The 142,968-nt window shown below is 48.8% G+C and overlaps 2 protein-coding genes across 3 annotated transcripts; one reads left to right on the top strand and one right to left on the bottom strand.

The window, feature by feature from the left end:
* The first annotated feature begins 3,110 nt into the window (after positions 1-3,110).
* On the top strand, positions 3,111-4,827 carry NEUROG3 (neurogenin 3). The gene is made up of 2 exons (XM_012451441.2): positions 3,111-3,318; positions 3,482-4,827. The coding sequence occupies exon 2, from the start codon at positions 3,483-3,485 to the stop codon at positions 4,128-4,130; it is 648 nt and encodes a 215-aa protein (XP_012306864.1). The 5' UTR covers positions 3,111-3,318; position 3,482; the 3' UTR covers positions 4,131-4,827.
* Positions 4,828-70,462: 65,635 nt separating this feature from the next.
* On the bottom strand, positions 70,463-134,645 carry TSPAN15 (tetraspanin 15). Of its 2 annotated transcripts, XR_001107340.3 has the most exons (9): positions 134,420-134,574; positions 100,465-100,650; positions 99,070-99,144; positions 91,610-91,705; positions 88,936-89,052; positions 81,038-81,085; positions 71,855-71,971; positions 70,797-71,291; positions 70,463-70,546 (listed from the first exon to the last, which is right to left on the bottom strand). XR_001107340.3 is itself a non-coding variant. In XM_012451440.3 (8 exons), exons 1-8 carry the CDS (start codon positions 134,513-134,515, stop codon positions 70,941-70,943), a joined length of 1,086 nt encoding a protein of 361 aa, XP_012306863.2. In that variant the 5' UTR covers positions 134,516-134,645; the 3' UTR covers positions 70,463-70,940. The 2 variants fall into 2 exon arrangements, 1 of the variants encoding a protein (XP_012306863.2); XM_012451440.3 differs by having other exon boundaries at positions 70,463-71,291; positions 134,420-134,645.
* Positions 134,646-142,968: the final 8,323 nt, after the last annotated feature.

The following is a 142,968-nucleotide window of genomic DNA, read 5'->3' as shown; positions in this document are numbered from 1 at the left end:
CGCACGGAGTCATCACCGCCTGCGCCTCTGCAGCCAAAGGCACAGGAATTAACTTTGGAGAGGGGTCTGTGCGCCATTTCAGCTGAGAGAGAGGGCATGGATCCTCAATCTCTAATCCCCTAGGACTCCTCGACTTCCGGCCCTGGCCTCCTGGCCTGAGGAGGGCTGCGGAACGTCCTTGCGTCTCTCAAGAAGGCGGCTGCCCCCAGACACCGCGCGCTCCCCGCCCTGCTTTTTGCGCAAAGCAGGCATCATGGAGACCTGCAAGCCTTGGAGGGCCCTGAGCTGGAGAGGTTTAGGGGAGGCTGGATAAGAATTCCAAGCAGGTCCTAGAATTATCTACCTATCAAGAAAGCTTGAAAGAATCCCCAGAGACTTTCCTGGCATGGAAAGCTGGCCCTGCAAACCTTGTTCTTATCCATTAGCCGCTCCAGGCAGACCCCAGCTAGAGCGAGACCCACCCCTATCTGAGGTCCACCCAAACCCATCTGAGGTCCACCTTCAGATAAGAGTTACGCTGTGGGAGGCTCTTCAGGCCTCTGGGAAACCAAAGCGGTGCCCTCATGGTCAGGGTTCCCTCCATGGAGCTTAGCCAGGTCAGGAGGCCCTAGAGAAGCATGGTTTGGATTTTATCTCCCAAATCAAAAAAGCTTTAAGTTAGTTCTCTCCCAGTTTCTAATTCGCAGGTGAATAAATCAAGCAAGGCTGGGGTATGAGGCAGACAAATTTGAAGAGGAGAAGAAGGAGGAGGAGGAGGAGGAGGAAAAGGAGGAGAAGGAGGAAGGGCAGGAGAAGGAGGAAGGGCAGGAGAAGGAAGAGGAGGAGGAGAAATGGACACTGGCTCCCCTTGCCTGGAAAATGGACCATTACTCCTTTTCTAATCTGACCCCCAGACTCAGGACTTCTATTTTCTGCATTTTGGGTCTTTTGTTTTGCCTTGAAAAAAAAAATGGTTTTCCCCCAAATCAAAGAGCGGTAGCTGGTGCAAGGGAAAATCTGGGACTAGGAGTCTTAAGCTATGACTTCTGTGTGGCCCAGATGGAACTTGCTGTGCGACCTTGAGAGAGTCACTCCCCCTCTCTGGCCTTGACTTTTTCATCTTTAAAGAGGGCCTGGAATTCCTATTCCCATACAAGAAGACAAGTTCCTAGCAAGTGGTGACCTAAGAGAGGAGCTGCAGCAAATGCTAACCCAACAGTCCCAGGTGGTCCCTTTGTTGGTTCTGACCCTGGCCTCAGGCTTTATTTCCCCACAGAAAGGGAAGGAGCCTCTACTCACAGAGCACCAGGTAAGACCGGCAGGACCTCGCCACACCCCCGCCCAGTCCTTGAGCCCCCCTCTTGCTGATTCCTGGGCATATCACCCTCTTCCTTGGAGGAAAATTTGCCTCCCAAGCAGCCTGGGTGGTAAGAGGCTATCACTAGGGTAGGCTCACAGACCTACCTCTTACCCTTACCCCACCCTTCAGCCCCACAGTTGGGTCCTGTACCCTCCTGCAGTTTCTGGGAGACTCAGGGTATCTGGACCTGCTAGAAAATGAAGGCTTCATTGCCTAAGGACACTTAAACCGGGAGACTTCACCCCAGCCTCAGCTTCTTCCTCCAGGCATGACCGGGTCAAGAGAGAGAAGCGGAAGCCGCAACCCCTCACCCTGAGTGACCGGAAGCAGAAGACCACGGGGTGTCCCAGGCAGGGACAAGAAGGAGGGGCTGGGGAAGAAAGGAGGGATGATGCGTTCAGACTCACTTTGGAAAGATTTCCAGAGAGCGCTACCAGGGACAACCCTAGGGCCTTGGAGAGTTCCTGCCCTGTGCTCACTGTGCGATGCAAGTTTTGCCGAGGCAGGGGGCTGGAGCAGGTGACTGCTGGCAGACGCTGTCTGTCTGTGATTGGACCAGAGGACGAAGGGGAGAAAAAGTTTATCTGTTTCCAGTGCCTGCACACCATGGTGGTTCAAAATACACAAGGGAGAGGGACGCAGTGGCTCTGTTTCCCAGCACTTTGGGAGGTTGAAGTGTAAAGAACGCTTGAGCCCAGGAGTTCAAGACCAGCCTGGGCAACAAAGCAAGACATCTGTCTCTATAAAAAATAAAGATAAAAAAATTAGCCTGGCACAGTGATGCACACCTGTAGTCTCAGCTACTCGGAAGGCTGAGGTGGGAGGATAGCTTGAGCCCGAGAGATCAAGGCTGCAGTGAGCCGTGATTGCACTACTGCAGTCACACCTGGGCAACAGGAGACCCTGAAACACACACACACACACACACACACACACACACCTCACTTCCCAGAACTCTTCCTGTCACAATTCCTAGCCAGAACTCTGGGATACTATCCACAAGTTGTAGTAATGGAATGTCCCCTTGAGGGGTGCCTCACAGCCAGCCTCTGCCTCTGGAGTGGGATCTATGGAAGTGGGGTTCTAAGCACCTCTGAAGAGTGTGAGGTAGCATCTCAGGCTGTGGCAGAGGTTCGGACACCCCCAAAAGAAGGTCTGTGAATGGAAGGGACATAGGCTGGATCGCTCTCCGTGATGGCCCCTGTCTTCCCTTCTAAGTTGAAGAGAGGCAATTCTAAAGAGCACCAGGAGAACAGGGTGCCCTTTAGAATTCCTGGACCCTTCTCCAGGCTGCTAGTCAGGACAACGAGCTGCTGGTTGTCTCTGCCACTACCTTACTGTGAGATTTCGGACAACTCATCTCCCTCACTAAGCCTAAATTTCCCTGTGTCTAACGTGCGGGCATTGTACCCTAGAGGCGTTAAAGTCCCCTCCAGGACAGATGCCAAGGTAAGATAGCTAGGAGCAAAGCGGCCTGGAATGGCCTGACGAGAGCCACACAAGGCTCTTCTCTCTGGGTGAGGCTCTTTGAGGAACCGAGAGTTGCTGGGACCCAGCCCGCGGCGAGAGAGCAAACAGAGCGGCGCTCCCCTCCCCCGACCGCGGCCCTTTGTCCGGAATCCAGCTGTGCCCTGCAGGGGAGGAGCGGGCTCGCGTGGCGCGGCCCCCGGGCCCTGGCGCTGATTGGCCGGTGGCGCGGGCAGCAGCCGGACAGGCACGCTCCAGGCCCGGGCCGAGCAGATAAAGCGTGCCAGGGGGCACACGACTTGCTGCTCAGGAAATCCCCGCGGTCTCACGGCCGCGCCAAGAGAGAGGGCGACAGAGGCCCGGGACCCCATTCGCTCTTTTCTTCTTTGGGGCTGGGGCAACTACCAGTCGGGGGCGCCTGCAGCTCAGCTGAACTTGGTGACCAGAAGCCTGCTCAGCTCCCCACGGCCCTCGCTGCTCACCGCTCTCTGTTCTTTTGCGCCGGTAGAAAGGTAACATTTGGAGGCCGCTAAGGGACGAGCAGGGGAAAGAGGGATCCTCTGACCCGGCGGGACTGGGAGGATGGCTCTTTTTGTTTTTCCCGCCTAGCCTCGGAATCGGGGGCTGCGCCTGGTGACCAACGCAAGCTTACCCTTCCCTCTGACCCTGCCGCAGGATGGCGCCTCATCCCTCGGGTTCGCCCACTGTCCAAGTGACCGGTGAGATGGAGCGGCCCTTCCCCAAAGCCTTGGACGACGAAGTGACCTGCGCCACGTCCGCCCCGCCCAGCCCCACTCTCACGCGGGGGAACTGCGCGGAGGCGGAAGGGGGAGGCTGCCGAGGGGCCCCGAGGAAGCTCCGAGCGCGGCGCGGGGGACGCAGCCGTCCTAAGAGCGAGTTGGCACTGAGCAAGCAGCGACGGAGTCGGCGCAAGAAGGCCAACGACCGCGAGCGCAATCGGATGCACAACCTCAACTCTGCGCTGGACGCGCTGCGCGGCGTCCTGCCCACCTTCCCAGACGATGCGAAGCTCACCAAGATCGAGACGCTGCGCTTCGCCCACAACTACATCTGGGCGCTGACTCAAACGCTGCGCATAGCGGACCACAGCTTCTACGCGCTGGAGTCGCCTGCGTCTCACTGCGGGGACCTGGGCAGCCCAGAAGGCGGCTCCCCCGGGGACTGGGGCTCCCTCTACTCTCCAGTCTCCCAGGCTGGTAGCCTGAGCCCCGCCGCGTCACTGGAGGAGCGCCCCGGGGTGCGGGGGGCCACATCTTCCGGCTGCTTGCGCCCAGGCACTATGGCTTTCTCAGATTTTCTGTGAAGGGACCTGCTGGTCGCTGGGCTGTGTGTGTTAAGGGTAAAAGAGAGGGAGGGAGCCGGAGCCGTCTAGGGTGGGCGACGGCGGCGGCCCTCAAGAGCACTTGTTCCTTCTGCTTTTCGCTGGCTGACCCCTGGAGGACCCACGAGGGCGGCAGGCTGGGTTCATTCCCGGGCCCTGGGAGCCGCGCCAACTCACGCAAACCTTGCTGCTGCCCGCGCGAAGTGGGCACTGCAAGCTGAGCTCATTTTAGGCCTCCTCCCTGCCACCACCCCAAAATCTCATTCAAAGTATACGAGAATGATAGCACTACCCGACCGGAGCCGCCCACCGTCTCGGGTCGCCCTACCCGCGCTCGAGTCTGTCTGCCTCTCTGTGTCTCACCACACCCCTCCTCCAAAGTGATTCAATCCGATGTTTGGTCTCTTAGCGCTTGCTCCCCTTGCCCGGCTCCAAAGACGCTGCAGATCTTCTCCTCTCCTCCCAACCAGGTCCGGGGTTTCAGAGCGCTTCACTCTGCCTTAAAGCCGAGAAGGCGATCCTCTGCCTTCTCCTCGTGCACTTTTTGGAGCCATTGCCCTCCCGGGGCGGAAGACCAGGCTGTGAACTGGGAAAGCGCTAGCCGGGCCAGGGAGCACCTCCCCAGCCTCCCTGAGAACTGCACCTGAAACGTGAGCAGCGCTGCAGGTGCCTGGAGCACCGCGCATCTTTTTTTGTTTTTTAATCGGTTTGTAAATTATATGATGTCTTTAGAAATGAATTTTGGTACAGTAAATTATATGGCCCCTCCCCCATTTTACACAATTGTATTTATTAATGAGATTTCACCACAGGGAAAACTCTATATTTTGTATATTAGATTATTTAGGGATTGCTGGATGAGATTTTAAGCCAATAAAAAAAGGTGAGGACCTTCAAGAAGGCTCAGCAAGGTAACTCCATTGTGCCCCAGGAAGAGGAGGGTCACAGTCACTGCAGCTGAGGAAGAGCACCTCTGTCCAAGCAAGGAGAGGGATGACACTCTTTCTGGAGGTCTGGGCCAGAGGCAGGGCAGATTGCATTTGGAGTGCTGGAAGTTTTCTGAGTAATTATTGATCCAGCCCCCCTTTTTTTTTTCTATATGGGGCAATGACTCCTTTTATTTCAAAGAGCAGTTTAGAAGAAAGACAAGCCTCCAACTAGGACTACTGACTCTCTTTGCTGGCTCCTTCCCCAGTTCCTCCAGCCTAGCTCTAGAGCAACTGTTGGTTGCACTTGGGGGAGGGAGACAGTAATAATTCAATCGCAGAGTTGGAGTCCTCAGAAACACAGCTGCCAGGCTGAGCGTCCTAGGAATTTTCCCAAGGTGCTTTGAGGCCTAGTACATCCCCGGAGCGTATTTTACTCCCCAGGCACTGGGGTGACTTGAACTCATGGAGCTGAGCAGCCAGGAGCAAAGAAAGTGGAGTGTCTGCTTGGAATCTCTGGCAATGCCCCCACCCTCATCACCTGGAAGCCTTGATTGAAAACTTACCAAGAAACTGTTGAAGGTTTCCAGCCACACCATCTCTCTTACCGGCAAGGTGAAATAGGACTGGTCAGCATGGGGACTGAAATCAGTTCCAGGGGTGCCAGTAGAGCACCCCTATATGACTTCAGGGATCCCTAGGACCTCAGAGAATATGGTCTAAGCTGTAAGGATCCACAGAATTCGCCTGCAGCTTGGGAATAGGAAAGTGGAAGGCAGGCACCCTACCTGCTAGTTGAACTCCAGAGGCCTTCTTGAGTCAGCCAGGGATGTCCTGGGAAGAAGTGGGCCAACCCAGCTCCCAGGAGCTGGTGGAGAGGTTGCTTTTCCAGCACATTAGAGTGCAAAGGTGATGTCTTCTCAGGGGTTAATGCCTCTTGCATCTCTCTTTTTCTCCTCTGTCCTACCCAATTCAAATTGAAATTTTCCTCTTCTTTATCACAAATCTCTAAAGTCAGCTTGGAGGAGACTTGTCTCAGTTATCAGGGGCAGGATTTGGGGGCGGAAAGAGGGACACAGCAAACAAACGAATGAATGAAGGTGTTGTTTCATTTTGTGGCTTTAATCTGAGAGGAGGAGATTAATGGGTTATTGGTAACCTCTGCAGTAGCCAACTTTCCACCTGGGGCACCGCCCGGGGACAGGTGTCAGCAGCTTGGGAGTTGCACAAACCAAGCAAACACCTGTGATTTGCTGGGCATTGGGGGGAGGAGGTGGACAGACATAAAAATCAAAAAGGTCTCTCTGTCCTTGCAGGACAGCAGCAAGGATATAGACAAAATCAAAGCCCAATAAATATTGGTGGTTGGGTGAGGTATGAGCCACAGAATGGACCATAATACTGTCACCTTGGGGCTGGTGTGCTGGGGGCTTGCAGGAGGAGGTGGCATTTGAGCCAGGACTAAAGGTTTGGAGAGGAATTCTTCAAGTGGAAAGATTCTTCTTCTTGTGTAAGGCTGTGTGAGGTAGTGTTCATCATCTAGGCAGGGGACTTCCTGGGTACAAACGAACCCTAGAAGCTGGAGGAGCATTTGCTGAACTAACCTTCTCCAGGCCGCAACCGGGTGAGGTGTGTCCCACAGCCCAGTTCCTCTCCTGCTTTCGAGGGTGCTCATTAAGGAACCATTAGTCACCCAACACACACAGACTGGTCCTCCGCCCCACAAATTAAAACACACTCGTACGGGTTAACCAATTCTGCTGCTGGGTCGCCACCTTGGGCCGGGGCGAATTAGGCCCCCGGAGCTGTCAGCCCCACTCTCCAAGTCTGGAGAAGGCGGAGGAGGTTTAGGGTTTGTCTGAATCACGGAGGCAAAGTTCAGGGTTCGGTGCTGGATGAGCTTCATCTAGGTGTGTAGAATCAGGCTGGGATGGGAAACCTCCTCCATGCCTCTTTCCAAAGAACCCCTCAGCAAGAAGGGCTCGGAAACATTTCTAGGAGTAGCCTATCCAACTGGTTCTGCACCACTGCCCCCGCGCCTTCCACCTCCTGAGGGCCTTTTGGGTCCAGGGGCTTTTAAAACCGCGCTACTGGCGGTCTCTGCCCGGAGCCCGCCTCTGCTCCGTCAGCCAGCGCTTCTCCACTGCGGAGCCTCTCCTGCAGTCTGAGATCGCCGCCTGCGCCCAAACTCCCAGAAACTTCCAACAGTGTCCGAAACCCGGACTGGAAAGACCCTCGGGTCGAATGGCTCCTCCCTTGTCTTCTGCTTTTGTCTGAGCCCGAGACTGGCTTGCAGAAAACAGCACATGAATCTTGCGCCTCCCCCGAGCCCAGCCGCGCCGGCACACAAGCAGGTAGATTTATAGTGCCCTGCCCCCATCCCACCCCACCCCCAGCCGGCCTCAGTCGGAGGACAAAGCGTCCCGGGGCCATTGGAATGCTAATGTCTGGGAGCCAGGCCGCTGGGCTGGCACAAAGGTAGGCGGGGCCCGGGGCGCACGCGACCCCGAAAGCCCACACTATCCCTTCTTTCCCTCGCGGGCTACTGGGCAGTGTGACCTTGGACAAGTCTCCTAGCCACAAGAGAAGTTGGAAGGAGTTCTTAATATCCTTTCCCTGGGTTTCTGTGTGCCTAACACAAGGCTGTGCTTGCGGTGAACCGCATCACAGCCCATACCCCCAAGACCGGAAGCCGCGGAAAGGACCCTTCAGGACCTGGGACTAGAGACAGTGTGGGGAGGGTATGGGGTATTCACCTGAGAATGTGGCACAGAACAAGCGCTGGGTACATTGCAATTACATTTATGCAACGAATATTCTCTGTCGTGTACCTTTTCATCTTCCGCCTTTAAGAATCCCTGCAGACAGATTTCAACAAAAGAGTGTGAGGGAGTGGAGAGGTGGGGTGGGGGGTGGTGACACTGCTAACCTTACCTGGCTGTTCTGCCTTCAAAGGACCAAGTGAGCAGTGAGTGACTTGAGGCTAGACACTTTTTATCTCCCGTACCCTCCTACAGCCAGTGAGGTGGGCAAGGCAGTGTGGTCGCACCCATGGAACAGAGAAAATGACTTGCCCAAGGCCCTCGATCACTAGGCGAGTTATTGCAACAAACTAGGACTGACACCATGGCTCTAAGCTAGCAGTTTGGAACTCTTTCCTCTGTGCCCGTAGATACGAGTGTTGGAGACTGCGAATCGGTCTATAGTAATACGTCCTTTGGCTAGAACTGGGTTTGGGTCTTGTAAGGTCCAGAGGTCCCTGAGCTTTGACCTCCCTGGACCCCTGACGAAGTTCCAGGCTCCTGTCTGCTGCCTCAGGATCCGTTGGCCAAGGCCGAGGGAGCGGACGCCTGTCTAGCTAAGCCTGTCTAGCAATTCCTCCCAGATCCTGAAGAGCAGCTGCGCGCCCCTGACCATGGTGCTGAAACGACCGTGTAGCTCCAGCTCGAGAGATGCGTCTGGGATTGAGGCGTTCTCATACTGAAAACCACCTATCAACCCTTTCTGCCCACGTTTTCATTCCATACTCCTAGGGAGGCCCCTGTGGACATGCAGACCCAGAGGACTGTCAGGTTTCCCTAATGTGATGAGGAAAGCAAGGACTCTGTTGCTACTAACTTGCCCTTCTCTGTGCATCTTAGGACTCCCCCACTTGTAAGTTATGGAGCTAGAATTAAGTAACTAGCTTAGGAATTTATGACAGCAGCTGAGAGGTCTGAGGTGAACAATTTGTGAAGTTTAAACTGAGGCAGCCCTAGCTAGGAGAACTTGTTTGGAACTTTGCCCTCTATCAGGCTCTCATTCTTTGGGTTACAAGATTTAGTTATTCCAAGAACAAAGCCCAAAGGAAGTCCTCCAGATGCATACTCAGGAGATCAGAGTGATTAAGAGATATGACTTTAGAACACCAAAGATACAGGGTCAAGTCCCAGTGCTGCCACAAACTAGTGGTTTTCAATTAAACTCCCTTGTCTCTCCTAAGAAACATTTTCCTCATTTATGAAGATGGGACAATAAATAGTAGCCACTTAATTAAGCTGTTGTACTAATTAAACATGCTTATCTAGCCTTTTAAGCCTCCATAAATGGAAGTTACAATTAGCATCTTTATTTGCTCAAATTCGTCTCATTCTTGGCTGGGCATGGTGTCTCATGCCTGTAATCCCAGCACTTTGGAAGGCTGAGGCGGGCAGATCACTTGATGCCTGGAGCTCCAGACTAGCCTGGCCAACATAGCGAAATCCCGTCTCTACTAAAAATACAAAAAGTAGCCAGGCATGGTGGAGCACACCTGCAATCCCAGCTACTCAGGTGGCTGAGACATGAGATTTGCTTGAATCCAGGAGGTGGAGGTTGCAGACAGCCGAAATCACACCACTGCCCTCTAGCCTGGGCAACAGTGTGAGACCCTGTCTCAAAAAAAAAATCTTCTCATTCTCCCCCATTTTGGGAAGGAAAGAGCTTTTGTATGAATTTGAATTGTCTCTGTACCCCTGTGTATTGTAAACTAGGACAAAGGTCAAGAGTCACCCATCCCTTCCTGGTAATCCTACCCTTCCTGAGCTCCAAGATCAAATGTCCACATGTCCCTAGGGCAACCCAAAATGAGAAGTCCAAAATGGAGTTCCTCTCCTGATTCCCCAAGCTAAAGCTGTCCCCTTTTCCTGATCTCACTAAGTATCATCCCTCAAACTAGAAATCTGGGGTTCATCTTGATATCTCACTGCCCATATCTAGTTAACCCTCGAGTCCTGCTGATTTTTCTTTTCACTTTTTCTTGAACATGGTTATAACCACTGCCCTAGTTCAGGTTCTTATCACTTATCTGCAGAGACCAACTAACTGATCTCTCTACCTCTAGTCGGTTTGTTTGTTTGTTTGAGATAGGATCTCACTCTCTCCCTGGCTACAGTGGTATGATCACAGCTCACTGCATCCTTGATCTTCTCAGCTCTAGTGATCCTCCCACCCTAGCCTCCCGAGTAGCTGGGATCACAGGCATATGCCACCACGCACAGATAATTAAAAAAAATTGTAGAGACAGGGTCCCACTATGTTGGCCAGACTGTTCTTGAAGTCCTGGGCTCAAGTGATCCTCCCACCTTGGCCTCCCAAAGTGCTGAGATTACAGGCATGAGCCATCATATCTGGCCCCACCTCTAATCTTGACACTCATCACTACCCTCCATGCAGCAGTCGGAGTTCTCGTCTAATATGTGGATATAACATTATAACTCTCCTGTTTAATCCTCAAATGGTTTCCAATCATTCCACAAGATAAAGCGCATGTTCTAAATGGGAAGAACTGTATAGTGTGAGCTGCAGATTTATATGAATCTGGGCTCAATTTCCAGCTGGTCCACTAACAATCAGCATAAACATGCACAAATTCCTTTATCTTTCTTTCCATTTCTTTATAAAATGGGGATGGCAGTATTACCTTTTAGGGTTCTGGTAAGCTTAGAGCTAGGTTGCTGTAGCAGAGACTCTCTAATAACTCAATCTGAGGTAAGCATTCCAGGTGGGTGGGAAGCTCTGTTCCATTACACCATTCTGGGATTGGGATCCTTTCATCTTACTCTGCCAGCTCTCAGATCAAATGGTTGAAGCTGCATTGCCATAAGTCCCAGCCAGTGGAAAGGGGAAATAAGGCATGAAAGAGGCTTACCTACAGTATTGAAACTTATGCTCAGAAGTAGCGTATATCACTTTTGCTCACATTTTACAAAGAGAACATGATCAGGTGGCCTCTTCTAGCTGGAATAGGGACTATGTGCCTAGGAAGAAGTGAAGAATGGATTCTGGCAGGCAATGGGCAGACTCTACCGCAGCATCATGGTTTGGATTACATTGGATTACATATGCTATTATTTGTTTTTATCATTATGCTTATGGCCAGCATCCTGCTCCACACCAGTCTCTTTCTCCCAGTGCCTCATTTGCCTTGATATTTACCCTCCAGAAGTACTGACCTGCTTGAAGGTTTCCCCTTACACACACTCAGGTACCCCTTCAATGCTTTCACTGCACCCCACCTCCCACCCACACACACTGTTCTGTCTGTCTCCAACATGGATATCACCTCTGCCTGGGAGCTTTCTCTGTACTGTGCCTCCCTCCTTGCTCTCTGCTCCCATAATATCCTGTGCATGTGAATACTGTAGCATTTTCCAGGTAATGTTGTTTACCTGCAAGCGCCATTGATCTGTGAGATCTCCTCAAGGGCAGGATCTCTGTTCATCTTCATGTCTCCAATTAGCAGAACACTGATTATCCATTCTGGACTAAATGCCACATTATTTATTTATTTATTTTTAGTTTTTTGAGATAGGGTCTCACTCCAGTTGCCCAGGCTGGATTGCAGTGGCATGATCACAGCTCACTGCAATCTCAAACTCCTGAGATCAGGTGATTCTCCCACCTCAGCCTCCTGAGCAGCTGAGAATACAGGTGCGCACCACCACACCCAGCTAATTTTTTGTATTTTTAGTAGAGATAGGGTTTGGCCATGTTGCTAGTCTCAAACTCCTGGACTCAAGGATTCTGCCCACCTCAGCCTCCCAAAGTGTTGGGATTACAGGTGTGAGCCCCTGTACTGGTCCAAATGCCACATGATTTTAGAATGAATTAATGAGTGAGTGAATTGAGTACTAATAAATGAATAAAAGGCATTGCAACTATTTGTTTAGAAATTGTTATTCCTCTCTGGACTGGCTAGTACATAAAGGTCAAGGAATATTTGTTGAATAAATGAATGACTCATAGAGACCCACTACCCTGCTTCATATCCTCCTCTGCACAAAAACAACCTATCCTTGTCTGCCTATAAATCTATTTTAGAAGATGCCGCATCTGACTAAGTGAGAACAGGTTATCACAACAGTACTGTATCACTGTTTCTGAGATCACTGGCAACAATGTAAGTAATCCCTATGTGGGTGATCCCTCCTGAGAAACTCAGGAGATCCATGAGTCAGTAGAAAGAGCATGAAGCTTTGGCATCTATCTCAACTCCAGTACTTCCTAATTCTATTACCTTGGGCAAATTACTTAACCTCTTCAAGTAACTTGCTGTAACTGTGGTTTCTCCAGCTACAAAAATGGAGAAAACCACTTACCTCACAGGATTTCATGAGATGAAGATGAGGCCAACTCATTATAGCACCTGTCTCATCTCTGTCTTATTCCTACAGATGACTAGCTAAGAAAGCATGGGCCAAGACTGACCTTCCCAAATTAACCAGGCAAGGGTGATGGGACTTGCCCAGGTAGCCAAACCTGATCACTATGGAGACAAACTGAGGCTCCTGCTACTCTAACATCGTCACCAGCTATACTGCCTCTGTTGTACTAGTTATCTATTGCTGCATAAAAAATTACCCAAAACTTAGCTACTTAAACCAAGAAACATTTATCATGTGTGGCTTCTGTGGGTCAGGAATCTAGGCTTGGCTTAGCTGGTTCAGGTGTCTCATGAGGTTGCAGTCAGGGGATCAACTAGGAATGTGGTCTCACCTGAAGGCTTGACTAGGGTAGGAGCCACTTCCAAGCCCGCTCGTGTGGGTGTTGGCAGAATTCAATTCCTCAAGGGCTGTTGCAATGAGGGTCCAAGTTCCTCACTGGCTTTTGGCCAAAGGCATCCTTTAGTTCCTTGCCATGCTGGCCTCTCCATAGGGTGGCTCACAACATGGCAACTGGCTTTCCTCCATGCAAGCAACCAAGGTGTGAAGGGGGGACATCCAAGACAGAAGCACAAATACCAGGAGGCAGAGATTACAGTGGGTATTTTACAGGGTGCCCATCACATTGGCAGTAACAGAAACCTTTGCTTCCAATTGCTTCTTGGCCTTCTGGCTGAGATCTAACATAGAAATCTTTGCTACCTGCTTTCCACACCCCAGAGACAGGCAGACAGATAGACACAGGTGCACGCGCGCGCACACACACACACACGCACACGCATGCACACACACACCACTGCCTCCTCAGGGTCAAATATACCAGAGTTCAAAAAAAGAAAACCCAGGTAATTTGACTCCCGGGGCTAAAGCAGATGTCTCCCTGTCACCAGTACTGGGTTGGCTTCCCAGAAGGGCCCGAGAGGGGACTGCTACGTGTGCATTTAAGCCACCCCAGCTGATCCCTGACATCCATTCACAGAGGCTTTCACAGGCCTCCCTGCCCCCACTCCCAGAGGCATAGATTTAGGATGTCTGGGGCCTGAACACCGCACCCACTGAAAGGAAATTTACTGCCTCTGGAGAACCAGGGCCTGACTTGGGGTCTTGAATGCATCTTTTTCCCCTTTGCCTCTGCTTTATTAGGTTAATCATTGCTTGAATCGGTTGCCATGGTTTGGGCAAACCCATGGAGACTCTATAATGAAGCCTGAAAGACTCGGACCCCATTTATCATCCCCAGTGTTTGGGAGGCCCAGAGCCTCATTTGCCTCCCCCAGGGTCTGGGCACCACCCTTCTGCCTGGGGCCCCCAGGCCCCTTTTAAACGAGGAATGAACAGGTGGCGACTTGGAAGGGGAGAAGGGGAGACCCACACAGGTGGAGTGAGCAGCACACTGCACAATCCCCCACCATACCACACCACAACACATCATACACACACACACACACACACACACACACACATACACACACACACTTATTTATATTTTCATATTTTCCACTCCTGGAGTTCAGACGCAGACCAAATGTACCGGCAGCTCTCTGACCTTTTCTTTCTGGGAAGTGGGAGGCAAAAGAATGATCTTCAGTTAAAAGGGGTCCCCCCTTAGAAATAGGGGGACCCGTGTCTCAGCAGATCCAGGGGTTGTTAAACCCTTCATTCTTCATTCCCTGAGCATAGATTGAGCGGCATTTCAGTCCTGCTATTAGCTGGGGATAGATGGGGTGAAGTCTAGTGAGGAAATGGAGACCTATAGAGGTTCAGCAACATGTTCAAGGTCACCAGTGATGACACACCCACAGTAGAACCCAGAGCAAGTCAAATGTACTATGGAAAATTTCAAAAGTAGAGAGAAGAGCATAATGAATTCTCAGGTACTCATCACCCAGATTCAAGAATTATCTACTCAGAGCCAATCATATTTCACCTACATCCCCACCCATTTTCCCCAGCATGTTCTTCATGGATTATTTTGAAACAAATTCCAGATAGCATGTAATTTCCACAGTAAATCCTTCCCCCAGTATCCTTTTTTGCTCAGCAGAAATCGAATATATGATGCTGTAGCTGAGAGTATTGAATCCAAAGACAGACAGACAGCCTGGGGTTCAAATCCAAGCCTTGCCCCTTCTCAGATGTGTGACATTCAGCCAATGGCCTAATGTCTCTGAGACTCAGTTTCCTCAACTATAAAAGGATACAATGTTACCTTTGGTATAGGGTAATTGTCAAGATTAAATAAAATAACACAAGGCAAGTGCCAGCACCTGTGCAGAATATATGGTGGCTTTTAAGATTTCCATTCTTGTAACCATTGCACCACCAACAATGACTGCCATCCTGGCAGGAGGTCAGCTCTTGACCTCCAGTGTCCAGGTCTCTTGGTGCAGTCCCCTGAAATGAAGGCAAGTGTCTCATCATGACCCTCTACCTGGCACAGAATTCTGACAACACAGATCTCAACAGTGAACCTGGCTCCAGTTGTGGATAGCCCCTGGCAGCTACTGCTCACAGTGTACTCAATTCTGCAGCATGAACCCCACAGTGAACAAAGCCAGGTCCCCCCTTCTTCTGGTCTTGTATCTCAGGCTTTGTAGCCTCTTTGCTACTGATCCCATTTGTTAGCAGGTGCTGACATACCTGCCTGAGGGTTGTACGTGTGTGTGCCCACGTGTGTGTACTCGTTTCTGTGTATGTGCTGTCACTTCGTGTGAACCAGCACATCCCAGAGTTTCCGTGTGCTCAGCCTGTGACCTACCTTCTTATAGTTTCTGGTTGGCTGACAGATACCAGAGGAAAACTGGTCAAGCAAAGGCATGAAGGTCTAAACATAGCACTGAGACTTCCTGCAGGAGATAGGGAGAAAACTCTGCCAAACACATAAGACTGAGAACAGAAAAGAAGGGCAGGCAGAAGACTCTGCATGGGCTGTGGGCATGGAAAGGGAGGGAGTCTGCCTGGGTGCATTGTTTGGATGAGGCCTGAGCCCCGAGAGCTGACCTCTCCAGGAGAGATTTATTCCAGGAAATCACCCACACTCCCAGGATCCAAGCTCTGAAGGGATCTCCTGGCTGAAAGGCCATGTCCTCCGCACAAATCACCATCTTTTCTTAATGACAACTAATTTGTATTGAGTGTTTACTATATCTAAGCACACTGCTAGTGCTTTCCATTTGTGAGTCTCTGAGATCATAGACTAATAATTAGAATTTTTTTTTTTTTTTAGATGGAGTCTCGTTCTATCTCCAGGTTGGAGTGCAGTGGTGTTATCTCTGCTCACTGCAACCTCTGCCTCCTGGGGTCAAGGGATTCTCATGCCTCAGCCTCCCAAGTAGCTGGGACTATAGGCACCTGCCACCATGCCTGGCTAATTTTTTGTGCGTGTGTGTGTTTTTTTTTTGTAGAGACAAGGTTTCACCATGTTAGCCAGGATGGTCTCGATCTCCTGACCTCATGATACGCCCGACTCAGCCTCCCAAAGTGCTGGGATTACAGGCATGAGACACTGCGTCTGGCCTAGAATTATTATTCCCATTCTACAAATAATGACACTGACATTGGTTAAATAACATGCTATCAGTTACCAGTAAGAGGTGGAGTTAGACTTGAACCCATGCTGTCCTGCCCCAGAGCCAGTGCTTTTAACCACTGCTACTTTGCGTCACTGACATACTCTCCTTTTCTTTTTTTTTTTTTCTCTCTTTTTTTTTGAGACGGAGTTTCGCTCTTGTTACCCAGGCTGGAGTGCAATGGGCTCTCCTTTTCTTTTCTTTGTTTTTTGAGCTTGGATTTTGGATATTTCCAAACATAGACAAAAATAGAGAGAATAGAATCGTGTGTCTTCAAGCACCATCCCTTAGCTTCTGCAACCATCAATTAATTCATGACCAACCTCATTTCATCGGTTTTGCCTCCACCCCAAACCTGCACAGATTTTTTTTTGGTGGAATATTTTAAAGTCCATTCCAGCTATCTATCATCCCACTGGTAAATTCTTCAGTGTCCATTTTTAAATGATAAGAATATTTTTTAAAACATAACCACCAAACCATTTTTACAACACACGAGAAATTCTGAAACATGATCTAATATCCAGTCATATGCAAAAGTCTCAAACTGTCTTTGTTTTAAACGTACAAACAAACAAACAGCCTCCCACCCTGGATTCCAGATGCCTGCTGGAAGCCAGGACCAAGGCTCCAGTACCAGCCTAACCCCAGGGCTTGGTGGGACCAGCCTGGAGCAATTCAATTCCCTCCCCTCTTGTCCCTACTAGCCCCCACCCAAAAGTATGGGGACCAGTCATCTTGGTTTGCCCGGGACTTTTCCAGTGTTAGCACTGCAAGTCCCCTGCCCCTGGCAAATCCAAATGTTTGGTCACCCTCGGAGGAGCCAGAAGCCTGGAGCTCCCCCCAGCCCCCACTTTCTTGTAGCTCCAGTGTGGGGTCACCCACCGAGAGCAGGGGGAGACCACCACTGAATTTCAAGGGCCCTCGGAATGACAGATAATCCACCAAAGCCTTTCATGGGCCCAGGCATGCCCAGCTCTGGCAAGGAGAGAGCATGAAGCACCCCAGCCTCCAGGGAAGAATCTGGGAGCTTTTCACACCCAGGGGCCAAATTCAGCAATCTCCTCCCTCCGTCTTTTCCCCTCTCCCGATCTAATGACAATCCAAAGAGTTCCTGATAGGGTTTTAAAAGATGCTCCTTCATTCACGTCCACTGAGCATGAAAATCCAGCTCGTTTGTCTCCATTCTTCCCCGTAAAGGCCTAGCCGGCCTAGGGCCTGCAGCCTCAAACTTGTCATTCACTTTTCACTTCCTTTTGTTGGTTGCCTTTATTTCATTCTTCTGTTCCCTCCAGGCACCCTCCTCTCCCCCTCCTCACTCCATCCCTGGCCTTCTTCCCCGGCCCTCCCCCCAGCACTTCCCAGTCCCTGGTCCACACACAAAAAGCAACAGACCAGTCTGAGAATTTCTTTACAGTTCCCTTGCTCTCCACCCCCACCCCGCCTCTTCTCACTGCTTTAAAGTGATTGCAAAAAGCCAGCAACAGCTCAAAAGGACTCCAGGAACAAAACTCCCTCAAGCCCAGGCCGGAAACGGCCTCAGGGACCACTGAGTCCCATCCTTTGGTTTTACAGCTGTGGATACTGAAGGCCAGAGAGGGGAAGAGGCTGGCCCAGGGTCATTGCAGAGATCGTGGCAGAGCAGGGTCCAGCCCCCAGTGTGCCAGGGGCTCAGCCTGGACTCCCCCACTTAGAATAGATGGCTACACCTCTGTCCCCTTGACACATACTCTATGCCCCTGATAGGACTCTAGTTGCCTGGGTCTAGAGTCATGGCTTCAAAGCAGGGGCCATGTCTAGGACATCTCTGTGTCTCTTGAATACTTAGCAAGTGGTAGGTATTCAGTGGTGGTGGTGGTGTTTTTAATAAAAACGAACTGAAGGAATGTGGGGGCCAGGCTTCCCCCTGCTCTTTGGGCCTCTTACTGGACACTTTATGGACCATGGCTTTGCTATAGGCCTAGTGAATCATAGAGGAGGGGAGGGGAGGCAAGAAAGTGGTGTATGTTTAGCAGGCAGAAGGCTTCCCAGTCACTGCCTCTTGTGAGAACAATCAATACTTGGGGAAAAGGAAAGAGGTGAGCCCCCCTTCTTTAGGGACAAGAAAAGTAGATGAGGAAACCTCAGCTCCCCGCAACCCGCCCCTGCAAGCAGAGGGTGGTGGCAATGGATGTCTAATCTGTGACAACACGAAACAGGAGGGAGGGAGACAGGATCTGGCTCCCACAGACCTCAGTGGGCGCCTCCGAGCATGGAGCCACCTCAGCCTCAGAAGGAGACATAGGCCAGGTTCAAGAGCACTTCCCTGTGGAGCTGGGCCTCTCCTCCGCAACCTGTGTGAAAGGGGCCACCAGCCACCCACCTGCCCAAACTAGAACCCTGGTGCCACCCTCACCTCGTCACCTGGGTACTCTCCTCTGTCCTGCCTCGAAGTGCACTGTCCCCCAGCCACACAGGGGGCCCTGCCTAGAACCTCCCCCCACCTCTTCCTCCCATAGCCTCATCTTCCTGCCTGTAGTCCTGTCTCTCCTCTGCCCAGAACTTTCCAGGAGGCCTGAGCTGCTTCCCTCCTTAGCAGGCTGTAGTGCTCAACAGCGTGGGCTCCAGAGTCAGGCTCCTTGAGTTTGGGTGACAAATCTGCCACCTACCACCTTGGTGATTGTAGGAGACCTCTTTAAACCTCAGAGTCATTTGTGAAATAGGAATAATTCTAGTACCTCTCTCAAAGGATAGGTATAAAGATTAAGTATAGAATCTGTAATATAATATATGGTAAGTGTATGTTATATAAAATACAAAAGTAGGAGCCTGCATGAGGCCACCAGTGAATGTTAGCTGTTGTTGTTGATGATATTGTTGCCATGGTCATGATTATGGATCTTCTGTACTTTTAAAATTTTTACCATAGCCATCTATTACTTTAAGTATTTTAGAAATTGATCCAGCCTTTGTTTTCAGTATTATCTAATGCCTTAAAATGGCCAAATTTGTTGGCCCAGACAATCCACCTGAGGAGATTATCAGAAATTGCATTAAAATGTGTCAACAAATTATAATGTACTCATAACATTATCTTTCATAATGGGAAAAAAATTAGATATAAACAGAACTGTCCAACCAAGGAGAACAGATGATATTATTCTATGCATCACACAATAGGCTACGATACCCATAGAACATGGTGTTGTAAAGTCATGCTTATTGACATGGGAAATGTTCACAACATTTGCTTAGTACACTATATAATGCTTAGTAGAAAAAACAAGCAAGATTTTAAACAAGACGACAGGCAAGGTAACACGCAAATCATTCACATTCTGGATAAAAGATGATAAACATTCTTTAGAGGTATGGAATGAAACCATTTGTACAAAAGATACAGGCATTTTTATGCTTAGGAAAAACTTCATTAACTAAGCCGTACAATTGCAGAATTTCCTCTCACTTCTAAATTTTGTTAGTTTTTTGCACCGAGCTTGTATTATCTTCAAGTTAGAGGGAAATGTCATCACTTAAAAGCTTTAATTAATGAATACAGTGGTACTTCAATTTTTTTTTTTTTTTTTTTTTTTTTTTTTGAGACAGACTGTTGCTCTGTCACCCAGGCTGGAGGGCACTGGTGCGATCTCAGCTCACTGCAACTTCTGACTTCTGGGTTCAAGCGACTCTTCTGCCTCAGCCTCCCGAGTAGCTGGGATTACAGTCACCCACCACCACACCCAGCTAATTTCTGTATTTTTAGTAGAGATGGGATTTCGCCACATTGGCCAGGCTTCTCTCAAACTCCTGACCTCAGGTGATCCGCCCGCCTCAGCTTCCCGAAGTGCTGGGATTACAGGCGTGAGCCACTGTTCCTGGCTACGGTGGTACTTCAATTTTTTAAATGCCTCTGGTGGAATGGCAAGAATAGCTTCTTTGGTGTGGAACACTTTGCACTGGTGAAAGCCAGGCGGGGGATGTGTGGATGTGAAGGGCCTGGGAGTGGCGCTCAGAGGCTGAGAAGTGAGTGAGCAAGGAGCAGAAAGGGGATTTGAACTCCTGCCTCCCAAAGGCTTTTCTCTCTCATTTCCCACTGTACCATGTGGAGTTTGAGAAAGGGTTGTGAAAGAAATTGCATGAGTCAATCATCCTGGAATTTGCTGAGTTCCTCTCTGTACCCTGATCTGTGGTGGAGACTCTGGAAGTTAAGTAGATCCAGGTCCCACACACTTGGCCTGCTTGGAAAATGCGCTCTTCTTTATAAAAACCTTTAGCCCAAACTGCAGTTTAATTGGTTCAACATTAAGGTGGTACTTTTCAAAAACATGTAACCATTTTAGATACGAATCTTTCTTCAGGAAGTTGAATAGTGGCCCTCCAATAGAAATATCCACCGGGACATTGTAAATGTGACCGTGTTTAGAAAAAGGATCTTTGAAGATATGATTAAGGATCTCAAGATGAGATCATCCTGGATTATGGGAGGCCCTAAATCCAAAAACAAGTCCATATGAGAAAAGAGAAGAAGAAACAGGCACGAGACACATTGAAGGCCATGTGAAGACAGGCAGAGACAGGAGTTAGATAGCCACAAGCCAGGGAATGCCAGGGGCCTCCAGAAGCTGGAAGGAACAAAAAAGAAGTCTCTTTTGTAGGCTTTGGAGGAAGTGCTGTCCTGCCAACTCCAGGATTTCTGACCTCTGGCCTCTAGAATCATGAGAGAATACATTTCTGTTGTTTTAAGCAACCAAGTATGTAGTGACTTGTTACAGTGGCCCAGTAAATGAACACACTCTCTTAAAAGTATTGCATGAGGCTGGGCAACGTGGCTCATGCCTCTAATCCCGGCACTTTGGGAGGGGGAGGGAGGTGGATCACGAGGTCAGGAGATCAAAACCATCCTGGCTAACATGGTGAACCCTCATCTCTACTAAAAATACAAAAAAATTAGCCAGGTGTGGTGGTGCGCACCTGTAGTCCAAACTACTCTGGAGGCTGAGACAGGAGAATCGCTTGAACCCAGGAGGTGAAGGTTGCAGTGAGCCGAGATCACGCCACTGCACTCCAGCCTGAGCAACAGGATGAGACTGGAGTCTTATTACTAAAACTTCTTACTTTAAGTATTTTAGAATTGATCCAGCCTTTGTTTTCAGGATTATCTAATGCCTTAAAATAGCCACATTTGTTGGCCCAGACAATCCTCCTGAGGAAATTATCAGAAATTGCATTTAAATATGTCAACAAAGGTACTCATAGCATTATCTTTTATAATGGGAAAAAAAATTAGATACAAAGAGAAACGTCCAACCATGGAGAACAGATGATATTATTTTATGTAGCACACAATAGGCTATGATACCAATAGAAAACCTTTTCCAAAAAAAAAATGGATTGCATGATTTTGTACCTGCTTAACTAGAGCACATGCCATCCTCAAGTGTGTAGCAAATAATGAAAGCTCAGCAAGTGTTAGCTCCCTGTGTCTGCCTGTCTTGGTGATCAGGGAGCTATCACAAACATTGTATTTGGCCCAACTCCATGCACCCCTGGATCTCCTGTGATGTGCTCATCCCTTCGTCACATGCCCCAAACTGCTGTGGGGCCTGAGCCTCTCTCTCTGCTGCCCTTGGCTACTCTAGCTTGCCAGGCTCCGGCAGCAGATCACTCACTTTCTAGTGTGCTGCCCCTCATTAGGTATGGCCTGGGGAGCCAGTTAGCCAAGCTCAGTGCGACTGTGTGCAAAAGAAGAATAAATGGAATTTAGGTGAGGACCCGTGAGCCTTCCCTGGGAATGACATGTGTAAGCCTCCTGTCTTGGACTCTGCGCCATCAGGACCTTGCCAGAAGATGGGAAGGAAAGGGGACTCGTGTAATGGGGTGGGGGCAGGGTCTACTGTATCAGCTGAGGGACTCTCTTAAGTACACATTTCAGAGTAGAGGAAACCTTGCTACCTCAGGCAGAGCTCCTAGCCTCAGTGCTTGTGAGGGAAGAGGGTTTCTAGAACTACTGAGGTGGTCCAAGCCACAGCAGAATAAGGAGTCCCAGGAATGGAGGTGGTGGAACTTTTAAGGAGGGAAGAATTTCAGGATGAAGAGACAATGACAGATGGTGAAATGAGCATGGAATTTGAACCCAAAGATCTGGTCAAATCCCAGTTCACTTGCTGTTAACATTTGGTGGATATCTTTCCAGACTTATATATATATATATGAAAAAAAAAACAAACTATACTTTTGCCATACTATTCTTATTTCACTTAAGATGTTCTGAACATCTTTTAATATCAATAAAATATAGACCTATCTTCCCATTTTAATTCTATGTTAATTGCTTTCCCTTTCTCATCTATGACAAAGTTAGTATCTGATTTGCCTATGTTCCTGGGCTCAGGGGAGGTTAAAATGGGAACGCTTTTGCTACTGCAGATGTGTGCTGGGGTCTACAGGTGGTTCACGGACATTTGCAGGAAGAACTTGGCTTCCTTTGTTAGCTGTCCTGCCTAGGGGACTAACGCTGCCAGGAACAGCCTGGACCAGGGAGGTGGGAAGAAGTGGCAGGAGAGAGCAGCCTTCCCACTTCCTGCAGCAGCTCATCCATCAGCCTTGACAAACGACCCCCCAGCCTTGAGGGCTGCTGCTCGAGGCCCCAGCTGCTGAGCAACGGCAGGTACAGGCATGGGGCAGGAGCCCCTCCTGGGCCTTCACACCCTCCTCTTAGATCAATAGACACAGCGGGCTCTGTCGACCTGGCTGGGACAGGGAAGATTAACGAAGCAGGTGCAGGCTGGGGTGGGACAGTCACCTGGCCTGACAAGGTCCCTTATGGAGAGTGAGTGCCCAATCCAGGCCAGGAACCAAGCCTGATGCCCCTGATGCCCACTCCACACCCCACCCCCCGGCCTCCCCTAGCCTCAATGGGTCTCCCACAGAGGTGGTGGTGGGGGTGTGCTACCTAGAAGCCCCTGGAGCCCCGCTTGTGGCATCCAGCTTTAAAATAAATATTTTCCTTGTTTCTTCAATTTCTCAAGTAACTCACTGCAGAAAGTATAGTTTAGTAAAACATTTTAAATCACCTGTTAATCCTACCACCCAGAGAACCACTGTTTATATTTGGTACATATTATATCTCTATCTATCTATCTACACACCCACATACACATATGAAGAGACAGAGAGAGAGAGAGAGAAAGAGAGAGAGATCACTCCATACTTTTTGTCTTATAATCTTTTTACCCTTAATATCTTATGAACCTCTTTTGGTGCTAATGAAATACAGACCTACTTCCTCATTTTAATTATTACATATATTCTGTGTACTGAGGCAAAGTATCATATTTAACCAAAAATCCCCTATTGGATACTTAGGTTGTGTCCAATTTTTGCCCTTTATAAATAAGGCTAAGATGAACATTTTTATACAAATACTTTTTTTTCTTCTTGAGACAAAGTCTTGCTCCATCGCCCAGGCTGGAGTGCAGTAGCATGATCTCGGCTCACTGAACATGAAGGCTCACTCTGCCTTCCGGGTTCAAGTGATCCTCCTGCCTCAGCCTCCCAAGTAGCTGGGATTACAGGCACACACCAACACTCCTGACTAATTTTTGTATTTTTTTAGTAGAGACAGGGTTTCACCATATTGTGCAGGCTGGTCTCGAACTCCTGACCTCAGGTGATCCACCTGCCTCAACCTCCCAAAGTGCTGGGATTACAGGTGTGAGCCACTGTGCCCGGACTATCTTTTTGTTATTTCATTAGGAAAATGTCCTCAAAGGAGAACTGTTAGGTCAGAGGCTATATATAGCTATGTGCTATTTAAGGTTTTTTCTACATACTGCTAGAGGATTCCACTTGTGTTATGGAAGCCTGTAGACTGTGCATTCTGGATGGGGGTGAGGAGGAAGGGGAGGAGGAGGGCAGTCAGTGGCTGGAGGTTGGAAGGGAGGCCAATATTGCAATGGATCCCATCCTCCAGGGGTTTATCATCCAGCCCTCCACCCAGGGAGAGGAGCTGTTAAGCTGGCAGGTAAGGAACCCCGTGCTCCTGGGAGGTGGGTATCCTGGGAGAAGCATAGAAGTCAGGGTGAAGATGGAAAAAATCTTTTCAGGAGATTAAATCAGGGAAGACTTCCCAGAGGCAGCAAAATTTCTACTAGCTTTGAAAAAGGAGAAGAATATGACGATTTGTCATGAGTATTCCAGATGAGAAAGGGCCAGAAAAAAGTGTTCCACTTCCCATAGTGGGAGTGGGTTGGGGGGACAACCCCCTGCCATGTGAGTTGAGTCTTCAAAAGGCCAAAGCCTTGCCCCATGGCCAGATCTCAACCAACAACAGAAACAGCCTCCCATACTTACTAGCTTTGTGACCATGAGCAACTCACTGAGCCATTCTGCCCCTCAGTTTTCCCATCTGCAAGTGGGGACCACAGTTATATCATTCTCACACAATGGCTGTGGGGACTGAGGGGGCTGCACCCTTTGTAAATTACGATTAGTCTAAGGGATTTAATCATTAAAAAGTAGAAGCTACTTTCTCATTGCCATCCTAAAAGCGAAAGAATAGCTTTATATTTTCATGCTTGATTTCTAGACGATCTTCCCTGCCTATGGGACACTGACACCCAGGACTCCCAGGATCAGATCCCTTGGAGCCAAGGGGAGGAAAGAAAATGGACAATTACTGAGAGCCTACAAGTGCTGCCACTCTACCCTCCTTCCGTCATCGCATCCTTACAACATCTCAATGAGGTAGGAGTTTTATTATTTGACAGATGAAAAAACTGAGGCGCCAAGCATTCAGCTGACCTTGGTTAACACTGCTGATGGGCAGCCAGGACTCCACTCCAGGTCTGTCTGACCCCAGAGACCTTGAGCCCTCCCTGGGCCTGGTGTCAGCAGAACTGAGATTACCTCTCAGCATCACTTGGGCTAGGAATCCTGTGGCCTACAACTGGGATCCCCAGGGCTGTGTAACGTGGGATCTGAGGCTGTGGAGATGCAAAGCAGGTAGTCCCGCAGGCTCCCCCACACACTAACACCACCACTAGCATCCTCTGCATGGGGCAGCCAGCTGGTAGCCTGACCTTGTGTCTCTGACAATGATTTAACCACTGGAGTGAAAGTTTACGGGAGGGATCAGTAAAGTTGCCAATGGGGGAGGGGCTTTAGCTCCAATCTCTTGGCTCAGCCACTAGTTGGGGGTGGGAAAAAGAAGACCCAGGGAGAGGCCAGGGGAATTTCTGATTATGCTTGTGTTCCCATACAACACCAGAAACCTGCTGCACCCATGAATTTCTTTGTCTTATCCTCCATCCTAGGTCCAGCTTGCCTTACAATAAACTCAGGCAGCTCTGAAATATTGTCACTCCTCTCTTCGCCCATCTGGAGAGAGCTTGACTGGCTGCAGAATATAGCAGAAATCACACTGGCCTAGGATCCCAGAGACCTGGGCTCGTATCACAGCTGCCCCATTGTCTGTGCAGAGACCCCAGTGCAAGTGCTTCAGGGCAAGCAAGCAACATGCATGAGTGGCAGTGGCTCAGAGGGAGCTGTGGTCACCTGGAGAGGTCCCGTGCCCCTAAAGGCCCAACAGCCACTTAAATCCAGCTTAGTATTCTATGCAGCAATTAAGACTTAGAATTTTTCAAGAGAAACTGGAAATTCAGATTTGTGTGTGAAACCTTCCCAATGTCAGCATATAACTGGGTAAAATAAAAAAAGAAAGACAAAAGAAAGAAAGAAGGAAAGAGAGAGGGGGGAGGGAGGGAGGGAGGAATGAAGGAAGGAAGGGAGGAAGGAAGGACACAGGACACAGCTTGGACCAAACGAAGTAAGTCCATACGTAGCCCTAGGCTGGAATCTCTAATCTAGATAAGGAAACCATAAAGGCAAGAAGGAACCACTACAAGATATTTAGCAAAATTTCTTTGTTCTAGATGAGGAAACTGAGGCCAGAATATGGAGGTGGGGGTGGGGAGGAGCATAACTCAGTTAGGGTCACATAGCAAATGAGTGGCCCAATCAGGCAAGGAATCCAGGTCTTCTTCCCCCAGCCTGTGCCATCACCATAACTTGCCTGGCTGAGGCGGGGCAGAGATATTGCAGATTCTAAGCAGGGGAGTGAGAAGAGGAAAGCTGAGGGTGTCCCTCCCCACTGGGCTCAACTGAGGCTCCCTTGGTCCTTGCTGAGCCCAGAGGTCCAGCACACTTCACAGGGCACCTGCACATTAATATTTCTCTTTACCTTGTCTTGCCATTGATTCCTCCCCATTCCAGGACCCCATGCTCAAGCTCCCACGGTCAATCACATATGATAGGTAGGAGAAGAGTCCAGTATCCTTTTTCTATCCAGGAGCTGGCAGTCAAGCCAACCATTGTGGTGGGGAGTAGTATCTCCATAAATACTGATTTCTAAACCAGTTAAGAAATTAGACAAAGAAGCAAGGCAGAGACCAAATCACATTTGCTACCAATGATGCTGACTTTAAAGAACATGGCTCATGGTTGCAGGAATGCAGACCGCTAAACATGGAAACCTAGAATTAGTCAGACATGCCTGCAAGTCATAGGCAACACTGGACCATCACTAGCCTCTCCTACGCACAAGGACAGAGCAGAAATATGTTTACATTGCAGGTAGCTTATACCCAAAGATGTGGCTGAGCTACCCAGTAGCCCTGACTGCTCCTGCCAAACTCACTGATCAGATAAGTCACTCATTATTCTCTGGAGCAGAATCAAAGAGAGAGCAGGGAGAGGGCAGGTGTGTTATACCAATGGGGTCCCCTACACACAGAAGGAAACATCAAGGTTTCATTTTATCCCTACTATTGGCTTAGTAGCTATGCCTCTTCATTACTCTCTTAGCATTGCTCTAGGGCTTACAATATACTTGCTTAACTTATCACAGTCTACCATCAAATAAGATTATAATAATATATCATATACTTCATGTATACTTTAAGAACCTTATGACATACTTCCATTTTTCTCTCTTATCCTTTGTCTGTTGTCATATACTTTCTACATGTATTATAAACTGCCAAATATATCATTATTACTTTTGCTTTATACAGTCAACACATATTTTATATGTACCTACATCTCTGTCATTTCTTGCTTTCTTCACTCCTTTGTGTAGATCCAAGTTTCTACCTTATTTCATTTTCCTTCTCCTAAAAAATTTCCTATAATGTTTCTTATAAAGCAAGTCTGCTGGAAACAAATTCTACTACTTTCAGCTTGCATTAAAAAAAAAATCTTTATTTCAGCTTCATTTTTGAAAGGTATTTTCGCTGGGAGTATGATTCTAGGTTAACAGGTTTTTGGGTTTTTCTTCTCTCAGCATTTAAAGATGTTTCATTGTCTTTGAGCTTGCATAGTTTCTGATGAGAAGTCTGCTGTCATTGTTATCTTTGTTCCTGGGTGTTTAATGTCTTTTCTTAATTTTCCTCTGACTGCCTTTAAGATTTTATCTTTATCACTGGCTTTCAGCAATTTGAATGTAATAATCCTTGGTGTGATTTTATTTTTGTTTATCATGCTTGAGTTCCTTGAGATTCTTTGATCTGGATTTATAACTTTCATCAAATTTGGAAAATGTTTGCCCCTCATTTTTTCAAAATGTTTTTTCTGCCCCCACATCTCCTTTTGTGACTCCAATGTTATGTCTTTCAGACTGCTTGTCATCGTCCCTTGGGTCATTGATATTGGTTTTTATCTCAATCTTTTTTTCTCTATGCTTCATTTGAGATAGTTTCTAAGGTGATGTCTTCAAGTTCACTTCAAGATCTTTTCTTTTGCAGTATCTAATTACCTTTTCATCCTATCTGGTAACATTTTCATTTCAAACACTATATTTTTCTTTCCTTAGGAGTTCTATTTGAGTCTTCTTATCTTCCATTTCTTTCCTCATTATGTTCATGCTTTTTTTCTAAATTGTTGAGCATAAGTATATTTGTAAGAACCATTTAAATATCTTTCCAGATATATTTTCATTGATTGCTTTTTCTCCTGGTGTTCTGTAATGAGCAGGTTTGTGCAAACCTATCCCCAAAGACCAAGGAAGCTGAGAACCCAAAGAAAGAGGCCGACAAATCCAGTTTATCAGAAAGAAAAATTTAATAGGGACTTATGAAGAGAAGCTATGTCTCAGATAGTGGTGAGACAAGATGGTGGATCCCCACACTGTTACTCCCCACCCCCAGATTCAGGGCTTATATACCACAGGAAAGGAATATATAAGACAGTCGAAGTTGACTCCTCAGGGAAAGGCAAGAATGCTGTATTAGTCTGCCTGAGAGAAGAAGGATTTATGATCAAGATTGTTTTGACCTCTGGACAATATTTATGATAACAGTAGATAAAGTAGAAATCTTAGAGACATTTCCAGAACTGGGTTCATCAGAAGTCAACATGGCAGATTAGCATCCAAGATAAAGTTGCTTTAGCCTCCACATCTAATTATTGGTAACATAATTCTGATTCTGTGTATTTGTAGTCATTCTTGATTAGATGCTGGGCAATGCAAATTTACATCATTGAGTACTTGATTTTATTATATTCCATTAGAGTTGTATTTTGTTCTGGAGGTCATTAAAAGACAAGTATAATCTTTTTAAAGTTTGTTTTTAAGCTCTTAAAAATGGGACTATAGTAACCTTCACTCTAGAGATAGTTTAGCCCCACTATTGAAATATGACCCTTCTAGAATCTTTCATCAAATATATAAAGCCTCATACACTCAGCAATGTCTCTCCATCCTGGTTAGTAGAACCTCAAATGATTCCCCAACCTGTGTGAACTCCAAGAATCTTTTTGTCTTACTGATCCCAAGTAATTGCCCTTTCCCTGGATTTTTTTTTTTTAAGTTGTCCTCATGGAGACTCAAGAGAGCTCTATACATGTTTCTGAAACTTTCTCTGTAAAAATCTTTCCACTACCTGCAAACCCTAGCTGCCTCAATCTCCTGAATTTTCTTCTCTGTCTCCTCAACTCAGCAAGACCACCAGGCTCTGTTTGGGTTCCCCATCCCTGTATCACAGACCAGAAATTTCTCCAGGCAGAAAGCCAGGTGCTCACAGGGCTCACCTCATTTGTTTCCATTCTCTCGAGGATCACAGTCCTGGGCTGCCTATTGTCCATTGAAAATTGTTATTTCATGTGTTTTGTCAAGTCTTCTGTTTACAGGAGAATAGTAAGTCTGTCTCAACTATGGAGCTTCCCTTACAACTGGAAGCAGAAGTCTAGAAAGAAACATCAGGAGTAAGGAAATGTTCTACCTGTGCAGCTCCTGTACAATAATGAGAACTGGACCATCTTAGGATCATACCTGTCTTCTGAGGGTTATGTGGTTTGATCCTCTAGCTACAATACTGTGATGTAATGGAAAGAATCAAGGATCAGGGGTCTAGTTTTGCCTCCACACTGTCTGTAGTGGCAGTTTTTTTGTTTGTCTGCTCCCCATCCTTTCCCCACTTCTGATTACAGCACTCAGCTTCCTTTGGAGAACTGCTCCTCCACAATTCCATATGGTTCTTCTTCGGCTGCCAGTCACAGTGCCCTCCAGACCACAGGGATGAGTATGTGACCCAAGCCTATCCATTCAGAGCTGTTCATCCCTTTGCCTCAGTTACTGGTTCAGGAATGAATACATGATTCAAATTGGGCCAATGACAACCCTTTCTTAAGATTTTTAGATGCATGCTAGGAAAGAACATATTTTTCCAAGGGCATCACTAGTCTGGATTGAAATAAGCTCACAGCTTTCTGCCACCAGATCTACTGTCACCCTTCACCCATCTCTACTGTAGAAGACATTGGGGTAGAAAGCCTGAGGAGGGGAGCAAAGGGAGTGACAGGTGATATGTTCTTGGAGTCTCTAAGGTCAGCTCTACCTCTGCACTTCCTGCTTATGCAAACCAATAAATTCCCTTTCCTATTGGTTTGAGTTGGTTTTCTGTCACTTTCAACCAAAAATCTCTGACTATTTATTTCCTATTTCTGGATCTTAGTCCAGGTGTCTTCAAAGTGCACTGTATATATTCCAAAGAGTGCATACACAAAATGATGCACCGGCATGTGGGAAAAATATAAGACCTCCTATTTATGAGAGTAGACATTTTCTGATGGAAAAGGGTATATCAAAATGGCAGAAGAGCAACAACATGAAGACTAGACTCCATCCTCCAGAGAGCAGGGCCAGAGTCCAATTCATGTTTATCTCTCCCAGCAGTGAGCACAGGGCCTGACTTGTAAACGATATCAAATAAAAAATTATGAGACATATGAATGAGTAAATGCGAAAAGACAAGTAATGTTTAGATAAGTACCTATTGTGGGGTATAGGGTACACAGCACATGAATGATGAAGAGCAAGTGATAAGAGTTTTGGTAAGGGAAGGCACAGAACTCTTTTTTTTTTTTTAGATGGAGTCTTACTCTGTTGCCCAGGCTGGAGTGCAGTGGCACCATCTTGACTCACTGCAACTTCTGCCTCCCAGGTTCAAGTGAGTCTCCTGCCTCAGCCTCCCAAGTAGCTGGGACAGGCATCTGCCACCATGCCCAGTTAATTTTTGTATTTTTAATAGAGATGGGGTTTCACCATGTTGGCCAGGCTGGTCTTGAACTCCTGACCTCATGTGATCTGCCCGCCTCAGCCTCCCAAAGTGCTGGGATTATAAGTGTGAGCCACCATGCCTGGCTCACAGAACTCTTTAAGCAGGGAGATTTTTGTGCTGAGACTGGGTTTGAAGGGCTCTCTTTGTCTGCAGCAGAAAGACTGAGCAGTGACATTTGTTAGGGGTCTATGTCAAATAGTCAAAGTATGAGATAATGGAGACTTAGTGGATGAGGAAGAAGGCTGATGCAGGAAAGATATCAAAGGCAGAATTACCTTGGTGACTGGATGTTGTGTTGGCAAAACAATGGGGCAGGGGAGATTTTTGGTCAGAAAGGGAGATGAGGGTGTCAGGGCAGAGTTGAATCAATGAGAACCCAAGAGTTTCCACCGTGGATGTCCAGGCAAAAGTCTGCTGCAGGGACAGAGCCCTCATGGAGAACCTCTGCTAGGGCACTGAGGAAGGGAAATGTGGGGATGTGCCTAGGACAGAGATTCCAGGTCAAGAAGGTTTAGAGGAAGCATGAGTTCAGTTGATGGCCTCTTGTGTTTTTGAGTTGAGACATCTAGGTGAATGTGTCCCATAGGCCATGGTATTTGTCAAGGATGGAGACAAAAATTTGGGAGTCATGAGGGAAGAGATAATGTTAAAACAATGAGTCTAGTTATAGATGAGAAGGCCAAGGAATAAATCCCATGCACATTCAAAGGGTAGGGCCAACACTGCCAAACTGCACTACTCCAGAGAGTGTCTGGAATCTAGAGACTATGCGGGCTCTCTGTTTGTACATATACACACTGCCCTGGCAGCAGAGGCCCTGGGTGGGCCCCTGGGAAGACGCACATAGCATGCTCAGAGAGTTAGGAAGAGTCCAGTAGGAGAGTGGAGTCCTGGGAGCCAAAAGATTGACTCTCAACAAAGTCAAATGCTACAAGGAGGTGAAGAATACAGACTAGAAATGCGTAGATAGCAAGGAAATACAAGGTAAGCTCAGCCACCCAGTAGCTGGGATTTTTAAGCAAGTTCCCCAGCCTCAGCTACCTCCTAGAGTAGTGGAGGGTAAAGCAGTTAATCCCTCGGGTGTTTAGGAAATCCTGGTGCCTGCTTTTGTTGGCTATGATTATTCTCTCTTCGCCTCCTCTAAGCTTCCTTGACTGCCTCCCACCATGCAGATCATCCTCACCTTAGCCCTTCCCCTTGGCCTCCCTCCACAGGCATCTGACTTGACTGGCAAGCCCCCTGAGGACTTGGGAGTGCCTGCCTCTGAGTCTCTGGATCAGACTCGCATTTCTGTAGTCTCCTCTCCTCCAGCATTCTGAGAGCAGAGATGGCCTGGGGAGATCAGAGGGGAGCAGGACGTCCCCAAAGCCCAGGGTGGTCCTTGTCCACTTTTGGACACAAATCTGAGTGGGTGGGGCTTAATCTGAGCCACACCCTGTAGCAAGCACTGTCCCTCCCTCAGCCTCCCCACTTTGCCTGAATCTCTGAGGGAGGAGGGGAGGTGGGCGGTTGTGGGGGGGTGAAGGGGGAGTGAGGACTAGCACTGTGCCGTCCTTGGGGCCTAAACTCCTTTGAGACCAAAGCTCACCAAAAAGCTTCCACAGGACAGGAGAAGCCGGCGGCACTCCCAATTTGGAGAGGGCATTGAGGAAGAGTCTCAAAAATCCTGACGACCCCCTATCTCCTCAGCACAGCCCCAGGTCCTTGTGCCTAGAAGACTCCCATTTGCTCTCTTCTAGGTTGGGGAGTTCAGTCAGCTGGGGGGAGTGGGGGCAGGGTGGGAGCCACAAAGGGGCGCACTGTGTGGCCTCCAAGCCACTGGCTTTTGAAGGCCGATTTGCTCTGGCTGGGCCAGAGGAAATAAATGCTAATTTTCTCCTGGAGGGGGTCTGCAGCCCTTCCTCCCTTGTCGAAGGGGAGGGAGAGAGGGAAACTGGACACACTTGTGGCCCTGGAACTGCCATTATCCTCCACCTCCCTCAGGCCCCTTTCACTTTCTGGGACTCAGTGACCACCCTACAGCTCACAGAAAGTAGGTTTATCCAGTATGCAATAGAGCCTCACTTTGCCTCTTTTCTGTAAGAAGAAAAGAGAGGACTAAGCTGTAAAGAGAGGACTACGCTGTAAAGAGAGGACTACGCTGTAAAGAGAGGACTAAGCTGTAAAGAGAGGACTAAGCTGTAAAGAGAGGACTAAGCTGTAAAGAGAGGACTAAACTGTAAAGAGAGGACTAAGCTGTGAAGAGAGGACTAAGCTGTGAAGAGAGGACTAAGCTGTGAAGAGAGGACTAAGCTGTAAAGAGAGGACTAAACTGTAAAGAGAGGACTAAGCTGTGAAGAGAGGACTAAACTGTAAAGAGAGGACTAAGCTGTGAAGAGAGGACTAAGCTGTGAAGAGAGGACTAAGCTGTGAAGAGAGGACTAAACTGTGAAGAGAGGACTAAGCTGTAAAGAGAGGACTAAACTGTAAAGAGAGGACTAAGCTGTAAAGAGAGGACTAAGCTGTAAAGAGAGGACTAAGCTGTTGGGCAACCAAGGTGAAGGGCAGCCAGGCCAGGAAGCCGCCACACCCACTGCCCTGGGAGCAGGCGTGGAAGGCCTGGAGGCACAGCCTTGCCTGGAGCAGCTTTTGAACGCTTCTGGAGAGAAATGTTCCCTCTCCAATCCTCTGCTTCCTCCTGGATTAGACCTGGGAGAAATCTGGATTGCAAACATTGGCTAATCCCATTACCCCACCACTCCCACCCTCCTTCAGGCTTTCAGCTCCCTGAATTTCAACAACTTCAGGTTATTTGAATTGTATTTCTTTTTAGAATTAGCCTCTCCTTTTTCTATTTGCAGTTAGAATATAAACTTTCAAAATACTAAGCTTGAATAATACACTTTAAATAAATGTTTTAAAAGGGGATTAATAGTTTAGGTGGATGCAGCAAAGGTAAAAAAACTATATAATGGGTCCTTGATAACTCAGGTCAGGGAAACCATAGTCTGATGAGGCAGAGAGACCAACCCCAAGGGGGGCTGGGGCCTCTTCTGCACCACTCAGGTTGTTCCACAAGGAGGAAGCCTGACTGCCCGGAGCTCTCAGGGACCTGGAGCTTCCAGGCAGACTCTCTGACCCACTGGAAATCAATTAAAGGTCCTCAGTTTCATCTCCCTGCCTGCATGCAGGAGGCTGTGTCCTGGAGGCCTGAGGGCTTTGTTCCTTTCATAGTCTGGGTGGAAGCCTCCACACACACACACACACACACACACACACACCACACACACACACACACACACACACACACACACTCCCCTTCTTCCTTCCCTCTCCCCCTCTTCTCCTCCCCTTCTTTCTCCAGGCTGTGAGGCCTCTTTGGGAGCCTCTTTGTGAAGTAATTGGATTTCTCCCCTTGTTAGCTTGCAATGAAAATGTCATCTATTCCGGGCCACCGCCAGGGAGGAGCCAAGCCCCCATTCAGCAAGCAGGGCCCAGAGCTGTGAAGCTATTCAGGCCTCCCAGCCTCCCAGTTGGGCAGCTGCAGCTTGGCCTGTCTTTCCTGACAATGCCTCCCTTCCCTCCCCACCTACCAACGTGCCCGGCCCAGGAGTGGCCCTGACAAGGCTAGTGCTGGGTGGTTGGATTCTGAGGCTGCCAACAGTCCCCTTGGACTGCTGTTGTCACCACCACTTATCTCGGCAAATAGACAGTGGAGGAATTTGATTTTAAGAGCATCCCTCCAAATGTTCTTTGGGCACTGGGGACAGGGAGGGGGGCAGGAAGGGGGAGAAGGAGACTTTTCACCATGGGGGAAGTTCCAGGATTTTAGGAGTACTTGAAAAGCAGACCGAGATTGACTGCAAAGGGCTGATGCTGGAGCAGGAGGAAGGATGTCTTGGCCCACCTTTGGAATCACTGTACGTGGTGGAGACCAAATCAGAAACCATCTTGACACTACCCAGTCTTAGCCTGAACCACAGGTGAATGTATTCTCCTGGCCCTCAGGATTCCTAGTATTCAGACATCTTCCAGAGTCCTTCCCCCATGGCCTTGTGGGCAAAGCAAAGAAATGGGGGAAAATAGGATGGAAAGGCATGGATGTGTATCTCCAACCATGAAAGACTTCCCCTAAAGGAAGAAAGATAAATACCCCACCCCTACCCCTACTGTCCAAATGTGGAAACTGTTGTCCAGAGAGGTTGAGTACTTGCTCAAAATTGCACAGCTGATAGTAGCCAGGACTTTCAATCCCAGGTCTGTCTCATTCTGAAGCCTTTGTATCTTAATTGTTAGGTTTATTGCTTGATATGGTTTGACTGTGTCCCCACCTAAATCTCATCTTGAATTATAGTTCTCACAATCCCCACTTGACATGGGAGGGACCCAGTGGGAGATAATTAAAGCATGGGGGCGGTTACCTTCATGCTGTTCTCGTGATGGTAAGTGAGTTCTCAAGAGATCTGATGATTTTATAAGGGGCTTTCCCACCCCAACATCGGCCCCCTTTGCTCATTCTTCTCCTTCCTGCCGCCAGATGAGAAAGGATGTATTTGCTTCCCCTTCCATCACGATTGTGAGTTTCCTGAGGTCTCCCCAGCGCTGCAGAACTGTGAGTCAATTAAACCTCTTTCCTTTATAAATTACCCAGTGTCAGGTATATCTTTATTAGCAGCATGAGAACAAACTAATACAGTAAATTGGTACCAGGAGTGACATGCTAGTATAAATACACCCAAAAATGTGGAAGCAACTTTGAAACTGGGTAACAGGCAGAGGTGGGAACAGTTTGGAAGGCTCAGAAGAAGACAGGGAAATGTGGGAAAATTTGGAACTTTCTAGAGACCTGTTGAATGGCTTTGAACAAAATGCTGAGAGTGATCTGTACAATGAAATCCAGGCTAGGTGGTATCAGATCGAGATGAGGAACTTGTAGGAAACTGGAGTAAAGGTCACCCTTGCTATGCAAAGAGACTGGTGGCATTTTGCCCCTGGCCTAGAGATCTGTGAAACTTTGAACATGAGAGAGATAATTTAGGGTGTCTGACAGAAGAAATTTCTAAGCAGAAAAGTGTTCAAGAGAAAGCAGAGCCTAAAAGTTTAGAAAATTTGCAGCCTGACAATGTGATAGAAAAGAAAAACCCATTTTCTAGGGAGAAATTCAAGCCCATTGCAGAAATTTGCATAAGTAACAAGGAACTGAATGTTAATCACCAAGACAATAGGGAAAATGTCTCCAGGGAATGTCAGAGACCGTCACAGGAGCCCCTCCCATCACAGGCTGAGAGGCTCAGGAGGGAAAAATGGTTTTGTGGGCCAGGCCCAGGGCCCCTCTGCTTTATGCAGGGGCATGGTGCTCTGCATCCCAGCTGCTTCAACTCCAGCCATGGCTAAAAGGAGCCAATGTAAAGCTTAGGCCATTGCTTTAGAAGATGCAAGCCCCAAGCCTTAGCAGCTTACAGGTGTGGAGCCTGTGGGTACACAGAAGTCAAGAATTGAGGTTTGGGAAACTCCGCCTAAATTTCAGAGGATGTGTGGAAATGTCCAGGCAAAAGTCTGCTGCAGAGGCAGAGACCTCATGGAGAACCTCTGCTAGGGCACTGAGAAAGGGAAATATGGGGATGGAGCATCTTCACAGAGTCCCCAATGGGACACTGCCTGGTGGAGCTGTGAGAAGAGAGCCACCATCCTCCAGACCCCAGAATGGTAGATCCACTGACAGCTTGCACTGTGCAAATGGAAAAGCTGCAGACACTCAACACCAACCCATGAAAGCAGCCAGGAGGGGTCTTGTACCCTGCAAAGCCACAGGGGTGGAGCTGCCTAGGGCTATGGGAGTCCACATCTTGCATCAGCATGACCTGGATGTCAAAGGAGATCATTTTGGAACTTTAAGGTTCAATGACTGCTCTATTGGATTTCGGACTTGCATGGGGCCTGTGGCATCTTTGTTTTGGCCAATTTCTCCCATCTCGAATGGGTGTATTTACCAAATGCTTGTACTCCCATTGTATCTAGGAAGTAACTAACTTGCTTTTGATTTTATAGGCTTATAGGTGGAAGAGACTTGCCTTGTCTCAGATGAGACTTTGGACTTGGACTTTTGAGTTAATGCTGGAATGAGTTAAGATTTTGGGGGACTGTTGGAAAGGCATGATCATACTTTGAAATGTAAAGACATTAAGTTTGGGAGGGGGCAGGGGCAGAATCTTATGGTTTGGCTACATCCCCACCCAAATCTCATCTTGAATTGTAGTTCCCATAATCCCCATGTGTCATGGGAGGGACCTCTGCCTCCCCTTGGCCTTCTCTTGGCCTGCCCTCCTCTGCCCCTAATTTACCCTCCTCCCTCTGAACCCCCCCAAACCCCTCCTGCATATTCTCTCGAGTATGAACTGCCTCCAGTGATCAGTCATAGTAACTGTCTGATTGACATAGCCATGTCACCATATTTACAAGGGCATTGGCACCTGTATCACACTGCCTCCTTCCCCTCCATCTGCCATCATTCTGGGAAACTTCAGCATCCTGGGGAAATTTCACCTGGCACCTCTGTTCCTCAGCCTAGGCATGTTCTTCTTTGCTTCATTTTAGCAGCTCACATCCTGGAGGCTGGCACCACCCAGGGCCATCAACTGTGAGGTTGCAAATGCTGGAGTCTTCCTGCCAGCTGCAGCCTCCTGGCCTCACAGTTCTCCTTCCTAAACTCAGGACACATCTCCATTGACCTCCCTCACCTTCTCGAAGACCTCATCCCTCCCTCCTGGTCACACTGCTTTCCATACAGAGCCTAGACCCCAAGGTCCATTTCCTGAACATCTCTAACCATGTGCCCAGATCCCCAGACCCCCACCTCAGAGAGTCCACCTTGTGGCAGCTCTGCCCTCCAGCATGCAAGCATTTTGGGGTAAATCCTCCATGGAGCAGACACACAGACTTCACTCTCAGCCAGGCCTCCATTGCCACTTAGGGCAGCCTGCTTCCCTTTTCCTCAGCAAGAATTGAAAACTTCAGGTGCCACATTCAACCCTCTCACTGCATTATGTCACTGGGGACCTCACTTCATAACTAATGGAGAAAAAACTAGAAGCCTTCTGATTGAAATTCCCTTACTTTCATGCCCCCTTGCCTACAAGTGATGGCCAAATGACTATTTCCCAATACCCATCCTCTTCTTTTTCATCTTGAGAGAAGTTTAAGCTGTGGATGGGCACGAAAATAAAGACTACATTTGGCTGGGCACAGTGGCTCATGCCTGTAGTCTCAGTGCTTTGAGAGGCCAAGGCAGGCGGATCACTGAGGTCAGGAGTTATGAACCAGCCTGGCCAACATGGTGAAACCCCATCTCTACTAAAAATACAAAAATTAGCCAGGCATGATGGTATACACCTGTAATCTCAGCTACTCGGGAGGCTGTGGCAGCCTGGGTGACAGAGCAAGACTTTGTCTCAAAAAGAAAAAAACAGATTACATTTTCCAGCATCCCCCTGCAGCAAAGTGTGGCTGAGGGCTAAGCTCTAGCCTATGCAACATACGTAAAAGTGATCTCTGTGTTTCTGGGTCTTTTCCTTAGAATGAGGGTGTTGTATACTCTTTCTCATCTTCTTGCTAGCCAGAACATGAACACGATTGAGGGCTGGCGCAGAAGCAGCTGTATTGGTCTTGAGGTAAATATGGAGACAGAGGTTATTCCTTTGGGAGCAACACAGTAGAAGAAACTTGAGCTCCTCTCCCCATGGAATCAGCCTCATGCTGATTTCCGGGGACTTGGAGACTTCTTCAGCGTGAGAGAGACACTGTCTGGTTTGAACCCTGTTCCTTTTCCTTTGAATTTTCCATTCCTTGATCCTGTGGGGGCTGGGCCTGCTCCTTTTTTTTTTTTTTTTTTTTCTTTATTCGGTTACATGGATGAAGTTCTTTAGTGGTAGTTTCTGAGATTTTGGTGTAGCCATGACCTGAGCAGTGTACACTGTACCCGATGTGTAGTCTTTTATCCCTCCCCCCACCCTTTCCCCCAAGTCCCCAAAGTCCATTATATCATTCTTGTGCTTTTGTGTCCTCATAGCTTAGCTCCCACTTATAAGTAGAATATACAATATTTGGTTTTCCATTCCATCTCACAGGGGCCTTCAAGCCCCCAGGCCTGGTTCCCACTCTACCAACTGCCCTCTGTCTCCAAGTGACTGTCCTTGCCAATGTCACCACGGACCTCTATGAGTTAAATTTAGGACTTTTCAGCCTTCATTTAACTCCCAGTCTCTTCAATATTGGAGGCTGTTGACCACCTTCTTCATCTGGTATCTCTCTATCCCTTCTTCCATGTCCTCCCACTCTCTCTGACTAGTCCTCCCTCAAGATTCTCACCAGGAAGGGCTTCCCTTTTCCTCATACTGCACACTACTGCAGGGTGAGTTAATCTGGCTCTTTGCAGGGGGCTGTGGACAGAGCTTGGACACACAGGCTGGGGCATCCACATGTGCATGCAAGCTCTCAACACACAGGAAGGAACTGGAGGTGGGAAAAGAACTCAGGCTGATTATGATCTCTCAAACCAGAATTCCTTTCATGCCAGCTGCCTATGGAGCCTCTAATCAATCATTGTGATGGTCATGAGTGACCTCACTGAATGCTGACTGTAAGCCAGGCTGGTCGATGCACTTTATGTGGATGATCACCCTCCACGGAGGATCACCCTCCATGGAGTCCCACCCTCCACGGAGTCCCACACTCCTGTGACTCAGGTGCTGTTACTTCCCCTCAAGGCATCAAGAAGTTAAGGGGCTACCCAAGGCCACTGTAGCTAGTAAGTCGGGGAGGTGGAATTCACAGCCAGGAGTTTGGCTCCAGAGCCTGTGCCTGAAACCACTCAACAACTTGAAATAAACCTCCTGCTCCTCTGTCAGCCCTTTGCATATCAGAGGTACCACTATTCACACCCTCAGAAAAGCCAGGGTCCTGGGAGGCAGAGTCCTCACCTCTCAGACAGGGTCCTCACCTCTCACCTCTTTCTCCAACTTACATTCAGCCATCACTAAACCACGCAAACTCCCATATTGGTAACTTTCAACCCCATTCCTGTTAGGGACTGAATGTTTGTGTGCCTCTTGCATTTCTGTGTTGAAGCTCTAACATGAAATGTGATGGTATTTGGAGGTGGCCTTTGGAAGGTGATAGGTTTAGATGAGGTCATGAAGCTGGGGTCCTCACAATGGGATTGGTGCCCTTATAAGAAGAGATTGCAGGGCTTCCTCTCTACCACGTGAGGACAGAGTGTCTGCACCTGGCCTGAGGGCCCTCACAAGAACTCAGCCATGCAGGTCTTGATCTCAGTCATCCAGCCTCCAGAACTGTGAGAAATAAATGTCTGCTGCTTAAGGCCCCCAGTCAATGGTATTTTGTTATAACAGCCTGACCTAAGAAATGCCCAGTCCCCACCCTCAGGATCCACACCACCACTTCCTTAGTTTGGGCCTCCATCAGATCATGCCAGGACTCTTTCCAGAGCTTCCTGTTATGGGTTAAATTGTGTTCTTCCCGGAAATTCATATGCTGGTGTCCTAACTTCTCAGAACCTCAGAATGTGTTCTTATTTTGAAATGGAGCCATTGTAGACATACTGATTTAGGATGAGGTCACAGTGGAGCAGGGTAGACCTCTAATCCAATATGACTGGTGTCCTTATAAAAAGGGGACATGCCATGTGAAGATTATAGATTTCTGCTGCCACAGGCCAAGCAACTACCAGAAGCTAGGAGACAGGCCTGGAGCAAGGGAGCCTGGCTCTGCCAACACCTTGATCTCAGACTTCAAGCCTCCATAATTGTGAGATGATCAGTTTCTGTTGTTCTAGGCCACCCAATTTTTAGCACAGATGGCCCCTGACTTAACGATATTTCACTTAATGATTTTTTCAACTTTACGATGTTGCAAAAGCAATGCGCATTCAGAAGAAATCATACTTCAAATATTATACTTTGATCTTTTCCCAGGCCAGCCAGACACAGTGCCATACTCTTTCACGATGCCGCAGCCCAGCTCCCAGTCAGCCATACAGTCATGAGGGTGAACAACAGATTCTCTGCAGTGTGCTGTGTTGCCGGATGATCTTACCTGGCAGTAGGCTGATGTAGTGTTCTGAGCACGTTTAAGATAGGGTGGGCTAAGCTATGATGTGCAATAGGTTAGGCATATTCCATGCCTCTTTGGCTTCCAATATTTTTAACTTACTGTGGGTTTACAGGGGTGTGGGTTTATGGTAAATAGAGGAGCAGCTGTGCTTTGTTACACAGCCCTAGGATGCGAACACACTCCCACTGGTCCCCCTGCCTCCTGCCTTGCTCTTCTCTAGCTATCTCCTGCCAGCTAGCAGAGGGATGGACAACAGCCCAGTCCTGACCCAGCCTCTCTCCGGCTCCAACACTCATTGGCAGCTCCCATTCCTCTCATGTCCAAGCTCCACAGTGTGACTTAGGCCCACCCAGGGCTCCAGCTCATCCCATGCTCACCCCTCCCTACACCTCTGTAACGGTCACTGCGGAGTCCTGGATGTGCTTTGCTGCTTTTCACACCTTCAGTGTTTGCAACGATGCAGGGTTCCTCCCCCATGAAAACTGCCCACATATGGGTCTGGGGTCCCTCCTTGGTGAAGCTTCCTAAGACGCCCCCTCTGCCCACTACAGTACGTCTATGCCTTTACTTAAGACAGCCCTTGGATGGCAACAGAGCCCCTTCCCCATGCCCTCCGATGGCTGAACATCTCCCTTCAGGGCAAGGAGCCCTGGACCTAGGGGATGTGCCCACCGGGAGTCTGCCTGTCTTCTACCCATGACACACTTGGGTACCCATGGTCCCAGAATTCCCTGCCCATTTCCAGGGCGTCTGTGGGTCTCTTCCCTGGGTCCATTCTTCAGAAGACAGATTTCATGAGCAACGTGTACTCCCCAGGCTTGAGGGAGTTCTTTGGGGAGAGTGCAGACAGAGCTTAGACATGCAAGCTGGGACCTCCACACACATACATTCAGGGTTCCTCAACAAACAGAAACTAGAAGTGGAAAAAAAGTGAGGTGGTCTTGGGCTGGGAGCTGGGGCCTGGAGCCAGTTTCAGGTCTTTATGAAGGCATCTTTGAGTAGGTAGGAGAATATTGCAAGTTTGATCACTTGATTGATAACCCCTAACTATTTAGGCATGTGTTATCTGGGCCTCCGTTGGTGCTCTTGCCCTGCAGCCTGATCCTGCCTTTATTATGATTCTTCTTTTTTTTTTTTTTTTTGAGACGGAGTCTCACTCTGTCTCCAGGCTGGAGTACAGTGGCGGGATCTCAGCTCACTGCAACCTCTGCCTCCCAGTTCAAGTGGTTCTCCTGCCTCAGCCTCCCAAGTAGCTGGGACTACAGGTACATGCCACTATGCCCAGCTAATTTTTGTATTTTTAATAGAGATGGGGTTTCACCATATTGGCCAGGATGGTCTCGATCTCTTGACCTCGTGATCCACCCGCTTCAGCCTTTCAAAGTGCTGGGATTACAGGCGTGAGCCACCACGCCCAGCCTTATAATTCTTAAAATTCACTGTTATGGATTGAATTGTATCCTCCCAACCTCCCCCACAAAAAATATGTTGAAACCCTAATCCTTAATATGACTGTATTTGGAGATAGGGCCTTTAAGAGGTAATTAGAGTTAAATGAGGTCATACAGGTGGGACCCTAATCAAGTAGGACTGGTGGTGTTGTTAAGGTGGAGTATCACTCTCGTTACCCAGGCTGGAGTGAGTGCAGCAGCATGATCTTGGCTCACTGCAACCTCCACCTCCTGGATTCAAGCAATTCTCCTGCCCTAGCCTCTCAAGTAGCTGGAATTACAGGTATGTGCCACCACACCTGGCTAATTTTGTATTTTTAGTAGAGATGGGGTTTCACTGTGTTGGTCAGGCTTGTCTCAAACTCCTGACCTCAAGTGATCCACCCACCTTGGCCTCCCAATATGTTGGGATTACAGGTGTGAGCCACCATGCCCAGCCAGGACTGGTGTTCTTATAAGAAGAAAGAGACATGAGGAATGGGTGTGTACAAAGAAAAGGACACAGCAAGATAGTGATCATTTGTAAGCCAGGGAGAGAGACCGCAGGAGAAACAAACCCACCAGCACCTTCATCTCAGACTTCCAGTCTCCAAAACTGGGAGACAATAAATGTTTGTTGTTTAAGACCCCAATCTGGTATTTTGTAATGGCAGCCCTAGCAGACGAATACACCCAGTGTACCATCTCTTTACCCCAGAAGGCTATGAAATCCTTGAGGACAGGAACCATTTCTTCATCCCTCTATTTCAATGCCTAGTGTAGTGTCTGGTACCTGGTAGTTGACCAAAAAATACTATCTGAATGAATGGTCAGTGAGCATGCATGACTCTTATATGACAATATAATGCTGGTCAGATGCTGGATCAGAACCTGGAGATGTCTTCTATAGAGTCATTCACATGCTGCAATTCACTCTCCTGCAGTCAGGGGCAAGAATTTTTATGATTGAGGTAGCAATCGATCTGGGGCTGCAGTCAGGAAGGGACAGATTACAGTCAAGTGTCAGATAGAACCTGTTCACTGAGTCCACTTGGCCCAGTGCTTGATGACAGGATGTCAAACATTTTTATTCCCACAAAGGTGGCTTCCTCAATCTTGTACATGAACTGGTGGCAGTGGGATAGACTAAGTGACCTCTGACCTTCCCTCCTACTAAGTAGGTCCAGGTTCAGAGATGCTCCATCCCTGCCATTTCTGGACTCCTTTGGGTCGGGGTTTTAGGAATAGGCACAGGATTTGCCCCAACAACCCCTGGGACAGTAGGAGATAGTTGGGAGAAAAATCTCTGCAGCTCTTCCTTGAGATGGGGGATGGACAGCAAGCAGGCTCTCTGTCCCCCAAAGCCACACGTCTGCCAAGTCTCTCTCTGGACTGGGTTCACATCACTCTAGGGAGGATTTATTGAGCATCTCCTGAATGCAAGGGCATGTGTCAGATGGGAGTGAGGGCCAGGATGCATAGAAATAAATGGAACCATAGCTTCAAGGAGTTGGGTGTGAGTGCCAGGGGCAGAAGGCTGGCCCTAGACACCAGGGGTGAAAGCCTTCAAATCACACCAGATATTCCATTGTTTAGCTAGAATAATTTTATAAGACATTTATTATTTGGTTACTCCATGGTACTGTTCATTTAAGAGAAGTGGCATAAAGTCTTGATTCTTTCTCTTTAATTACCAGAATCTAAGACAATGAATTGCTTCTCTGTCACCCTCCAAAAAAGACAAATTAGTTTGTGTGCTTTATTTTTTTAGTATCATTATGAACTCATGGGTTAAGCATTTGATAGATTTTGGTCTATTATAATTATTATCCTCATTGAAGCTCAAATTGTCTGATTTTGGCTACTGGGAGCCTTTTCAAGTTGACTCCTGGGTCCTTTTGACACAACCTTTGTGGCTTAAGAAGTTCCTCTCTATCTGGTATGACAAAATATTCTGGATTCATCTCACAATATTTCTCTAAAAGCCTGGTTTCTTTTCATGGGAAAGGATATTTCAGTGCTATAATCTGGGTCCTAGGAATGCTCACTGCATTTGGGTGGTCAATATGCCCAGGTGTTTTTGGTCAACAGAACTAGAAAATAGAAATAAAATATGTAAATATTTTAAGATAAAATGCCTCAACAGTTCATACTGAGTTTTCCAATTCAAATTCAATATTAGAATTTGGGGGTTTGTTGTTTGTTTTTTGAGACAGATCTCACCCTGTCACCCAATCTGGAGTGCACTGGCATGAACACAGCTCACTGCAGCCTCGACCTCCTAGACCCAAGCAATCCTCCAACCTCAGCCTCCTGAGTAGCTAGAACCACAGGTGTGCACCACCACACCCTGCTTTTTTTTTTTTCTTTTAGATACAGGGTCTTACTATGTTGCCCAGGCTGGTCTCAAACTCCTGGCCTCAGACAATCCTCCCACCTCAGCCTCCAAAAGTGCAGGGATTACCGGCATGAGCCACTATACTTGGCCCAATATTATAGAGTTTTTATTTAACCTCTATATTACATATGTATCTTCTTTCTTCCATGCCAAGAGTCCTGGTTATCAATACACAGAGGATGAACTGATTAGAAATCCCATAAACACTCATTTGCTTTATTCCACATTGTACGCACAACAGTATCAGAATAGCCATACTAATACTATCACCACTAATATGGTTATTGGAAATGTTTTAAAATATTTTTGATAAGCTCTTCCATTCTCCTTGAGCCCCCATCATTTTGGGGGATTGTGCCACAATTGCACAATCAGATCATATAACAATTACACTCTACAAGTATCTATATGTTAACATTCACCATCAGTCTTTATGCTGGTGTTTCTTTATTCTTTCTGGTTGTCTGAAGCTCATTCTCTAGTAGATTCCACAGGAAGGGGCCATGGAAACAATATTCCCTGAGTTCCCACATGTTGGTAACAGTTTGTCTCTGCTTTTGTACTTAAAAGTCAGTGTTGCTGGATATAAAATCCTTGGTTTATGCTTTCTTTCACTGGAGATCTTAAATATGTTACTTCATTTTCTTCTGGCATGAAATATTACTGCCTAAAAGTTTGAAAATGATCCAATTTGGCCAGGCATGGTGGCTCACACCTGTAATCTAAGCACTTTGGAGGCCAAGGCGGGCGGATCACCTGAGGTCAGGAGTTCACGACCAGCCTGACCAACATGGTGAAACCCTGTCTTTAAAAAAAAAAAAAAAGGAAATGATCCAATTTTGTTTCCCTTCTAACTTGAAGTTTTTTGCCTAGATGACCAGAGAATTTTTCTTTTTCTTCAAAGCTTAGTAATTTTCCTAGTGTATTGTGTGAAAAGCACAAACCGTTTTTCCTCTGCTCTCATACCACATTTAATACAGAATATATCTATAACGAAATGTCTGTGGGTTTTCCCAGAACACCAAACAAGAAATCAGTTCTGCAGCAGGCATCATCTGGGTATCCACTAATTCGATTCTGACACTATCTACCTCAATACAGAGTCAGATAACACAAGTTGAGCACTCAGTATGCAAGACTGCTCCCCATTTTTGATGCCAATCACAAGCCCTAGGTTGTTTTACCTGTGCTTCTGACCAGCTGACTATCAATTGGGGTTCCCACAACCCCTCCTTGGGTTTGATTAATTTTCTTTTTTCTAAATTTTTTATTTTTCCATAGGCTATTGGGGTACAGGTGGTGTTTGGTCACATGAGTAAGTTCTTTAGTGGTGATTTGCGAGATTTTGGTGCACTCATCACCCGATTAGGCAAAACCTCATAGTATAAAAATGCTTTAGAATGCAACAGGAGGAGATGTAAAGACACAAAGAAGTGCGTAGTGACACATGGCTATCAGAACACACTAAAGAATCCACACCGCTTCCCCCCTTTACCTAGAAAAGGAAGCTTCTAGGCTACCTCCTCCTCAGCACACTATCTGTAGTCTTTTATCCCTTGCCCACTCCCACCCTTCCCCCCAAGCCGCCAAAGTCCATTGTATCATTCTTATGCCTTTGCGTCCTCATAGCTTAGCTCTCACACACCAGTGAGAACATACAGTGTTTGGGTTTCCATTTCTGAGTTACTTCACTTAGAATAGTAGTCTCCAATCTCATCCAGGTTGCTGTGAATGCTGTTAATTCATCCTTTTTATGGCTAAGTAGTATTCCATCATACACCTATATCACAGTTTCTTTATCCACTCATTGATTGACGGGCATTTGAGTTGGTTCCATGATTCTGCAATTGCGAGCTGTGCTGCTATAAACACGCATGTGCACGTATCTTTTTTGTATAATGACTTCTTTTCCCCTGGGTAGATACCCAGTAGTGGGATTGCTGGATCAAATGGTAGTTCTACTTTTAATTCTTTAAGGACTCTCCACACTGTTTTCTATAGTGGTTGTACTAGTTTACATTCTCATCAGCAGTAAAGTGTTCCCTGATCACCACATCCATGCCAGCATCTACTGTTTTTTGATTTTTTGATTATGGCCATTCTTGCAGGACTAAGGTAATATCACACTGTGATTTGATTTGCATTTCCCTGATTGTTAGTGATGTTGAGCGTTTTTTCATATGTTTGTCATTTGTATATTTTCTTTTGAGAATTGTCTATTCATGTCCTTAGCCCACTTTTTGATGGGACCATTTGTTTTTTTCTTGATGATTTATTTGAGTTCATTGTAGATTCTGGATATTATTCCTTTGTCAGATGTACAGATTGTGAAGATTTTCTCCAACTCTGTGGGTTGTCTGTTAACTCTGCTGACTGTTCCTTTTGCCGTGCAAAAGCTCTTTAATTAAGTCCTAGGCTGGCATGGTGGCTCAGGCCTATAATCCCAGCACTTTGGGAGGCTGAGGCGGGTGGATCACGACGTCAAGAGATCGAGACCATCCTGCTCAACAAGGTGAAACCCCATTGCTACTAAAAATACAAAAATTAGCTGGGCATGGTGGCGCGAGCCTGCAGTCCCAGCTACTCGGGAGGCTGAGGCAGGAGAATTGCTTGAACCCAGGAGGCGGAGGTTGCAGTGAGCCGAGATCGCGCCATTGCACTCCAGCCCGGGTAACAAGAGTGAAACTCCGTCTCAAAAAAAAAAAATTAATTAAGTCCTAGCTGTTTACCTTTGTTTTTATTGCATTTGCTTTTGGGTTCTTGGTCATTAAATTTTTGCCTAAGCCAACGTCTAGAAGGGTTTTTCCAATGTTATCTTCTAGAATTTTTATAGGTTCAGGTCTTAAATTTAAATCCTTAATCCATCTTGAGTTGATTTTTGTATAAAATGAGAGATGAGAATCCAGTTTCATTCTCCTGCATGTGGCTTGCCAATTATCCCAGCACCATTCATTGAAAAGGGTCCTTTCCCCTTTCCCCACTTGATGTTTTTGTTTGCTTTGTCAAATATCAGTTGGCTGTAAGTATTTGGGTTTATTTCTAGGTTCTCTATTCTGTCCCACTGGTCTATGTGTCTATTTTTATACCAGTATCATGCTGTTTTGGTGACTATGGCCTTATAGTATAGTTTAAAATCAGGCAGTGTGATGCCTTCAGATTTGTTCTTTTTGCTTAGTCTTGCTTTGGCTATGTTGGCTCTTTTTTGGTTCCATATTCTAAAAACAATTCTAAAACAATTTTAGAATTGCTTTTTCTAATTCTGTGAAGAATGATGGTGGTATTTTGATGGGAATTGCATTGAATTTGTAGATTGCTTTTGGCAGTATGGTCATTTTCATAGTATTAATTCTACTCATCCATGAGCATGGGATGTGTTTCCATTTGTTTGTGTCGTCTATGATTTCTTTCAGCAGTGTTTTGTAGTTTTCCTTGTACAGGTCTTTCACCGCCTTGGTTAGGTATATTCCTAAGTTGTTGTTTTGTTTTGTTTTGTTTGCAGCTATTGTAAAAGGGGTTGAGTTCTTGATTTGTCATAGGTGACTTTTGTTACACTGAGGTATGTCCCTTGTATGCTGATTTTGCTCAGAGTTTTAATTGTAAAGTGATGCTGAATTTTGTTGAATGCTTTTTCTGTATCTATTAAGAGAATCATGTGATCTTTGTTTTTAATTCTGTTTATGTGATGTATCATATTTATTGACTTTTGTGTAGGTATATCTTTCTGTCATGCTTTTATTGTCTGTAGTGATATTACTCTCCACCTTATTCTCTTTTTTCTTACAATACTTTGGGGTTTTTTGTATGTGTGTTTTTTGAGACAGAGTCTCACTGTGTCACCCAGGCTGGAGTGCAGTGTCACAATCACGTCTCACCACAGCCTTGACCTCCCATACTCAGGTGACCCTCCCACCTCAGCCTCCTGAGTAGCTGGGACTACAGGCACCCACCGCCACGCCCAGATAATTTTTGTATTTGTAATGGAAATGGTGTTTTGCCATGTTGCCCAGGCTGGTCTCAAATTGCTGGGCTCAAGCGATCCACTGGCCTCGGCCTCTCAAAGTGCTGGGATTACAGGCATGAGCCACCGCACCCAGCCTATAATACTTTTGAATAAGATTTGACCTCAATATTTCTTGACTGTTATTTTTATGTGAAATTAGTTTTCCTGAACTTTTAGAAAAAGGAATAGTCAAGATATTTTCTATGACTACTTAAGTTTCTTCTGTTGTATTTATATAGTGTTAAAAATATAGTGGCTTGCTTGCTCAGATTTCCTAGTTCTGTTTCCCTTGTCCCATTCTTACCGAGATCAGCTCTTTAATTCATCTTTATTGCTCCTGTTTTGAGCAGTTTTTATTCCAACTCCAGCCTTAATTATATCTAGTTATAATCTTCATATTCCTATGTTAGAGTTGTTATAAAAGATCACTATGAAATTTTGGAAGTAGTATTTTTAGCATTTATTGATAGAATTATGTGATCTTTGTCTTTAAAGTATCCTTCCCTTATGTTGACAGATTTCCTACTTTTAAACTGTGTGCACTGAGAATGTTTGCATGCGCATATATATCAGGCATATATATAATACCTCTCTCTCTGTCACCTAGGCTGAGCACTGAAAACTGCCTCCCGAGCTCAGGAGATTTTCATGCCTCAGCCTTCCAAGTTGCTGAGATTACAGGCACGTGCCACCACGCCTGGCTAATTTTTGTATTTTCAGTAAAGATGGGGTTCTCACTATGTTGACCAGGCTGGTCTTGAACCCCTGACCTCAAATGATCCACCCGCCTCCGCCTCCCAAAGTGCTGGGATTACAGGTGTAAGCCACCATGCCCAACCACATCTATATTCTTAAGTGAAATTGGTCTATAATTTCTTAGACCATTTTAAGGACTTCAAGTCTATAATGTTTTGATAACTTATTCATCAGATTTTGTTATTAAGGTCATGTTTGCGTTACAAAGTGACTAAATGTTTTTCAACCATCTGGAATAGTTAGAATAACATAAAGTTTCCATTTGTAAAATTTGATTAAGAACTCAGCATTTCTTGTATCTCCTGGGCCCATACTAGACTACAGTTCTCAGCCTTGCTTGTTGTTAGGGTACCATGTGACTGAATTCTGGCTAATGGAACAGGGCAGAAGCAGATCCTTTCCAGACCTGGGCCATAGGAACCATTCTCCATCCTCCTTGCACCTTATTTTGCAATGATCTTGGAACCACCTGTTAAAAACAGTAGATGCCCATCAACCAATGAGTGGATAAAGAAAATGTGAGATACACACACACACACACACACACACACACACACACCCCATGGCATACTACTCAGCCATAAAAAAAATGAAATAATCGTATTTGCAGCAACCTGGCTGGAGTTAGAAACCATTATCCTAAGTAAAATAACTCAGGAAAAGAAAACCAAATGTCATGTGTTCTCACTTAAAAGTGGGCACTAAGCTATGAAAATGCAAAGACGTAAGAATGATAATGGACTTTGGGAACTTTGCGGGGAAGGGTAGGAGGAGGGTAAGGAATAAAAGACTATGCATTGGGTATAGTGCACACCGCTTGCATGATGGGTGCAAAAATCTGTTAGAAAATCACCACTAAAGAATTCATCCAGGCCGGGCGCGGTGGCTCAAGCCTGTAATCCCAGCACTTTGGGAGGCCGAGGTGGGTGGATCACGAGGTCAAGAGATCGAGACCATCCTGGTCAAAATGGTGAAACCCCATCTCTACTAAAAAAATACAAGAAATTAGCTGGGCATGGTGGCGCGTGCCTGTAATCCCAGCTACTCAGGAGGCTGAGGCAGGAGAATTGCCTGAACCCAGGAGGCGGAGGTTGCGGTGAGCCGAGATCGCGCCATTGCACTCCAGCCTGGGTAACAAGAGCGAAACTCCGTTTCAAAAAAAAAAAAAAAGAATTCATCCATGTAACCAAAAACCACCTGTTCCCCAAAAATGATTGAAATAAAGTAAACTAATAAAAAAAACAAAGATAGTAGAGACACAAGATAAAAGGAACATGGAATCTTGAAATACCATTGGGAGATAGTCACCTAACAATGAGAAACATTGTTTTGGTCTTCATGTGAGTAGAAGGTAAACTTCAACTGTGCTAAGCCCCTGAGATATAAGGAGGGAAGTTACAGACATTAGTATTACCTTATTAATACTAAAGTTAACTGTTAAATCATCCAGACCTGATACATTTCTAAGTTATGAATTTCCTAACAGTTTAATTGATATATAATTCATGCGCCATACAATTCACCTATTTAAAATGTACAGTGTGGCCAAGCGTGGTGACTCACGCCTGTAATCCCAGCACTCTGGGAGGCCTAGGCGGGTGGATCACAAGGTCTAGAGCAAGATCATCCTGGCCAACAAGGTGAAACCCCATCTTTACTGAAAATACAAAAATTAGCCAGGCTGGCAACACGTGCCTGTAGTCCCACCTACTCGGGAGGTTGAGGCAAGAGAATTGCTTGAACCCAGGAGGCAGAGGCTGCAGTGAGCCGAGATTGCACCACTGCACTCCAGCCTGGGTGACAGAGCAAGACTCCATCTCAAAAAACAAAAAAAAATGTGCAGTGCAATTCATGGCAGTGGCCATCACACCAGCTGAAGTGGGGAGGCACCATGCAGCTGCACCTCCCTGGAGCCAGTGGGAACCAAAAACAAGTGGAAGCTTTGCCCCTTCTGAGTTGGGGTGGGAGCTCTCCAGGTGTCGCTGCAGCCACCCAAATCGTGGCTGCAGACTCAGGCATCTCGGCACTCGGGAACCTGGGAAGGCTCCCCCTTCCCTTGCAGGCTCAGAAGTGCCTGCTCCCTCTGCCTGGCTTCTCCTCCACCCCCTGCTATTGGCACCCACTCCAATCTTGGAGAAAGGGCTGGCAGAGCCAGTACATCATGAACGGCAGACAGATTCCTGGGTGGAAGGGGGCAGATTCCTAGTGAGGTCCCACCTTCAGGACAGGGAGGATCTGAAAGCTGGAGGCTGGGCTGCCAGTCCCACAGACTGGAGTGGGAACTTGTGGTGCCTTTTCCAGGCCTGCCCATGGCTGCCCGTGAACCAATCAGCATGTACTTCCCCGCCTCTGAGACCCGTAAAAGCCGCAGGCTCAGCCAGAGCTAAGCATATAACAAAAGGGATGACTAGCTGCAGGAAGGAGCAACCCACTCCAGAGTCTCCCCTCTGCTAGAGGATCAATGCTCTCATCAGGACACCTCAGCTGCAGAAAGGAGCTATCCTCTGCGGGTCTTCTCTGAGCTGTTCTATTACTTAATAAAGCTCCTCTTCACCTTGCTCATCCTCCACTTGTCTGCATACCCACAAGAACTTGAGACCCACCAAATGGTGGGGCTAAAAGAGCTATAACCCAACAGGGCTGAAACTGTAACACCAACAGGGCGGACCCCTTGCCTGCCATGTTGTGAGTGAAGAGGAGAGAATAGCCGCTGCCCTCTGGGGAGCCCAGACCTGGGAGCTTCCCCCAGCCAGAGCTGTGTAGCCCTCTTTGGGGTTCTGCAGTGCCTGGTGTCTCCAAGCTTCCAAGTGACACTGCATTCCCCCAATGCCCACCAGGGAAGCTTCTTGCAGAGCGCCTGGTCCAGCCACAGCCTCACAGAAAGCTGGCACCTGGGGCCGCCTGCTCCACAGCAGCAGCCAGTGTGTCCGACTGCACAGTGGCCAGACCCCATGCTCGCTCACGTACTCCTCGCCGCTCCACCTGATTGGCCCTTGGCAGGCATGGGATCCAGGTGGAGAGCATGAGTGCAGTGTGCCAGGCCAAGTGAGCCCAAGCAAAACTTGGGCTAAGGCACCACTGGCGACAGAAGATTCTAGCCAGAAAAGTGGCACCCCAAAGATCCCACAACAAAATGGTCTTTAGTATATTCACAGATATATGCAACCATTATCAAAGTTAATTTAAAATATTTTCATCACCTCAAAAAGAAGCTTCATAACTTTCCCACCACACCTGCAGTCCCAAGCACTCATGGGTCACTTTCCATCTCCATAAACTCTTATTCTACACATTTCATATGAATCTAATCACATAGTTCTGTGGTCTTTGTGATTTGCTTGTTTCATTTAGCATAATGTTCTAAAGCAAGCTTGTCCAACCCATGGCTAAAACATTGCATGTGGCCCAGGATGGCTTTGAATGTGCCCCAACACAAATTCCTAAACTTTCTTAAATTTTTCAGCTCATCAGGTATCATTAATGTTAGTGTATTTTATGTGTGGCCCAGGACAATTCTTCCAGTGTGGTCCAGGGAAGCCAAAAGGTTGTACACTCCTGTTTTAAAGGTTCATTCAATGCTGTGGCATGTATTCGAATTTCCGTACTTTTTATGGCCAAATAACATTCCATTGTATGGATATAACACAACTTTTTTTTTTTTTTAATTGCATTTTAGGTTTTGGGGTACATGTGAAAAACATGCAAGGTTGTTGCCTAGGTGCATACGTGGCAGTATGATTTGCTGCCTCCCTCCCCTTCACCTATATCTGGCATTTCTCCCCATGCTATCCCTCCCCAACTCCCCACCCCCCTGCTATCCCCCTCCCCGCCAACAGACCCCCGTGTATAGTGCTCCCCTCCCTGTGTCCATGTGTTCTCCTTGTTCAACACCCGCCTATGAGTGAGAACATGTGGTGTTTGATTTTGTGTTCTTGTGTCAGTTTGCTGAGAATGATGTTTTCCAGGTTCATCCATGTCCCTACGAAGGATGTGAACTCGTTTTTAATGGCTGCATAATATTCCATGGTGTATATATGCCACATTTTTCCTGTCCAGTTTATCATCGATGGGCATTTGGGCTGGTTCCAGGTCTTTGCTATTGTAAACTGTGCTGCAATGAACATTCGTGTGCATGTGTCCTTATAGTAGAACGATTTATAATCCTTTGGATATATGCCCAGTAATGGGATTGCTGGGTCAAATGGAATTTCTATTTCTAGGTCCTTGAGGAATCGCCACACTGTTTTCCACAGTGGTTGAACTAATTTACACTCCCACCAACAGTGTAAAAGTGTTCCTATTTCTCCACATCCTCTCCAGCATCTGTTTTCTCCAGATTTTTTAATGATCGCCATTCTAACTGGCGTGAGATGGTATCTCAATGTAGTTTTGATTTGCATTTCTCTAATGACCAGTGATGATGAGCATTTTTTCATATGTTTGTTGGCCTCATGTATGTCTTCTTTTGTAAAGTATCTGTTCATATCCTTCGCCCATTTTTGAATGGGCTTGTTTGTTTTTTTCTTGTAAATCTTTTTTAGTTCATTGTAAATTCTGGATATCAGCCCTTTGTCAGACGGGTAGGCTGCAAAAATTTTTTCCCATTCTGTTGGTTGCCGATTCACTCTATTGACTGTTTCTTTTGCTGTGCAAAAGCTGTGGAGTTTGATTAGGTCCCATTTGTCTATTTTGGCTTTTGTTGCCAATGCTTTTGGTGTTTTGGTCATAAAGTCCTTTCCTACACCTATGTCCTAAATGGTTTTGCCTAGGTTTCCTTCTAGTGTTTTTATGGTGTTACATCTTATGTTTAAGTCTTTAATCCATCTGGAGTCAATTTTAGTGTAAGGTGTCAGGAAGGGGTCGAGTTTCTGCTTTCTGCATATGGTTAGCCAGTTTTCCCAACACCACTTATTGAACAGGGAATCCTTTCCCCATTGCTTGTTTTTATCAGGTTTGTCAAAGATCGGGTGGTTGTAGATATGTTGTGTTGCCTCCGACGCCTCTGTTCTGTTCCATTGGTCTATATCTCTGTTTTGGTACCAGTACCATGCTGTTTTGATTACTGTAGCCTTGTAGTAGAGTTTGATGTCCGGTAGTGTGATGCCTCCCGCTTTGTTCTTTTTGCTTAGAATTGACTTGGCTATGCGGGCTCTCTTTTGGTTCCATATGAAGTTTAAGGTGGTTTTTTCCAGTTCTGTGAGGAAGGTCATTGGTAGCTTGATGGGGATAGCGTTGAATCTGTAAATTACTTTGGGCAGTATGGCCATTTTCACGATATTAATTCTTCCTAACCATGTACAGGGAGTGTTTCTCCATCTGTTTGTGTCCTCTCTTATTTTGTTGAGCAGTGATTTGTAGTTCTCCTTGAAGAGGTCCTTTACGTTCCTTGTTAGTTGTATTCCTAGGTATTTTATTCTCTTTAACACTACTTATTTATCCATTTGTTCACTGATGAATTATTTGGGTTGTTCTCACTTTTTGACCACCATGTATAATGTTGCCATAAACATTTGTGTACAAATTTTTCTGTGAACATATGTTTCCATTTCTCTTGGGCATATACCTAGGAGTAAATTTGCTGTATCATATGGAAACTCTATATTTAATCATTTGAGCAACTGCCAGACTGTTTTTCAGAGTGGCTGCACCATTTTACATTCCCAACTGTAATGTATGAAGGTTCCAATTTCTCCCTATCTTTACCAATGTTTGTTATAATCTGGCTTTTTTTTTTTTTTTAAACAGGGTCTCACTCTGTCTCCCAGGCTAGAGTGTGGTGGTGTAATCGTGGCTCACAGCAGCCTCAACCTCCCAGACTCCAGCAATCCTCCATCTCAGCCTCCTGAGTAGCTGGAACTACAGGCAGGCATCACCACCCAGGCTAATTTTTATTTTTGTAGAGACAGGGTCTCACTATATTGCCTTGCTGGTCACGAGCTCCTGGGCACAGGCCATTTGCCCACCTTGGCCTCCCAAAGTACTGGTGTAACAGGCAGGAGCCGTGGTGCCCAGCTGTCTGGCTTTTTGATTCTAGCCAGCCTAGTGGATGTGAAGTGGCATTATGGTTTTATTTCCATTTCTCTGATGATGTTGAACATCTTTTCATGTGCTTATTGGCAATTTGTTATCTCCCTTGGGGAAATATCTTTTCAGGTTCTTTGCCCAATTTTTAATTGAGTTAATTTGTCTTATTATTGAGTTGTACTGAGTCATAGATTTTTTTTTTCACATTTTTCTTCATATATATATATTTGTTATTGCACCTTAGGTTCTGGGGTACATGTGCAGAACATGCAGGGTTGTTGCGTAGGTACATACATAGCAATGTGGTTTGCTGCCTCCATCCCCGTCACCCATATGTGGCATTTCTCCCCATGTTATCCCTCCCCAACTCCCCACCCCCACTGTCCCTCCCCTAGTCCACCACAGCAGACCCCAGTATGTGATGCTCCCCTCCCTGTGTCCATGTGTTCTCATTGTTCAACACCGGCCTATGCCTATGAGTGAGAACATGCGGTGTTTGATTTTCTGTTCTTGTGTCAGTTTGCTGAGAATGATGGTTTCCAGATTCATCCATGTCCATACAAAGGACACAAACTCATCGTTTTTTATGGCTGCATAGTATTCCATAGTGTGTATGTGCCACATTTTCCTTGTCCAGTCTATCATTGATGGGCATTTGGGTTGGTTCCAGGTCTTTGCTATGTAAACAGTGCTGCAATGAACATAAGTGTACTGAGTCATAGATTTTTAATCACATTTTAATCTTGCATATGGTTATAGACTTACTTGAGGCATTTTTAAAATTACTTTTGGTAACTTATAGTCTTCTAGAAAATGATTCACTTCTCTAGTTTTTCAAATCTACTGCCATAGAGTTGCACATTATACTCATCTATAATTCTTTTCATCTCTTCAATATCTGTGGTTATATCATATCTCTTCTTCCTAATATTGTATATTTTAGCTTCTGTTCTACCCTCTCAATCATATCCAGGCTCTTTTGGGGGTGAACTCTTTATCTTTTATAGAAGATGAAGTTTGGTTTTATTAAATTTTTTCACCAGTTTTTCTTTTCTACTTATTTATTTCAACTTTTATCTTTTAGAAATTCCCTATAGTGTCTTGTCTATTTTATTACTTTTATTATTATTCTTTTTTCCAGATACATCAGATGGGAGCTTAATATTGTTCATCATTATTAATTATCACAGTATCTTTATCTTAGGTTAAATACTTAATTAACTTAGTTGAAAGTCCTTTTTTTTTTTGGAGAGATGAGGGTCTTGCTATGTTGCCAACGCTGGTCTTGAAATCCTGAACTCAAGCAATCCCTCACCTGAATTCCACCAAAGTACTGGGATTACAAGCATGAGCCTGATTTAAGTCTTTTATTCTAAATAATAAAAATCTTTATGTCTATATATTTTCTCTTGTGAAGTTTTAAATGCATCATGTAAGTTTTATATCATTTGTTCTCCTTTTGTTAATAATTTTAAATTTCACATTTTATGAACTCTAAAAATACAGAGGTTATTTAATAGCGTTTATTCACGCCTGTAATCCCAGCACTTTAGGAGGCTGAGATAGGAGGATTACTTGAGGCCAGGACTTCATGACCAGCCTGGACAACAGAGCTAGATCTGTCTCTTAAAAGAAAAAATGCATATATAGAATCTTGTTATTTTAATTTTTCAACCCCCCAATTTCCTTGCCTATTTTTTTGTCTACTGAATTGTCAAAATCTGAAATTTATGTTTAGATCACTATGATTGTAGTTTTCCTTTTTTTTTTTTTTCTAGTTTGTAAGTTCCGTTTGCAGCTTTAAAAGATGTTGTTGTGCCTACTTAACTGCTGCACAGTTGGGCACATACAGGCTTATGGAGGCAGTTGCAGTGATCAGAGATCATACCACTGCACTCCAGCCTGGGCGACAGAGCGAGACTCCATCTCAAAAAAAAAAATCAAGAGTTTATTCTTTAATAACTTTTAGTTTTTCCTCTGTTTCCTTTATTCTGGGGTGGTGGGGGTGCTGATAGGGGGAGGGCATGCCAGGCACTCGGGTGAGACTCCCATGACCCTTGTCCTTGTGTGTTCTCAGCGATGCTCTGTCCATAACCTTTTCCTTTGCATCCTGAGAACGTTTCTCCATCTGGTCCTTTGATATCTTGCATTTGATGTTTACATTTTCAGGCCTGCTATTGGTTGCATTCAATGCAAATTGAAGTCCGTTACTGTATTTTTTGTTTATCACTGTCTCTTACCACTGATTGTCCTTATTTAATAGAAGTATTCTCTTATACCATACATAGAGCCTGAAGTACACATATTTTGTCTTTGCCAATACAATATGGAGCTGAGGAAGGTTAGGCTCTGAGTTGTGTGTCCAGTCAACAAAGATTTACTAAGCACCTACTATGTGTCTTGGGAGGTGCAGGAGCTACAGTGATCATAAGACACAAACCGCGCCCTCTTGTTCTCCTTTTCATGTAGCTGCCCCTTTTCCCATGGGCCCAGTTTTCCTCCTGGTGGCTCCTCTCATGGAGAGTTATTTCCACAAGTGCTTGGATGCATGGGTTGCCCCGGCTCCCACGCAAGCCCCTCATACCCTGGCAGAGCCCTCTTCACAGAGCCAAGGCAGGGATATTGGGGCATGTGGTGCCAGCTGTGTCCTGGCCAGGGGAACATTCTTCACAGGCCCGTTCCCCTTCCGGATGTGAGACCTTCTGATCCCCCAGGCACCGTGGGCCAGGAGCCTCTGCGTGGCTCTGCTGTGCTGCTCCCACTGCCCACTCTCTGTTCTGATGGCTCCTCTCATGGGAGTTGGTTTCTGAGACCCACTTTTGCTGCCAGCAAGGCCCAGATGATGCTGAAGGGCCTCCCCACTGACTTTCCCAGAGGTTCCCCAGTGAAGCCCATGTTAGCCTCAGGAGGGCAGCTAAGGCCAGTCATAAAAACCCCCTTCAGGAGGCTGAGCCCCTGGCAGCTCCTTGGCCTGGGCCCCTGCTAGAAGCTGCTCCAAGATCTGCCTCAAGTGCAGGCTTAGCTTCTCAAATTGCTGTGGATATGTTCTATTTGTCTGATTTCTCCAGGTTTTTCCACTGGATATTGGGGCTGGGGGGCAGCCCTGGCATGCTGACTTTGGCAGATGGAGGAGAAAACACAGAAGCAGTGAGAGAAAGGGAGCCACCAGCGAGGTGGCAGGTGCCATTAAAGGGCACCCGTACATCTGGCACAGCCATTCCCTGAGCCATCACAACTAGAAAGCCTAGATGTCCCTTCTGGAGAGGAGAAGGTAGAGGCCAGAGAGGGACAAAGATTTGGCCACAGCCTGTAAGGAGTGCAACACACCGAGCTTGGCCCTCTGGGGCTCACACATGGGATGCAGTGAGCCAGAATCTTGGGGGCCCAGACAGCACAGGGGCCACAGCTCCAGGCCATTTCCATTCCCTGGGTTGGCACCTGCTTAGTGAGCACCCCGTTCGCCCCAGGCACCATGATCTCATCTCTCTGCTTTCAGCAGAGCAGAAAGCAGATCATGATCCTGCCCCCCAGTGGGGGAGGCTGACCATACACAAACAAATCGGTGAAATAGATACCTTCAGTGACCGGTTTATTATCGTGACCTGCTACTATAGGCTGTTCAGTGCAAGGCAAGTGCTTGGGGAGGGGTCAGTGCTGAGCCCTCTCAGGGGCTAAGAACTTTCCAGGCATGATCTCATGTCCTCCTCACAGAGACTCAGCCAAGTGGGGATCATCCTCTTGCTTTTGCAGATGAAGAACCAGCCCTCCAGAGCCCTAGTACTCCTACTTCTCATTCTGGCATCCAAGGCATGGCCACCCTCCCCAGCCTCAGTCCAGGCCCCTCTGCAGCTGTCTAAAGGCCAAGGCCTCCCTCTGGTGGCCACATGATGCACAGGTGGAGGCAGTGCTTGGGGAGCTTCACGTCGGGTCCTATTTAGGGTGAGGGAAGGAGGCAGCACTGGGCCAGCAGGTGGCCCTGATCCTCCTCAGCTGCTCAGAGGCAGGCAGAGGGGTTCAAATCCTGGTTCTTCTATTTATTCCAACAACTGTATGACTTGAATATGTCAGCTGATCTCTAAGCCTATGTCCTCACCTGCCAAATGCAAATCAGAAAGGCCCTGATTTTTTGTTGTGATGACTAAATGGGATGAAGAATGAAATGTACTAAGCAAATGCCTGGAACATAGTGACCGAACGAGAGCTGATAACAGTCACCTTGGTTGCTACTCCGATTGTTAGTATCCAGCCTCAGTTTCCCAGCCTATGAAATGGGAATGGAAAAGTCTCATCTACGCAGGCGTCACAAAATGATCACTCTTTTAGTCGACATTTATTGAGCACCTACTATAATCAGGAGCTATAGTATTTTTGGCTCCCTTACCTTGTGGTCTGCCCTTTTGGAGCATGGGGTGGATGGTACACTCCTGCTGCCACCCAGGCAGGTGCCCAGGCTCTAGAGGGTGGACAGGCTGGAGTGGCTGAGTGCTGGGTGCTAAGCGGTGGGTCGGCAGCGCCACCTAGCGACCATATTCCCCCATGTCAGCTCTGCTCATTTTCTTGCTGGGAACCTTGTGCCTTCTGCCTGGGCTCTCAGGACTGCAAATCAGGCTCCCTCCAAAGGTGGAAAGCCAGGACCTTGTGCCAGAGCCGGTGGCCCCATAATATTTCCAGGTGCTTCTCAAGCCCCAGGAAGGTGGTAGGCAAGGCAAGAGCTCGGAAGGAGCCAGGCTCTGGGGTTGCTGGCAGGGTCTCTTGGCCTGCAACTTACTAAGCTAGTCTGGCCTTTATCTTTCCTCTCCTGCAAAGTGGATGATCATAAAAGAAGTCCCTCCACACACAGAATTGAAATGAGCCTCAGAGGAGATAGGAGGGCGGGGGGGGGATGTGAAAGTGTTGGGAGCTGGATCTTTCTGGTGAGAGGACAGATGGAACTGTGTGAACTAAGGATGAACCGAGTCAGCCCCGGTGACCTGCCAACTAGAGCAAGGACCTGGGGCTGAGTCTAGAGTAGTGGATAAGACCTCAAATTCCAGGCTGGATGAGGTCACCACGGGATTGTGGATAGAAAAGACAGATGAGGCCCTCAAATGCTAAGCAGCTGGGAAAGAGAAATCAGCAACTGAGACTCATAAGAGGTGGCCACAGAAGAGAAAAACTAGGCAAGGTTCATGTCTTGGAGGAAAAACAAGAAGGTATTTCAAGGAAGGGAGAATGATCAACTGGCCCACATGTGGCAGACAAGTCAAGGAGCTGAGTAATGCCACGTGGACACAGGACTTAGCAATGCAGAGGTCACTGGTGATGTTGATGAGAGCAATTTGGGGCGAGTGGGACAAGAGTCTAATCAGGGAGGTCCAAGAATGATGGGAGAAGAGGAACCAGAAACAGAGAGGACAGACACTCTTTCAAAGCAGTTGCTGTGAAGGGAAAGAGAGACGGGGCAGGGGCTGGAGAGGAGAAGCCATCAGGAGAGCTGTGCTTGTGTGTGTGCTTGTTTAAGATGAGAATACTAAGAGCTTATCCATATGCTAATGAGAATGGTCCAGCTGGCTCTTTGAGAAGATCATTTAAATACATAAATCCCTAGCCAGACTAGGGAAAAGAGGGAAAAAAAAGACAAATTGCCAATATCCAAGAATAAGAGGGATGAAATCACTAAAGGTTCTAGAATAATAAGGGAGTGTTATGAACAAGTTCATGTCAATAAGTTTGACAGCTTAGATGAAATGATCAAATTCCTCGAAGGACAAAACTACAAAGCTCTCAAGAAGAAGTAAGTAGTCTTATATTGATGAAATAAATTAGATGTATAGTTTAAAATATTCCTACAAAGAAGATATTCCAGGTAGCTTCACTAGTGAATTTTATCAAACTTTTAAAGAAGAAATACCACCAATTCTTTTTTTTTTTTAATTTATTTATTTAACTTTAGGTGCATACTATATCTGGCATTTCTCCCCATGTTATCCCTCCCCTCCCTCCCCACCCCCCCACTGTCTCTCCCCTACCCCCCACAGCTGCCCCCAGTGTGTGATGCTTCTCTCCCTGAGTCCACGTGTTCTCATTGTTCAACACCCACCTATGAGTGAGAACATGCGGTGTTTGGCTTTCTGTTCTTGTATCAGTTTGCTGATAATGATGGTTTCCAGATTCATTCAAGTCCCTACAAAGGACACAAACTCATCGTTTTTTATGGCTGCATAGTATTCCATGGTGTATACGTACTACATTTTCTTTGTCCAATCTATCATTGATGGGCATTTGGGTTGGTTTCAGGTCTTTGCTATTGTACACAGGGCTGCAATGAACATATGTGTTCATGTGTCTTTATAGCAGAACGATTTATAGTTCTTTGGGTATATACCCAGTAATGGGATTGCTGGGTCAAATGGAATTTCTATTTCTAGATCCTTGAGAAATCGCTACACTCTCTTCCACCGTGGCTGAACTAATTTAACTCCCACACTGTGTAAGACTGTTCCTATTTCTCCACATCCTCTCCAGCATCTGTTGTCTCCAGATTTTTTAATGATTGCCATTCTAACTGGCTTGAGATGGTATCTCAATGTGGTTTTGATTTGCATTTCTCTAATAATCAGTGATGATGAGCATTTTTTCCTATGTTTGTTTGCCTCATATATGTCTTCTTTTGAAAAGTGTCTGTTCATATCCTTCGCCCACTTTTGAATGGGTTTGTTTTTTTCTTGTACATCTGTTTTAGGTCTTTGTAGATTCTGGTTATTAGCCCTTTGTCAGATGCGTAGATTGCAAAAATTTTTTCCCATTCTGTTGGTTGTCGATTCACTCTAATGATGGTTTCTTTTGCTGTACAGAAGCTGTGGAGTTTGATTAGGTCCCATTTGTCTATCTTGGCTTTTACTGCCATAACTTTTGGTGTTTTAGTCATGAAGTCCTTGCCTATGCTTATGTCCTGATGGCTTTGCCTATGTTTTCTTCTCGTGTTTTTATGGTGTTAGGTTTTATGTTTAAATCTTTATTCTATCTGGAGTTAATTTTAGTGTAAGGTGTCAGGAAGGGGTCCAGTTTCTGCTTTCTGCACATGGCTAGCCAGTTTTCCCAACACCATTTATTAAACATGGAGTCCTTTCCCCATTGCTTGTTTTTGCTGGGTTTGTCAAAGATCAGATGGTTGTAGATGTGTGATGTTTCTTCTGGAGCCTCTGTTCTGTTCCATTGGTCTATGTCTCTGTGTTGGTACCAGTACCATGCTGTTTTAATTACTGTAGCCTCGTAGTATAGTGTGAAGTCCGGCAGTGTGATGCCTCCGGCTTTGTTCTTTTTGCTTAGGATTGTCTTGGCTATGCAGGGTCTCTTGTGATTCCATATGAAGTTTAAAGTGGTTTTTTCCAGTTCTGTGAAGAAGGTCATTGGAAGAAATACCACCAATTCTACAAACTCTTCCAGGAAATTGAAAAGGCAGAAATATTTCCCAGCAAATTCTATGAAGCCAGCATTACTTTGATACCAAAACAAGACAAAGACTTTACAAGAAAATAATCCTCCTGAACAAAGGTACAAAAATCCTAAACGAAATTTTAGCAAACCAAATCCAACAATATATTAAAAGGGTACCACGTCATCACTGAATGGGGCTTATTCCAGAAATGCAAGGTTAATTCAGCATGAGAAAATTGATCAATGAAATTCACCATATTTGCAGATTTTAGAATATACAGAAAAGGCATTTGGCAAAACCCAACATCTAGTCCTGACAAAAATTTTCAGTAAACTAGAAACACAAGAGAACTTAGTCGACCTGGGTAAAGGATATCCATGAAAAACCTACGCCTAACATTATACTTAATGACAAAAACTGAACTCTTTTCCCCTAAGATCAGGATCAAGTCAAGGAAGTCTGCTCTGACATTTGCTGTGCAACACTAACCTAGTGAAAAATCCAGAAATAAACCTACACATACATGGACAACTGCTTTCAATTGCCAAGGCAATTCAGTGGAAATTCATCTCTGCTTTCAACAGGTGGTGCTGGAGCAATTGGACATGCATGTACAAAACAGATTAACTTTGATCCATACTTTGTACCATCTTAGAAAATTAACTCAAAATGAGTCTCTGAATTAAATGTAAGAGTTTTATATAATTGTAACATAACTATAAAACTGCGAAAAGAAAATGTAGGAGAGCCCAGGCGCGGTGGCTCAAGCCTGTAATCCCAGCACTTTGGGAGGCCGAGGTGGGTGGATCACGAGGTCAAGAGATCGAGACAATCCTGGTCAACATGGTGAAACCCCGTCTCTACTAAAAATATAAAAAATTAGCTGGGCATGGTGGCACATGCCTGTAATCCCAGCTACTTGGGAAGCTGAGGCAGGAGAATTGCCTGAACCCAGGAGGCAGAGGTTGAGGCGAGCCGAGATCGCGCCATTGCACTCCAGCCTGGGTAACAAGAGTGAAACTCCGTCTCAAAAAAAAAAAAAGAAAAAGAAAATGTAAGAGAAAACCTTTGTGACCTTGGTTTAGGCAAACATTTCTTAGCTATGACACCAAAAGCATCATGCATTAAAGAAAACGTTGATAAATTGGAGTTCATCAAGTTAAAAACTCCTGCTTTTTGAAAAACACCATTAAGAAACTGAAAAGCCAGGCCACAGACTGGGCACGGTGAGTTATGCCTATAGTCACAGTACTTTAGGAGGCTGAGATGGGAAGAACCAGAGCCCAGGAGTTCAAGGGGAGCCAGGGCAACATAGTGAGACCCAATCTCTACATGAAGGAGAGAGAGAGAGAGAGAACAAGACAAGCCACAGACTGAAATTTTTCAAATCATATCACTAATCAAGGACCTGTATCCAGAATATATAAAGTTGTCAAAATTCAATAATACAAAAACAATCTAATTTTTTAAGAAAATATTTCAGCAGACACTTCAGCAAAGAAATTATGTGGATGGTGAATAAGTCCATGAAAAGGACTTGACGTGATTAATTATTAAGGAAATACAAATGAAAACCACAATAAAATATCACCACACACCCAAAGCATCGCTAAGAAAAACTGGCCATACCAATTACTGCCAAGGATGTAGGGAAACCAGAACTGTCGTACACTGCTGGTGGGGAGACAAAATTGTGCAACCACTTTGGAAAATAGTTTGGCAGTTTCTTAAAAAGTTAAGCATATAGGCTGGGCACGGTGGCTCAGGCCCATAATCCCAGCACTTTGGGAGGCCGAGACAGGTGGATCATGAGGTCAAGAGATTGAGACCATCCTGGCCAACATGATGAAACCCCGTCTCTATTAAAAATACAAAAATTAGTTGGGTGTGGTGGCGTGTGCCTGTAATTCCAACTACTCAGGAGGCTGAGGCAGGAGAATCGCTTGAACCAGGGAGTCAGAGGTTGCCGTGAGCTGAGATTGCACCATTGCACTCCAGCTGGTGACAGAGTGAGACTCCATCTCAAAAAAAAAAGTTAAACATATAGTTACCATATAATCCAGCCATTCCACTCGTAGATATTTACCCAAGAGAAATGAAAGTATGTGTTTTTATAAACACACAAGCACAAGTATTCATAGCAGCTTTATTTGTAATAACAACAACAAAAAAACTAGAAACAAATGTCCATCAGCAGGTGAATGGATAAACCATGGTATATCTATACAACAGTATACTGCTCAGCAATGAAAAGAAGTGAACTTCTGATATATGCTACGAAATGGATGAATCTCAAAATGCTTGCTCAGTGAAAGAAGCCAGACAGAAAGAGTGCATGCTGTATGTATGAGTCCACTTTCATAACATTTTAGAAAATACCAAGTAATTTAGAGACAGAAAGCAGGTCTCTGGTTGCTCAAGGATAGGGTGTGGGTGGTGGGGAGAGCTATAATAAATGGATTACAAAGGGACAAGAGGACATGTTTTAGAGTGATGGATACGTTCATTATCTTGACTGTGGTGATTTCATTGACACGTTTGTCAATTTAAATACACGCAGTTTATTTTATATCCAGTATACCTCCATAAATTGTTAAAAATGTATTTTGAGAATATTGTATTGGACATTTTTATACAAAATCAGTCTTCCTTAATGTGTCTTATTAAAAATAATTACATAACAAAAAAGTTGAAAAGCAAATCCCACAGACCTCCCAACTTTACAAATAATGTAGGCTGCACAAATATATTTTCCATGTGTGCCATGGCGTGGGAAAGGACTAGTTTGTGGGTCATTCTTCCATCCTTGTGAGACAGGAGAGCAAGATAATGTCATTGGCTTTGAAGCACAAAATGGTGTCATGACAAGGGAGTCCCCAACCACAGGATGGACAAAACCCTCTCCAGACGCTCTGCTTCCATTTCATTTTCTTTCTTTCTTTTTTTCTTTTTTTATTATACTTCAAGTTCTGGGATACATGTGCAGAACGTGCAGGTTTGTTACTTAGGTATACATGTGCCATGGTGGTTTGCTGTACCCATCAACCCATCATCTACGTTAGGTATTTCTCCTAATGCTATCCCTCCCCTATCCCCCCACCCAATGTCAGGCCCCAGTGTGTGATGTTCCCCTCCCTGTGTCTATGTGTTCTCATTGTTCAGCTCCCACTTATGAGTGAGCACACCCGGTGTTTGGTTTTCTGTTCATGTGTTAATTTGCTGAGAATGATGGTTTCCAGCTTCATCTATGTCCCTGCAAAGGACATGAACACATCTTCTTTTATGGCTGCATAGTATTCCATGGTGTATATGTGCCACGTTTCCTTTATCCAGTCTATCATTGATGGGCATTTGGGTTGGTTCCAAGTCTTTGCTATTGTGAACAGTGCTGCAATCAACATACGTGTACATGTATCTTTATAGTAGAAAGATTTATAATCCTTTGGGTATATACCCAGTAATGGGATTGCTGGGTCAAATGGTATTTCTGGTTCTAGATCCTTGAGGAATAACCACACTGTCTTCCGCAATGGTTGAACTAATTTACACTCCCACCAACAGTGTGAAAGTGTTCCTATTTCTTTACATCCTCTCCAGCATCTGTTGTTTCCTAACATTTTAATAATCACCATTGTAATTGGCATAAGATGGTATCTCATTGTGGTTTTGATTTGCATTTCTCTAATGACCAGTGATGGTGATCTTTTTTTCATGTTTGTTGGCCACATAAATGTCTTCTTTTGAGAAGTGTCTGTTCATATCCAAAAGAACAGAAATCATAACAGTCTCTTAAACCACAGTGCAATCAAATTAGAACTCAGGATTAAGAAACTCCCTCAAAACCTCACAACTACATGGAAACTGAACAACCTGCTCCTAAATGACTACTGGGAAAATAATGAAATTAAGGCAGAAATAAATAAGTTTTTTGAAACCAATGAGAACAAAGACACAATGTAACGGAATCTCTGGGACACAGCTAAAGCAATGTTTAGAGGGAAATTTATAGCACTACATGCCCACAGGAGAAAGCGGTAAAGATCTAAAATTGACACCCTAACATTACAATTAAAAGAACTACAGAAGCAGGAGTAAACAAGTTCAAAACCTAGCAGAAGACAAGAAATAACTAAGATCAGAGCAGAACTGAAGGAGATAGAGACAGGAAAAACCCTTCAAAAAATCAACGAATCCAGGAGCTGGTTTTTTGAAAAGATTAACTAAATAAAAAGACTGCTAACCCAACTAATAAAGAAGAGAGAAGAATGAAATAGACACAATAAAAAATGATGAAGGGGATATCACACTGATCCCATAGAAATACAAGCTACCATCAGAGAATACTATAAACACCTCTATTCAAATAAACTAGAAAATCTAGAAGAAATGGATAAATTCCTGACACATACACCCTCCCAAGACTAAACCAGGAAGAAGTCAAATCCCTGAACAGACCAGTAACAAGTTCTGAAATTGAAGCAGTAATTAATAGCCTACCAACCAAAAAAAGCCCAGGACCAGATGGAGTCACACCCGAATTCTACCAGAGGTACAAAGAGGAGCTGGTACCATTCCTTCTGGAACTATTCCAAACAATAGAAGGGACTCCTCCTAACCCATTTTATGAGGGTCAGCATCCTCCTGATACCAAAACCTGGCAGAGACACAACAAAAAAAGAATATTTCGAGCCAATATCCTTGATGAACATCGATGTGAAAATCCTCAATAAAATACTGGCAAACCAAAATCCAGTAGCATGTCAAAAAGCTTATCCACCATAATCAAGTCGGCTTCATCCCTGGGATGCAAGGCTGGTTCAACATATGCAAACCAATAAACATAATCCATTGTATAAAAAGAACCAATGACAAAAACCACAGGATTATCTCAATAGATGTAGAAAAGGCCTTCAATAAATTTCAACACTCCTTCATGGTAAAAACTCTGAATAAACTAAGTATTGATGGAACATATCTCAAAATAATAAGAGCTGTTTCTTATTAAACCCACAGCCAATATCATACTGAATGGGCAAAAGCTGGAAGCATTCCCTTTGAAAAACTGACACAAGACAAGGATGCCCTCTCTCACCACTCCTATTACACGATTGTACATTTAGAAAACCCCATTGTCTCAGCCCAAAATCTCCTTAAGCTGATAAGGAACTTCAGCAAAGTCTCAGGATACAAAATCAATATGCAAAAATAACAAGCATTCCTATACACCAATAACAGACAGAGAGTCAAATCATGAGTGAACTTCCATTCACAATTGCTAAAAAGAATAAAACCTAGGAATACACTTAGAAGGGATATAAAGGACCTCTTCAAAGAGAACTACAAACTACTGCTCAAGAAAATAAGAGAGGACACAAACAAATGGAAAAACATTCCATGCTCATGGATAGGAAGAATCAATATCGTGAAAATATCCATACTGCCGAAAGTAATTTATAGATTCAATGCTATCCCCATCAAGCTACCATTGACTTCCTTCACAGAATTAGAAAAAACTATTTTGAATTTCATTTGGAACCAAAAAAAAGCCCACATAGCCAAGACAATCTTAAGCAAAAAGAACAAAGTTGGAGGCATCACGCTACCTGACTTCAAACTATACTACAAGCCTACAGTAATCAAAACAGGAGGATACTGATACCAAAACAGATATATAGACCAGTGGAACAGAACAGAGGCCACAGAATTAATGCCACACATCTACAACCATCTGATCTTTGACAAACCTGACAAAAACAAGCAATGGGGAAAGGATTCCCTATTAGTAAATGGTGTTGGGAAAACTGGCTAGCCATACTGCAGAAAACTGAAACTGGACCCCTTTCTTATACCTTATACAAAAATTAACTCAAAATGGATTAAAGACTTAAACATTAAGACCTAAAACCATAAAACCCCTAGAAGAAAATCTAGGCAATACCATTCAGGACATAGACATGGGCAAAGACTTCATGACTAAAAAACATCAAAAGCAATGGCAATAAAAATCAAAATTGATAAATGGGATCTAATTAAACTAAAGAGCTTCGGCACAGCAAAAGCAACTGTTATCAGAGTGAACAGGCAACCTACAGAATGGGAGAACATTTTTGCAATCTATCCATCTGAATATTACAAAGGGCTAATATCCAGAATCTACAAGGAAGTTAAACAAATTTACAAGAGGAAAAAACATCAAAAAGTGGGCAAAGGATATGAACAGACACTTCTCAAAAAAAGAAGACATTTGTGCTTCCATTTCTTGAGAGGTGAGTGACCAAGGTTTGGAAAAGAGATGAGTGTCTGTTGGTGATCAGCCATATGTGGCCCCAGCGCTGGTCCACATAAGTAGCTGGCCAGGGCTACAGTGTGAGGTAGAGGGGTGTGTGTGAGTGGTGCTTCAAAGAGGGAAGATGAGGGGTCTGGGTTCCTGCTTCCAGGTAACGTGACTTTGGATAAGTGATTCTGAGCAGGCCGTCTCCCAGGGTGCCTCTGCCATCCTGCTGCCCCCCAAAGGCAGCTGCCATCTCCCTTCTGAGCACAAAAGAGGTTCTCATAACAGCCAGAGCCCCAGGGCTACAAGGCCTCCAGCCAGATAGAGCTTGACCTCGCCTTGTGTCCATTAGGTCAAAGTGAGACAAGACAGGGGCTCCAGCCTCCTGTCCTTCCCCAGCTGCCCTTCTCTCCTACTCCGAGGGGCACACTCCCTCTCCCAATCCCCTCTCCCTGATTACAAGTGCTACAAAATTGCCTTGAATAACACCAGCCAAGGCACTGCCAGAGATGAATTGGACCCTGAGCAGAGCCCCAGGCTCTCCCCCCCAACCCCAGCCCAAGCCTGGAGAAGGGAGGGTCTTGTTCCCCAGGCCCCAGGTGGACACAGATTCTGGAGCTGCCTCGGGGAATCCTCTTAGGGGAGGCCCAGGTAACATCCCCTGTGATATCTCGAGTAATATCACCTCCAGCAGTGGCCACAGCGAATATCCCCAGGACAGGGCTTCAGAAGCAGCTGCAGCCTCCACTGGTTTCGGACACCTGGTACCGTGTGTGCACAGGAGGTGACAGAGGCAGTACAGCAGAGGGGCTGAGTGGCTCGAGGGATCCTAACTGGCCTCAAGTCACAGCTTTGTTACTTACCAGTTGCCTGCCTGGGCAAGTTACTTAACTGCCCCGTGCCTCGATTTCCCCACTAATAAAATGGAGATAAGAAATACCCTAGTTGTGAGGATTAAAGGAGTTAATATCAGTGTTTAGACAAGTTCCTGGCAAACTATGCTCTATGGCATATTTGTTTTTGTTGTGTTATTGTATACTTTGAAAAATCCTCCTCCTGCCCCTTCTTATACGTGGGGTTGGTACACATGGCAGACCAAGCATCTGACCAGTTAACTTCTGGGTGTATGGACAGTTCTCACTGTTAAGAGTTCTTCATGTCTGGGGCTCTCGCTTTATTTCTAGTCCTGGCTACTAAGAGCCTCACAGAAAACCTAAATCGCATGTCTTGGGGCTCGAAGGTTTGGGTGGACTGATCCACGCAAGTCCCAGCGTCTCCAGCAGGGGGCGACCGACACCGCAGGTGTTGCGCAGTAGCCCTTGGGCACACTGAGGGATGCAGGGAGCGCTGCAGGTGAACCTGTGGGCGCGCTGCTTCCCCAACTCCGTTTCCCAGGTCCCCCGTCCGCCCGCTTCCGGGAGGTGGAGCCTCCTGCTGTACCTGGCCCAGCCTGTTTCCCTCGGTTGTCGGTAAAATAGGCGTGGTCACCTGTGGCCCTGAGGCTTTCCCCCTGCCGGTGTCCCCAAGCTACCTAGATCTTCACCCCATAAACCCCCTTCATCCTCGCGTCCACAAAGGGTTTCCAAGTCCAGGCTGCGACCTTCCTTACCCCCGCCCCAACAAAACAGCACACAGGAAAGAAAAAAAAAATCACGTTTTTATTGATTAATAAACTGGTTGGGGGGAGAGCAAATACCAGCTTTGATTAGTCAGAACTCCTGTTATCTGTACAAAAAAAAATGAATGTTTGTTACAAAAATCACGTAAAAAACTAGGATCAAGGAAGCAGCCGCCCTTGCAAAAAAGAGGGCTCAAGGCACCTGGGAGGCTGAGAGGAGGCCAACATGGCCATGGGCGTGGCGGCGGGAACAGCCCTTCCCTCCTGCCCCTCCCCAGCGGCCCTTCCCTCCCGCCACAGGGCCACCCTCCCCTCCCCTCTCCCGGATTACAAGTGCTACAAAACTGCCTTGAATACCTCGGGCCAAGGCACTGCCAGAGATGAAATGGGCCCTGAGCGGAGCCCCAGGCTCTCCCTCCCCGGCAGTCCAGGCCGGAAGGGAGGGCCTTGTTCCCCAGGCCTCAGGTGGGCACAGATTCTGGAGCCGCCTTGGGTAAGTCTTTAAAGGGAGGCCCAGGCTCCGCCCCCTGGGGAGGTAGCAGAGGCTGTGGGACCCCTACACAAAAACACACACATTAGAGCCCTGGCTGTGGTCAGTCCTGAGTGTGGGCAGAGGGCCCGCAGCCCTGTCCAGCCCCATGACGTGGACTGAGAGGTGCTGTCCCAGACGGTCCTTGCTGGAGCTGCCATCCCAGGCTGGGTCCTAACTGGGTAGCACAAGCAGCATCCCGTGCTTGCCACCTCCACACCGGACTTGGCACCTGGCCCCAGGAGCCCATCAGTGACAGAATGCTCCCTGATGATGTCCTCCACCCGGGTGATGTACAGCAGCGTCAGCAGCACCCCCAGGAACTGAGAAGAAAGGGCAGAGCTGGTGAGGGCCTCCCTACAGCTCCCGGCTCCCAGAAACAAGCAGCCAGTCCCAAGCCCTCATGGCTCTGTGTGACCTGGGCAACACCCACAGCAGAAACTTCCAGCACCCACACTGCCCAAGAAACCCCCACCTGGGCCCCCTCTCCCCTTCCCAGGAAATCCCAGAGATCCCCGCTGTGCTCATCAGCAAGGGCCCCTCCCTCCTGGGATTCCTGTCTCCACCCCAGCTCTGCCACAGACTCTCTAGGGGATCTTGGCAAGTCACTGAAGCTTGCTGATCCTCAGTTTCCTCCTCTGTGAAGTGGGCGTTATAATAGTGCCTCCTCAGAGAGAGAAGTGGAGCAGCCGTGCCTGCGCAGCACTTGGAAGAGCTTCGCCACCACTGCTATTGCCATTCACCCCTTCTTCCAGACACGCAGCCGCCTCCACTCCGGGCAAGCCCCGGACTCTATGAAAACAGCTTCTTCACCTCCCCCTCTGCACCTTCTCTGCCCTTCTGCAATCACCAAGTCACACTGTCTCTAAACCCATGGCCTGCCCACCTGGGGAAGCAGGATGCCCAGGAGGATGCCCGCCATGATGGTGTAGTTGTCCATGAACCAGATGAGCACGGCATTGGTGCAGCCCCGCACGTAGATGACGTCCTGCACACTGAGGCGCTGCATGGGAAGGAGCTGGGTCAGCACAGCGGAGCACCTCGCCTGGCAGGAGCCACAGGTAAAACTCTGCCATTTACTCCAGGTCCAGGCTAGTCCCTCAACCGCTCTGATCCTTAGTTTCCCATACGCAGCATGAGAAGGTGGCCCTAGGTACTGGTTCTTAATGGACAGTACTGTTCTCTAGAGAGGGCTGGGGACATATGGTGGCACTTTTGGTTGTCCCAGCAATCGAGGTTGGGGACTGAGGGACTGCTGAGCTCAGGGTAATCCTACTCCACAAACAACTGCCCTGCCTGAAAAGCCTCACAGATGTTGGCCTGGCACAGTGGCTCATGCCTGTAATCCTAGCACTTCGGGAGGCTGAGGTGGGTGGATCACGAGGTCAGGAGTTTGAAACCAGCCTGGCCAACGTGGTGAAACCCTGTCTCTACTAAAAATTAAAAATTAGCAGGGCGTGGTGGCAGGCACCTGTAGTTCCAGCTACTTGGGAGGCTGAGGCTAGAGAACCACTTGAACCCGGGAGGTGGAGGTGGAAATGAGCCGAGATCACACCACTATACTCCAGCCTGGGAGACAACAGCAAAACTGGAAAGCAAAGAGGGAGGGAGGGAGCAGAACAAAGAAGAGGAAGGGAAGGGAAAGGGAAGGGAAGAAGGGGGGAAGGGAAGAAGGAAAGGGGGGAATAGAAAAAGGGGGGAAGGGAAGGGGAAAGGGAAGAAGGGAGGAAGGGAAGTGAAGAAGAGTAGGGAAGAAGGGAAGGGAGGGAAAAAGGGAAAGGAGGGGGAAGGGAAGGAAAGAAGGGAAGGGAGGAGGGTAGAAGGGAAAGGAAGAGAAGGGAAGGGAAGAGAAGAAGGGAAGAGAAGGAGAGAAGGGAAGGGATGGGAAGGGAAGGAGGGAGAGGAAGGAGGGAAGGGATGAAGGGAAGGGAAAAAGGGAAGGGAAGGAGGGATGGGAATGAAGGAAGGGATGGAAAGGAGGGATGGGAAGGGAAGGAGAGAAGGGAAGGAGGGAAGGAAAGGATGGAAGGGAGAAGGGAAGGGAACAATGGAAGGGAGGAGGGATGGGAAGGAGGGGTGGGAAGGAGGGATGGGAAGGGAAGGAGGGAAGGGAAGGAGGGAAGGGAAGGAGGGAAGGGATGGGAAGGAAAGGAAGGACGGGAAGGATGAGTGGGAAGGAGGGAAGTGAAGGAGGGAAGGGAAGGAGGGATGGGAAGGAGGGAAGTGAAGGAGGGAAGGGAAGGAGGGATGGGAAGGAGGGATGGGAAGGAGGGAAGGGAAGGAGGGAAGGGAAGGGAAGGAGGGAAGGGATGAAGGGAAGGGAAGGAGGGATGGGAAGGAGGGAAGGAAAGGATGGAAGGGAGAAGGGAAGGGAACAATGGAAGGGAGGAGGGAAGGGAACGATGGAAGGGAGGAGGTAAGGGAAGGAGGGATGGGAAGGAGGGAAGGGAAGGAGGGAAGGGAAGGAGGGAAGGGAAGGAGGGAAGGGAAGGAGGGGAGGGAAGGAGGGATGGGAAGGGAAGGAGGGATGGGAAGGAGGGAAGGGATGGGAAGGAGGGATGGAAAGGAGGGAAGAAGGGATGAGAAGGGAAGGAGGGAATGGAAGGAGGAAGGGAAGGAGGGAGGGGAAGGAAAGGAGGAAGGAAAGGAGAGAACGGAAAGAGGGGAGGGAAGGAGAGGAGAGAAGGGAAGGAGGGGAGGGAAGAGAAGAATGGAAGGGAAGGATGGAAGTGAAAGGAAGAGGAAGGGGAAGGAGGGAAGCGAAGGAGGAAAGGGATGGGAAGGAGGGAATGGAAGGGAAGGAGGGAAGGGACGGGAAGGATGGGTGGGAAGGAGGAGAGGGAAGGAGGGATGGGAAGGAGGGAAGGGAAGGAGGGAAGGGAAGGAGGGAAGGGATGAAGGGAAGGGAAGGAGGAATGGGAAGGAGGGAAGGAAAGGATGGAAGGGAGAAGGGAAGGGAACGATGGAAGGGAGGAGGGAAGGGAATGATGGAAGGGAGGAGGGAAGGGAAGGAGAGATGGGAAGGAGGGAAGGGAAGGAGGGATGGGAAGGAGGGAAGGGAAGGAGGGATGGGAAGGAGGGATGGGAAGGAGGGGAGGGAAGGAGGGATGGGAAGGGAAGGAGGGATGGGAAGGAGGGAAGGGATGGGAAGGAGGATGGAAAGGAGGGAAGAAGGGATGAGAAGGGAAGGAGGGAATGGAAGGAGGAAGGGAAGGAGGGAGGGGAAGGAAAGGAGGGAAGGAAAGGAAGAGAACGGAAAGAGGGGAGGGAAGGAGAGGAGAGAAGGGAAGGAGGGGAGGGAAGAGAAGAATGGAAGGGAAGGATGGAAGTGAAAGGAAGAGGAAGGGGAAGGAGGGAAGCGAAAGAGGGAAAGGGAGGGAAGAAGGGATGGGATGGAGGGAAGGGAAGGAGGAAAGGGATGGGAAGGAGGAAAGGGATGGGAGGAGGGAATGGAAGGGAAGGAGGGAAGGGATGGGAAGGAGGGAGGGGAGGGAAGGGGAAGAAAGGGAAGGAGGGAAGGGGAGGAAAGGGAAGGAGGGAAGGGAAGGGATGAAGGGAAGAGAAGGGAAGAAGGAGGGAAGAGAAGAGGGAAGGGAAGGAGGGATGGGAAGGAGGGAAGGAAAGGATGGAAGGGAGAAGGGAAGGGAACAATGGAAGGGAGGCGGGAAGGGAAGGATGGAAGGGAGGAGGGAAGGGAAGGAGAGATGGGAAGGAGGGAAGGGAAGGAGGGATGGGAAGGAGAGAAGGGAAGGAGGGAAGGGAAGGAGGGAAGGGAAGGAGGGAAGGGATGGGAAGGAGGGATGGAAAGGAGGGAAGGGATGGGAAGGAGGGATGGAAAGGAGGGAAGAAGGGATGAGAAGGGAAGGAGGGAAGGGAAGGAGGAAGGGAAGGAGGGAGGGGAAGGAAAAGGAGAGAACGGAAAGAGGGGAGGGAAGGAGAGGAGAGAAGGGAAGGAGGGGAGGGAAGAGAAGAATGGAAGGGAAGGATGGAAGTGAAAGGAAGAGGAAGGGGAAGGAGGGAAGTGAAAGAGGGAAAGGGAGGGAAGAAGGGATGGGATGGAGGGAAGGGAAGGAGGAAAGGGATGGGAAGGAGGGAAGGGAAGGAGGAAAGGGATGGGAAGGAGGGAATGGAAGGGAAGGAGGGAAGGGATGGGAAGGAGGGAGGGGAGGGAAGGGGAAGAAAGGGAAGGAGCGAAGGGAAGGGATGAAGGGAAGAGAAGGGAAGAAGGAGGGAAGAGAAGAGGGAAGGGGAGGAGGGAAGGGAAGGATGGAAGGGAGGAGGGAAGGGAACGATGGAAGGGAGGAGGTAAGGGAAGGAGGGATGGGAAGGAGGGAAGGGATGGGAAGGAGGGAAGGGATGGGAAGGAGGGAAGGGAAGGAGGGATGGGAAGGAGGGAAGGGAAGGTGGGAAGGGATGGGAAGGAGGGATGGAAAGGAGGGAAGAAGGGATGAGAAGGGAAGGAGGGAAGGGAAGGAGGAAGGGAAGGAGGGAGGGGAAGGAGGGATGGGAAGGAGGGATGGAAAGGAGGGAAGGGAAGGAGGGATTTGAAAAAGTGAGGGAAGGAGGGACAGGATGGGAAGGAGGGATGGGGAAGGAGGGAAGGAAAGAAGGGATGGGGAAGGAGGGATGGGAAAGGCAGGAGGAAATGGAGGAGGGGAAAAGAGGGAAGGGAAGCAGGGTAGGGAAGGAGGAAAGGGGAGGGAAGGGAAGGAGGGAGAGGAAGGAGGGAAGGGAAGGAGGGATAGGGAAGGATGGGGAAAGAGCGAAGCGGAAGGTGGGATTGAAAGGAGGGAGGGGAAGGAGGGAGGGGAGGGAGAGGAAGGAGGGATGGGGAAGGAGGAAAGGGGAGGGGAGGGAAGGAGGGAGAGGAAGGAGGGAAGGGAAGGAGGGATAGGGAAGGATGGGGAAAGAGCGAAGGAAGGTGGGATTGAAAGGAGGGGGGGGAAGGAGGGAGGGGAGGGAGGGGAGGGGGAAGGAGGGATGGAGAAGGAGGGATGGGAAGGGAAAGGGGGATGGGGAAAGAAGGAAGGGAAGGAGCGAAGGGCAGGTGGGATTGGAAGGAGGGATGGGAAGGAGGGAAGGGAAGGAGGGAAGGGAAGGAAGGAGGGAAGGGAAAGAGGGAAGGGAGGGAGGGGAAGGAGGGATGGGAAGGAAGAAGGGAAGGGAAGAAAGGGAAGGAGGAAAGGGAAGGGAAGGAGAGAAGGGAAGGAGGGAGGGAAGGGAAAGAGGGAAGGGAGGGAGGGGAAGGAGGGATGGGAAGGAAGAAGGGAAGGGAAGAAAGGGAAGGAGGAAAGGGAAGGGAAAGAGAAAGGGAAGGAGGGAGGGAAGGAGGGAGGGAAGGGAAGAAAGAAGGGAAGGGAAAGAGGAAGGAAGAAGGGAAGGGAGGAGGGGAAGGAGGGAGAGGAAGGAGGGACATGAAGGAGGGAAGGGAAGGAAGAAAGGGAAGGAGGAAAGGGACGTGAAGGAGGGAAGGAAGGAGGGAAGGGAAGGAGGGAAGGGAAAGAGGGAAGGGAAGGAGGGAGGGGAAGGAGGGATGAAGGGAAGGTGGGATCGGAAGGAGGGAAGGGAAGGAAGGAGGGAATCAAGAAGGGAAGGAGGGAAGGAAAGAGAAAGAGGGAAGGGAAGGAGGGGAGGGAAGGGAAGGAGGGAAGGGAAGGAGGAAAGGGAAAGAAGGAAGGGAGGAGGGGAAGGAAGGAGAGGAAGGAGGGAAGGGGTGAAGGGAAGTGAAGGAGGGAAGTGAAGGAGGGAAGGGAAGGAAGAAAGGGAAGGAAGAAGGGAATCAAGGGAAGGAGGGAAGGGAAGGAGGGAAGGGAAGATGGGATCGGAAGGAGGGAAGGGAAGGAGAAAAGGGAAGAGAAAGAGGGAGGGGAAGGAGGGAAGGGAAGATGGGATCGGAAGGAGGGAAGGGAAGGAGGGAGGGGAAGGGAAGGAGGGAGGGGAAGGAGGGAGAGGAGGAGGGGAAGGAGGGAGAGGAAGGAGGGAAGGGAAGAAGGGAAGGGAAAGAGGAAGGGAAGGAGGGAACGGAAGGAGGGAGAGGAAGGAGGAAAGGGAAGAACTGAAGGGAAGAAGGGATGAAGGGAAGGTGGGATCAGAAGGAGGGAGGGGAAGGGAAGGAGGGAAGGAAAGGGAAAGAGAGAAGGGAACGAGGGAAGGAAAGGGAAGGAGGGAAGGGAAGGAATAAGGGAAGGGAAGGAGGGATGTTAAGGAGGGAGGGAACGAGGGAAGGGAAGGAGGGAGAGGAAGGAGGGGAAGGGAAGGAGGGAGGGGAAGGAGGGAAGGAAAGGAGGGAAGGGAAGGGAAAGAGGGAAAGGAAGGGAGGAGGGGAAGGAGGGAGCAGAAGGAGGGAAGGGGTGAAGGAGGGGAGGGAAGGAGGGGAAGGGAAGGAGGGAGGGGAAGAAGGGAAAGGAAGGGAGGAAAGGCAAGGGAAAGAGGGAAGGGAAGGAGGGAGAGGAAGGAGGAAAGGGATGAAGAGAAGTGAAGGAGGGAAAGGATAGGAAGGAGGGAGAGGAAGGAGGAAAGGGATGAAGAGAAAGGAGGGAAGGGAAGAAAAGGGAAAGAGGGAAGGGAAAGAGGGAAAGGAGGGAGGGAAGGGAAGGAGGGAAGGGAAGAAAGGAAGGTAAGGAAGAAGGGAAGGGAAGGAGGGGAAGGAGGGAGAGGAAAGAGAAGGGAAGGAGGGATGAAGCAAAGGTGGGATCGGAAGGAGGGAGGGGAAGGGAAGGAGGGAAGGAAAGGGAAAGAGGAAGGGACGGAAGGAGGGGAAGGAGGGAGAGGAAGGAGGGAAGGGATGAAGGGAAGGGAAGGAGGGAGAGGAAGGAGGGAAGGGAAGAAAAGGGAAAGAGGGAAGGGAAGGGGAAGGAGGGAAGAGATGAAGGGAAGTGAAGGAGGGAAGGGAAGGAGGAAAGGGAAGAACAGAAGGGAAGGGAAGGAGGGATGAAGCGAAGGTGGGATCGGAAGGAGGGAGGGGAAGGGAAGGAGAGAAGGAAAGGGAAAGAGGGCAGGGAAGGAGGGAAGGGAAAGAGGGAAGGGAAGGAAGAAGGGAAGGGAGGAGGGGAAGGAGGGAGAGGAAGGAGGGAAGGGATGAAGGAAGGGAAGGAGGGAAGGAAACGAAGAAGGGAAGGGAAGGAAGGAGGGAGGGAAGGGAAGGAGGGAAGGAAAGGAAGGAAGGGACGGAAGAAGGGAAGAGAAGGAAGAAGGGAAGGGAAGGAAGGAGGGGAAGGAGGGAGAGGAAGGAGGGAAGGGATGAAGGGAAGTGAAGGAGGGAAGGGAAGGAGAGAAGGGAAGAACGGAAGGGCAGGAGGGAAGGGAAGGAGGGATGAAGAGAAGGTGGGATCGGAAGGAGGGAGGGGAAGGGAAGGTAGGAAGGGAAGGAGGGGAAGGAGGGAGAGGAGGGAGGAAGAGGAAGGAGGGAAGGGATGAAGGGAAGTGAAGGAGGGAAGGGAAGGAGAGAAGGGAAGAACGGAAGGGCAGGAGAGAGGGGAAGGAGGGATGAAGAGAAGGTGGGATCGGAAGGAGGGAGGGGAAGGGAAGGTAGGAAGGGAAGGAGGGGAAGGAGGGAGAGGAGGGAGGAAGAGGAAGGAGGGAAGGGAAGGAGGGATGGGAAGGAGGGAAGGGATGAAGGGAAGTGAAGGAAGGAAGGGAAGGAGAGAGGGGAAGGAGGGATGAAGAGAAGGTGGGATCGGAAGGAGGGAGGGGAAGGGAAGGTAGGAAGGGAAGGAGGGATGAAGGGAAGGAGGGGAAGAAGGGAGAGGAAGGAGGCATCGGGAGGAGGGAAGGCAAGGAGGGATTGGAAGGGAAGGAAGGAAGGGAAGGGCTAGGGAAGGAGGGAAAGGAAGGAGGGATGGGAAGGAGGGAAGGGAAGGCGGGCTGCAGAAGGAGGGATGGGAAGGAGGGAAGGGAAGGCGGGCTGCAGAAGGAGGGATGGGAAGGAGGGAAGGGAAGGCGGGCTGCAGAAGGAGGGATGGGAAGGAGGGAAGGGAAGGAGAGAAGGGAAGGGAAGGAGAGAAGGGAAGGGAAGGAGGGAAAGGTAGGAGGGAGGGCAGGAGGGAGGGGAAGGAGGGAAGGAGGGAAGGGAAGTTGGAAAGGGAAGGGAAGGAGGGAAGGGAAGTTGGAAAGGGAAGGAAAGGAGGGGAGGGAAGGGAAGTTGGAAAGGGAAGGGAAGGAGGGAAGGGAAGGAGGGGAGGGAAAGGAAGTTGGAAAGGGAAGGAGAGAAGGGAAGGAGGGAAGGGAAGGAGGGAAGGGAAGGAGGGAAAGGTAGGAGGGAGGGCAGGAGGGAGGGGAAGGAGGGAAGGAGGGAAGGGAAGTTGGAAAGGGAAGGGAAGGAGGGAAGGGAAGTTGGAAAGGGAAGGAAAGGAGGGGAGGGAAGGGAAGTTGGAAAGGGAAGGGAAGGAGGGAAGGGAAGGAGGGGAGGGAAAGGAAGTTGGAAAGGGAAGGAGAGAAGGGAAGGAAGGAAGGGAAGGAGGGGAGGGAAGGGAAGTTGGAAAGGGAAGGAGAGAAGGGAAGGAGGGAAGGGAAGGAAAGGGGAGATGTGAAGGAGGGAAGGAAAGGGAAGGAGGGATGGGACAGAGGGAAGGGATGGAGGGATTGGAAGGAGGGAAGGGAAGGCGGGATGGGAAGGGAAGTAGGGATGAGAAGGAGGGAAAGGAAGGGATGAAGGGAAGGGAAGGGAACGAGGGGAGGGGAGGGAAGGAGCGATGGGAAGGGAAGTAGGGATGGGAAGGAGGCAAGGAAAGGGGAGAAGTGAAGTGAAGGGAAGGGAAGGAGGGAAGGGAAGGGAAAGGAAGGGAAGAAGGGAAAGGAAGAAGGAAGGGGAAATAAAAGGCTCACAGGTGTTTTCCATGCACAAAAAGTCTATCTATAGTTATGCAAGCCAACAGCCTCACTCCAGGTACATATAAAAAACAAAGCAGAGCTTGGCATGGTGGCATGTGCCTGCAGTCCCAGCCACTATGGAGGCTCAGTTGGGAGGATTGCCTTTGCCTATAGGTTTAAAGAAACAGTGAGACCCTGTTTCTTAAGGGAAAAAAAAGCATTTCTGCATTGGTTTTAATATAAAATGAATTTTCCAGAACCACTGGTAGGTAAATTAAGGAATGATTATACATTATTTAATTCACAACTTTATCAAGAATTGTTTACCGGTTTTAAAAACCATGCCAGTGGCAACAATGATGCCATGGTATGAGAGTCACCAACACAATGCCCTATTAGCTGCCCTGTAGCTACTGCAGCCTCAGGGATGCCTCACATCAGCAAAGACACCTGACTTCACTACCCACTGCCTGAGGACCCACACGATGAGCCATGTTAAACTGCTGCAAATTGCTGTTTCATTTCTCCTTTATCTCAGATCACTATGTTAATTGTTTTGGAACTGGGCACGTAGGTAGTTTATATGTGAATTTCATTTGGGGATAAAAAGTAGGACATTGCCACTGTTTGTTATAAAAATGGCCATTGGTGCTGAGGGGTTGAGAACCACTGCTGGTCTATGGCTCTCAAACGTGTCAGAATCACCCACTAGGCCCCACCCCAAGAATGTGCATTTCTAACACATTCCCAGGGGATGCTGTTGCTGCTGGACTGGGGACCCCACTTTGCAAGCCACTGCTCTGCAATGACAGGTCACCATTCCTTTCAGGTCCCTTCCCAGCACCACACCGCTTCTCTCCTAGTCCAGGGGAGCTGCCCAGGAAGCTGACCCAGGAAGCTGACCCAGGGGCAACCCCCAGAAGGCTTGCTGGGTCCCAGGTGGCCCCAGGGAGCATGGCTGGGCACACAGCTGCTGAGGGTACCGGCAAGGGCCATGGTGGCTTCGTGTGGACCAGCCTACAGTAGGTGCTCGGCAAACCCTGGCAGGTGGCATCTCCCAGCCTGGGGGAGTTCTTGGTTCCCTGAGCCTTTCTGTGTCTGGGTGGGGGTGGAAAACCCTAGGAGTCCTGGCTCTGGGTCACAGCCAAGTATGTTGGAAAATCTCAGTGGCCAGGAGCCCCACCTTGAAAAACCCCTCCGTTCACCCCAGGGTGGAACAGGACGAGCAACATTTCCAGGGGAAGGCATTTCAAAGACTTACCTCCTTGTCAATAGTTTTGTAGCCACACATGGTGTTGACAACTTCTGTCTGAAATGGAAATGTATAATAGCTAATATTTATAATGCTTCTAACTCTAAAAGGCGCTATTATCCTACCCATTTTACAGATGAAAACTGAGGCACAGAGTTGCACTGTCCAGCAGGGATGGAGCTGAGATTCCAACCAGGCAGTCTGGCTTGAGTCTCCATCATAACCACCTCATCCTCCAAGAAATGTCCAGTGAAAAAACTGTAGGAGGCCGGGCATGGTGGCTCACGCCTGTAATCCAAGCACTTAGGAGGCCAAGGCGGGCAGATCACCTGAGGTTGGGAGTTCAAGACCAGCCTGACCAACATGGTGAAACCCTGTCTTTATTTAAAAATAAAAATAAAAATAAAACTGTAGGAATGCTAGTTCCATGGCTTTTACATGGGAGAACCGCCCCTCCACTAGCAGCAGACCGGGACCCCAGAGAAAGGCGTGCTGCCCAGGCCCCTTGGCTGTAGCCGCCCCAGAGCACCACTTAGCTCACACCGTAATGCACCGTCTCAGAGGTCAGGGTGCGGCTATTCCTGCACCGGGGGCTGTTAGGGAGGAAAACCTCAGACCATATCTGTGGTTTACCTGAAGTCCAGGCCAGGACACCTGGCCACACTTCCCCGTTCCACAGACCCTGCTCCACCAGCAGAGGGTGCTGCTAAAACTTCCTTCTTGGGAAGCGAGGTGCTCTCCAAAATTCCCGACTACTGATTCACTTAGGCACAGGGAAAGCTGTGGTCAGGCCCTAGACCTCATCAAATCCCTCCCTGGGCAGGCCCTAAGTCACAGGCTGGTGCGGGCACTTCCCATCACCACCTGTGCCCTGCAGGGTCTTCTTCTCCCACCACCAGGTAAGAGAGTGAGACCCCTGGTCCAGCCCATAACCCTCAGCAGCCCCACTGCTCTACATCTAAGTGAACACTGCTGTGGGGGATGTGTTCCGCAGGCACCAGTGATGACTCAGGCGGGCAACAGCAGAGCACCCAGCATGCCCTGTGGCACCACATTTCCTGGGTCCAGATCCTGCTCTGCCACTTAGGAACCGTGACCAACCTTAGGTGGGCTGCCAAGGAACCCGCACACAGAGGTCCTCAACACATATTTGTTAACCAAGAAAATGAATGGATGAATGAATGAATGAATGGATGAATGAATGAATGAATGAATGGGTGATGATGATCAGAGAACCCACGTCCTAGGGCTGTTTTGTACTTTAAAGTGAGACACACTGATACCAAAATAGAGATATAGACCAATGGAACAGAACAGAGGCTCACAGGCAACACCACACATCTACAACCATCCAATCTTTGACAAACCTGACAAAAACAAGCAATGGGAAAAGGAGTCCCTGTTTAATAAATGGTGTTGGGAAAACTGGCTAGCCATGTGCAGAATGCAGAAACCGGACCCCTTCCTGACACCTTACACTAAAATTAACTCCAGATGGATTAAAGACTTAAACATAAGACCTAACACCATAAAAACCCTAGAAGAAAATCTAGGCAAAACCATTCAGGACATAGGCATAGGCAAGGACTTCATGACCAAAACACCAAAAGCATTGGCGACAAAAGCCAAAACAGACAAATGGGACCTAATCAAACTCCACAGCTTCTGCACGGCAAAAGAAACAGTCAATAGAGTGAATCGGCAACCAACAGAACGGGAAAAAAATTTTGCAGTCTACCCAACTGACAAAGGGCTTATATCCAGAATCTACAAAGAACTAAAACAGATTTACCAGAAAAAAACAAACCCATTCAAAAGTGGGTGAAGGATATGAACAGACATTTTTCAAAAGAAGACATACATGAGGCCAACAAACATATGAAAAAATGTTCATCATCACTGGTCATTAGAGAAATGCAAATCAAAAGTACATTGAGATACCATCTCATGCCAGTTAGAATGGCGATCATTAAAAAATCTGGAGACAACAGATGCTGGAGAGGATGTGGAGAAATAGGAACACTCTTACACTGTTGGTGGGAGTGTAAATTAGTTCAACCATTGTGGAAGACAGTGTGGCGATTCCTCAAGGACCTGGAAATAGAAATTCCATTTGACCCAGCAATCCCATTACTGGGTATATATCCAAAGGATTATAAATCGTTCTACTATAAGGACACATGCACATGAATGTTCATTGCAGCACGGTTTACAATAGCAAAGACCTGGAACCAACCCAAATGCACATCGATGATAGACTGGACAGGGAAAATGTGGCACATACACACTATGGAATACTATGCAGCCATCAAAAACGATAAGTTCGTGTCCTTTGTAGGGACATGGATGAACCTGGAAACCATCATTCTCAGCAAACTGACACAAGAACAGAAAATCAAACACTGCATGTTCTCACTCATAGGTGGGTGTTGAACAATGAGAACACATGGACACAGGGAAGGGAGCATCACACACTGGGGTCTGTCGGGGGAAATAGGGGAGGGACAGCGGGGGGTGGGGAGTTTGGGACAGATAGCATGGGGAGAAATGCTAGATATAGGTGATGGGGAGGAAGGCAGAAAATCACATTGCCATGTGTGTACCTATGCAACAAACTTGCATGTTCTTCACATGTACCCCAAAACCTAAAATGCAATAAAAAAATTAAAAAATAAAGTGAGACACACATGTAAAGTGCTTATCACAGGGCTTTGCACATGGAGAAGTAGAGGAACACTGGCTGGAATGATTTGTTCGCAATTCCAGCCCCTGGAAAGGTAAGGGAGGGCGTCTTCTCTCCTTTCAAGAGAGAGGGTTGGGCCTCAGATGTCATCTAGGTCATTCTAAATGTCAGGGCTTGATGTGCGGACAAGAAAACTTCCCTCGATCTATCCGGTTCTCCAGGTAGCTTCAGACCCAGCCATGCCTAGCACCCACTGGGCATCAGTCAGCCAGTGTTTTTGGCCCATCCAGGCCATAAACATGATCCCTATGGAGAGGGTCAGGCCTGGGGCGCAGGTGCACAGCACATGATGGGAGTGATGCTTTCTGCCTGGTTGGTTCATTCATTCATTCACTGAACAAATATTAACTGAGCACATCCTGCATGCCAACCCCAGTTCTGGTTGCTCGGAATACAGAACCAGACAAAGTCCCTGCCTTCATGGAACTTACACTGTAGAAAGGGAGATAATGAACATAACAATTAAGCTGCATGATACATAAGGAGGTGACAAGAGTGACTTCACTGGGCCAGCTCTGGTGACCTTGGAGGGGATGAGTCTCTCAGCAGACAGACAACTGGTAGAGGCCTCTCTGGCACCAGAGCCCAGAATCTTTCTCCAGGACCAGGAAGGACTCACCTCCCCCTGCCAGGAGAGCCCCTCACCAAGGGGTGGGGGGATACCATGCATCCATGGTCTTTCCAAAAGTAAAGCCTGCCTGGGTTTGACCATCGAATCAGTATTCTACAGGAGGCTCTTGTTCACAGGCCCCAAAACCAGGGTCCAGTGGCCTCTTCCGTCCTGCACAGGGCCACAGGACAGGAAGTCAGAAAGAGGACTCCTGGGCAGCCAAAAGGTCACAGCAGCGTTCGTGTGTGTATCCTTTCACCCTGAGCAGACCAAGCAACTCACGGGACGGGGAGAGGGGCCTTCAGGACAGGTCCCCAAGGGATAGCCAACAACAAGGGAGGGGAGGTGCATGAAAATTGGTCCCAAGAGCTCAGCAGGTACAGCACGTGGAGCCATTTAATGTAGAAGCACGCTGCCCTCTGCACCAACAGCTCCCAGGGCTATATCCTGGTGTAACCAGATTTTACAGGCTTATGTGAACTTCTATGGCTCAAATCCTCTATTGGAAGCTCATGTAAGACATGTCTTTTAAAGATGAGTGTTAGGGAAAAAGTTACTTTCCCTGAGGAACTGAGATGTTCTGCTGAACAGTAACAATACAACAGACCATGTCTCCCTTTTCCCGTTGACTGCCAGGAAACTCTAAGCCAGCTCTCTCCAACCTTTTTGGTACCAGAAATGGGTTTCAATTTTTACACAGGATGGGGTAGGGGGTGGGTGGAGAGAGATGATTTCGAGATGAAACTGTTCCCGATCCTCATGAGGAGCACTCAACCTAGGTCCCCTATATGCACAGTTTACTATAGGGTTCACGCTCCTATGAGACTCTCACGCCGCTGCTGATGTGATGGAGACGGAGCTCAGGCGGGAATGCTCCCTCACCCGCTGCTCACCTCCTGTTGCGTGATCTGCTTCCTCACAAGCCACTGACTGGTACTGGTTCATGGCCTGGAGATGGGGGAGCCCGCTCCAAGCCAGCAGACACCGGGCTCAGCTCCTTTCAGTGAGTCCATGAGGCCCTGAGGTTTATATGGCAGTATTTTATATTTTTCTCCATTGTCTAGGCCTCCTATCTGAGAATACAATTTCCACAGCCCTGATTTTTAATGTTATTTTAGTTTTTTACACTACATTACTTCCTGTGTACTCATTCAAATCCCAGGTTGAATGGTGTAGTGTAAAATAAATAATTTGGACGCAAATCAACCAGCTCCACCGAGGAAGGGAACACCCTGTTTCACATTTAGAGAAACTCATCCAGCTGGGGTGGCACAGGGAGAATCAGTGGTAGTGTGTAACCCAGGGTCAGATAACCCTGGCCAGGGGAAGGCTCCTCCCTGCCCCGGTGCCCTCCTTCACATGCTCTCTGCAGACAGTGACCGTGTTTACACCCCCAGCCCAGTCATCCCCAGGACTTCAGACTCCTATATCCAACTGCATCTTTGACCTCGCTGCTGGGATGCTGAACAGGCTCTCAAACCCCCCATGTCCATGCTGAGCTCCTGGTCGCTCAACCTGCCTCCTTGAGGTCCTCCCCTCTCAGGCAGTGGCAGCCCCGTCTTTCCTGTGGCTCGGACCAAAACCTGGATACCTCCTTGATTTCTCCCTTTCACTCACCACCCACATCTGATACACCAGCAAATCCTGTAGGCTTACTTGTAAAATACAGCCAGAATGTCACCATGCTTCACCACTTCCACCTCCGCCACCGCCACCACCACCCAGCTCCAAGCATCTGTCTTCTCCTGCCTGGGGCCGGGATGCGGTGGGGAGCCCTTAGCTGTCAGCTCCCTGCAATAACTACTTCATGTGATCATTCATTTTATACGTCAACGTGACCGGCCCATGGGACACCCAGATATTTGGCCAGACATTATTCTGGGTGTCTCTGCGGGGGTGTTTCTTCATGAGACTAATGTTTAAATCAGCACTGAGCAAAGCAGATGGCCCTGCCCAAGGGGGAAAGGTCTCATCTGATCAGTGAAGGCCCGAACAGAACAAAAGACCGCCCTCCCCTCACTGACCCTAAGAGAATTCTCCCTGCCTGGCTACCTTTGGACTTGAACTGAAATGGTGGCTCTTCCTAGGTTTGGAGCCTGACCAGCCTTTGAATGGGCACTACACCCTCAGCTCTCCTGGGTCTTCAGCCTGCCGACTCACCCTACAGATCCTGGGACTTGCCCACCTCCATAATTACACAAGCCAATTCCTTATCATCCATCAATCTCTCTTTCCTCTTGGTGTATTATTCTGTTCTTGGCTAAACAGAGCCAGGAAGTCCCTTCTTGGGTAGACCACCGGACTCATGTAATGCCTGGTCAATGTGGGAGTGTGAAGGCCTGGCCCCCACCCCAGTAGGGGACAACTCTGAAGGGCTGCCCTCGTAGATGTGGCTGAGGCCTCCAGTCAAACTGAGCTGAGGCTGCATCACTGCTCACCTCCCTTCATTGCCCAAGCCTGCTTCTGGCTCCCTCCTTCCACAGGTGCTGCTCCAAGAGCACCTTCCTGGACAAGCTGACCTGTGACCCCTGGATCACTGCATATCAGCCCCTAACTCTATCCCTGCATCTACCGTGTCCTGCACCACAGCCAGGCCGATCCTGGTAAAACTAAGTCAGAATGCCACTCTTCCACTGTGGCCTTGTAGGGCCCCTGTCACTCAAGGGCACCCCACAGTCCTGCCTGTGGCCTTCGGGGTGCCCACGACCTCCCTGACTCCACCTCCTACCATCCTCCCCTGTGCTCCTCTGCCCCAGCCACTCTGTGCCGTTTCTCAAACACCCTGGGGTGATTCCCACTGAGGCCTCTGCACTCGCTGTTCTCTCTGCCAGGAATGCCCCACCCCCAGGCACCTTCCTCACTTTCTTCAGAGTTTCACCCAGATCCCACCTTTCTCAGTATCCAAAACTGCAATCCTCCATGCCCTACTTTATTTTTCTCCTTAGCATCTATGACCCTCTAACTATCTTTTACTTATTTTGTCAGTTTTCTCCACTAGGATGTCACCTCCATGTGGGCAGACACTTCGTTTGCTATACCCCCAGAACCTGGAAATGTGTCTGGCACAGAGTAGGTTCTCAGCTAATATTTGTTGAATGACTGAATGAATGAATGAATGAATACAAGTTCGGCTTGCACATCTCAGCTTGGGCATTCAGGTGCTGCTGCCCTGGGTGAAGTTCAGGATCGCCCCATGCAGGCCTCTCTGGAAGCTCTGCTCCTTCTCAGCATCCCCCCTTCCCAGAGAACTACCCTAAAATGGCAGCTAACATTTCCAAACAAAGCTTCCCTCCCAGCCCGGCCTTTTTTAGAGCTAGTGCACTTGGCACTGGCTCTCTGACTCATGGGCAAGGCCCCCACCCGCAGCTGCTCGGTTTACAGAATCCGGCAGTGGGCACAGAATGGTGGAGATGTCAGGACAGAAACTTTCCATGACTATTTGGGCCATGAGTAATTGCAAAGCTCTCCACCTCGTTCCAATCCTGAAACGGTTTCTGGACACATTTGTCAAACACAAGGACTGATGAAGCCTTTCACTTAAGCGCTGACCACACAGGACATCATCCCAAATGACCGAGATGACAGAGCCGAGAGGATCATGCTGGGGAGAGGAGGAGGCTGGCATTTACGTCATCAGACCCCCTTCCAAGCATCCTGCTGCTGCTGAGCACCAGGTCCTCAAGGCCAAAGACCAATGGAGACACCCAGGGTGGGGGTCCTGCCCTGCCTCCCACCAACGCTGCAGAGCCAACTGCCCCTAATAAGCTCCCGTGGCCTGGACGCCTCTCCCTCCTGCCCTCAGCTGGCCTGCACAGTTCTCCAGAGTGTAGCTTGGCAACACCTGCCTGCACTTCATCCTAGCTCTGCCAACCTTGGGCAAGACAGCCAGCCTTTGGGTGCCTCAGTTTCCTCATCTGTAAAGTAGGTAAAATAAGAGTAGGTACCTCACAGGGTTGTGAAGGCAAAATGAGTAAATACCACCAAAGTGCCCAGAGCAGGCCTGCACAAGGTAGGTGCTCAATAGATGTTAACCAACACCACGAAGAAAGGCATAGCCAGGGCGGGGCGTGGTGCCTCACGCCTGTAATCCCAGCACTTTGGGAGGCCAAGGCGGGCGGATCACGAGGTCAAGAGATCGAGACCATCCTGGCCAACATGGTGAAACCCCGTCTCCACTAAAAATACAAAAATTGCTGGGTGTGGTGGCGTGTGCCTGTAATCCCAGCTACTAGGGAGGCTGAAGCAGGAGAATCGCTTGAACCCAGGAGGCGAAGGTTGCGGTGAGGAAACTGCTCCATGGCACTCCAGCTGGCGACAGAGCAGACTCCGTCTCAAAAAGAAGAAAAAAAAGTCATGGCCTTCCCATGCCCAACCCCCAGAAGCTCCACTTTCAGGAGCCCTTAAGAATCAGGAAAGCCTCCTCTCTGCCACCAATTCCTACTTCCCCACCATCCACCCACACCACCCATCTTCAACTTGGGAAGAGAGATAAGAGAAGAGCTGGACCATCTGGGGTCCCCACAGCCCCCCACCCACCACAGGAGCAGTGGCTACCGTGTTCTGGATGCAGCAGGTATAGGGCACCCCGCAGGCCAGGGGTCCGGGAGCGCTGCAGTCGTGGTACTGGTTCTTGCTCCAGTCTCGGTAGTCCTCCCCGCCACAGCACTTGAACTGAGGAGGGAAGCAAGCGGGAAAGAGGAGTGGCCGTCATCGCCCAGGCCCCGCTCAGACGACAGGAAGGGGCCCTGCCCACAGACGGACACAGTTTATTACATGGGTCACCTTGGTGCAGGGAGAGAGCTGTCAAAGTGTGGCATGGCTGCCTAGAGGGTAGTGAATCCCCTGTCACTGGAGAGGTGTCCAAGTCAAGGCCGGGCTGCCCCTTATTGGGATATCGGGATGGTGACTAGACACCGGAAGGAAAAGTCCTTCCTTGACAACTGGCGTCTGCCTTCATCTTCGTGTCCCCAGTGCAGGTGCTGGGCTGGAAAACATGGCCCTTAAAGTCCCAGAGACCAAGCTTGATTCTGTGAAAGTCCCTGCACCTCAACCGCCCTTCGCACCTGCCCTAGGAGCTGCCCTGTCGAGCTTGGCTGGCCCTGCCCTTAGTAAGGAGGGCATCTGCACCTCACATCCTGCCTGGGCTCTCCCCTTAGCCAAGCCCCTCCCTGCCTCCCCGCCCTGCTCCTGTAGGAAGTAGTTGGTAACCCTCCTGAGGGCTGGTGTGTGCCTGGCATTGTTCTGGGTACTGGAGAGACAGGGTGAGCAAAGCGACGCAGCCCCCGCTCAGGTGGAATGCATTCCAGTGGAGGGACAGAGGGTGAGCACTGGATGAAAAGGTCAGGGAGGCCTTGCTGTGCACCCCGGAAATGGAGAAATAGGGGAAGAGTGGGGAGGGGCGGCTCTAGGTTGGGAGGTCACGAAAGAGCTCTCTGTATAGAGGATATTTCATCTGAAACATGGAAACAGAAGAAGCCAGCCGACTCATGCAAAGGCCCCACGCAGAAACAAGCTTGTATTTCAGCAGCAGGTGCAGAGACCAGCAAGCCTGGAACAGAGAGAGTGCAGAGCATGAGGTTGAGAGGCGGACACAGGCTGGACCATGTGACCTCCTTTGCCAGCCAGCTGAAGCAGGGAGCTGGGACTGGGGGGTTCAACCAGGGCTGTGGCAGGTGTCCTGGAAGTCAGACACCCTTCCAGAGTCCCCACAGTACCCCTTAAGCTACCAGGTTTTGGGACATGGAAGTGTCTTTCTGCAATGCAGTTCAAAGGGCATTTGCTTTGCAATGGAACAGACCCAAGGTCAAATCCTCAGACCACCACTCCCTGCTGTGCAGCCCCAGGCAAGTTGGTCAGCCCCTTTGAGCCTCAGGTGGTTGTCTGTAAAGCAATAATAAGGATGGCAGCTCTGCACAGCTGAGCTGTGATTACGTAGAGTGTTGTACATGAAGCACTCAGTCCTGGGCCTGGCACCAAGAAAGTGCTCATTCAGCATTAATCACCTCCTACCTCCATCCACCCCAGGAAAAATGAAATCCTAAGCCAGCTAAAGGCGGGTTCCAATAAAAACATCTCACTCTACCCGGAGCAGAACTCAGCTCTCCCGGCCCAAGCTGGCAGGCACATCCCTGGCAGAAAAAGGCTTTCCAGAGGCTGCACCTGTTGTGACTGGAGGGAAGGTCTGGGCCAAGGGAGCAGCCACAATAAGCAGCCCTGCATGTGGGGAGAGACTGGTCCCCACTGAGGGCTGGCACAGGGGCCCAGGCCAGCTGAAGCCCCCAAGATTGTATCCTAGGAAGTCCTGCCCCAGCTGAGTGGGCCTGCAGCCCCCACTCTGCTTGTCCTCACCTGGGAGTATGTACCAATGATCCCCACAGCTAGCGCTGTGGTCTCACCCTGTGCCTGGAACTGTTCTAAACACGTCTCCTGAATTAAGTCAAGGTAATCCTCATGACGACGCCCCAAGAGCTTCCTGTCATTGTTCTGCTTATGCAGGTGAGGAAGCTGAGGCTCATGTGAAGTTGATGTACAAAAGCCACCCAAGGACAGAAGCTGGCCCTACCACTGCTATTGTTGTTGTTTGTATTATTATTATTATTATTATTATTATTATTATTACTGCACCAACAGATTTAGATGGACCTAGAGGGGAGAGATGGTGTCCCAAAAGGAACAGGATCATCATCACACTCAAGGAAGTGTCATGGAAGGAAGAGAGGAGTCTGGTTCAGTGTCCCACATTTGGGGGAAACTGAAATCAGAGAAGAGCTTTCTCCCCATCAGCGCCGTCTTTAACTTGACAAGGAGTGACTTGTCACTGAAGGGACTTGGCAGAGGGGATCTGGACTGGGGGAGGTTGCTCGCACCTCAAGGAAGGAGGATCCTCACCCCTTGGAGGATGGTGCCCTGGGACCCTGCAAGGCTGCTTATAGCAACACCTGACCTTGTTGTGTTTAGGGATGGGGGGCAGGAAGCCAGTGTAACTGGAGAGGGACAGAAGGGTGAGAAGGTTTGGGGCCAGGAATGTGGGCAGAGGACTGGCTAAGAAGGTTGGGCCCTGGCCTCCCCATCCTTGGTGGGCGATCCATGGCCACCCTTTCCTCCCAGCCTGGCCAGCCACCTGCTTTGGGAATGGATAAGTTACCCCTCACCCCATCTTCTTGCAGGGGCCCGGACAGGGAGTTAAGGGCATGGGAGGAGCATCTCTACCCTGAAGCACCTGGCTCACCTTTTTCTGAACAAAGTCCATGATGTTTTTGAAGTCCAGATCGTCATAGTAGTTCTCAATTCCTCTTCGAATGTTGTCATTCAGGAAGTCGATGGTCTATTCAGAAGGAGAAATTACAAAGGAAAAGAACCACACACTCCCAGAGTCCATCCCAAGATTTCCCAGAAGTCTGGATGGGTAGAGAAAGCCCTGCCAGCATGGGGCGCCCCCTCCACTCCCCACCCTGAACGCCCGCGACCTCCCTGCCCACACATCCTCCCCATGCCGCCAGTGCTCAGCTGATGCCTGAATCTCTGTGCTATGTCCCAGCAGGAGTAATTCACTCCACTCCCTTTACAGACCAGACAGCCCAGGCCTTGAGAGGCTGGGGCCGTGCTTGGGGACACACAGCTCTGATGCAGCCATGCCTGAGCTGAGACTTGACTGTCCTGGTTGCAGAGCCGGTGCTCTTTCTACGGCCCGGGATGGGCCCACGCTGGAATCCTCCCTTTGCCCTCCAGAGCCCCTCTCCACACTCCTCTACCATCCAACCTCTTGTTTTACAGATGAGGAGACTGAGGCTTGGGGAGGGAGTGAGGTCACAGAGCAGGCAGGGTGGGGTCTTGCCAGGACTGGAATTCGGGTCTGCTGATCTCCCTCATGGGCTGCCCTCTTCATCACTGCAGCGCTCAGTCCCTCCCGACTGGGGCTGGGACAATCCCCACCCAGAGGAACATGGCAAGCCGCCCTCTCCCAGTCACGCTGCACTTTCTGGATCAACAGCCCAGCTGTTGTGCTGAGATCCGGGAGCACAAAGGGCCCCACAGTTGGAAGGGGTGGGGGCAGGAGCGTGGGCAGTCCAGCTCGCTGTGACAATCGCAGCTTTCAGAGCACGGAGGTCGAGTATCAGCAGAGACTGCAGACAAAGAGGGCATTCTCGGCTCTGGTGACGGACAGAAGAGCCAGATAATTCCCAGGGGTGGCACCACAGGGTACACTGGGACAACAGAACCCTGGTTCCAGGCCCCATCACAGCTCACTTCTCCTCTCTGGGCCTCAGCTTTCCCACTGTGAACCTATAGGCCTGTCTTTAAGGTAACTTCCAGCTCTGAGGATCAAAAACCAAGTCCCAGAGGGACTGTTAGGCCTCATAATCAAGGACACCGTCCCTGCAGCCACCCAGGCGTCAGCTACTTCTTTTAACTTCTGAGCTTCTGTTTGCTTACCCGCAAAATCAGGAGGAAAACACTCTCTGCCTCATAGGGATGTTGTGAGATTTCAATAAACAAAAGCTGCGAAGGTGTTTAGCAGGACACCATGCACATCGTAGGTCCTGGTGTTATTATTCTAGATCTGTGTCTATTCTTCCAGGAGACAAATACCCTATGGTACTACTTCACACCCACATGTCATTGGTGGAAAACAAACCCCATGGGAAACTGAGGCCCCAACTCTTGTTCAAAAAACTGACTGCAATGGAGGCAGCCTCTAGGGCACAAATCCTGGCCTCCACTCTCACAAATACTTTGCAGCCCAGAGAGTGAGGTGGCTGGTGCAAGGTCACCCAGCTCGTCACTGGCAAAGAGACGCTGGGACCAGGGTGTTAAACTCCCAGCCTGACACACTTGAAGGTGCTAAGATAAGAAACCAAGGTTGAGTTTTGGGGCCATCTCCCAAAATTATCTCCAGGATCAGGAAAAGAGGAACAAAGACTGCAGCACCTGCCTCCCCGCTGAGCCTCCCTCTGCTCAAAGCCAAGGTAAAAAAGGAGATGGGCTCAGGGAAACCGGCCTCCCCGGCCAGAAGGAAAGCCCTCTGCTGATGATAAACAGCAGCTCTAGAACGGGCCTGGGACTGTAGAAGACTGGCGTCAGCCCCAAGAGAAGAGAGGAGATGCAGGCTTCTGTGAGCAGCTCTCAATTCACCAGCCCATGGCCCTTCGAGGGCCTGGAACTGGGCCCTGGGGCAGAAATTGGGTGGGAAGATTGCCTTCCAGCTGAGCAGCTCAGGCAGAACAAGGACTCTCCTGGCCCCAGGTCCACCCTCCCAGATGCCCCCAGGTCATGAAGCTTTTCCATCCTTGGGTGCCTGCTCCTCTGGGTGATGAAGGGACAGGACAGCTGGCTGGGGTATGGTTGAGGGTGCCTAAAAAATAGGACACCAGGGTGGGGCCAGTCTGCCAGCCAGGGTGGGGCAGGGGAATGAGCTCACAGCATGGAATGGCACCCTGGGCTAAGCTGCATACACATGGGGTGCCGCCAGGGTCAGGGCCTTACCGAAGGCCACATGTTGGGAAGTTCCTGCCAGGCAGCTTCCCCCTACTCCGGAGGCAACATAGACACAGTGCTGGCCCACCATGTCCCTCTGCACCTGCCCTGGCCCACTGGCCTACTCACAGCACCCTTACTGGCCACTATGCTGTTCGGACTCCCCCAGAGCTGGCAAGCGGGTGGGAAGCCCAGGGCAGGAAGGAAGAGAAGCAGCAGAGTAGAGTCTGCTCTGTGGCCATGGGGAAAGGCTCTGGCTCTCTGGTGAGCAGCCCCAGCCTGCCTCCCCAAACCCTCCCGGCTCCTGGGCACTTTCCAAGGTTCTGATTTCAAGAGGGGCCTCTGAAAATTAGGCTTTCCATCTGGTAAGCTGAGTCCAGTTGCTGCAGAAAGGGTGGCCCCGATGGAGGCCTCTCTAATTGGGCAGGAGCGACAGATGTCCCTGGGCTTCGTGGACAGCAGCTGCCCCCAGTGCCCATCAGGGAGCTCTTTGGGGCTCTTACAAGTATGCGCTACTTGTGCATGTGTGCACGTGTGCATGTGTGCCAAGAGACGAGGAGGACACTGGGATGGTTCTGTGGGGGTGATGGGGGGGGTGGGGGCTGTGCGTGACAAGATCCCATGAGGTGAGCTGGCTGTGCAGTTTACCTGTAAAGTGCTATGCTGACGTTGACAGCACTGGTAACATTCAGAGAGACCAGGGAGCCACTCAGAAGACAGGAAAGAGAGAATTCTAGCTTCCTCTGCCATTCCCAGAGGCCCAATGTACCCAGTGCCACCGTCCCCACCCCATACCCCTCTAAACCAGGCCATGCCAGCAGAGGCAGCTCTAGTGAGGACTAAACCAGGCTAAATTAAGCAAAGAGTAAGCAAACATCAAAGACCACAGGGTTTGAAAGCATGTTGTTTAAAGCACCAGAGAAAGCTAGGAAGAACTGTCCTTTCTAGCTTTGTCTTTTAAATCTAGTTTTAAAGATAGTTGAAGCCTACACATCACCTCTCTCTCAGGGTTTTTTAATGAATGAAGAATTGAAGGGGGTGGGGCATGTGGCAGCAACTCCTCCAGCACAGAGGCCAGAGGGATAGAAAAAGGAGTGGAGCCTCCCACCAGACCAGCTGCCTGCACAGGACCAAGACCCGCTCTGAGGAAGGAGCAGCCCGGGGCTCCTCCAGGCTGCCTCTGGCTAACACTGCTTCCATGCAGCCTGAGACCTGAGGCTGGGAAGGCCCTGCTGCTGGCCTAGTACAGACCTAGTTCTCATACTTGGAGGCGGAGCTGGTCACAGTGGCCGCTGCCTATAATCCCAGTACTTTGGGATCCCAAGGCAGGAAGATCACTTGAGTCCAGGAGTTCGAGACCAGCCTGGGCAATATGATGAGGCCTCATCACCAATCAATCAATCAATCAATCAATATCCAGGCATGGTGGCATGCACCTGTAATCCCAACTATTCAGGAGGCTAAGGGTGGGAGGATTGCTTGAGCCTGGGAGCTGAGGCTACAATGAGCTGTGAGTATACCACTGTACTCCAGCCTGAGTGACAGAGTGACCCTGTCTCAAAAACAAAACAAAATAAAAACTTGGAGGAGAGGTGTGTGGCCTAGAATTTTCCTCCTTCCTTTGTGACTGGAGCCAAGCCATCATCTTAGCCTTTCCCCAGTCCCTCTAGAATGGGGACTTGTTCTCATCAACCCCACACCCTAGCCTCTGCTCCAGTCCCAGCAGAAGCCCAATCTGCCAACCTGGAGTGGAAGAGAACCCAGGGAGCCAGAAGAAAAGAGTATGTGGGAAGGGGCATGTGGAGTGAGCATCTCCCAGACCCTTCCTCAGACTCCTCAGCTGGAGTCACAGGTTCATAACCATGGTGGGGGAGGGTTATGTTTCAGTGTCCCCGGGACTGGGGGCTACAGCCTCACTCCCCGACAGACGTCCACAGTGGGGCACACCTTGGGGGGTGTCTGGCCAGACCAGCAAGGAGCACTCTCTACTTCTGGACGGCCAGCAGCTCTGCTATAGGTGGGAAGGATACACAGCTGGCCCTCCACATCCACGGGTTCTATACAAGCAGATTTGAACAACAGCGGATGGAAAATATTTAGAAAAAAGGAACAATAAAAATAACAACACAACAGTAAAAAATAATACAAATTAAAGAACAATATACCATAAACAACTTTCTACGCAGCTTTTCCACTGTATTAGGTATTTGGTTTTTTTGTTTTGTTTTGTTTTTTCGAGACAGAGTCTCGCTCTGTTGCCCAGGCTGGATGGAATGCAGTGGCGTGATCTTGGCTCACTGCAGCCTCCACCTCCGAGGTTCAAGCGATTCTCTTGCCTCAGCCTCCCGTAGTAGCTGGGATTACAGGTGCCCACTGCCATGCCCAGCTAATTTTTGTATTTTTACTAGAGATGGGGTTTCACTATGTTGGTCAGGCTGGTCTCAAACTCCTGACCTCAAATGATCTACCTGCCTCAGCCTCCCAAAGTGCTGGGATTACAGGTGTGAGCCACCATGCTTGGCCCTGTATTAGGTATTTGTAAGTAACCTAGAAGTGAATTACCGGAGGATGAGTGTAGGTTATATTCAAGTACTACACCATTTTATATACGGGACTTGAGCATGCATGGATTTGGGTACCCTTTGGTGGGAGGGGCATGTCCTGGAACCAATCCCCCTCGGACACCAAGGGCAACTGTATATATCCAGGTGCTTGGCTGAGAGAGCCATGGTGCCACCTACTTTCTCCGGCCTCTGGCCTCAAGGTTGTGCCCCGAGCCAGCCTGTGCCAGTGCCAAGATAAAATAGGCAGGCTGGTGCGCCCTGCAGTTCCCTGACAACACTGTCAGGTTGGACCACAACGCCCACTAATGCTACCCTGGTAGTAGAGAGGAGGCCTGAGATGGGGGTATAGACACACCCACTAGTGCCCAGACCCTCCAAGTATCCACACTCAGCTGCACCTGGCTGGAAGCACGAGGAGCTGCCCACCTCTGACACCTGACACCCTCACAAGAAGCCCCAGAACAAGGTGGGACAAGAGCAGGTGTCAAGAGGGCTGAGACCCAGACAGCTGGGGAAGTCACTCAGGTCCTCCTCCAGTCCCTGGCTGGGGTCAGGGTGTCATACTTCTCCTGCTCCCAAGGCCTGCTCTGTGCCCAGATCCCCAGTGCATGGCCACTTGCCCCGTATGAGTGGAGAAGCCGCTCCAGTCCAACTGTCAGGCCATGCTGGCAACAGAAACCTTGCCCAGGGTCAGGGGCTGGGGGAGATTTTTCCTTATATCCAGGAGTCTGTTTAGCTGGCCATAAACTGGGCCTGGGCTCCAGCCAGGAAAGCACTAACCCATAGCCCCTGGAAAGCCACAGGCTGGCCAGAAGCTCTGCTGTCTGCACAGAGAGGCTGCCCCATGGGCAAATGGAATAAAGATCTCTCCCCTGAAGATGCTGGAAAGTGAAGCAGCATCTGGATCTGCCAGCTCAAAGGAGAGGATCTGATAAGCAGAAAAGAGGCAAAGGGAGGGGCAGGTAGAATAGAGGAAAAGGGAGAAGCAGCCCCATGAACAAATGGAATAAAGCCCCTTTCCTGAGACTCATAAAACAGGAAGGCCCCTGGACTCCAGGGGTGTAGACTTGCCTGGGGTTAGGTCCCACTGCAGGAGGCCCCGGCAGAACAGGTGTGGTCCCTGCTCCCACCTGGGCTGGAATCACAGGCACTCCCATGAACATTTTCACAGGGCCAGAACCTGGGCCATCTGAGAGCTCTGCACAACCCAGAGTGTGGGACAGCACCTGCTGCCTTGATAGCAACTGCTGACAAGAAAAATAATTTGTCTGGGCACAGGGGTGCACGCCTGTAGTCCCAGCTACTTGGGAGGCTAAGCCCGGAGGATCACTTGAGCCCAGGGGTTCCAGGCTGTAGTGAGCTATGATCACACCACTGCTCCAGCCTGGGCGACAGAGACTCTATCTCAAAAAAATAAATAATTTTTTAAAAAAAGATAATTTGGCCCACAGTCCTGACACATGTCTCAGCAGTGACTGTCCCGATGCACCAGGACCAAGCTGTCTGGGGTGGGGAGGGGTGGAGGCTGGGCAGTGGACACAGGGAATGGGGCTTCTGCAAACATGTCCTGCTCCTCAAGCCCCGCCTACGGCAGCAATGTAGGATGAGGACAAAGGAAGAAGATTATGGGAGGAAAGACGGAGCCCTGGGTTGGAGTCAGCCCTGCTCCACCACCAGCTTCTTGTGGGGCCTTGACCACTATGTGCCAGAACCATGCCTGGTCCTTCACATGCATTCTCTCACCAAATCTGTGAGCTAGGAGGTGTCCCCTAATAATCCAAGAGGCCAGGTAACTTGCCCAAGGTGGCACAGCTAGTATGAGGTGCATACATCCTGCCTGAAGGAGCTGAGGACCGGGAGCCATGAGAACCTTTCCAGCTCTAAGGGGCCCTGATTCTGCAAGCCCTGCCAGGGCCGGGACGCCAGGCATCACCCTGTCAACCTGCCCCTCCCGTCACTCCTCTAGCCAGCACAACAGCCTCTGCTGGTACTGCCTCCAAAACATACAACAAATCACCTTTTCGGCCCAGCCCCACCGCCTCCACCTTGGTCCAAGCCATCTTACCCCACTCCCAGGATGGCCCCCACAGCCTCCCAGCTGGGCCCCCAGGTACACCCTCAACTCCCCAATATCCATTCCTCAACTCAGCAGCCAGGGTCAAATATAAACTGGGTCATATCACTTTCCACATAAGACTCTCCAAAGGCTCCTACCACCTCTAAAAAAAACTCCAAGCTCCTAACCCATGGCCTACAAGGACCTCTGTGACCTACCTGGCCAGCCCTTTCGACTTCACCTTCCGCTCCTCTCCACCTCACCCAGCCTCAGCCACGTGGCCTCCATGCTGTTTTGCTCACATGCCAAGCTCATTTCTGCTCAGCTTCCCTCTGCTGGGACATCACTCAGCTGGCTCCTTTCACCATTTCAGCACGGTCTTCCCATCTCCTCCCCAGGCACTCTCATGTCAGCCTGGTTCATTTTCTTAGTCACCACTTTACTTGTTCAGTGCCCATCATTCTGTTTCAGCAGAATGAAAGCTCCATGGGGGTTATCTGCCCTGCTCACTGCTGCACCCTCAGTTAACAGCCCAAGGCACCCACAGTGGGTGCTCCGTATACACGTGGCTGATACACAAATCCACAGGCCTACCTGGTTCCGGAAGATCAAGGCCACCACGCCACCAATGAGCTCCATGATGAGGCAGATCCCAAGGATGTACATGAACTGGAAAACAGAATTCAGAGACTCACCTGGAGCGGGGCAGAGGGCGCACTATCTTCAGGGCACTGGAAAATGACAAATCGAATGGCCTTTGCAGCAGTGCACTAGAAACCGGAACTGCTGCCCATCATGGGAGAATGGTTTATGAAGACCGTACAAGCACACAGAGAAGCATCCCTGGGGAGCTCCTATTGGCTCCCGGGCCTCCGCCCCTTCCTCCTATGAGAACGTGGACGTGGAAAGGCATACGCCAGGAAAACCCATCTCTGGAGCCAAAGGGCAGGAAGAGTGACTCAGCTGTCCCAGCCAGATCCTTACCTCCATTTGTCCCAGGGGTCTATGTGGAAGAGCACGCCCTTCCCCCACCACCATGAGGGGAGCTGGGCCTCACTGCCACTGAGCCAGAGGGGCCGGGCCTGGCTTAATGGGCAGGCTGGGACAGTATTTCCAGCTCCCCAGAGAGACCCCTCAGATATGACTTCCCAGATCCCCCAGAGTGGGTGAGGGGGATGCCTGAAGCTTAGAGGATATGCACCCCACCTCTGCCCTTTGTTAGAGAGCAGCCATTGTCCAAACTGATTTCAGCAACTTCCAGCTTCAAGCAGCATGGAAACCTGCCTAGTAGGGGATTCCCATGTGAGGGGAGACAATGAGGTCAAGAGACACACAAGCGCAGAGTAATGGATCTGCCTCCTCACTACCCCCAGCTCTGGGGAGTCATCCCTCACTCTACAATAATGGGATGCAGGTAGGGTTGACTCCCCATGCCCCATCCCAGAATGGGCACATGGCCCAAGCCAGGCCCACCAGAGTATTGGGACTTTGGCCAGAGCTGGTAGGAAGGATTTCCTGGGATCTAGAACCATAAGAACTCTGCTGGCCCAAGGCAGGCCATGACTACTGCAAAGGGAGCAGCCCCCGCTGGGAGGGGCTGGGGAGACTGCTCAACCCTGCCCAGAGGTGCCATCTAAACCTCTGGACCCAATGTGGGTTTGCTGGTTGTATGAGCTAACGACTCACCACCACCTCCTTTTTTTGTCTTTGCTTGCTCTCATTTGAGTGTGGTTTTTCCTACTTGCAACTGAGGGTCCCGATGAACACAGAGTTTAAGTAAGAACAGTATTCAAATCAGCTTTTACATGCAGAAAGTGAGGTGGCCTGGGCACTCTTACGCCAATGTGGTCAGATGGGCTGATCTAAGGAACTCTCTAGAGGAGCTGGTTTAAGGCAGGGACAAAAGAAACTGAGCTGCCCAAGGGCACACGGGCAGGCACCCCAGCTCTCCTAGGGAGTCCCAGCTGAGGGGTGGTGCTGTCCACTCACTGCTTGGAGAAGGAACAGGTTGTCACGGAGGGATGCCAGCACACCAATGAAGGAGACCATGAACATGACGACGCCCAGGAGGATGAGGATGATGGCCGGAGCCAGGAAGGCACTTTCGAGGGTTTTATATTTCTGCCGCTCGACCTCTGCATAGATCCCCACGGACAGGACCAGGGCCCCAATCAGCTGTAGCAAGAAAACAGAGGGTGAGAGAGAAATTGAGGTCACTTGATTCTCCTGCAAAGAGTCATCTGGGGCTGTGGTACCTGCTGTGGGGGAGGCTTGTCCCAGGTTATAGCACAGAAAGGGCCCTATAAGGGGCTGAACTGTGTTTCCCCAAAATTCCTCTATTGAAATCCTAATCCCCAGTACCTCAAAATGTGACTATATTTGGAGACAGGGCTCTTAAAGAACGAATTGAAGTCAAAATGAGGTCACTAAGGTGGCCCTAATCCAATATGACTGGTGTCCTTATAAGAGGAAGAGATTCCCCCTCCCCGGCCCTTGGCGACAGGACCGCACAGGAGGGGACGGGGAAATAATAAAAAATAAATAAATAAATAAAAAAGAGGAAGAGATTAAAACAGACATGCACAGAGGGAAGACCGTGTGAACACACAGGGGAAGGCAGTGTCTACAAGCCAGAGAGGCCTCGGAAGAAATCAACCCTGCCACCTTGATCTTAGACTTCTAACCTCCAAAACCATAAGAAAATAAATGTCTGTTGTTTAAGTCATTCAGTCCGGTACTTGATGTTACAGCAACCCAAGCAGACTAATACAGACCCAGTGTGGAGATGCCACTTTAGAGGACAGTAAACATTGCTTCTCAGCATTTTGGCTAACATCAAGTATAAAGGAGAGTATAGATGGGTTAGGAGAAATGCTACTGGCTGGAGGGTCAGAGAACATGGGTTTGAGCCCCAGCTCTGCTACTGGCGAACCCTTGGCCTTGGACAGGCATTTGACCATGTGAGTCTGTGTTCTCATCTGAAAGACAATTCATCTGAAAGACAATGAATGTCATGAAGACATTCATTTCTGCACTGCTCAGCTTTCACGAGAGAATGAACGTGGAGACACTACAAACCCGGAAGTATAAGGCTGTGTAATGCATATGAAATAGGCAGGTCATCCAAAGGAAATTCTGGAAGTGCTCAAGGGGATGGACATTTCACACAGTACCATAATACGGAATTTACTTTCAGGATGACCTTTGAGAAGGCCAAAGGTTGGAGCACGAGGAATTTTGAGGGAATTTGCCAGTAGAATCCCTCATTCTCAACTTTTCTTTTCTTTTCTTTTTTTTTTCAAGATGGGGTTTCACCATGATGGCCAGGCTGGTCTTGAACTACTGACCTCAGGCGATCCACCCACCTCAGCCTTCCAAAGTGCTAGGATTACAGGGGTGAGCCACCGTGCCCGGCCATTCTCAACTTTTCTAACAGTGGAAATACTGTTTTAGAACACCCTGTAACTTTCCACCAGGAAAACCCAGGCTCCTTGCTGCTTGTCAACTGCCCACCCCAGGGTGTGCAGGTGTGCCACCCCAGGGCCTTTGCACAGGCAATTTTGACTGCCCCAGACCCCCGCATGGCTCACTCTCCCACCTCCTTCTCTTCTTTGCTCAGTTGCCACCTGCTCAGGGGGGCCCTTCAGGGCCAATTTATTTACAGGTAGAAAGTCCCTCCCTGTGAAACTCCTGATATCCTTCCTCTTTTTTATTTTCTCCTTTGCACTACCAGTATTTAACATACTACACTATTTCTGTTGTTTTTTCATTTGTCTTTCTCACTAAAACATAAGCTCCAGGAGGGATTTTTCGATTGCTTCAGGCATCCCCAGCACCCAGACATCCTGACACTGAGGAAGAATTCTCAGCATTTATGATCAATGTCTGCTGAATGAACAAGACCTGGGCTTTCCAACAGACCCTTTGAGTTCAAGTCAGTTACTGTCTACCCAGGCCCCTGCCTGTCCAAGGATTCTGACTTTCTGGGCCACATGTTCTGGGGGGCAGGGACAAATCATCAGATAACTGGACTTCTCCACTAAGCTGAAGGCAGCATGGGAGAGTAAGTAGAAGACATGGTGCTGTCAGCTAGGGTCCAAGGAGAGGAAGAGACGATGCAGACAGATGTTGGCGGGAGGTGGCATGAGCATAGCCATCCCAGTGTCACCACACAGAACACCAAGGAGGCCGCCCCTCCAGCCAATCACAGGGCTGCCTGAGCCTTAAACTGACTTCATGGGTCTCCTTACCTATCATCATGTCCTCAAGTAGATGCCCGTGACCGCCTTCTAAAGAGGGCTAAGTCCTGAGTAAAGGGAAGTGACTGCCTCCTCCTAAGCTTTGATGCGTGACAGGGATGCCAAAAGTCAAACAAGCAGACTGAGCTTATGCAGAAACACTGGATAACAGAGGATTACCAGGAAATCATCTCATTTGGATCCAGTACTCTGCTATGTTTCAAGGCTAACTGCCATTCTCCTCGGTTTGAAAAATTAATCCGGGATTACTGAGACCCTTCCCCTGAGTCTAGAAGGATGCCTTTCCAACACACGGGCCAGGAGGGGCTCAAGACACTGAGAAGCTCAGCCACCAGCCACTTACTAACAAGTTAGCTTTATAAGGCAGGACACATACACACACACACGCACGCGCGCGCACGCGCACACACACACACACTTACTCCCTACAGGAAAATGGAGACAATGAAAAATACCTACTTTTGGTAGAGAATGGCAAACCAGAGACTAACTGGTCAGTCATGCTGCAAAATCCAAAACATGGAGAAATCACTGTTTGAGGATGGCCTAAGTGCCCCAGGTCCTCGGAGAGCAATGGTGAGCAGCCTTTAAAAAGCCAAGTCCGGCCAGGCACGGTGGCTCACACCTGTAATCCCAGCACCTTGGGGGGCTGAGGCGGGTGGATCACCTGAGGTCAGGAGTTCGAGACCAGCCTGAACAACATGGTGAAACCCTGTCTCTACTAAAAATACCAAAAATTAGCCAGGCATAGTGGTGGGTGCCCGTAATCCCAGCTACTCGGGCGGCTGAGACAGAAGAATCGCCTGAACATGGGAGACAGAGGTTGCAGTGAGCCGAGATCACGCCATTGCACTCCAGCCTGGGCAACAAGAGCAAAACTCCATCTCAAAAAAAAAAAAAAAAAAAAAAAGCCAAGTCCAAGCTGGGCAAGGTGGCTGATGGCTATAATCCCAGCACTTTGGGAGGCTAAGGTGGGCAGATCACTTCAGGCCAAGAGTTCGAGACCAGCCTGGCCAACATGGCGAAACCTCACCTCTACTAAAAATTAGCCAGGCATGGTGGCACATGCCTGTAATCTCAGCTACTTGGGAGGCTGAGGCAGGAGAATCTCTTGAACCCGGGAGGCAGAGGTTGCAGTGAGCCGAGATCGTGGCACTGCACTCCAGCCTAGGAGACAGAGCAAGACTCTGTCTCAAAAAAGAAGAAGAAAAGAAAAGGAAAAAAAAGCCAAGTCCCCCTCCTCAGTAACTCCACCCATGAGGAATCACCCACTAAACTCTAAGCCTGGACAAACAAAGGAGAACTGAGGCTCATCTACCTCAAAGCAGAGAATCATGGTTAAATAAGAACCCCACAGAGCATGGAAGTTGTCAGAGCCCAGGCATGGAGTGAATAAAATATTCAAGGACTCAGGTACTCCAGGGTGGCAGAGGTAGGGTTTTTTCTTCCATCTTGATGAAAAGCGTAATTCTCACCCTGTCGCAGAACCAACACAACTATTATATCTTAACATTTTCAGAACTGGACCGATATACTTTTATAATTTTACATTCCCTGTTGTAAAAAAAAATCCTTCTTCTTCTCTGGCAGGATGAGGACAACTGACATCCTTCCTCCTTCCCCTGTCCCAGCCTGTTCCCATTCCTCCTTCCACAGCCTGGGACTGTGCTTCTGAGTTAAGGTACTCTGCTTTGGAAACCATCCCCCAAACACCAGAGCTGCCACTGACCCCAGTGCTGAGCAGAACTGACCCCAGCCCTCTCCGTAAAGCCAGTCAGTGGCTTGTTTTACTTTTACAAGCTCCCCAGAGTCCCGGGACCCACTCCAGAACAGCCTTGCTGGCAGAAAACAAAACTTCCCCTGCTCTGATCTCACTCTGCCATTATAAAGCATTGCCATTTCCTTGCTGGTTACCCTTGAGACATTTCCAGACCACAAACGCCATGGGAAAAGCTCCCAAAAGCAAATGTAAACCCAGGACTCCCTCAAGCCATCCTAGGCCCTATTTCTCCTGGTCCAGCAGAAGAAGCTGCCACCGCAACCCTCCCAGCAGCCTGGCAGGCAACTCCCAGGCAGCTCCCCATACAGCACAGACCTCTCCAGCATCCCCATTCAAATGCTCCCAAGAGCAGTGGGCATGGGGAGAGGCCGGCATAAACCTTCCCAAGGACTTCAAAATTTCCAAATGATATTTACATCTCCGATGACATCAGTTTATCCATCTGAGGATAAAATTATCTGTCAATGCCAGCATGCAATCCCATCCGCTCCACTCTGCTAATTATAGCCTTCCACAGGCAGCCGGCCACTCAGCTCTAGTGCAGGAAGCAAATGGCCCATCTGTCAAGCAGGACAGCCTCAGCTAAACAGGGTTGGGTTGGGTGGGGGGCACATGCCATGCCCATTTGGGGCCAAAGAGGGAAAGTGCGTCCTGCTGGCAGCCCACAGGCCAAGCCCAAAAGCCCAGGCTTTGTGAACCACGTGGCGTCTTCAACAGGCTGCAGAGGAGCCCTGTGGCCCAGGATAAACCAGGCCTGAAGGTTCCCTCTTAGCCCTGCATCCTGGAACCCTGCTTCCTCTTGTGCAGGGAGGGGCCCTGCTCCAGGCTGCTGCTGGGAAGCGGGAGGCTCTGTGAGGCATTCCAGCACCTGTGTCTCCTGAAGGAAGCATCTGGTCACCCATCCTGGCTGCCTCACCCCAGCTGGGGCAAGTCTGTGCTTAATGCTTGATGAGGACTTGCAAGGCCCATTTTCACCCCTAAAAGGCAAATACTAGGCTCTACTGTGTTCCAGGCCCCATATTACACTCTGTAAGCTCACAAGGGACCAGAAGACTATTGAGAAGGGAGAGTAAGAGAGGCTGGAACTGATGGTCCCATGGATGGAATTTAGGGAGCTTTCAAACTGGAGACAGAGAAAAATCCACATCTTTACTTTTGTTTACCTCTAACTGAAATATCCCTTCCATATGGGATGTGGGCAACAAACTGAAGAACTACTAACAGCGCCTGCAACTTTTCACCAGTACAAATCACATTACAATTATTTTGAATATCTTAAAACGTCATTTACATTCCTCATTACTTCAAAATTACAATAGTATTCCCCACTGCTAGATCTTGTGATTGAATGTACTGATAAAGCAGCACATTACTACATCAAATATTTGGTTGTATAAAATTGCATCCTACTATAATTGGTTTCTTTGTAACCGTGTGTATTTCATTTTATGCATTTAAATATCTTGTTCTGAGAAGGGACCCACAGGCTTCCCCAGAGAACCAAAGGGTCCCTGGCACAAAGAAATTAAGAACCCCTGGGCTACGGGAAGCAAATATTATTCCCGCCACAGAGAGGTGAAGAGGGCTCTAGGAATTTGAACAAAAGTGACAGGGAGGAGGGAGAGAGCAGAACATCAGGATGAGCCCCGTCAGAGCCTGCAGTTCCTGGAAGACCCTGAGAACCACTTCATTTCACAACAGTCTCATGGAGCTCTCAAGGTCCAGGGCTTCGTATTGGGCCAAAACAAAGCGTTTTTCAGAGATTCTAGCTTGAAACGGGGTGGGGAAGAGCTAAACTCCAAGGCTTGAGAGAGGTTTTCAATAAAGTGGGACTAGCAGGGCCCCCTCCTCCTGCCCAGAAAAACCCTGCACCTCCCGTTTGGAGGCCTTCTGCCCCAGGCCCATCCAGCCTGGCCCCGGGCCATGCCCACCTTGCAGACAGCCACCTGCTCTGGATGCTGCTGCCCCAGCTTCTCCTGTGCAGAGCAGGGTGCTGGTGGGAGCAGCAGAGGCAGCAGAGGAGGCAGGAGTTCTGGGCCTCCATGGGTGAGCTCAGTACCCTTGGCCATGTCACTTCCCACTTATGGGCCTCATTTTTCACCTGTAAAACAGTAAAGCCTGTTGGCTCTTTCAGGGATTATGCTGTGACACTATACTGTTAGGGGTCATACCTGCATCATCTCATCCCCCTTAATCAACACATCCCCTCACACACCAAGAAACGACTAACCTCGTTTCATAGACCAGGCTCAAAGAGGCTAAGCAGTACAGAACCCATTAAAGAGTCAAGATTCATAACAAAAACTCCTTTGGCTGGCCAGTCACTAAGGCTACCAGATGGGCCTTTTGTGAAGAACTGTGGGGAAGAGGGTATGAAACAGCTTTGCAAAATACAAAGTCGACACTAGCAGAGCGGCACTGCTGAGAGAACTTCCTAGATGATGCCAATACCTAGTGCGGTAGCCACAGGCCATGTGTGGCTAGCAAGCTCGTGAAATGGGGCCCTGGTGCCTGGGGAACTGAACTTTCTGTGTTATTTTACTTTAAGTTAAATTCGACCACAGGTAGCTGGTGGCCACATTTTGGACAGCACAGGTCTAGAGTGTCTCTCACTGGTGCTGCCCCTCACCACTCCTACAAGGTTCCTTTCTGAAGGTAGAGCCCATCCTTTTGGAAAAGGCACATGCTCCAACCCTCCTGCCACGAGCTAGGGAAGGCTCAATAAGTGTTCACCAACTTACTCAGGAGAAAACAGTCTTCTCTCCCACATCCCCAAGGTAGCTAGGTTCCTGCCATCCCACTCCCCTTTCTCATAAGGAAAGAAAAACAGATCAGGGATAGGAGGTCCTGGCAATGCCCCCAACCCAACTGCTATAGGGCCCATTACACTGAACCTCCATCCCACTGACCTGGCCCTACCTGTGCTTGAGGAACGGGGCTCCCCTACAACCCCAAATCAAAGCCAGCTCTTGAGAAAGCAGCAGAGGCTGCCTCCCACCGCCAGCAAAGGAGCATTCACTGGTCTTTGTCACTAGTACTTTGCTGTCAACTCTGCCTTGACTCTGGACAGGACTTCTTCCTTTATAAAAACTGGACATCAGCCGGGCACATTGGCTCACACCTGTAATCCCAGTACTTTGGGAGGCTGAGGTGGGCAGATCACAAGGTCAGGAGAGGTCTGGCCAACATGGTGAAACCCCATCACTACTAAAATACAAAAAATTAGCCAGGTGTGGTGGTGCGAGCCTGTAGTCCCAGCTACTCAAGAGGCTGAGGTAGGGGAATCGCTTGAACCCGGGAGGTAGAGATTGCAGTGAGCCGAGATTGCACCACTGCACTCCAGCCTGGTGACAGAGCAAGGCTCAGTCTCAAAAAAAAAACAAAACCTGGACATCAAGTACAGAGAACCTGGTAATTGTAATCCTTGGTCCCTGAAATTTCTGGCACAGCCTGCTTTTGTTACTTTTTCTTTTCTTTTTTTTTTTTTTGAGACCCTTTGAGACAGGGTCTTACTCTGTCATCCAGGCTGGAGTGCAGTGACATAGCTCCCTGCAGCCTCGATCTCCTGGGCTCAAGTGATCCTCCCATCTCAGCCTCAAGTATTGGGATTACAGGTGTTCAACCACAGATGAATGTGCCTGACTGTTACCGTTAACAATGTCAGAGTGCCATTGATCAACCAGTCCTTCTGTCCCCACTGATCTGCTATGACCCCACTGTCATACCCTAAGTTTCTACATACGCCTGGGGCTGCTTCTGGCTATCTCTTCCATTGGTCATTCTGTCTGTCCCTAAACAAACCTCCTTATTGTAATGACTTCAATTTAACAACACATCATGCCATCTGGTAGGCCAAGACTCTCCTTCCTGTCTTCTTCAGAAGTGTCCTAGATATTCTTAGATCCCGATTCTTCCATATACATTTCAGAATTCTCTTCTCAAGTCTCAGGAAAAAAAAATCAACTGGGCTTTGATTGGAACCACAATGAATCTATAGATCCTTTTGGGGAGAAATGGCATTTCTACTCTAGCAGATCTTCCTGCTCCTAAATGGAACAAATAATAAATATTTATTGTTTGTAAATTATCCCTTTATTAATATTATTTTATTATATTTTTTAATTTTTATTCTTCCAGTAATGGCTATAAGCAATCCTTTATTAATATTATTAAATAAATAATCCCTTCCTAATTTATGACTTCTTTAAAGAATTATGACTTCTTTTTTTTTTTTTTTAAGACGGAGTTTCGCTCTTGTTACCCAGGCTGGAGTGCAATGGCACCATCTCGGCTCACTGCAACCTCCGCCTCCTGGGTTCAAGCAATTTTCCTGCCTCAGCCTCCTGAGTAGCTGGGACTATGGCGCAGGCCACCATGCCCAGCTAATTTTTGTATTTTTAGTAGAGACAGGGTTTCACCATGTTGACCAGGATGGTCTCGATCTCTTGACCTCGTGATCCACCCGCCTCGGCCTCCCAAAGTGCTGGGATTATAGGCATGAGCCACCGCGCCCAGCCGAATTATGACTTCTTTAACAACAGATCTCATTGTCTCCCTCAAGCTTTCCATGTTGTCTGAGTAGAGCTGGAGAAAGACATCTAAAAGCCTTGGGTTTGTCAGTCCAAGGGTGACAAACATGGCCTTTGGAAAATAAACCTCTCTAGGAAGCAAAGTGGGCACAGCAGACTGTTTTGCTACCCCTTCTGTTGGCAATAGTTACAGAAACTTGATTTAAAAGACTCCCACAGGCACACAGCACATTCCAGGCTGTGAAGGAGCTAAGCTGGGAGTTTTGCAAACCCCAGTTATTCAATCCAGCCAGGGCAGAGAGTGGAATTTCTAATCAACAACAACCACAGATGAATGAAGCACAGGGTGGGGGTGGCAGGTGGCATGACCAGAGCTGTTCTGGGAAAGAGTTTGGGGACAGGCAGGTAGGAATGGTAGAACAAACAACTGACCAAGGCATTCTGAGACAAGATGCAGAGCAATTATTTCCTCCTGGGGAAACCAGAGAAGGACTTTGAAGGATGCACAGAGTTTGACTTTATGCAACTGGACCCTCCCTGAGCACAGGGACTGGCCTAATATATCTGCTGGAAGAATGAATCTGAGAAATGCTTTATGGCTTCAGATGCCTGTAAGCCCAAAGAAGGAACTCTGTGATGATCCCAGTCTGGAACAGAGCCTTCCAAGGCTTAAGGATAAGAATTACTCATGGTTAATCAGAGAACCACAGAAACAGCCATGGGAGGGAGAGTCAAGAGCGACTTCATCCCCACCCAACGCCCTCCTCGCCTTGCTTTTCTTTCTCCCTCGCTCTCCAGACCTCTATCTCTCTCCCCACCTTCCATGTGTCTGAACCAAGGAGTCAAGAGCCTGCCTCTCAGGGCTGTGTCCCCAGTGTTCATGGGCAATGGTGTCTGTTGATTCTGTTCCCAGATCTCAGCCCTGGTGGACCTCCAGCCAGCCCCCAGACCCAGCTGGCTCAGTAGCCAGAGGTCAATCAGAGCAGAAGACTGCTCCCAGATACACCCTGGACATCTGGCCCTGTCGGTGAGACAGGAAGCCCCCAACTCAGGCCACTGCAGGCAGCATCCTCCGTCTGGGGTTGGAGCTCCAGCTGAGGGAGTAGGAATGGGAATGGAGACTGGGATTCTGGGTATAGGCTTAGGGAGCCCTGGGATGAAGAGCTGGGTAGGGTGGGGGTGGGGCTTGCTTCCTGCCAGGGCAACCACACTGGGGTATATTCCTATGTCAAAGTGCTGCTGGGCATCCCTCCTCCTCCTTCTTCTGGTCAGGACTGTGTCCCTCTGCAGCCTACAGCACCCAATCAGCTAAGCCTCCACCACTCGTAACTGGAGGCTGCCGCCGGCAGGAGTGAGTAAAATGACCAGGTCTTCCTTCTCTTAGACCCTTTGAAAGGAGACAGGGGCTCACAGAGGTGACAGGAGGCCTTTGTCCTATACAACAGCCTCCAGTCCAAGGTCCTTGCACCCTTTCAGAGCCCACCCTGTCTGGAAACTGGTCCATGCATCCCCTATTCCTCCACTGCCTTGGGGTCTTTCCCAGAGACTGCCTGAGAGTTATCCTCGAGGGGCCAAAGTGAGGGCAAGAGGAGTTCCAGGGATGGGGTCCGGGATGCCCTGTGGTCTCACTCTCCTGACCCCTCTGGGCCGCTGAGGGGAGAAGCCACCATGAGGGAGAGCCATCTGAAAAGGAGCAGGCAGTGGGGACGGCAGGCAGGGGAGGAGGGCGGACAGAGACGAAGGAAACTCTAACAGCAGGAGCCAAGGATGTGAGGCTCAGCCAGGACTGCTGGCTCCAGGGGACACCTGGCTGAGTCAGGCGTGTATAAACTATCTCTGCGCAACTTGGGCAATGTTAAGGCTTATTATTGAGTATTTCATGTTTCTTGTTTTTAATGCTAGATGTAGTTTTCTATGTAAAAAAGAGAAAAGCGTCAAATCACTTTTTATATATGTGGCCCTTGGTTTATTCTTTCTCCCTTTGCACAGAATCTCACATCTGAACTGCACCCTTTGCCCCTGATGGAAGGCAGAGGAGGCAATCAGATCTCAAGTGTCAGGAATGCACAGGGCCTTAAGGAGGATGAAGTGCCCCAGTCCAAGGGCTCCTGTCTCCAAAGAGGACAAAGGGGAAAGGGAAGGAGCACTGGGCGGCCACATGGGCATCCTAGGCTCCAATCTCAGCTCTGCCACCAACTCTGTGACCTTGGACAGTCCCTTACCCTTTCTGAGCCTCAGTTTCCCAGTTGGCATGACAACCCCGAGGGTGCCTCCACTGCTCTGAGAGTGCATGGAAACTCGCCTCGAATCCTGGCACATAAGCAGACTGCGGGCGGCCCGTCTCCTCCTCTTACCCCATCTCCTCTCGCCCCACACACTTCTCTGACTCCACCCCTACAGGCTGCCCCTTGCTCTCCCACCAGGCCCGAAGATGTCACACTTCGGTAAGGGTAAAACCCCAAAGCAGACCGCAATGCCCTCCCTCCCCAGCCTTGATGAAGGCACACACCTCCAGCACCACCTCCCACAGCAGCCTTCGAAAGGAGATGGTTTTCTGGAAATAATAAAGCCAAAAGGGGCTTATACCCATCCTCCAAGTTCAGCTCTAAGCCCTCCCCCCATCGCTTGCGCCCAGGAGATCGAGGCTGTAGCGAGCCATGATCATGCCACTGCACTCCAGCCTGGGTGACAGAGCAAGATTCTGTCTAAAAACAACAACACGCCCTCCTCCCCTGGGAAGCCTTCCTGGATCACCACAGCTATAGGATATCTCTCTGCTTCTGAATAAAGCCAACAATGGGAAGCCCTTGCTGGTAGTGATATTTATACTATTAACTATGCCCTTTGGACAGAGAATTCCAGGTATCTTTTATGGACAGCATGCAGGGCATGGTGATAAGATCCAGCAACACACATACAACTTCGACCTCAGCAACTTCACAGTGTGCAGGTGCTACGCAAATGCGTTAGGATATCCCAGAAGTTCACGGAAGTTTGGTGGCTTAGCTACCAGACCACACTCTCCTCACGGAAGCCAGACAGAAAGTGGTTAGGGCCCAAGCCAGTTCACAGTGGCCAAAACAACCACAATGTCCTGAAGCCAGACGCCACGCAGAAGCTCCTGGCACCCCACAGGCACTCGGTAAATGTCACTTCTTCCCCAGTAACCATGTGGCGCTGTTGTAATGCTGACACTTCAAAACCCAAGTCAGAAGCCAGAAACTGTTTCCCCTTCAGAGGCTCTTTGGTCGAGGGTTAATTCCCAGGGAGGCGGGAGTCCCTATTCTGAATTCCAAGGTAACACTCACTGATTCTACATACATTAAGCACCTATTATGTACATTGGGAATAAGCAGAGAAGAGGAGTTCCTGTCCTCAAGGAGCTCTGTCTGGTGAGAGACATGCCAGCACATCAACACATGTGGCAGTAAGCAAAACCCTGGGGTAAACATGATCAAGTGTGCAAAGGGGCCAGAGAGAAGGAGACACTAAATCAGAAAGGCAAGATCAGGGAAGGCTTCCTGGAGGAGGCCATGTTTGAACTGAGTCCATTTAATGAACAAGCAAGAATTCCTAAGGTGAACAAGAGCAATAAGGAGTTCCAGATGCCCATGAAGGTACCACAGGAACAGGAGGTCAGCAGAGCTGGAATCAAGGATAGGCAGAGGATGAGGCCAGGGAGGTTCACAGAAGCCAGAGAGCCAAGGCCAGGTCTAATGGGTTAAGCCAAGAAGTCCATTTATTCACATAGCATCTATTGACTGAGTGGTTGTTCTCTATCAGGCATTGTTTAAAGCCACTGGGTCTCCAAGTTGTTGGCCTCAGAACTCCTTTTCATTCTTAAAAATGTTTGAAGATTCTAGAGCTTTCGTTTATGATGATATCCGTCAATTATTTACCATAAATTAAAACTGAGACTTATTTTAAATATTTATTGGCTCATTTAGAAATAACAAGAGACAGCTGGGAGCAGTGGCTCATGCCTGTAATCCCAACACTTTGGGAGGTGGAAGTTTCACTTGAGTCCAGAAGTTCGAGACCAGCCTGGACAACATAGGGAGAACCCATCTCTACAAAAAAGAAGAAGAATTAGCCAGGTGTGGTGGCATGACTCTGCGATCCCAGCTACTTGGGAGGCGGAGGTGGGAGGATGATCTGAGCTCAGGTCAAGGCTGCAGTGAGCCGTGACTACAACACTGCACTCCAGCCTGGGTAGAGTGAGACCCTGTCGAAAGAAAAGAAAGAAAAAGAAAAGAAAAGTGAGAGACAGAGAGAAAGAAAGAAAAGAAAGGAAGAAAGATTTATATATTAAATAGCATGTTTTTTAATTTAAAAATTCTCCCAAAAAACGCACAAAAACTGAATGAGCAGAGTGGTGTGGGATTTGCCTGCTTGTAAATGTTAACATCTAGCTGCTGAGAAGGCAGCTGGATTCTCAGATCTGTTCCTCATTGACTCCACTGCCACATCAAGTGTTCAGGTGCCTCTGGAATACTCCATCACATGCTCCCTAGAGAGTGAGGATGGGAGTCTTAGCATTACTATGAAAGTGCTTCTAAATGCAAGAGCTCCTGAAAGGGGAACCCAGAGGTCCCTAGGCCCACTTTGGGAGCTACTATTTTAAGAACTGGGTATATAATGAGAGCAATGAAAAGAAAACCACAAAATCCCAGCTTTGGGAGAGGCAAATAAGTAAGAAAAATAGATACCGTGTTATGGTTATAAGTGCTACCAAGAAAAATAAAACAGGGAAGAAGGACTAGGAAAGCTGGGGAAAGGGGGTGTCAGTGTGGCCGGGGAAGGTGACATTTGAGCAAAGACTTAGCGTACAGGAGGGACCAAGCCACATGGATACATGAATGAGCATCCAAGCAGGCACCATGGCCTTGGAATGTGCCTGTGTGTTCAAGGAACAGCAAGGGGAACGGGGCTGCTGGAGAGAGAGCATGGAGGAGATGAGGCAGCGGGCTAATCAGGTGGGGACTCTGAGGCCCCTGAGAAGACTGACTTTTCCTGAGTGGGTGGCAAGCACTGAAAGTTTGCAGTGAAGTGCTCTGTTCCAACTGTGATCTTTTTTTTTTATTTTAAATAATTGAGACGGGGTCTTGCTATGTTGACCAGGCTGGTCTCAAACTCCTGGGCTCAAGCAATCCTCCCGCCTTAACCTCCCAAGTAGCACTTGCCACCACCCCTGGCTGTGACCTTTAAATGAGTTGCTCAGACTGCTGTGCAAAGAGACTGGGAGATGGAGGTGGGAGGGGGCCAGTCAGGGAGCTACTGCGGTGACCAATCTGAGGTGACAGTCGCCTGGATCATAGTGGGCACGTGAAGGTGCCCAGAAGCACACAGTGTATTTTGAGGCTGGAATAGGGAAATAACTGAAATAATTTGAGCAGGGGAGAGCGTCTCACAGTCAGATTAACTTTTAAAAGTTCTTTCACCAGGGTATTTCTCATCAGCGTATGTGTTCATCATCATGGGGAAAGGTGCCTTGGCAAAGGAGAGGGCTGATCAAGTTCAGGATGGCCAACCATGGTGTGGCCGGATAGCACGCACCCCCTCATGTGATATTCCGTACCTCCTGCCGGACCCAGAAAGTCTGAAGTCCTGCCTGCCTCACTGCCTCAGCTGATCACCCCCCACCTGCTGCCTGTGTTCGCCATTATCCCTGATCACCCAGCGGAGCTTTCCCCAGAAGTGGGGAGGGAGCTCCCAGGCCCTCTCTGGGCCTACCCCAGCCCCCCAGCACCTCAGTGAGGTCCCAAACCCAAAGCTTATCAAATCCTGTGAAATGCTCCTGCAGGAAATGTGTGGCCTGAACCTAATCATGGGGAAGCTGTGAAGCTGTGAAGCAAATCCAGACATTCTACAGATCAAGTGGCCTGGAAGCTTCAAAGGACTCAAAAGAAGTAAGGATAGTCTAGGCTGGGGGAGATCAAAGAGACAGAGTAGAGCCAAAAGTAATGTCTGAACCTTGGGTGGATCCTGGAGTGGGTAAAATATCAGCCACAAAGGACATTTGGGGAATGAGGTGCTTTCCAACACCATCAACCAGTTCTGATTCTCTTGAGAGACCAGCTGGATGTCCTACAATTTAATTCAGCTCTGACATTGTTAAAATGCTCACTTTGAATGAAGAGACCCTCCAAACAGGCTTTGTGTGAGCAACATGGCTGTTTATTCACCTGGGTGCAGATGGACTGAGGCCGAAAAGGGTGTCAGCGAAGGGCGGTGGGATAGGAGTTGGTTTTATAGGTTGGGGCAAATCTTTTGGGGAGGGGGCAGGGGTGTTATGGAGTAAGATCAGTTACAGTGTTAGGGGTAGGGGCAAGGAGTATACATTACCGTAAGTTCAGTTACAATGGCGGGTGGGGTAAGGCGTAAGAGTAGTTAAGATGGTAGGGTGGGGCGGAGGGATATTCACAGAGCTAGAACAGTTAAGATGGCAGGGTGGGGTGAGGAGTATTCACATATCATAATAACAGTTTAGATGGCAGGGTTGGGTAAAAGACTTAATGTCTGGGGAAAGCTCCGCTGGGCGATCAGGGATAATGGCAACACAGGCAGCAGGTGGGGGGTGATCAGCCGAGGCAGGCAGGACTTCAGACTTTCTGGGGTCCAGGCTTGAACATGGAGGCCTGACAGATACCAGCTACCTGGAGTTAGCATCAGATCCCACAGGTTAACAAGATTAGGCTGGGCCAGTGCTCATGCCTGTAATCCTAGCACTCTGGGAGGCTGAGGTGGGCAGATTGCTTGAGCTCAGGAGTTTGAGACCAACCTAGGCAAAGCGGCAAAACCTCATCTCTACAAAAAGTACAAAAATTAGCTGAACATGGTGGCGTGCACCTGTAGTCCTAGCTATTTATAAAACTATTATTATTAAAAGTAACAGCAAAAACTGTAATTACTTTTGCACCAACCTAATACTTGGGAGGTTAAGGTGGGAGGATTGTTTGACCCTGGGAGGTAGAGGTTGCAATGAGCCAAGATCAAGCCACTGCACTCCAGCCTGAGTGACAGAGCAAGACTGTCTCAAAAAAAAAAGAAAAAAAAAAGCCTACAAGATTGCCTGATCTTCAGATGCCAATCACAAGTCCAGGACTCAAACTGGCTATATCAGGGGTTCCCACAATCCCTTCCCCAAGTTGAGTAATTTGCGAGAATGGCTCACAGAACCCAGGGTTACTTACATTAACCAGTTTATTACAAAGAATACAACTCAGGAACAGCCAGAGGTAGGAGATGTAAGTGCAAAGTGGGGAGGGAGCTCCCAGGCCCTCTCTGGGCCCAACCCAGCCCCCGTGCACCTTGAATTCCCAAACCCAGAAGCTTATCAAATCTCATTGTTCCAGAGTTTTTCTCTTCTACTGGTGGAGGGTTGGGGAAAAAAAGTTTTACATAGAGCTCAATCTCTGGCCCCAGCCTCCATCCCCACCGTTTCTGCCCAGCCCACAGGCGAGCTGAACCGTCCAGCCCTCTAATTGTCCAGCCCTCTAATTACGTGGTGTTTCTGGTGATTCACCCCACCCTAAGGCCATCTGGGGCCTTACCCTAAGTCATCTCATCAGCATAACCTCAGGTGTGACGAAATGGACTCATTATTAATAACAAAAGACATTCCCATCAGGAAATTCCAAGGGTTTTAAGAGCGCTGTGCCAGGAACTGGGGACAAAGACCAAACATACTTCTTGTAACACAGGGATATCATAAGAAACGTGGCTTGCATATAGGACTCAAAAGTTTGACTTGGCCGGGCACGGTGGCTCACGCCTATAATCCCAGAACTTTGGGAGGCCAAGGCGGATGGATCACGAGGTCAAGAGATCGAGACCATACTGGTCAACATGGTGAAAACCCATCTCTACTAAAAATACAAAAAAATTAGCTGGGCGTGGTGGCACACGCCTGTAGTCCCAGCTACTTGGGAGGCTGAGGCAGGAGAATTGCTTGAACCCAGGAGGCGGAGGTTGTGGTGAGCCGAGATTGCGCCATTGCACTCCCGCCTGGGTAATAAATAAGAGCGAAACTCCGTCTCAAAAAAAAGAAAAAAAAAAAAGTTTGACTTAATGGTGATTTTTTTTTTTTTAATCAGATGGACAGCAGTGGTGTGAGGAAGAATGAATGCCCTTTTCGGGAAACTGAATGCTGGAGTATTCAGAGGAGTGGGGTCACAATGACTGTAGCCTCCTTACAGCTGGGTTGGCAAAAAAAAGAAGTGGTGCATTTGGAGGCAGCTGTTAAGATGTTCACAATTGATAACTCAAAGGTGGGCAGATGTTCTTTGAATTCTTCTTTCCATTTTTCTGTGGGTTTAACTTATTCAAAAAAAAAAACACCACAAAGTCCATTTCCCCCATCACAGCTTGATACAGGAACTACTGATAAGGGGATACTCCAGCCACCTGGTAATGCTCCCTGTGTGGTATGAGAGAAGGGGGCTCCTTGGCCCTACCCCAGCCTACCCCAAGCATCAGAACCAAGGAACAAAGAGCCACTGCCCCACACATCAGTGCACTAACTTCCCAAGAGCCATCATTGGGCCATACCAGGGTATGCCGAGTCTCCCCAGGTAGGCTGTGGACAGCCAGCTGGGAGTCTTTCAGTTCTTTAGAGCATCTTCCCCCAGTGCCTGACACAGGGCCTAATGTGTGCAACTGGTGATTAAGGGTGAGCATTCAGGGAGCCTTGGGTCTGACTGCCAGACAAGGATCAGCTCTCCTAATAACAATGTCAGGGAGGTGTGAGGGGAGGCTGGGGTCAAATGGGTGGGGACAGTTTTCCAGGCAAGGCTTTCCTAATCGGCTTTCTAAATTTCCCTAAGCAACAAAAGGAAACAGCTGGCCCCAGTCTTGGATCAGGTACAATATAGGCAAGCAACACACCACCGTCCCCACCAGGACCCCAGAACCTATAACATTCAGGGCCTCAGAGGTCACCCCTCAAGTTTCAGATGCACTGAGACATTTTTTATCAAAAAGAAACCCAATGCAATGTATACTGTGATGCTGGATCCTGATTTTTTTAATGCACTATGAGAGATGTTTTAGGGACAATTAGATACGTTTTTGCATAAACTTAGTATTTTCTTAGGCATAATGGTGTTGTGGTTATATCTATATCCAAAAACATTCTCTTACCTTTTCTAGAGCAAGGAAGTTCTATATTTTCCAAAAACAGGTTTATGTGTCTGTGTGTGTGTGTGTGTTTTGCTTTCTTTTTTCTTTTTTGTATGGACGTCCTTTTTGTTGATGTTTTATTTTTTAGAGAAGACAAGGTCTCACCCTGTTGCCCAGGCTGAAGTACAGTGGTGTGATCATAGCTCACTGCAGCCTCGACCGCTTGGGTTCAAGTGATCCTCCTGCCTCAACCTCCCAAGTAGCTGGGACTACAGGCACCTGCCACCACACCCGGCTAAAGGAAGAGGTTTGTTTACTACAGGTCTGAGTCTTCCTTTGTCTAAAGCTCTAGATTCAGTGCCATCAGGAAAGTCTCAGTGGCCACAGGCAAGGGTCAGCTCACCAGAGGCCTGGGTCTGGTGGCCTCTTCTGGCCTGGAATTAATGCCCAAACAAGATGTTTCACTAACTGCTACCTGGAGCTAAATACATGCTGTAGTGGGAAACAACCTATGGCATCCAAGTGCAACTATTGGGAAACAGGATGCGAAGGGCATTGGAACACGCTCCTCACTGCCTGGGGAAGAGGCCTGGGGAAGGGAGAGGGAGGGTCGCTTGTCACCTTAAATCCTTTCTCCTCTGCTCTAAGAAAATCAGGACAAGAGAAGACACATGCAACAAGCCAACATGACCATGAAACCGTGTGCAGAAAGTGGCAGCCGGGAAAGGAGGCAAAGGTAAGGAATGGGGCTCCCAGAGGGCCAGGGCTGATGCAACCCAGCAAAGAGCCCAGGCCAGCTGGAGGCGCTGGGCCACTTAGGAGCTGCATGATGCTGGACAGACCATCTCCCTCTGAGCACCGACTGCCTCTCTGCTGTGACATGGGAATATAATGGTCACGCAAAGGAGACCCTGAGATGGCAAAACTCCTTCGTAAACTGTGAGACACTGTACCATAATGCGACGCCACTTTCTTCTGTAACAGTCAGCAGGACACAGACTGTGTTAAGTGTCTACACCTGACCAGGAGGTGCCACACTGCCTAAATTCCCAGAAAGGAGCTGGAAGAAACCACTGAGAACTCCCAGTGTCTCCCAAGTTCCAGCCATTCTCTTACCACGTTCTCCACATGGTCCGGTTGGCCAGCTACTTGTACTATTATTAACTCGATGTTTTAATTTAAACCAGCTGGCTTTTCTTACTCTAGTAAATATGGTCCTGACCCAAACTAATCAAGATCTACACAATCACAAGTTTGAGGTACTAATTATTTTTTTAATACACATCACACTTCCCACGTGCATATTCAAATGTTTAAATGTTCCCCCATGGCCCACCTACAATCATCTTGTATACCATCAGGAATCAGCCAGCTGGGTGGGGGGATGCTGATCTGGCCCAACCCCTGACTTTCCAGATGGGAATCTGAGGCCCAGAGAGAGGCTGGCACTCCCACAGGGTCACACCGGAAATTAGCTCTCACTCAGCAGCTGTGACCTGGGACTCCCAGCTCCCAGGCCAGTGCTCTGTCCGCCACAAGCAGCCCTCCCTCAACAGGAACAAGACTTCTCACGCCCTGGCATATCCTCTCCAAAAATAGAAAAATTAAAGGATGCATTTCCAAAGGACAGTGATGGCGGGCCCACTTCTGCCTTCCTGCGGCTCCAGAGAGCCAATGAGACCTGGCGTCTGGTGCCGCTTTGGGTCGGCTTGCTCCCTCCATCTGCACACGATGTGGCCACCGGCCCACCTCCCTGAGGGAGCCTGTGGCCTCTGCCCTGGGGAGCTGGTGCCACTCCAACAGAGCCTCGGGGAGGATCAGAGGTGCCCTCATGCCTAGAACATGTTTGATGAATGACTAAATGACCAAACTAATGGACAAACAACCCATCCCCAAAAAGTCCATCTCTCTAAGACAGAAAAGTTCTCCCATAAAAGCAGAACAAGCATCTAGGACAGGAAGGAAGCGGGTAAGTCTGCCAAGAGAGAGAGGCTTCACACCCCACCTCCAGCTCTCACGAGTGCATTACCTAACTCTGAGCATCTCCTTCCCAAGTGCAAACGGGGCAAGAGCAGCGCTGCCTCTTAGGCTGCTGGAGGATGAAATAAGAGAATGGCTAGAAAACAGCTCAGCCCAGAGCCCGGCACACAGGAAGGGCTCATTAACTGTTAGCTTTAAAGACAACATAGGACAACCCAGGAGGATGCAAAAGGCACAACCCAGCTAGACAGAGCTTGGGGAGATTCCTGGCTAAAAAAAGTCAAGTTTCATTCCATGTGAGGCCAGCACCAGGAGACCACAGCAGAGAAGGAAGATACGGTAGAAACGAACAGGATGGAAGTCTGCCCCACAACATCTCAGCATCTGTGGGTCCCTGAACAACTCCTGCCCTCATCTTGCCTCTGCTCTGAACATGAGTCCACCCGCCTAGTGGTTGGAAAGCCAAGTGGCCACTGCCACCCCTAGGGAAGCCCAGAGCCCAACACCCTGAAGCTAAGCGTCTCTGCCACAGCCTCCTGGGAGCTGCTGGCCAGGCCTGCCTGCCTCACCCAGATCACAGAATGTCTGCAGCTGTCGCAGCACGCCGCTAGAACTTGGTGAGTGACAGCTTCTGAAGGGGACAGGGACAGAGCTGGCTCAATTGTCCCTGTGACCCAGTCCCTCCCAGATCAGAGGCTGAGTCAGAACCAAGCCAGAGGCATGAACAGGGTTCCTGAAGCTTGGGTTCTGACACCACAGGGAACATTCTTCCCCTCTCTGTGAGAAGTCACATATCAGGCCTCTGTCCCTGCACCCTGGCTGGAGAGGAAGCTCCTGGTTTGAAACCACTGGGTTGTGTCCATTGTCCCCCCTGCACACTAGAGAATATCCCATTGGCCAGAGTTTTAGAACCAGGGCACGTGCTGGGTGGCCTGGGACTTGGTTTCCTTCTCTCTGAAAGGAAGGGGTAGCACTAGATGCCCTCTACAGCCCCTCAAACTTCAACCCACTGGAAGTCCAGGCCACATGCTAACTGCCCGACACAATGGGTGACCCTCCTGTTCTGAAGGCCATAAGGCAATCCCACATTTTATAGCTTACCTTGGCAAGCAGTTTTAACTATTTTCACAGCTGGTAAGTCCTTCCTGAGAGCTAGATTGCATCCACCTTTCCCAGTTTTAACCTTTTTCCATCAGGTTTTCCTTGCAGAGGGGAAGCCCCAAGAAGCCAGCTGTAGGGCATGGCCCCCTGGCCTGAGGGGCTACCAGAAGCCTCACTCCCCACGTCTCACTCGTCCCTCAGCCCCTCTGTTCTCAGCCCCCTCCTTCCCCCTCGGTTTTCAGCACAACCCACATAAGGAAGGCAGTTCTCAGGGCCCTGCTCAATTGGGCCTCTCCCTAGTGAGGCCACCTGGGGAGACAGAAGGGCTTGCATTTGGGCTGCCCAAACAAATGACCACAGATGGGGTGGCTTAAAACTGAAGTTTACTCTCTCACGGTTCTGGAGGCCAGAGGCCAAGGTGTCTGCTGAGCCACACTTCCTCCAGAGGCTCCAGGGGAGAAGCCCTCTTGCCTCCGCCAGAGTTGCTCAGCTTCCTCCGTCTGCACACAGAGGCCGTGTACTCAGTTCCCTCTGTGTGCCTGTGGCCTCCTCTTCTGCCCGTCTCAAATCTCCCTCCACCTTTCTCTTATAAAATACACTTGACACTGGATTTAGGGCACACTCAAGTCATCTAAGATGATTTCATTTCAACATTTGAACGGATTTACATCTGCAAAACCCCTTTTTCCAAATAAGGTTACATCCACAGGTTCTATGACCTGGACATACCTTCAGACCATCTCGGGAAAAAAAAAAAAAAAGGTATATCACCAAGGCTAGAATGCAGTAGCACTATCTTGGCTCACTGCAACCTTCGCCTCCCAGGTTCAAGCGATTCTCCTGCCTCAGTCTCCCAACTAGCTAGGATTACAGGCATGCGCCACTTCTCCCGGCTAATTTTTGTATTTTCAGTAGAGACAGGGTTTCAGCATGTTGGCCAAGCTGGTCTTGAACTCCTGACCTCAAGTGATCTGCCCACCTCAGCCTCCCAAAGTGCTGGGATTATAGGCATGAGCCACTGAACCCAGTCAAGAACATACCTTTTTAATGAGGCCACGACTCAACCCACAACAGAGCTCACCAGTCACAGTGAGAAATCAAGGCCTCTTCCTTCTGCTAACTGGCCCCTAAGCTTATCACCATGACCCCAAGCAAGGTCCCTTCCCCTCTCTGGCCCTCTTTCACCATCTGTGAAGTGGGGATAGACCACTGCCTGCCTCACCTCTCCTACTGGGGGCCAGAACTGCACGTGGCTCATCTGGAGATCACAGCAGCTTTCCAACACGATAATCCTGCATCGAGAGTTCTCAAAACTTGAATATCATTTAAGGATGAAAAATTATCACAGGCCATCCCACAAGTTTCTGAATCCCTGACTCATAAAACTCAAGCCTGATTCTATAGAAACTTCTAGTTACAAAGTTAACTGCACAGAAACCTTGCCTTTAGAGCATATAAAAGAATGTTTTGAAGATAACCAAAAGGAAAGCAAAATTCTAGAACTCACAGACTCCCCTCTCTCCCGCAAGATACATCTGGTTCCCTGCAGGAGAATCCAGCTCCCAGAGTCTCCCACATCCGCAGGCCGGTGGTCTCCACACATCGCCACCAACCCTTCCTCACCCAGATGGAGTCCCACCAACTCCCTCTGCACTTTTCCCAAACCCCTGGCTAGAGTGTTCTCTTTCATTCTGGGCCTCTCTCAACTGTGTTTGCTAACTTTCCCCAGCTCAGAGAACCTGTCCAGATCGTAAGAGAGGTCAGAAGAAAGTTTCACATCACTCAGGATTCAGCTGCAGAGAAAGGTGTCCTGGAACCTGCCAGTACCATCAGAATTCTCTTACAGATACCACCCTGGGCTGCGGTTTCCACTCCAGTTTGTACCTTAGAATCTTTTGGGAGAGTTGAAAAATTACAGGTAAGGCTGGGCATGGTTGCTCAAGTCCATAATCCCAGCACTTTGGGAGGTGGAGGCAGGTGGATCACTTGAGCCCAGGAGGTCAAGACCAGCCTGGGCAACATGGTGAGATGCTGTTTCTACAAAAAAAAAAAAAAAAAAACTTAAAAATTAGCCAGGTATAGTGGCACATGCCTGTGGTTCTAGCTACTCGGGAGGCTGAAGTGGGAGGATCATTTGAGCCCAGGAGGCCAAGGCTGCAGTGAGCCATAATTACACCACTGCACGCCAGCCTGAGTGACACAGCAAGACCCTGTCATTAAAAATTTTTTTAATAAAAATTACAGGCCAGGCACTGGGGTTCACACCTATAATCCCAGCACTTTGGGAGGCCGAGGTGGGCAGATCACCTGAGGTCGGGAGTTCAAGACGAGCCTGACCAACATGGAGAAACCCGTCTCTATTAAAAAAATAAAAAATAAAAATAAAAATTACTGGTGCCTAGGCCTACCCCAGACCCACTGAATCAGAAGCTCTGGTGATAGCGGGGCGGGGGATGAACATGTGTCTTTGTGAAATCCTCCCAGGGCAGGAAGCCTTGAGCCATGAAGTCGAGGTCCACTGGCCTAGAAGGTCCTGTCTTTTGACTCTGGGAAGTGACTCAGTCTCAGAGTCCTGTGCAGCCTTAGCAGCTGACATCCCACCCTTATGCACCCAGGTGATGGTCCCCATCTGCCACAGGGTGACCAGAGGCTGGCCTCAGCCCACTACCAACCACACTGTGCCCATGCCTGCACCCAGCACCTGGCACACCATGAGTGCCCAGAAATGAACACCCTGACCCCAAGCACCCCTGCGGTCTCCCCACACTGCACCCAGCACAGCCAGAGAGGTGGGCGCAGCCAACCCTCTGACAGGAGATGGGAAACAGCCTAGGGAGGCTGTGTCACTCGTACAAGGTCACAGCCAACATCCTGGGAGGGACTTCCAGTGGCCCCAGGAGTTGGGGGTTCACTCTCCCAGGCAGGAAGTGGGAGGGCTCTTCAGAGGGAAAAACAAGCCAGTCTGGGCCAAGGCTGTCTTCCTTCCACCCTCCAGGAAAACATCTGCTTCCCTGCAGGCCCAGATGCAAATGTCTTCCTTGGTGAGAAAGTCCCTTTTGGAAAAAATGAAAACCCAGCAGGCACCTTTCCCACAGCAAAACAGTTCTTGTCTCTGGAACCAACACCAGTAATGGTTCTCAAACAAGTTACTTCCCCGCTCAGGGCCTCAGTCTCCTCCTCTGTAAAATGGGACAAGGGCCCCTGTCCATCCCAGCACTCAGTGTCATCCTGAGACTGCAAAGAGATGAAGCAAAGTGTGGCAAGACACAGCAGACAGCGTCTCCTCCCAGCGCCTGCGTGAAGGTCTACCCAGCCAGACGCCCACTAAGGGCTCTGTGGGCACTGCCTCATCCAAGCCTCACCCCTGTGGGCAGCACAACAGTAATCCCCTCCCAGCAGACAAGAAAACCAAGGCACAGAGAGTTGTCCATGGCTTGTCACATAGCTAACAGGACCTGCTCCTCACCTGCCAGCCAAGAAGTGCTCATCCCCTCACCTCTGCTTGGCTCCAGACCTTCTCTTCCAAGAGGGCATTTCTGACCTCAACACTCAGACCCAAGAAACATTCTGTTCCTCAGTGACTCGCCCTCCCTCTCCTAACACTCATCTCCTCTCCTTTCTGCCAGGCCTCCCTGTCCAGTGAAGCCCTCAAAGTCCTCCCAAGGGCTCCTCTAAAACAAGACAAGAGCCCCTGTCCTGCCCAGCTCAACAGTTACTCTGAGAATCCAGAGAGATGGAACAAAATGTGGCAGTCGGGCCACCACCGTCAGGCAGCCCAGCTCAGACTGGCCCCCGCTGCCTGATTTCAGCTGCCATCTCCACAGGCTGACCCTCTAGGCGGGGAAGGTGACACCACCGTAGACTTCTCTTCCTTGCCTCCCCCGGCCCAGAGGCTTAGCTTGGCGCTGAACAACTCGTGCTGGCCAAGTGCTGGGACCTCTCAGAGCCTGTCAGGACACTTCTCAGATGGCCTGCCTGGCCCCGCATGCCCGCTGTGGCCCAGTGCCTCTGGCGGTATGCCATGGTAGCCCAGAAACTAAGGGGTGGGAAGGGCCCAGTCCCTGGAAAAGACCATATGCATGCCCAAGGGATCAGACCAGCTGGCTGGAGCTGGTTCCATAGCCATCTGTTCTAGGCAGGATGAGCGCCCCTAGGAGGAAAGGAGCCTCCCTTGACAGGACGATTATAGACGTTCTCATCTCATCTCCCCAGCTACCCCTGAGCAATTCAAGGCTCCCAGGTAAGTCTCCCTCCCTCCGTGGCCAGGGGGCCCTAGACTAGGCCCCGTGCTTTTGTACCTCTCATCTCACAGGAGCCTCCCCACCACCCTCCGGGGTACCCACAGAGGAGGCATCTCAGAGGCTCAGAGAGCTGGTCCTATGCCCAGTGTCACACAGAAGAGCCAGCGCCTGATCTAGGTATCCAGATGGCAAGACCACAGGGCCTGACAATGAAACCCTGCTTCTCAATCATTCAGACCCCAAACTCCTCACATAACCAGGCCCTGCCACCCTCTCCACCCACAGTGTGTCCCTTCCCAGGCTTCCTCATCTGCTGCAGCCATGCTGGCCACCTGCCTCAGGGCCTTTGCACTCACTGCTCTCTCTGCCTGGGGTGGTCTGGACAAGTCTTTATGGCTGGCTTCTTCTCTATTTGAGCTTCAGCCGAAATATCAGCTCCTCATAAAGGCCTTCCCTGACTATAGCATTGAAAGTAGAAACGCCCATCCCTCCAGACCTGCTCCCTAATTTTCTCCTTCCCACCTATCAAAAGTGATATTTATTTACTGCTCTGTCTGTCTACCAAGGCCTGGACTAAGCCTGTGCTGTTCATAGTTGTTTCCCACACCTATCACAGTATCACTGTGCCTGGCATTCATTAGGCATCAAGTAACTATTTGTTGATTTAATGAACAAACCAACCAACCAGAGAGCATGGCTGGTTAAGACTGAATGCTCCTGCCTTCCAACAGGAAGGTGATTCAAACCCATGCCCATCTCCAGGTTCTCTCTGGGAAAGGCTGGGGCTTTTTGTTTGTTTCCCCCACCCCATCCCAACGTCTTGTGACCAGACTTACTTGAAAACATCTTTCCCCTGTGTGGAGCCAGTTGGTACAGAAATTTCATTATCAGTCCCTTATCATGTTTACTGTGAGCCCCACCCCAGGGTGGCAATGTGAGTCATCTGGGGAGAAAGGGCTCCGGGCATGAGGGCAGGTGGTTATTACTGCTTCTCCAGGAACGAACCCGAAGGCAGCCAGGTCCAGTCCTACGACATAAAGCAATCCCTCTGTTACAGGGGGAACGAGACCATGCACAAATGTCTAGACTAAGAGCGAAGGACATTTCTCAGGGCCTTAGTTTGCTCATCTATAAAATGAAGGTGTTGGGGCCGGGCATAGTGGCTCATGCCTGTAATCCCAGCACTTTGGGAGGCCAAGGCAGGCAGATCACAAGGTCGGGAGTTTGAGACCAGCCTGGCCAATATGATGAAACCTCGTCTCTACTAAAAATACAAAAATTAGCTGGGCGTGGTGGCGGGCGCCTGTAGTCCCAGCTGCTCAGGAGGCTGAGGCAGGAGAATCACTTGAACCTGGGAGGTGGAGGTTGCACTGAGCCAAGATCGCACCACTGCACTCTGGCCTGGGTGACACAGTGAGACTCTGTCTCAAAAAAAAAAAAAAAAAAACGAAGGTGTTGGAAGGCTCTCCAAACCCCGGCAGGGCTGCTGGCCTGATTCTCTGGATATTAAAGCCTCTGTGGCCAGACTGGGGGAGGGGAGGACCTCTCTGTGCCTGAGGCCTGAGCCTAGTCTGATGCTGTGAGATCATCTCTGACAGCCCATTAGGCACAGCTGACCACTTCTCGAATATGAAGTCTGCCCCACTTTCAGCTTGAGTTTCACTATTTGAAATGCTTACCTAGAACCAGAAAATGAACTTCCCTCAATGAATCAAACACAGTAAGAAAAAATAATCCAAGAAATAAAATGTCTACATATATGTACAAGAAGTCTGAATGGATGTTTACCAAAACATAACAGTGGTTGAATCCCAGTGGCTTTTATTGTTTTCATTGTACTTTCCTGAATTGCTTGAATTTTTAAAGCTATGCGCATGTATTATTTTCACAAAAACAATAAAATTCTTCTCAAAAGTAAAAGTCAGGCCGAGTGCGGTGGCCCATGCCTGTAATCCCAGCACTTTGAGAGGCCAAGGTTGGTGGATCACCTGAGGTGGGGAGTTCGAGACTAGCCTGACCAACATGGAAAAATCCCGTCTCTACTAAAAATACAAAGATTAGCCAGGCGTGGTGGCAGGTGCCTATAATACCAGCTACTAGGTAGAGGTTGCAGTGAGCTGAGATCGCACTACTGCACTCCAGCCTGGGAGACAAGAGCAAAACTCCGTCTCAATCAATCAATCAATAAAAGTAAAATCTCCTCCTGGAAACTGTCTCCAGAAAAGTACATTCTTTTTTGCCTGGCTTCATCTAGTGCTTCACTGGGAGGCCAGATACCTGCCTTCTTTCAGAAAGGTTATCTTCCACCCTCACCCTGACACCAGGGCACAACATACATGCACATGGAAAGGCTATGGGGACCCAAGGAAGAAACTGGAGTCAGGCAACCTGAGTCTGGTGTTGACCTGTCACTAACTTGCTGCGGGCTTTCAGGCAACTCACTTCTCTTCAGGCCTCTGATTTCTCCTTGGTAAATTTAAAAGGCTGCACTAGAGGTGTCTTTAACAGCCCTTCTCATTTTAATCTATGGTTCTTGAGTACCAGGGCTAGAGAGGAGGCAGGTAAAAAACGGCTAATCCATGAGTAGCTGATGGAGTGTTCGTCAGGTGCCAGGCACCGCTCTAAGCGCTTCAGATGTACTAATCCATTTAATCTTCTCAGCAACTCTCAGGTAGGGCCATAATACACATCTTAGTGAGGGGCATGGAAGTGAGTGCCTAGGCCACTTAACCTTTTAGTGTCAGAGCTGGGATTTGAACCCAGGCAACCTAGTACAGAGCCCACACTCTTAACCATTAAACTATAAGAAATGTAAGAAATCACAGGTCAAGCTCTGATAAGCAGGTTCGTCCTTGGAGAAGACCCACAAAGAGTTCCTATTGTCTCTGGCATTCCCTGCCTCCACCACCTACCCACCCTCAGCTCCTCCCTACCTGCCCCCAACACCCACCAAGTCCTTTTCTTTTTCTCTTTTTTTCTTTCTTTCATTTTTTTTAAATTTGTGACAGAGTCTAGCACTGTCGACCAGGCTGGAGTGCAATGGCACAATCTCAGCTCGCTGCAACCTCTAACTCCCAGGTTCAAGTGATTGCCCTGCCTCAGCCTCCCAAGTAGCCAGGATTACAGGTGCACGCCACCACGCCCGGCTAATTTTTTGTATTTTTAGTAGAGACAGGGTTTCACCATGTTGGCCAGGCTGGTTTCAAACTCCTGACCTCATGATCCACCTGCCTCGGCCTCCCAAAGTGCTGGGATTACAGGCATGAGCTATGGCACCCAGCCCCACCAAGTGCTTTTCTTCCTGATTAGCCAACACTCCCCAGACATGACGCCTTTACCCATTTGAAAATCCTACCCTGTTGTCAAGAAAACAGGCTTGGTGCTCTGTGGAGAGCCCATAGCGCCATGATCAGCCCTGCCCACTTTGCAAAGTCAAGGCTCAGCAGACCTGACCACTACAGGTTACACCCCCAACCAGACCTCTGCCCCAAGTTGGATCCTCAATCACCATCGTGCAACAAGCCTTCCCTGAGCACCTACTGTGTGTGCAGGCCCCAGAGCCAGCATTCAGAGGAGAATATGGATGAGCTACAATCCTGACCTCCAGGAGCCCACAGTCCAGCAAGGAAAAGCAGTCCTGTAAGCGAATCTCCAGGACACCCCATGGGCAGTGCTAAAATTAGAGGTGTGTCCCCCACGGGCTGAGGGCGCATGTGTCAGAATGATTCACCCTGTGTGGTGGGAAGAGGAGGTTCTAAGTGGCTCTACGTGAGCTCATTTCTCCCGCAGACATCTCCATGACTTACTGGAAGGGGCAAGGACTGCTGGACTGAGGATGAGGAGACCTGGGGTGCATGCCAGCTCTGCTGAGTGACCATCAAACACACCCTCTTGCAGCCCCAAAGTTCCCTTTTGAAAACAAGAGGGCCCTGAGTGTGGAACAGATAACCATAAGTGGTTTAGGGGCATATTCAGAGGGACTTGCAGACTGAGGTGCTTTCCTTGCTCAGCGTCCTTTCAACCGAGCGGGTCTCAGTTCGGGTGCTAGTTTGTCTTCAAGCCCCTCAAGCACTCACCCACCTACCTTTTGAACAGAGAGGGTGGGCGTCAGGGTCACAGCCTTCAGCACCCATGATATCTAGCTAGGATTTAGTATCATGTTTTGTTTTCCTTGTACTATATTTACTTTAAACCTTTACCTGCTATTTATGATGAGGGGTCTTGGTTTCTCATTCGTAATAGTGATATAAAGCCCCCTTTGAAAAATAAACTTAAAGGTGTGTATATTCAGGGCAACTTGAATCTATGTGCCTGGGAAATAAAAAATACATACTGAAAAAAGAGAAAAAAAGAAACATAAATAGTTTAAAAAGTAAGATTAGGCTGGGCTCAGTGGCTCACACCTGTAATCCCAGCACTTTGAGAGGCCCAGGAAGGTGGATCATTTGATGTCAGGAGTTCGAGACAGTCTGGTCAACATGGTAAAACCCGGTCTCTACTAAAAATACAAAAATTAGGCCAGGCGCGGTGGCTCAAGCCTGTAATCCCAGCACTTTGGGAGGCCAAGGCAGGCAGATCACGAGGTCAAGAGACCGAGACCATCCTGGCCAACATGGTGAAACCCCGTCTCCACTAAAAATCCAAAAATCAGCTGGGCATGGTGGCGTGCACCTGTAGTCCCAGCTACTCGGGAGGCTGAGGCAGGAGAATTGCTTGAACCCGGGAGGCGGAGGTTGCAGTGAGCCGAGATCGCGCCACTGCACTCCAGCCTGGCACCTGGCGACAGAGCGAAACTCTGTCTCAAAAAAAAAAAAAAAATTAGCCCAGCATGGTAGCAGGTACCTGTAGTCCTAGCTACTCGGGAGACTAAGGTAGGAGAATTGCTTGAGCCCAGAAAGCAGAGGTTACAGTGAGCCAAGATCACACCACTCTACTCCAGCCTGGGCGAAAGAGCAAGGCTCTGTCTCAAAAAAAAATAAATTAAAAAGTAAGTTTAAATAAACATATTAAGTAAATAATATTACAATTGGTATCACCTCTATATAGGACAATTTAATAACATCAAAATGTTAAATGCACATACGAAAACAGGCAAAGCTATTCTATACTGCTAGATAATCTAATGGTGATCGCCCCCAAAGGTAAGAGATAGTGCCTAGAAAAGGGCTTGAGGAGGTATCTGGCTTCCACCCTCCATTCTTTTGGTTGACCTGGGGCTCAGTGTACAGGTGTGTTCACTCTGTGAAAACTCATCAAGCTGTATATGCTCAGGACACTAATGTGTCTGTATGTATAGCATATATCCACATACCCCTTAACTCAACAATCCCACTTCAAGAAATTACTCCGCAGACATATACACCCATGCAAAATGACACATTCAGAGATACTCACTATGTCACTGTTCTCAGAAAAAAAAAAAGGAAAAAGATTGGAAACAACCTAACAGTTCCCCAGCTGGGGACTAATTAAATAAATTTGGCATAGCCTAGAGTGGAATCTATGCTGCCATCAAACAGAATGAGCTCCTGGCAGATCTCCATAATTTATGTGGATTTAAATTTAAGTGAAAGAAGGGCTATGTACATAGTTCTGTGTATAGTGTGCTACCTTCTTTTACATATACATATGTTTGTGCCTAGGACATCCTTTGCCTAGGATAGCTCAGAAAAGAGTGGCAGAAAACTGATAACAAAGGGCCCCTCTGGGCTGGGCAGGCCAGGAGAGAGGGGTAGGAGGGGAGGCTTGTCATTGCCCACTACCCTTTTCTACTTTTAAATTTTGTACCAAGCCCATGCATGTATCTCCATCAATAGTAATTTTTTTTTTTTTTTGAGGCTGAGTCTTACAGTGGCAATGATCTCAGTTCACTGCAACCTCTGCCTCTGGGTTCAAGCAATTCTCATGTCTCAGTCTCCCAAGTAGTGCATCACCATGCCCAACTAATTTTTGTAGTTTTACTAGAGACTGGGTTTCACCGTGTTGGCCAGCCTGGTCTCAAACTCCTGACCTCAGATGATCTGCCTGCTTCCGCCTCCCAAAGTGCCTGAATTACAGGCGTAAGTCATCGCATCCATCCTCAATAGTAATTTTTAAAGTAAGCAAAAAGTCTTACAGAAGGTACAAGGCTGTCATAAAACTTATGGCTCCTCCAGACCTAAAAACTGAGATGTAAATTGTTAGCACTTTGGACTTATAAAGCAAGTAACTCTTCCCTCAACCCCAGAGACGGCACCAGATGTAATGGGTTTTCCTGTAAATGGTTTCCAAATAACAGTAAACCTGGTCCAGGACAAATTACTTACTCACACTGGGCCCTGCCCTGCAGTCAAACTCTGGCACCTAGAGCTGCCCTGGCAGAGCTGGCAGGTGGCTGAGTTCTTGGCATGGATGTGGAGACTTTAAGCAGAAATACTTCCAGGGATGAGAGGTATTTGGTAAGGCAAGCTCAGTTGGCAGAGGAGGGATTCCAACTTCTGAGAACCGTCCTGCCCAAGAGAAGCAAGTCAAGGGCCATTGGGTGGGCTGCTCTGGGGGCTGCAAAGGACAGCAACAGAGCAAAGCCTTAAAAATTAGAGTTCAGTTTTGGCCAGGTGCAGTGGCTAACGCCTGTAATCCCAGCACTTTGGGAGGCTGAGGAGGTGGATCACAAGGTCAAGGGATCGAGACCAGCCTGGCCAACATGGTGAAACCCTGTCTCTACTAACAATACAAAAATTAGCTGGGCATGGGGGCGTACACTGTAGTCCCAGCTACTCGGGAGGCTGAGGCAGGAGAATCGCTTGAATCTGGAAGGCAGAGGTTGCAGGGAGCCAAGATCAAGCCACTGCACTCCAGCCTGGCGACACAATGAGACTCCATCTCAAATTAAAAAAAAAAATAAAGTTCAGTTTTATTTAACTGCATGATATATGTTTACACTGTACTTTTTTTCCTCATATGTCACTCTTTCCCCATATCACTAATCCTAAAACAATTCAGTGAGGTGCAGGGCAGAGATTCACTTATTCATTTTACAGATGAGAAAATGGAAGTGTGAGGAGGTTGGGGGACTAGTTAGTGATTACACATCAGGGAAGGGGTGAAGCCAGAAATATAACTCCCACCTTCCCACCTCCCCACCCATCAACCTTAGGCTCTCCTCTTTCAACTCTGATCTACAGAGAGAAGAGCTCACGAGACCAGATAATTCAGGCACAGAATTCCTGGGGACTTAAGGGATCTATAAGACCATCTAGGGCATCAGTTTTCAATACTGACTACACACTAGAATTACCTTCATTCTAGTAAGTAATTTACTAGAATTAAGCTCAAGTAAATTCAAATAAATACCTATGCCAGGGCACAAGAATCTGTAGATTTTGATGCAACTGCTGAATTATAGCTCAAATTGCCCCCACTCTCATCCCATATATGACCTTCTGTCTCCCTGGAGCTCCCACCAGCAGGTCCTTGCTCCATCCTCCAGCCCCCAAACACGCTGTGCTCATCTCTCTTCCACATTACCTAGAGTCAGAGAATTGGACTGGAAACTGGCCTCAAGGTAGTTTTCTAGGTGGAAAAGTCAATGAACAGTTCTGAGGCCCACAACAGGGAAGTGACTTGCCTAAGATATCCATAAGTCAGTAACAGAGCAGAATCTCTGTTACTGGCAAGGCCCCCACCCACAAAGGGGTCACAGGGAAGGCCAGTCCTGATGGCAAATCCAGCAGCTCCTGCTAGCAGAATAGACCTAGCAAAGGGGCTAAGGAGGACACCAGGGGAGAGTGTGTGTGGTGGGAGTGGGGTGTCAGTGACCACCTGGGGTCCCTGGGCAAGTCTGCTCTTGTGGCATACTGGTGTCAGAGAGCTAATCTAGAGTGGTAGGGGTGGAGCCGGCCCATAGGAAGATATCCTCATCTCTAGACTAGGGCCCAGCCTAATTGAAATGCCCTTACAGAAACCCAATCTCTTAGGGTTGCTTATATTATACCACAGGTGTCCAGATTCCCTGCCCACGATAGTAATAACGTCTCACACTTCTTGAGCTCTTCGCTAGGCACTGTACCCGGCCTATTTCATTGACTCTCCGGAAGCATCCTACAAGTTGAAAATATAGTGTCCATTTACAGACGAGGAAACCATGGCTGAGAGGGATGAAGTAACTTCCCCAAGATCACTCAGCTAGTGCTCACTTCAGAAGCACACAAACTAAAATTGGAACGATACAGAGATTAGCAATGTTTTAAATAGAAATTAAAATATAAAATAAAAGATCACACAGAGCGACGAAATGCAAAGCTTGGTTCATGTCTAACCACTACCATCCTGCCCCCTAACAAGGCAGAGGAGGAGGTGAAGCCCCAGCGGCAGCGGCCACAGTAACTGAGCACCTAGGAGTGCATGAGACGTCGTCTGGTGGAATCCTCCAGGCCACGCAGGAGGCACGCGCATCCCCCTTCCACCAAAGAGGAAGCTAAGACGCTCAGGGGCATAAGCAAATAACTAGCGGGGACCAGACCCGGAATCCAGGTCTCCCAACCCCGACTGCAAAGCCTAACTACTTAAGTTTCAGAGGCAGATGCAGAGGTAAAGTCAGTCCTGCGGAGTAGGCGTGGTGGGCGCGCCCAGGGCGGTCACCAGGGCCTAGCAAGCCAGCCGGCGGACGCACAACGGGCAAACAGCCCACCAGGTGCACACAGGTGAGCCAGGTGGCACTCGGTCGGTCGGCAACCAGCTCTAACACTGCCGACAGGGCGGCTGAAAATTCAGGCTGAGCTCGGGCCGCCAGAATCTTCCGCTTCCCGGGGAGAAAGACGAGGAGCCCCCGCGCGCTCCTCCGCGCCCTCCCTGGAGCGGCTAACTCTGGACCCAACCCCCGGCCAGTGAAGGGGCGGTCCGAATGTGGGACCCCACCCCCATCCCCCATCCCCCGGCCCTACTGGGGTCACTCACCCAGAACACGGTGGAGTAAATGATAAGTGAGAACTTGAGCCAGAGGTAAGAGAAGTGCGCACAGTAGCGCACCTGCTCCGAGTCCCCGCGCGGCATCCTGGGCACTCCCCGCACGGGTTACGGGGGCTCCGGGGCTCTGCGGCTCGGTTCGTCCGCCAGCGCCCGAGGCCCCACCTGCGGCTGCCAGGCTACCAGCCCCGCCGCCGCCGTTCTCTCCGGGACTGACACTGGCGCGCGGCAATCACGGCCCCAGCCGGGGAGCCTGCCAGCACCGGCGGCCAATGGGATGCCACGGCGGCCCAGCCTCTAGCAGGGGGCGGGCCAGGGGCGGGGCTGCTGCCTTGGGCCCGAGAGGGGACCCAGGAGGGAGGGAAGAGGAGGGGAGGAGAGGGGAGGGGGTGACGGTCTTGCAAATGAACTCGCGTGCAACTCTGGAAACGCCTGTGCTAATGCAGGGGGGCGTGGGAGAGTGTGAACCAGAGGTGCCCTAGGGAAAGAGCGAGCGTGCCTAATCGGGGTACAAAGAAATGCAAGCTTTCCACTGTTGTCAAGAGGGAAAACTATGGGAAAACGGGAGGAATTAACCGCCAAGGTGTTGAAAGTGCAAGTGAGTGTGCAAAATGTGAATGGAATAAGGAAGTGGAATTGCTCGGCCTAAGGGAGGCGGAGTACGGCATCTTGGAAGGTGTGGCAGACCAGGGTGGGGCCAATAGGCCCCCAGGGAACTGGAGTCTGGAGTTTGCTTCTGTAACAGATCTGCTGAAGCCCTTCACCAAACGACCTTGGAAGTCCCCGTCTTTTGCCAGGTGATAACCCAGCCTTGGGAAGGGTTCCTCCCAGGAAACCCCATCTTCAAACTAGGTTGAAGGCCTGGTGCGGTGGCTCATGCCTGTAATCCCAGCACTTAGGTAAGCCAAGGCCGGGGTGTGGTTTGAGCCCCAGGAGTTCAAGGCCAGCCTGGGCAATATGGCCAAATCCCGATTCTAAAATAAAAAAAAAAAAAAAAAAAAAAGCCGGACGTGGTGGCTCATCTGTTGTCCCAGCTACTTGGTAGGCTGAGGAGGAAGGATCACTTGAGTCGGGGAAGTCAAGGCTGCAGTGAGCCGTGATTGTGCTACTGCACTCCAGCCCACGTGACAGAGTGAGACAAAAGCAAAAACAAGGCCGGGTGTGGTGGCTCACGCCTGTAATACCAACACTTAGGGAGGCCAAGGCATGCACATCACTTGAGGTCAGGAGTTTGAGACTAGCCTGGCCAACATGGTGAAACCCCGTCTCTACTAAAAAATACAAAAAACTTAGCCAGACAGGGTGGCGCGTGCCTGTAGTCCCAGCTACTCAGGAGGCTGAAGCAGGAGAATCACTTGAACCCAGGAGGCAGAGGTTTCAGTGAACCAAGATCCCGTCACTGCACTCCAGCCTGGGCAACAGAGAGAGACTCCTTCTCCAAAAACAAAAAAACAAACAAACAAATAAAAAAAAACAACTACCAGTGAGGGAGGCAGCTCCCTCTGTCACTGCACATAGCCAACAACTAACCCAGCCTCTTCCCTCCTGGCCTTTTCTCAGTCCGGGACCAGAAGTGGCTGTGAGTCTATCTCCCATGCTAGTTGGTCCCAGTTTTACTCACTTGTTTTCCTGTCTCCCAAGCCTAGCTCAGCCTGGGACTTGGGAGCCCAGCTTTGTCCCTCCCCAGCTTCATTGTCCCTCCTCAGCCTGGGACTTGGGAGCCAGACAATCCCTGCTGTGGCCTTCTGTAACTAAATCCATGGCACAAGGTCATGAGCTCAAGCAGTGCTGGGTGAGGTCCCTGGTGGTGATTTCAGGAATGACACTCTTATACAAGTCCCCAGTCCTGGGTTCCCAGGGCTCCCGCATACACAAACTCAACAGAGAAGGATAGACTCAGAGACTGAGTCCAGGCTGGTTCTTGCACCCAGGGCTGTGCCCTAGGAGGAAGAAAGCAATGTTGAGGGGTGGGGATGGGGAGAGAGGCAATGCCATGCTTGGAATGGTAAAAGGAAACTAGTTTCCTGGTACAAAACGAGCAAACCTTGGGAGGATGTTTGTGTAGGGTAGAGAAATAGGACCTGGGCCAGGCACATTTTTGGGAGGCCAAGGTGGGAGGATTGCTTGAGTCCAAGAGTTCCAGACCAGCCTGGGCAAATTAGCAAGACTTCGTCTCTGCTGAAAATCAAATAACTTAGCCAGGCAGTTCAAGAGATCGAGACCATCCTGGTCAACACGGTGAAACCCCGTCTCTACTAAAAATACAAAAAAATTAGCTGGGCATGGTGGCACGTGCCTGTAGTCCCAGCTACTCGGGAGGCTGAGGCAGGAGAATTGCTTGAACCCAGGAGACGGAGGTTGCGGTGAGCCAAGACTGCGCCATTGCACTCCAGCCTGGGTAACAAGAGCGAAACTCAGTCTCAAAAAAAAAAAAAAAAAAAAAACTTAGCCAGGCATAGTGGTTCGTGCCTGTAGTCCCATCTTCTTGAGTCCCTGAGGTGTATCGCTTCTTGAGCCCAAAAGATTGAGGCTGCAGTGAGCTATGATTGTGCTACGGCACTCCAGCCTGGACAACAAAGCAAGACCCTGTCTCAAAAAAAAAAAAAAAGAAAAACAGGGGGGAAAAAAAGGTAGAAAGAGAATCAGAGGCTAATGCAAGTTGCCCTCAAATGATTATCTGAGGGCCAAGAAGACATCTTATTATAGTGTTAAAAGTTGTCCTTCCTGGCCAGGCGCAATGGCTCACTCCTGTAATCCCAGCACTTTGGGAGGCCGAGGCAGGTGCATCACGAGGTCAAGAGCTTGAGACCAGCCTGACCAACGTGGTGAAACCCCCCAGCTCTACTAAAAATACAAAAATTAGCCAGGGGTGGTGTTGGATGCCTGTAATGCCAGCTACTCTGGAGGCTGAGGCAGGAGAATCACTTGAACTCCTTCAAGATGACACCACTGCACTCCAGCCTGGATGACAGAGCGAGATTCCATCTCAAAAAAAAAACAAAACAAAAACAAACAAACAAAAAGTTGTCCTTTCTGTCCTTTGAGGAGGAAGACTTTTTATTCCTCTTTGAGGGCTAGAGCCTCCACCCAGCCCTGCAGAGCTAAGCTCGCACCCATGATTTGGGGTGCTAGTCTCTTCCCCACCCATAGAAGCTTGGAGCCCTCTTCATACCCTGGAAGGCCAGTTTAGCCTCCTAGTTCCCTTCCACTCTCCATATTTAAACTACAGTCCCCACTGCCACACACCTCCCCCATGGAGTTTCCTTCCCAGTTGCCCCTGGACTTCTATTCTTCCCTTCTGGCCTCTCCAGCCAAATGCAATTTCTTTCATCTTTCAAATATTCCCTGGTGACACACAAGCTTCTTAGCAGGCCCTCTCAGCTCTCCCTAAGCCCTTGAGGTAAACCATCCCTACAAAGAGTCTTGGAGCTCTTTGGGGATGGCACAGCCTTTCCTGGGCTCCTTCATTGTCCCTCCCCAGCTGCAACCCTGACCCTGACCCCAAGCACTAGAGCTCCTCCCCGAACTACGTTTGCAAACACTGAGACCTCAGAAGAAATGGCAATCTGTTTCCCACTGTTCCTCCTTTAGCTAGCAACTCTGGGCTAGGGGCCAGCAGGCCTGGTGCAAGTCTTGATTTTGCCATTCCCTTTTTGTAGGACTGTTAGAATGTGTGGCATAGTGTGACACACAGGTGTGAAGGCAGCCCTAGCTGCAGATTAGAAGCACCTGGTGAGCTTTAAATGTATCGTGATATTCAAGCCCCACTGCAGTCAAGTCAAAATCCCCACCAACAGGAACCTGGTAATCAGTATTATTTTTAAACTCCCCAGGTAATGTTTTATTTTTATTTTTTTGAGAGGGAGTCTCACTCTGCTACCCAGGCTGGAGTGCAGTGGTGTGATCTTGACTCACTGCAACCTCTGCTATCTGGGTTCAAGTGATTCTCCTGCTTCAGCCTCACGAGTAGCTGAGATTACAGGCACCCGCCACCACGCCCAGCTAATCTTTGTATTTTAGTAGAGATAGGGTTTCACCATGTTGATCAGGCTGCTCTTGAACTCCTGATCTCAAATCATCCACCCACCTCAGCCTCCGGAAGTGCTGGGATTACAGATCTAAGCCACCACGCCTGGCCTCCTTCAGGTAATTTCTAAATTAAGCATCACTGGTACAGAGTTAGTCATGAAGGTAAGGTTGTCAGCCAACATCTTATCAGAAAGCCACATTCCAGAGGTCACTTACTCAGCTATCCAATGGTGTACTGGTAAATATTTAAAAATTAGGTGGGGTGGGGAATTACAATTTCCATAATGTAAATACTTCCACTATGTCTGATTTTAAGTTACCAACTTGAAGTCAATGAACCTGGGAATTCAGAGGCGTGCAGAGTCTGGAACAATTGCTCAGTATTGCGTGCAAATATCCATATCTCCATCTACTCCAAGGCTCTACTAATTAGCATAATGAATGCTTTGGTAAAATTCTGGGCTTATTAATTAGCATAACAGGTATTAGAAATGAGTCCCCTTTGGAGAAATTAACCGTATTCAAGTTATTTAGATTGGCTAAAATAGTTTTGGCACCACTCACTCCTTGTTCAGTGTCAAAGAATCTTGGGAAGCTGCTAATTCTCACTTAAGGATAATACACTAAGCTAAAGGCTTGAGAGTGCTTCTGTCCCGAGGTATTCCAATGTAGCCATCAATCAAACTGAATCCTGCCTTTAGAATATTGTATTTTCCTCCCGCAGACCCTTCTTGCAAGGTGGAAGAGCTCCTAAAAGGACAGAAAGCTAGGCCTTCTTGGGTTTCACAGAAGAGGTTGTATGAACCAATTTTGTGGCTGCTTGCTAATAAATGTTTGTTTTATAGACATTTGTATGGGCAGCAGAATCTATCCTGAGATCTGTTTTCATGATAACTTGGCAGTGAGATTTAGGGGGAAATGACTAACCTTTGCCTTTAGTGGCTACTACAGTTTATGAAAGAGGAGCTAACAATTATGCGTGACCAACTTGACTTGGGTATGTCTGTATTCATGCCACTTGGCAAGGGACTCTGTGCCTCTGTTTCCCCACCTGTGAAACAATGAGGTTGGCCTGTTTCTCTTCCAGCTTTAACAGTCTTAGCTATAATCCTCACAGCCAATAGATGAGTCAGCAAATGCATAATGAGCTTCTACTATGAGTCCTGCCCAAGCTCTGAGGGTACAACTGCAAACAAGATGCACAAGAGCGGCCGGGCATGGTGGCTCACGCCTGTAATCCAAGCACTTTGGAGGCCAAGGCGGGTGGATCACCTGAGGTCGGGAGTTCAAGACTAGCCTGACCAACATGTTGAAACCCTGTCTTAATAAAAAAAAATAAATTAATTAAAATTAAAATTAAAAAATAAATAAAATTTAAAAAAATTTAAAAAATGCACAAGAGCTTCTGTTCCATTCTGTTGGGGTCGGGGGTTGTAGGAACATGCAACACATGAAAAGTATCGTTTCAGCAGGCAAAGTGGCTCACTCGTAATCCCAGCAGTTTGGGAGGCTGAGGTAGGAGGATGGCTTAAGGCCAGAAGTTGGAGACCAGCCTGGGCAACAAAGTGAGACCCCATTTCTACCAAAAAAAAAAAAAAAAAAAAGTTTCAAACTATCTGGGCAAGGTGGTGCATGCCTGCAGTTCCAGACACTCAGGAGTCAGAGGCAAGAAGATTGCTTGAGCTCAGGAGTTTGAGGCTTCAGTGAGCACCTGGGCAACAGAGCAAAGCCCTGCCTGAAAAACACACACACGCACACACACACACACACACACAGAAAAGTATAATTTCAGATATGGATCCATGCTAATTTGAGAGCAGAGCTTTTTTTTTTTTTTTTTGAGACAGTCTTGCTGTTTGTTGTCACCTAGGCACAGTCTTGGCTTACTGCAACCTACACCTCCCGGGTTCAGGTGATTCTCCTGCCTCAGCCTCCTGAGTAAATGGGATTACAGGTGCCTGCCACCACGCCCAGCTAATTTTTGTATTTTTAGTAGAGATGGGGTTTTAGCATGTTGGCCAGGCTGGAGTCTCGCACTCCTGACCTCATGATCCGCCCTCCTTGGCCTCCCAAAGTGCTGGGATTACAGGCGTGAGCCACCATGCCTGGCCTGAGAGCAGAGCTTTCAAGTGGAAGAAACAGCAAGTGCAAAGGCAGGAGACAGGAAAGGCCTTGGAGAGATCCGTGTGGCTCATGCAAGGGGCTCCTCAGAGAGTGGAAGGAGGTGAGGTCAGAGACATAGGAAAGAGCCAATGGCTTTAGAAAATGGTTTAGATCTCACACCTATAATCCCAGCACTTTGGGAGGCTGAGGCGGGCAGATCACAAGGTGAGGAGATCAAGACCATCCTGGCCAACAAGGTGAAACCCCGTCTCTACTAAAAAAAAAAAAAAAAATACAAAAATTAGCTGGGCAAGGTGGCAGCTGCCTGTAATCCCAGCTATTCGGGAGGCTGAGGCAGGAGAATAGCTTGAATCAGGGAGTTGGAGTTGCAGTGAGCCAAGATTGCACCACTGCACTCTAGCCTGGTGACAGAGCAAAACTCCATCTCAAAAAAAAAAAAGAAAGAAAAGAAAGAAAATGGTTTAGATTTATTTCTAGTTTCAGTGAGGGTCACTGGTAGGTTTTAAGCAGGAAGGTGATACGGAATCTGATTTGTGCTTTGGCAGGCTCCTGTATGGAGGATGGGCAGGAATGGGGGGAACATACTGAGGGGTAGCGGGGAGGAAGACTGGTTAGGAGGCCGTTGTGGCAGTCCCAGAGCAAGAAGGTTTTGACTTGGACTAGGAGGACAGCATTGGAAATAGTGACAGGCAATTGCATTGGGGATATATATTACAGGTAAAGCCAGCAGGGCTAACTGATGGATTGGGTGTGGAGTGTGAGAAAAAAAGAAGCTGAGGATGATTGCAAATTCTTTTGCCTCAAGCAACTAGGTAGGTGTTGCTGTCATTTGCGAGGCAGATAAAGCAGAGTGGCAGGGGAGGTTGGGCCAAAACTCAAATCACTTTTATGATTGCTTCAGTAGCACATATGCTTAAAAAAAATTCAATTTCTTTATTTGGCCATTTTATTTTTCAAGATGTCTTTTCAAAATCCAGGTGCAGTTGTCTGGGGGCTCAGAGGTAAGGTTTGGGTTGGATGATATAGATTTGAGAGTCATTTGATCCATTTAAACCTTGGCCTATGTGGGAAGAAGAAAAGTTCCTTTTTAAAGTTTCCTTTCTTGTTAAGGAATAAATGTACTAATAACTTTGTTAAGCCCTATCCTATGTAGCTGTTAGACATGCCATGCTTACAAGCATGTAGTACATTCTATGTCCTTGTACTTCAAACAAGATATCTGTGCTAGACGTGCTCACAGGCATGTCCCAGCTCTCCATTGCTTTTATCTGTTTAGAAAAGTTTTAAGTTATTAGCCAATCAGGTTTTAGTTTAGATTGTGAAGTCTGGCTCCAACCAACGGAGATCAGACACAGCAGTAAGGATGACCCCAAATGCGTAAGGGATAAATTTGTCTGTTTTCCTTTGTTCATCGTACTCTTGTGGCCCAATGGCTAGCGAGGGTACCCCTCTTGCAGTCCAGGAAGTAAAAATTGTGTTGCTGAAAAATCCTTTGTCTCAGTGCTAATTTTTCTTTGCGGCACCCAGCATCTATTTCCAACAACCTATATGAGGTCATCTAGGGAGAAAGTAGAGCAAGAAGAGAAAAGAGAGACAAAGGCCAACCCTGGGCCCTCCTCCATTGAGAGGGGGAGAGAAAGCCAAGAAAACAGAGAAGGTACAGTCAGTCAGGAAGAAGGAAAACAAGGCCAGTGAGGGGAGAGGGATGCTTGGAGAAGGTGAAAGAGATGTGGAAAAGGATTAAGTGTCCTGGGAACTCCCCTTCGAACCTGCGCCAAGGCTCCTGCTATGTCCTGAGAGGTCAAGTGGGGGAAACACAGAAAATCAACCATTGGCTTTGCAAGATGTGAGTCACAATGGCCTGATGAGAACGCTTTCCACAGAGCATGGGAGTGAAAGCCTTATTAGAATGGACTAAGGAGAGAAAGGGCAAGAAGTAGAGGAACCAAGTACAGAAAACACGGGGAAGAAGACACTCCTTCAAGTAGTTGTGAAACCATTCATGAGGGAGTTTGCACATGGACTTCTTCCCAACCCACCAAATATACAAGTGTAATCTCCGTGTGGGAGATTTTAAACGACCATGAACTCCTTATAGCATCTTCTAACAAGAGGTAGAAACTATTTCCCCACCTTGTGAATCTGTGCTGCACTTCTGACTTGTTTTCACCAATAGAATGTGATGGAAGTGAGGTTTGAGTTCTAAGCCTAGAAATCAGATGTCTTGACTTGTCATAAGAACAATTCTGAGCTAGCCTGCTGGAGATACCACATGAAGTAGAGCCATGGCTCCTTGCTGACAACCACCAACTGCCTGATGTGTGAGCGAAACCATCTTAGCCCATCCAGCCCATCAACCCAACAGCTAACTAAATCCATGTGAATAG

This window comes from Aotus nancymaae, unplaced genomic scaffold (assembly GCF_030222135.1).
Source record: "Aotus nancymaae isolate 86718 unplaced genomic scaffold, 86718_ANA_hifiasm-v0.15.2.pri h1tg000010l, whole genome shotgun sequence".
In the NCBI taxonomy this organism is placed as follows: domain Eukaryota; kingdom Metazoa; phylum Chordata; class Mammalia; order Primates; family Aotidae; genus Aotus; species Aotus nancymaae.
The sequence above is the reverse complement of the archived record's forward strand: the minus strand, read 5'-3'. Positions and strand labels throughout refer to the sequence as shown.

Excerpts from the sequence above, each read along its gene's own strand:
- NEUROG3 (XM_012451441.2), top strand. The coding sequence starts at position 3,483 with ATGGCGCCTCATCCCTCGGGTTCGCCCACTGTCCAAGTGACCGGTGAG.
- TSPAN15 (XM_012451440.3), bottom strand. The coding sequence starts at position 134,515 with ATGCCGCGCGGGGACTCGGAGCAGGTGCGCTACTGTGCGCACTTCTCT. Across the intron at positions 89,053-91,609 it reads TGGACTTTGTTCAGAAAAAG|TTCAAGTGCTGTGGCGGGGA; the intron begins GTGAGCCAGGTG and ends TTCCCTCCTCAG. Across the intron at positions 71,972-81,037 it reads ACAAAACTATTGACAAGGAG|CGCCTCAGTGTGCAGGACGT; the intron begins GTAAGTCTTTGA and ends CTTCCCATGCAG.